Source organism: Dreissena polymorpha, chromosome 16 (genome assembly GCF_020536995.1).
Source record: "Dreissena polymorpha isolate Duluth1 chromosome 16, UMN_Dpol_1.0, whole genome shotgun sequence".
NCBI lineage: Eukaryota > Metazoa > Mollusca > Bivalvia > Myida > Dreissenidae > Dreissena > Dreissena polymorpha.
Genome location: NC_068370.1, coordinates 9,822,514 through 9,925,419, shown reverse-complemented (window position 1 = coordinate 9,925,419; position 102,906 = coordinate 9,822,514). Strand labels below are relative to the sequence as shown.

The 102,906-nt window shown below is 34.9% G+C and overlaps 1 protein-coding gene, 1 long non-coding RNA gene and 1 pseudogene across 6 annotated transcripts in view; 2 read left to right on the top strand and 1 right to left on the bottom strand.

Moving 5' to 3' along the window:
• Positions 1-8,112: 8,112 nt before the first annotated feature.
• LOC127862834 (uncharacterized) lies at positions 8,113-32,401 on the bottom strand (annotated as a pseudogene).
• Positions 32,402-48,792: 16,391 nt separating this feature from the next.
• LOC127861890 (ankyrin repeat domain-containing protein 29-like) lies at positions 48,793-70,322 on the top strand. Of its 2 annotated transcripts, none has more exons than XM_052400608.1 (9): positions 48,793-48,881; positions 54,930-55,040; positions 57,472-57,570; positions 59,816-59,914; positions 61,558-61,755; positions 63,014-63,112; positions 65,903-65,998; positions 66,764-66,862; positions 67,702-70,322. In XM_052400608.1, the coding sequence occupies exons 1-9, from the start codon at positions 48,870-48,872 to the stop codon at positions 67,810-67,812; spliced, it is 924 nt and encodes a 307-aa protein (XP_052256568.1). In that variant the 5' UTR covers positions 48,793-48,869; the 3' UTR covers positions 67,813-70,322. The 2 variants fall into 2 exon arrangements, with proteins under 2 accessions (XP_052256568.1, XP_052256569.1); XM_052400609.1 differs by having other exon boundaries at positions 48,804-48,881; positions 54,933-55,040.
• An 11,505-nt stretch (positions 70,323-81,827) lies between these two features.
• The window catches only part of LOC127861897 (uncharacterized), a 32,143-nt gene continuing 11,064 nt past the window's right edge, over positions 81,828-102,906 (top strand). Inside the window, exon 1 of one of the 4 annotated variants that reach the window (XR_008040350.1) lies at positions 81,828-81,873. This is a non-coding gene — a long non-coding RNA (uncharacterized LOC127861897). The other 3 variants (XR_008040349.1, XR_008040348.1, XR_008040351.1) reach the window with 3 other exon arrangements.

The following is a 102,906-nucleotide window of genomic DNA, read 5'->3' as shown; positions in this document are numbered from 1 at the left end:
AACATATTTCTGGTCTAAAGAAAATTCCAGGTCACCTAGTTCACGGATAGCGTCTTTATTATATAACGATTATTTTACTGGCCGCCAACTCCGGTGATTACCTGTATATAAACTCTGAATGTCCGCGAATTGACCCGATATACCTCGCGGGTTGAAATGCAATGCTTTAAAGTGAGGCCTCGCTTCCATTGCTCTTTATACTTTTACATGTTAACATGTTGACAGGAATAAGGAAGTAAGTACTAAATATGAGAACATAGCCTTTTAAGTATAAACGCTCTTGCGCTGGTAATACTCTGAAAATAAAAGGTGTACGCACAAACTGTATTGATGTCGAGAATTGAGTGTAAAACTGTTCTATCTATTAAGCCTTTTCATTCGAGATAAAATTGTTTCATACAGTAAAACAGTGTTACAAAGACGCGGATATGTTTCCAATGTTCTGGTGGTATACTCAAATCAGCCAATGGAATAAATGAAGTGTATTCATTCGTACCCAGCCGCGGGAAATTTTATTGGAATTTTATTGGACACTTACAAAGGTCAGGCTAAGGTGAAAAGCTGGCTTATGCAGCTTACGCCGAAAAAAGCTCAATCATCCCTAAATGTGACCTTTGATCTCTTATTAACGCATGCACTGCAGCTTCTCCACTTGGGGAACATAATTTTTTATGTGGTAAGCTATATTAAAAATAATTAAATATTCAATTATCGAATTACAGTTAGGACGAGCTTAGAGACACACATAAAAATGCACATACGCCAACTGCTACTGTGACATCTATATCAAGCAGGTAAGACAAGAGCTGTCAGAAGACAGCGCGCTCGACTATTCGAGTGATTGACAGTATAACGAAAGCCGTCATGGGGAAATTGTTCATGTTCAATAAGGTCAAGGTAATATAGTCATATTCTAAGTGGAAAAGGACCATAATTGAAACATATTGATCGCTTATGTTTATAAAAAGTTGTACTTGATAGACGATTCTGAGTGGAGGTATATTTTCCACAATCTATTGAACATTTGTAAAGACATAAAACAAACAAATTACATTTTATTTTAAGTTTGATTTCAATTATAGCTTGGGTTGGATGGTTGGACGGTCCTTCAAAAATAAAATAAATAAATAATTTTGTTTTTTATACCAATTTAAAAAATATATAATGTTTTTGTTGGGAGGGGGTGGTTGGGGCGGGGGTGGAGAGGGGAGTATAATGTCGGGGTGTGGACATTTATTAGATGATCTTTCAAAAATAAAAAAAAGGAAAAAAAATAATCGGGGGGGGGGGGGGGGGTCTGCGGTGGGGTGTGGGGATGGTTTGGGTGAAGTCCATTGTGGTATGTCAGGAAAGTGTTGTTTTCTCAAAGTATGAATCAAATCTGATCATAAGTAAAGAAGTAATGGCAATTTAAGCAAAATTTATTAATTTAACCTCGAGTCAAGGTCATTCAAATGTCAAGGTCAAATTAAACTTGCCAGGTACAGTACCCTAATGATAGTAAGAAAGTATTTGAAGTTTGAAAGCAATAGCCTTGATACTTTAGAAGTAAAGTGGATCTAAACACAGAATTTAACAAAATATTGAAAGTTACAAAGACAAAAAAGGGCCATAATTTTGCTAAAATGCCAACCAGAGTTATGCAACTTGCCCTGTACAGTCCCCTTCCGATAGTTAGCGAGTGTTCCAAGTCTGAAAGTAATAGCTATGATACTTTAGGAGTAAAGTGGACCAAAACAAAAAACTTAACCAAATGTTCAATTATCTATGTATAAAAGGGGCCATACTTGTCAAAATGCCAGTAAGAGTTACATAACTTTTCCTGCACAGTCCTCTTATGATAGTTATTGTGTGTTGCAAGTATGAAAGCAAAAGCTTTGCTACTTTAAAAATAAAGCGGAACTAAACACTAAACTTAATCAAGTTTGCAATTTTCTAAGTATAACAAGGGAACATAATTCTTACAATATGCTTGATACAGTTGTCTGCACTTGTTTATAGATTGGGGTCATGTTGGTAAAGAAGTATGCAAAATATGAAAGCAATATGTCAAGGGACATTGAAAATATTTGAGGTGGTACGCAAACTTTAACATAGATTTATCAATAATATGCATATTCTAAGTGATAAAAGGGCCATAATTCTTACAAAATGCTTGATACAGTTGTCTGATCTTTTTTATAGATTGGGGTCATGTTGGTAAGAAGTTTGCAAAATATGAAAGCAATATGTCAAGGGACATAGAAAATATTTCAGGTGGTACGCAAACTTTAACATAGATTTCAATAATATGCATATTCTAAGTGAAGAAGGGCAATAATTCTTACAAAATGCTCGATACAGATAAAACAAAGGGGTTGTAAAATCTAGCTGCAGTCACTTTTAAACAAAAGTAGATAAACAAAATATACATTTATGAGCTACCTAGCATATAATATCTTTAAATACATTAACGTCAATTAAAATGTAAGAAGTAAACTTTTAATAACTGTATCAGAAATAAAATTTGATAAAGTTTCAAACATGGACTATCACTTAAAGCGTATTTAGCAGCAACTTTGGCAAATGGACCCACTATATCGAGTACCTGTAATCATTTAATGTAAAAAAGTATGACGGAACCATCCTATAAGTGTTGAATATATGTGAATCTAGCCTGAAAGAATTTATTTAACTTATTTAAAGGAAACCATCAGCACATATATGACTGGAAAGTATATGTATTATTATTACTATACAATCATTTTCCAACAATTTATAATAAAGATGTTTTATATGAATAAATTATGTAATTCGTATCTAAGATCACTAAAATTTGTCTGATATCAATTCTATAAATCATGAAAGAAAATATATACATATTAAATTAAAATTTCCTCTCCTCCGACATAAAAATTTGTGCGATTAGTAATGCAGAAATTGAAACAAAAAATATTAATGATGAAAACTTACTTCAGTTTTCCGTTTGAATGACCTTTCCCTTTCACACATAATAATTTAAGCAATACTTCAGCCTATTAGATCCATTGAAATAAAGTGGGCGGGTAATTTGGACCAATAAAATGACTTTTCATAATATATTCGCAACTAAATGGGTTGCTTTGACAATATACAAGACCCTATTGAATCTGTCATCATCCAAGGAGGACCTTTTCACGTGTGAAAGTTGCAGTACACGTGAAAGTGTTGACACAAAACACAAACTCATGTTATCAAAACATTTCCTTTATGGAACCCCTTTTTGCTAAGAACATGGCACATTTCAAATGTGAAATCTTTGAACTTAACAGTAAATATTATTTAAAATCTTCAAAAGGATATAAGCATTAACATTTTATAATCCATGCATTACAGCAACACATGGAATAATCATTTTTGAACATTTGTTAACATTGCCCTTATTATATTGATAATTATTGCCTTTTAATTCTGACACTTTACCCATTATTCCATGCATATTATCACACAAAAACATGAGTTGTTCAACGGTTCCCCTTCATACCAATATATTCAAAAAAAGATTTTGCTACCTTTCTATTTTAATTTTAGCATCAAAGGTTACTGAAAACAAACAGTAATTTAGGCACAAAGATGCTTGATAAATAAAATACCCACTTTCTTACTCAATTATATATATGAATTATTAATTGATAAAATTGAGCTCATAAAATGTAATGTTTACCAGTATATATAAGCACTTCAGCAATATTTATTCATTTATTCATTCTTGAGCAGTGTGCTCCTCATATGTAATTATATTATTATTTTAGGTGAATATGGGTTTTTTAATCATTAATTATTATTATTATTATCATTATGTTTTTGAAACATTATTATATAATACTATACTTAAAGTGCAATTATGGACATTTTTTACTGAAAAAGTTAGCATATTTTTTAAGTTTTTCCTATATAAGTTCAAATGTCTGAATGAAACCAAATTTATGACATTCAGCTGTCCAATACCACCTGATACACAAGCACTTTTGTCCATAACATTTGTCACAGAACGTTAAATTGTCGGTGTCGTCCCCCTCCTCCTCAGTACCGACCTATTGTGATTGTTTGTATTTTAACAGTTTGGCAAGGGCAAAATACAGCATTACAGGGGAGTCAATAGCGTCTGCAGCTGCATCTAGAGGATTCACTTGGATTTAAAAGATTTGGACTTGTCACCAATCAGAATCACCATCAAGCGTTTGAAAAGATTTGATATGTCCCCTTGAGTCTTGTTTGGAAGGAGGAATGAACTATAATATGACTTTCGTGACATGAACAGACTTTGCTAATATTTCCGCAAGACTGACTTTCTTCCGAAGCAAAAATTCTTGACGTTGATCACAACCTGAGTAAGCATGAACAAAAAGCAATTCATTGCACACTTCGTTTGGTTAAAGTTCTTTTAAAAGGTTAATATTATACAATTTGTGTTCCTTTGACTGATTATTTATATCAGAGAGAAAGTAGATGGTCCTATTGTCCCTTTCGGAGTAATGCAGGAGCATGATGAGCAAATATTTATCCTCTCCCACCAACAGTGTTGTTTTATGAATGTTTGTTTTACAATATCAACATCTGCATACACTGGTGACAGAATAACATAGCATCCCCTTTTAGTCACAGCTGTGTTGATCAGAGCATTCATGCCGCATTGTTTTAGCCGTGTGGCAGGGATGATAGATGCAATGACACTCATACCATAAACAGTACCTATGCCGTAAATGTTGATAATGTTGTTGTCAACATTATCGGCGGCAAAGAGAACATACATCTCCAACAAATCTATATCACTACACAATCTGCTGCATTTTTCTTAAATCTCATAACTTCTGTATATTAACAACAAAATCCAATTTCGTGAAGAGTATCTACAATATACTTTTAACAATACATATGATGGATTTGTACAGCAAATACCGCGTGTAGTGGTACAATCACAGCTCATGGACGAACTGCTTGAATAATATGCGTCTTGTGTCTTTTCCACATAATAATGTCTCCAGTAGTGTCCGCAGAAACGTCGGAAGAAATTCTCACTACTTAGATACCGATTCGTCAGGGTAATAACCTCATACTTTATATCACGTTTAATTAATCTAGAAGCAGTTTAAATGATAGCGGGTGTCTTGGACTCTTCATCAAATTCCTCACACTTTTGCTTGTATTATGAACTCAATGTTTGCGATGTGTGCTGTTCCATCGTAACAATATCTTCCAAATCTTCTCCTTAGGAACAATGAACTGTGTCATTGAAGCAAGTTTTAAGATGCCTTTTCAAACTGTAATTGTCATAGGTTCTTAATCAGGATTGCAAAGGTGACCTCGCATTATTTCTCTCAAAGATGTATCAGTTATTTGCTCCTCGCTGTGTAATTCTAGGTGAGAGCACGTCTTCTAAAATGCTTCATACTTATCTACATCTTTAAGACAACCAGATATTCTGCGTTTGATATCGAGTATTTTTTCCAGTACATGAATGATGATAAATTCCGCCTGCTGCATGTGAGTCTCGTATTAAATCCGGCCCTTTACAGTAAGTTCTCACTCAAATGAACGGGATTTACAGACCTCTAAAACAGTCTCCACAAATTGGCTAGTACGTACCCAGCTAAAATGCCCTTTGTCCAATTTAACTTTACAACCACAGATTATGCAGTCTTTATGACTTTCGAAATCTCCACTTGATTACCATGTTGTTCTCTTTTGTACAGAACTACAATTTTGCTTTGCAACATTATTTTTAATGTTTTTATTATTTGTGTACTGCTGACGACATTTTTTATGTACTTTACTACCAGCCTCATTTACAAGATCGTCTTGCCGTTTCACACTTGCTTCATTTATTCCCTTCACTCTCTTCAACTAAATAGCAACCAAGTTATTCTTGGAATTCTCAATCTCCTTCATGCACATTGGACACACATCTTGCCTGTCTGTGTAAGCACTCAGTATTAAATCATTTATGAAAAAAAGAGGCAATAATTACTTGTTTACTGCTCTGATTTAAAATGCTGTAATCTACACACGATAGGCCCAATATACTGGCAATATTGACACATGCCTTAAAACATTTGTGATGCAGTGTTTAGCACACGCAGGACTGATATGTTTATAATAAAAACTTTATATTTTTGATGTTTATGACGCCCAAGCTTCAATATCGGAATGGGTACTCTTAACCCTCTAGAACCCAAGGCATGGTGTAACAACAGAAAAATTATTAAATATTGTAAAAACGGTTGTACTGAAGATAGGTATTTAAATCAAAACTTGTAAAACTGTTTATGATAAAAATACGAAAAAAGATTAACAAATTAATTTGTATGCTCTATTTTCCAAATACCCAGTCACTAAAATTTGCTTATCTTTACTGTTTATAACTTTAAATGAGGAAATAACAATAACGTTGCTGCATTAAGAAGATCATATTGCAATCCCTTGTATAAATGATTTTACACAAACAAAATCGAGCACTGCTGGGTAAACTGTCAAAAATAAGCATTCTGTTTTACAAAAGCGACTGCTTTTAAAGTTAAATATACCTTCAGACGGATTGAAGTACCTCATATTTACAATTATAACAAAGACAATTGTAGGTAGTTTACTTACTCTAATTTGATTTCACTGTGTAGTTAATGTATGTTTAAATTGCGTCTACTATTTTCAATGCAATAAACAAATGGTGTACTTATCATCAAGGGAGATAACTTTTAAAACGTTATGTATCAGGCACAGACAAATCTCAAACAAGGCACGTATGCTTAGACTCAAAAAGAGCAATGCAATAAGAATCTAACAATGCTTCCACAATATAGGCTGTCTGGGAAAGTGATTTTGTACCAGTGCAAAATTGGGAATAAAAGGGTTAATTTTAAATGCTTTCTCAATGAGGCGTATGAGTCTCTTCAGCCGAATAAAACCAGGTTATAGATCTAGACCCATGTACAGTCAAATTACACAGAAAAGTTTGTCGCATGGTAGAGCAATTTTGAATAACATATTGGACATACCTTACGATGGATCACTTTCGTGTTTAATGATCTTAATGTGTTTCCTGTCCACCAAACAATGGCGGCAGATATAACAGTCATCACGTTTGAGTCAATAGTTGTAAACCTGCGGTCCCTGTGTTAGCGGCCATCTGGACGCCATGTTGGATTTCAGTGTTGCGTACTAGACTAACATAATAAACGATTATCTTAATGTGTTCTTTGCCTCCTCATCCCAAGTATAGACACCAAAATCATCCCATTTGAGTTGATAGTCTTATAGTTTTCATAAATAATATGTTTTGGCGGCCATCTTGGACGCCATCTTCAAAAACATAACTTTCTATGGGTCCAATTTTGGTAAACTGTTCATATGTTATAAAGGACCATCTACCCTACAAGGATAAGATAAAATATTTTTGTAGCAATTTTGGGTGGTTGATATGGTATTTTATAAGTATAGAGGGTGTAAGAAAACTTTGAGTGTCAGAAAACTTTGAGTGTCAGAAAACTTTAGAGTAATTATGGTATTTATTTAAGCTCGATTGCATAGAAAGCCTAAAGCTTATTGAACCGCTATCGAGTCCGTTTCCTGTGTAGAACCGGTACTTGGTATCTTAAGGAAGATCAATAGAACGCTCCCATGGTAGGGATTTAACCCGTGACCTACCGATCCCTAGATAGACATCATACCAACTACGCCATGGCAACCTTAACTTGGCCGTTTTATTTAGCAAAAAAACATTATCAGAAACATTTATGATACCGAAATTTAATTTTTTTTAGTAAATGAGCTAACATTTTTAACATTTTTAAGGACATCACCCACTGCCTACCGCAGGTTTTACCATAATACGCCGCTTTTTAAAAAGGGCATATACAAATCTAACAATATAGTAAAGTCAATGTCAGGAAATAATCGTTTATAATTATAAAACATTTTGACAACACAGTTATTTTACTTCAGTTTATAACATTGTTTAAAGTGCCATATTTAAGTCAAACTGGTAACCTGGCATACCGGTCCATTTATTTAAAAATAATGCTACATGCATAACACGCTTGTGAAGCTGCCATAGATTTAAGCGTTAAATATTTATAAAAAAAACAACACATTCCTAGATTATACATGTAAATGTAATTCATATATTTCGGTCATAATAAGTGTAACCAGAGCTGACCATCCGGTAAATGGATGGCACCCTTTACCCACTCCAGTCTTGTCAATGTAATTCTCCAATATATAGCCAGTCTTTACTTACTGATTATACATGTTATAGATAAAGTTATTTCTCAGCTCGACGTACATTCCGTCTGCCTGGGGCGGATAAGGCTCGGGGGTGGGCTTTCTTAAATAGTCTAGTGCACCCAGCGGAAGATAGTTCATATTGATCCATATGGCATCCCTCCAATATGGCGGGTCATGTTCAGTATTGTAACGATTATACAAGGGCGTCGTCTGACCGAGAGAGCGTAAACCAAAGTCGGTTCAGACAAGTTTTTCTTTGCGTATATTTCTTAAAATCTTAATTAATTTTGGTGAGGTAGGTTCAACGATTTTCAACAACACTGGAAACAATCTCACATAACCGAAAGCGTTCACAAATCCAAGCTCTGGTTCACTGTACACATCTATTTTTTTCTCCAACTGCACTGGGGCATGATTCGGTTTAGGTTGGGGTTTCTCCAGCTTCACTCTGTCAGTGTGGAGACCGTAGTCACAGTACTGTTGTTTCTTCTCTGACAGTGCAATGCATCGAGCAAGCCGTTATCCGATACGGGAACGTTATTAATCCGAGAGGAGTGGTGTTGTACCAGTTAAATGAAGTTTTCAATCTGCTCATGATTTGCTTTAAGGCCTGTTCTTCTTTTGCACTTTGCAAAATGTACGGAACCAGTGTTTTCATCGGAATGATGAGAGTGGGTGGATTGGCGTTCTGGTATCTCTGAACTACGACTTCTGCTAGAACACGGTCCCTCGTTCCTGCTCCAATAATTTGCTCCCTCGGTATCAATCCTTCAGTGTTCATTAAGTACAGCCAGTGAGAAACGATGTCTTTCGAGATCTCGGGATCCCATTTTCTCATCAAAAGATTGTGAAATCCTTTGTCCCAAAGAAACCCTAGTGGGAAAAAGACCGTGATGGCACGCCAGTTTATATAGTGGCATTCCAGTATGGATCCGGTTCCTCGTTATAGAATGACTTAACTAAAGAACTGCAATAAAAGTAGCCAATGCTTCCAAGCAAATTACTTAAAGCTGCTTTTGCAAAGTCGATTTTACCATCATAAAGCCATAAGTTATAAGGTCAGAAATTCTGTTTTTCAATTATGACAACAACATAAATGAAGTATACTGACTTGACTCAAAAAGTTACCCATAAGACAGATGTTGGATAGCAGAATTATATTTTGCCTTACTGTATATACAACCAATATGGAATGTTGCAAATAACCTAGCACAAGTCCATATAAATAAATAAATAAATAAATAAATACTAATATCCTAGTTAGTCTACATACATTCAATCCTAAGATTATAATTAAGAAGGAGGCCAATATCATAAGGCCTCTGAACTCCGCGGTGGTCCAAAACCCCATAAATTTTCTCAGATATCTACTATGTTTGAAACACAAGAAGCACTGAAAGAATAAAGGTGGGCAACTATGGAGCAAATGTAAGTGTATAACCAATATTCACAGAAACAATTTGTTGAATTTATCAGTCAGCGCATCTAGAACGAGGAAGTTAAGACATGAGTAACATGAGTGATTGACAGTGCGCTCGAGTCAAGGTTGTGTTAGAGACATCAATGTAGACTGTCCATTACCCACCATTAGTGCCTCCAGGAATTTTCGCAAACAAGGTGGTCAGTTTCTAGTCTCCATCGTGTATTTTCTGATCTCCAAAATGTCTACATATGTGCCTATATACACAACACACGTTAAGGAACTTTGCAGAATGCTGTCGTTGGAAAGCCATGACACGCGTTTTTTCGTTTCTGTCTGCCTTTAATGACACATTGACCGTTGTTTTATAACAACTCTGTTAACAGTGGGCTGTGGGCACAATGGACTGTTTTCAACTTTGCCTTTAACATATTTATTTGATCAGTACACTCCCTGACACAAAAAAAACCCACATACGTTATTGTGCCCGAGTTAACAAGTACAAAATATGATCTGGAAGATGTTACTGATGAAGACACCCATACTCCACAATCATCCGAAAATTCACCGTGTTTCTTTTTTAATCGATTATATAGATTATTTTTTTCAATTTTAAAGTAGACATTTTCTTTAAGCCAGCGGGAATGCACTTAGCAACCGAAGTTTTTCTATCAGCAAATGGATAACAGATTCAGTGTCCATAAACGCCCCATTTAAATGTCCACTAATTGATTCATCATAAGTACATTAGTATGCTCACCATCATCATCATCACCATCATCATCAGCACCAGCATTATCCTAAGCAGCAACAGCCGCAACAGCAGAGGCATCATCACCATGATCATCATCATTATCATCCGAATTGTTATTTACAACAGATGAGTCAATCACATCATCATCGTTTTTAGTAGCAGCAGCATCATCATCACTATTTCGATCGTCATCATCATTTCCATATGTCGTCGCGCAAAGCGCAACATCCCGTTTTGCGTGTATGCCGACGTTTTCATCCTCCTCCTCCTCATCATCATCATCATAATCATCATCATCATCAACATCATCACCATCATCATCATCATTATCATCAATGTCAAGTGTTTCTTCATCGATGTTTTGAAATGTATGTATATCAGTGTCACTTTCATCATCGTAATCATAATAATAAGAATAACCATCATTATCAACAACAACATTGTTATTTACAACAGAAGAATCAACATCAGAAAACAAATGATCATCATGAGCAGCAGCAGCATCATCACCATGTTTTGTCATCATCATTTGCACATGTTGGTGCGCAAAGCGCCACAACCTGATTTGGGTGCTTGCCGACGTTTTCATCTGATTTTGCGTCATTTTGACGGCATTCGGTGTCAATTTCATCATCCTTATCAATGTCAAGCGTACTATACTTGCTTTTTGTACAGATCTGTGGTGCTACAGCCGGTGTTAAACTACGGTTATGATTGAATTCTGCCATTGACTGGACCTCCTCAGTCTTTACATTGTCTACCATCGGCACGATATGCTTGGGGTCCCATGTTGATGTTTGATGTTTGTGGCTTTGTTGGGAGCGCCATACTTGCCCATATCGATGTGATGGTACCGCTCTCTGGGTCCGCCAGTTGTGGTCTTAGGATCGTATTTGTCACCTCCCAACTGTAGTTGTTGCTACCGTTCGCCAAAGGAATCATTACTTTGATGGGAAGATTCAGCAGTCTTGAAAGTGCTTTGAACATGTGCGTGGATGTGAAGGATCCAGGCTTGGCAAAGCTGATACAGTCATTGTCGAATGAAGGGCGTATTACGGTGAGGCGCTTAAATTGTGATTGGCGCATGGTGTCAGATTTGTTCAGAACCTTTTCAATTCAGCAACGATATCTGAATTCAGTTGAGCGAGATTCATCATCGGCTAGAAGCGTCGATACTGAATTGAACAGACAATCCCCGTCTAGAGAACTGTGGAATGCTGTTTTGTCAGTACAGTGAAAATGAACAGCAAGTGTGTCGCCGACAACATCCCGCTTGTGATGTTGGATAACGTTATGAAGAGTGGTTTGGATTTTGAAATCTTTAACGTACAATCTTTCGCGATCAACATACTTTGTCAATTTTGGCCACTCTTGTTTGCGCGGCTTGACGCAGACATTCTTAACCCATCCATTAGTCGAACGTCCCATCGCCGTTAGTGCGATAACGGACACATATGTAGCAAAGCGGAAGAGAGCTCCAGTGTTTTTTAGTGGCAGAGTCAATTAGCTTACACGGAAAATATGTCAATGAGTGGCAGGTCTGAAAAGACCGAAACTGATGTAAATTTATATATTTTGATCATTATTTAATTAAGCCATTGTATTAATTTGTTTTTAGCAAATCATAATTCCTTACATACATGGTTATTTATTTATTTTAATTAAACTGTGTTACTTTGGAACATTTATAAAACAAAATAAAAATGCAGAATAAATTTAAATTGCATGTATGAATGTAAATTAACTTTTATTTTATTGACACGCAAACTGTTTATTGTAATATCTTTACTGCATATATAAATAGAACTACACTTATCAATTTTTACCATGTGATATTTCGAACTATAGAAAAATGAATATATGATACAGTCTTTGTTTCTTGTGTTTTCAGTGTCTTTAATGTTTTATAATATTTATTATCTTCCAATGACTATAGTGTGTGTACTATTAACTTGCGCAGCACCATGCATTGTTTCACCGTAACAATAGAGTTTAAGATAATTTGACACCCTGCCATAAACCTGTTATTAATAATCCCGAGTGCGCGAACGGATATCGTAATTATTTTAAGTTTTCAGACACTGGCGAATAATAAGAAATTTCGTGTCTGAACATAAAGATGTTAAAAAATACTCCCATACAGTATCCAAAAATTAAGAGACACTGACAACAAAGCTAATGCACTGGATTTTCCCATACTCCTTTGCATTACGTCATTTAGTAATAATACCTTGTAGGCAACATTGTTAAGTATTAATTACTTAAGGATATGTTCGCAATGAATTCAAAATGACATTGTTTAACCGACAGAAATTCCAAAGTTGTACTTTGAAAAGTACAATGATTATCATTTATTTAAACTGTAGTAAGAATATTTAATGTTCACCCCAACAAAATGTGGAGATTTTTATTTCATTGTCTTTAAAACATAAGAATTTAGCACATGTAAATGTGTGCCAGTTTGTCACACTTCTAAGGAGGAACATGTAGCTGTCCATCGCCCCGATTTTCCGTCTCTCGAAGTGTTTGTCTGTCTGTCTGTCGATCTGTCTTTTTGCATTTTGGTCTGTTAATCAGTATCTCTGTCTGTCTTGTCTGTCGGTTTGTCAGTTTTTCGGGTTAATCTATCTGTCTCCGGGTTTTATATCAATCGATTTTCTGTCTATAATCAGTATGTATGTCAACCGTCTCTCGGTCTTACTGTCTGTCTGTCTTGCGGATTGACTTGTCTTCTCTGGGTCTTTCTGTCTGTTTATCTATATTTACACATTCTATTATCGCCAACGTGTATTTATCGATGTAAATAAATGAAGACTGATTATCCCCACCCGCTAATGTTGAACTTGTAAAACTTCAACAAGTTTTAATGGAACAATACTTAACTACGATAGTGTTGAAAATCACATGTTAATCAAGCGAGTCTCACAACATAAAAAATGAATGGTGCAGCTTTTATGTGAAGCAAATACAATCATCTGTGTTCTAATTCCTATTGTATCCATTCAGAAAAGAGTTTCCGGTTCCGGTTTGGTCAACAGATAAAAATATAATGAAGGTATAAATCTTTTCTTATCTAATGTGCTAGTGTGAAATATGTTTTAAATTTAATATGAAATGTACACAGGAAGACTCCAGAGACACGTAGGGAAGTGTATTTTTATTCCCACTAGAAATATTACGTAATTTGCCCCACGTAAATTGTTGATCTTACCCCACCCAGTATACTTACGATTGAAGGTCATTCAGGCATGGCAAATACAAAAAAGAATTTGACTGCAAACAGTGCAAACTGTCCATGTACAGAGTGCCAAGTTGCTCTAGATGAAAAAAAGAAATCCATACAGTGTGACCTGTGTGACTCCTGGTTTTGCCAAAAGTGCACAAATGTGAAAAATGTCATTTTCGATGAGATTGGTAAGGCCTCAAGTATTCTGTGGACATGTAAACATTGTAATATAACATTACCCGGGATTAAGAAAATAATTGCAACAATGTCAACATTTCAAGACAAACTAAATAAGATTGAAGAGAAAATTGAAAAAATCAAGTCAACGGTACCCTCACAACTGGCAGGACAGAGTGGGAATATGAATGACATTCAGGAGATGGTGCACCAGGCCATGCAAGAAGAGTGTGAAATTGAAATGAGAAAGTTGAATGTTTTGGTGCAAGGGCTTCCAGAAAGCAAAAAAAAAGGTTTTGCAGAAGGAAATAAAGACGACCTTGAAAAGGTGTGTGAAATTCTGAATGTGAAACTAAATTGCAATGTCGAAGTGAAGGAATGTATAAGATTAGGGCGTACATTTGATGACAGGAAAAATTCCAGCCCAATTAGAATCTCGGTTCTGGACTTTGATAGTAAGAGAACAGTTTTTGAGTCTGCCAGGAGGCCTCGTAATGATCCACTATTCGCGCATCTATATTACACCGGACCTGACTATAAACCAAAGACAACAAGACTTTAAACTGAGGGAGGAGAAACGCACTCGTGAGTTAAATGGGGAAAGTAATCTAGTCATTAGGCGCGGTAAGGTGGTGAAACTTAACATTACAGCTGATACGTCTACTACGGGAGATCACTCATATACACCAGCGAGAGGTCGAGGACGTGGGGGCCGGGGGCCTGGAGAGGAGCTCCCAGGGGGGGGGGGCACACTCGGACATAACAGTAAGGAATGATTTTGAGGTTTAGGGCGGTTCCTTAATATGGACCGAGCCATTTCGGGGTCAGTGAAGATGAAGACTCCGATTGTACATATGTTGAAAGTTCTTTAAATAGTTCTTTTAGTTCTGAAACTTTAAACAGTTTAAACAGTTCAAATAAATCTGACAGTTTTACGACTCAAAAGTCTTTTGTAACAGGAAGGCAGACTAAATCAAAAGTAAATAAACTGTCAGTGTATTATACAAATGCTGATTGTTTACTGAACAAGGTGAATGAGCTCAATGTTGTCATTTCGATGCAAGACCCTGATATAATCGTAGTCACGGAAGTTTTCCCGAAAAATAGCAACCCTTTATATGTACATGAGAATGAATATAAGATTCAAGGATATAATAGTTTCATTGGTAATGTTGCAGACAATAGTAGAGGTGTTATACTATATGTCAAAGACTGTATACCATTAGACAAATGTTTAAACCTGAATAATCCCCCTATGAAAGAGTCATCTTGGTGTGAGATACGGCTGAATAAGAAGGAGAAACTTCTTATTGGGGGTATATATAAAAGTCCAAACAGTGACAGTGACAAAAATGAGAGATACTATCAATATTTGACATTGACTATATCAAATCACACAAAAACTTGGTACTTGTCGGAGATTTTAATTGAACGGGTATAGACTGGAGCTCGTTGACTACTTGTCATAATGAAAATCATATAAGTTCTAAATTCATTGAAACGCTACGCGACAATGTCTTTTTTCTCAACATGTGCAGGATAATACTAGGTATAGAATAGGACAAATTCCCAGTCTGTTAGACTTGATACCGACCACATCAGTCTATTGTTTGATATTATATGTGACTTTGATATTAAGACTGCAACAAAACCGAGGAAAAACTTTTACAAAGGTGACTACAATTCTTGTAGAGAGTACTTGGACAATGTTAATTGGGAGGAGATACGAAATTTGAATGTGAATGAATCGTGGAAATATATTCTTAAAAACATAAACCATATCATTGACAATTATATTCCGTGGAAGAAAGAGAGGGGTAGACCGAAGCCAAAGTGGATGGATCATTACTGTGTACGATTAGTAAAGAAGAAGTATCATGCATGGAAAAGATTTACATTTAGTCGTAGATACCGTGCTTCTGAAGAATATTGCAAGTTAAGAAATAAGGTATCAAAGGCAGTGCATTACGCCAAGAAACATGTAACAGTAAAGGCAAATGCCAAGAAAATCTGGGGCTATGTGAAAGAACAGACAAAATCTAAATCTGGAATAGGTAATTTGACTGGTGTGATTGTGGGGACCATAACTGAAGATAAGGAAGTCCTGAAGAATTTCTTTACTTCTGTGTTCACTGTTGAAGGGGACTCTAGGACACCTGATTTTAAAAACAAATTACACTCAAATGAAATTATTGAAGACGTATCAATAAGTGCATCCGTTTAAATTCCTTCACAAGTCGCATAGTAAACGCATGGAATACGCTTCCAGATGAAATTGTTACTTCGAAAAGTGTTGATGAATTCAAAAGAAAACTGGACATTCTCTGGCAATGGAAACGTTTTAATACAGAGCACATTTACTACCATTATGAATAGACGACCAAACCGGACCGGACGACCACAACGATGACAGATCGAGGGGAATGATAGTCCATCTAGGGACGTATAATTTTCCCAGTCATCACAAGGTATAATGATACCATCATGTTCATGAAAATAAATATGACATCAACATACTGTTTGTGTTTGTTATTTTCAACAAGTTTATAGTATGGGTGAGTAAAGTAGATTTTATGTTATGTAATTATTATTAAGATTGTCACTTGTGCTTATTTGTATAATTGTCTACTTTATGTGTTTTTTTTTGGTAATATATCATAGCAATTAATGTCAGTACATTCACATTTGATCATTTTAATAATTTGAAATTGAAAATGGTCAAGTTTCATTTAGGCTCATTTGGTCATTGTTGGCTCGGGTACTATTTAAATTTACCCGGGGTACTTATTAGTATACTTAAATGATCCCCGGGTACGGAAAATATACTATCATGTACCCGGCCTATTTAGACTGTACCCAAGTTTAATTCCCTCACAAAATCTGATGTTGTAAAACAGGCTACGGAATACCAAAAAAATCTGTTTGAACAAAATCTGCCTCAACATGCATTTTTGAGTAGAAGTTTTGATAACATTGAGGCCCTTCTACATAATATTGACATAAATACGAACATTATTAATTTGAAACAATTAGCCGACAACGACCAATTAAGCGTTTTAATTCCCGGGTACGTTTCAGTATATTTACCGTACTCGGGGTACATGTAAGTAGTACCCGAGCCGACAATGACCAATCGAGCCTAATTTAGATCCTTACCTAGGCTAATACCACACGATTTCAAATACACTTCCATGTTAGAGCTTTAATATTTAGAATAATCTTTTGTTGTATCAACAAAATTGTGTTAATGTCCACTACATTGTATTTATTTTATTTTCATTTGTTATACTCAGTTGAATAAAAATGTATTGATATTTTCAGATTTTCACAAGAATCAGCTTTTCTGCTTTTGAAGCAGTAATTTTACTGGAAATGTCCTGCCGAATGTAGTTGGAGCAGAGGACGGGGCCGTAATTCTAATTATATCAAAGCGCTGAAGGCACTGAAGTTGTACGCTATTGCATAATCTTAGACGCAACTCAGTTTTCAAAATTATGTTATAGCTTTTTGTATCGCAAGTTTAAAAAGGAACACAACCCATTCAAATTTATAAAGAGTGTGTCTAAAAGCACAGGTCGAGATGTGGGTGCACTGTTTATCCTCATATTTATGTTATAGAGATAACTTAGACAAAATAACAACAATATTCTCTTTTTTCGCAATTGGTTGCTGCACTGGCAACCATCTTTAGAATTTTGGTTGCCTTGCTTAAGAATAACAAGCCTAGAATGTACATGTTGTGTTATGTGTATCTAATACTTTATTTATTTTCTTTAAATTAATGAGCAACAATTTTGCCGACATTACAGACTTTTAATGCATCATGTCTTGTTGTGAGCCGGAATTGAATCATTTCCTAGGCCTAATTGATCCACAGTCGCCATTTTGTATTGTATGTTTAATTGGATTGAGTTGTTGCAAGCTTTGCAAATGCTAGTTGCCCTGGTTTTTAATTGTACACAATAGCGGACAACTAATTTTACAGTGTGCTGTACAAGCCAGTCTGCTCTTTACTACGCTAAGAACGATAACCATCGCATCCTACGCGAAGAACGATAACCGCCGCATCTGCCATCTCAGGCTATTAATAGATGCTGATAAACAAGTATAGTGCATGAGCGACACACTCGTAGTCCTGCACTAGCTGCAGTAAAATTATGCAGACGACGAATGAGTGGGAACAGTGGTGTAATGGTAGAACACTGGCTTAGAGATCGAACGGTTCCTGGTTCGAATCCCGCCCTGTCCACTGGAATTTGTCTGAGCAAGAAAATTATCCCACATATGCTCCTCTCATGGAAATTGTGCATTGCATGCAAAATACATATATTCGACTTGTAAATAATTTTAACAAATTAAAGTTTAATTCATTTCATACCACTAAAATGTTTTGTCGAATTCTCAAATTGGCAAAAATAAATTTGCAATCAGAAACACGCTTCTGAATTTTAATGTTAACGCAACATAAACAAATTCTAGCTTCAAATAAACAGTGCTTCGTGTATTTCTGCTGTTTCTTTGTCTCAGTAAAAAGCGCGCGAAAACTATGCAGACATGTACAACGTCACGTGAAAAGTGTGGGTGTATTTATTGAACAGCAAGTCAGGCGACTACCACAAATTGACACCATGAGCACTGTGTAATCAAGCTTCTGTTCTTTAATGCTTAAGCAAATGCAGCTATCAGTTATATCTTGAAAAAATTGTCTTAAGTTACATAAGAACTCTTCTTTATGGTTCATTGATGATGTGTCAAGATGGACTTGTGCGACACATTACGCTTATGTGTTTGATAGCAATGGCTTAAAGATAACTGTGTTGCTTTAATTCACAAAATAGATCAATTCACAGCAATAACTGAGCATTTTATTTGAACTCTTAAATATACATTATGCTTGTCCTCTGTTTATGAAAGTAATTGTTCCGGTGTATTTAAATGACATTGTGCATAAATGGCTAATACAGACACAAATAACGTAATTTTATAGGCTATTGACAATTTTTATAAATGAACATACAGTATAACTTTATATTGACATCAAATAAACCTCAGTGGAAACAGCACAATCAATTAAAATGTAGACAATTGTTGACGATTTTTTAAGAAGGAAGGCAATCTTTTAGACTCATTGTGCTATGTTAAAGAAAGACTTGTGATTTTTTTTTATAGATGTCTGCATCGCACTTGCAAACGACTGCCTTTCAAGCCAAATAAGTGCTATGAAACGGCAAATGTTGACATGCGCCTGCACAAACTGTGCTTGGAGTTATTCATTCCGCTGATAGAGGTAGAAGTTGGGGGCATGATCGATCCTGCGGTTACAAACAACGCACCAGTACAGGGAGCAGCAGTCAATAAGAGGCAGCAGCTGGTCGAACTGTTTAATTGAAAATGTCGTAAAGTGATAGTTATAAATATTTAAAGTGATATATTGCCGTAATATTATATACTAGTACATGTACTGCTGTATGCCAATTAAAAGATAGATTGAAATGTAAATAAAATCATACATTATGTGTAACAAGATCAGTAAAAGTAGGTAATTAGAGCATCCAACTGAAAACAAGATGTATATCATTCGTTTAAAGGGGCATATCGGCGATATTAACAGTAATTCTTGACATAATAAATGAGCACACACATTATGTGTGGCAAAATCGGTAAAATTAGGATTATACAGCAACCTTCCTCCTCTAAAAAAACAAAAAAAAACACAAGATGTATAGAATAGATGTAAAGGGGCATATCAACGTTATTAAATTGATTGTAATTCTTGGCATGACTTTATAAATGTATTGCTGTTTGCCAATGCAAATGTAGATTTTAATTTAAATGAAAACACTTATTATTAATAATGTGTATCGAGATCATTAAAGTTAGGTTAATTACGTATCCAACATAAAACAAGACGTACACAAAACACTTAAAGGGACACATCAACGAAATTCGTTTCAATTCTTGGCAAGACTTGACCATTTCACGGCATTCCATTTGTATGCATACATGTATTTATAAGTAGTAACAGATTATTGAAATTGCTATGAACATATGTATGCAAGACATTTTTATGTTCATAGTTCGTGTACGATAAATACACATCTCAACCCAAGTATTGCATTTTTATGAAAACGTTTACATACAACAAATATGATTGCATGTGAAAAGATATATTACAGATGACAATTGTGACGTACATTTTGAACACTCATTCACTGCCTACATGAACTTCGTTATCTATAATAATTTTTTGAAATTATAATAATCTATAAGTCTTTGACTGTAATGTAATAATACTTACATTTGTATTGATTTTTGACGATGCTGCATCAGCGAAGCAGCTCGTCTTAGAAGTTATCATTCCATGAAAAAATTCTTCACAATGGCGACCTATGTAAAAGACCGAGCCAGTCCGATTGAGATAGCTCGATTTTTCTAATCGGCATACCTCGCTGATATTCATTGATAACAATCTCCTAGCAGAGTTGTCGTTCGTGCCTGAACATACACCAATGACCGCGCCATTGAAAGAATGTTGACACTAGTGTCAAAACTTTCTTACATCATAAATCGGGTTGTTTGGCTATTTAGAAACTGTCATTTAGGATATATGAGTTATTTATTCACTTATCTCCGCTAATGACAACACTGGATTGAATTCGAAGGATATATTCGATGTGAATAAAGGACTTTCTGGATATTGACAGCTAGACACGGTAAAACTGGCGTACTGGTATTTTTAGTTATCAAGTTAAGTCACATTTTGCTTTATAAATTGTATTCGATCATTTTGCGACTTAATGAATGACTATGATACCCGATATCAACATATCATATGGGATTTGCAGATCATCAAGCTGTCCTGAAATTCAACATTGATTACAAAGTCTTTACTCAAATAACTGGTTTGTATTCTTTATTCTTTCTATTTTAGTACTTGATATCATTTTAAAGTTAAATGAACTGTGTCACAGAAAAAGAGACATTAAGGCGAGTGTGGCCAGTTTGGATCCAGATCAGCCTGCAGTCGCTTGAAAGCTGTTTGCTTAAAAGCGGTTTTCTGACAATAAAAAATAGTTTAATTGGATACTGATTAGACTGCCCTTTTCCTGTGACCTGGCTCAAATAATAGAATTGTCATTAATCAAATGATTTTATTTCGAACATTAATCAAGTGCTTTTTGTTCTGGTCCCTCGGGATCAATGACTCTAGCACTTTCGTGTTGAGAATTGAATACTGCTTAAGGCGATGCTAGGGGGCGTGAGAGATGTTGTATCTTCCATTATCTCGCATGAACCGACTCAATAAAACCGAGTCGGCAATATTTGACTTAATTTTTGGTTTGGTTGCTCTGGAGGGATCGAAATATATCAGAATATTCCTAAAAGCCTAGTGGTAGAGTGTCGACTTTGATTGCAGGAGTTTGCGCTGCGGGTTTGATCCCCAGAAGCGACATTGAAAACTAGCCAACTTTGTTATATAAAAGGCTGCTAAACCTGATATACTAAGATAATGTGAATTATGGTGGTCATCAGTTATATTATATACAAACTCACAGCAGTAGTAAACAATGGGACAATAGTTAATGAACGCATCTGTCATTTGTCTTTGACACTCTGAGTTTGACATGGCCTAGATTTAAATATGTGACTTGACTTTACCAGAACTCTTTTGACAGAGCTTAAGTGAAAATGTACCATTGAAGATCACCTAAATCCAGATTTGCAATTATAGAAGTGTTGACAGTTTTAAGGTTGTGACATTTAAGCAAAAATGGGTCATTACCGAGAGGCAAAAAATGATCTATGACTGTTTTAAAACAAGAAAAATCATTGCCCGATTTAGATGTCCTCACATAGTTGAATAAAAATTAATTTCAGAAGCCTGGTAACAGTTTAACGTTAATGTTACCAATGTGTCAGACCAGGGCCTTGATTTTGAAATGTAGGACATGCATGGTCAGATGATGTCATTAAAGCTTATACATTTTATCAAACACATACAAATGTAAGCATGTATCTGTAACAAATGTAGATGTTATTAATAGTAAAATGCACTAAGTCAGAAGGCATTTGACTTTTTTGTTGGTGCGTTGGCACACCAGGGGGCTCGGTTGCAATGGTTTGATGGACTGCTTGGATGTGTAGTTACATTATATACAGTATATCAAACTGTATTATTTTAAATATGTTTGCATCTAGTATACTTATATTAATAATATTTACAAAATTAATGTATATGAATGATAAACTTGACTGAAATCATTTAAATGATACTAAAATCATGACAGTAATTTATACTGATAATTATTTAATTTATATGTTGCTTAATACAATCATGTACATCTATATGAAATGAGATCATACTGTAACTTCAGTGATAAAGTTCAGTGAATTAAATTAAATCCAAAATGTAAGTCACTCCCATCTCTCTCCCGCAGCGCGCAAACCTAAAGGTCCTGCTGTGTACCTATCCAGATCCAGATCCAGATCCAGATCCAAAAATATTATACATAATTATGTATCATGTTGTTATGAGGGGATGATTGTCCCTCTGTTGTATAAATGTATTGTTTTACTTCTTTAATCAGTGTGTTTAAAGATATATAAACATAGCTCCAGAGTCAGAGCTTCAGACAATGAATATTTCACCCCCTGCTCTTGTTTTCTAATGGATATTGTAGCTAGTTCCTACATTAAATACAGCCAAATATATGTTAAGTAGTGTCTGTACACATTGGTAGATTAAATTTGTACATTAAATGTTATGTTTTAGTGTTAAAAAGATAAAGTACGAATGTTCATGCTAGATGAATTAAGAGCATTAGTCAAGCGGTATTTAAACATTTGTAAATGGTAAAAAATTCTGAAATGTATACCAATTTCTCTTGAGCACTGGCCAGATATAAAATGTATACCATTTAACCACTTTTATATGAAGCCCTGACCAGATCTCAAATGTGAATCCCTTTTCTCTGGCACCCTGGTCATCTCCTGATAATCACCTAACAAACACTTATCAAAATGGCAAATTATATGCAGAACAGCTCATTATAAGCAATGGCTGAATGAAATACTTCAGAAAAAAAATGACATCCTTTAACATGAAAATTTTACTTTCACAGTCATGGAAAAAGAGCCTGCACAACACAGATCAAAAATACTTTTTATTTGTGGATCACCTCATATCTTGATACTCTATGTGCATAAATATCTGAAGTCTTCATGAAATCAGGAAACAAAAAATGTATATTATGTCCTTAATCGACTTGGCTAGAGTTATCAGATTATTATAAGCTCAATCAGTATATTTATATCATTATTTATGCTTTGTGTATTGTAAACATATACACAATCATGCAGTTACATGATAGCAATAAATAATAACAAAGCCACCCATACTATAAAGGTCATTTGCAAAGCCTATGGTAAAAATGTGAACACATTGAGTGTAATCGCCCTCTCGTGCCAGCAAAAACAACACGTTGACAGGTTGTCATTTTTTATAGTTCTACTTTCACTTTCATTTTGTGATATCAAACTTTTAACAATTATGTGGCTGAGAAAAATATCGCCATTGCTTATTTAATATATTTTCTGTACATTTCTTCAATAAACTTACATCAATACACGATTGTCTTCGTTAATTAAAACATTCCTGACAGGCTACCACTGTGTTAACATATTTCGCTTACATTTTGACGCGCGTAGGTAGGACCGCAGTACAGCTTACGAAATGTGTATTCATACTATTGCCTTCGAGGTTCTTATCCGATGTTTGACGGAAAGGGCTGAGCATGTGCGATTGTGGGTCAAGTTCCCCACGGGTACTACTTTCCCGTACCTCCAATTTATTTTCCGTACCAAAACTTTTTTGTACCCAATTTTTTTTCGTACCCAAAGTTTTTTTCGTTCCAAATTTTTTTTTTCGTACCCAATTTTTTTTCGTACTCAAATTTTTTTTCGTACCCCAATTTTTTGGGGGAATAATTTTTTCGTACCAAAAATTTTCGTACCAAAATTTGTTTCTTACCCACATACACAATTGTGGTGATGTAGATAAACTAAGATTGATGCTTTTATATCGATCCTCTTCAAAAGCATCGTCACACCAGTACTCTCAGTTCTTTGATTTTAATCTACATTGACTCGCATTTTCTAAAGCACTGTATGCATTTAAATGACATGCGCGAAAGTTTACATTATATTTTTGACATAAAGAATATGTTTGATTGTTTTTCAGTTTGTAAGAACCATCGTTTGCTGATATAAAAAAGAAATAAAAATCGTGTCTGACTGGTGTGACTGGTGTTGTTATTTTGTATTGGGCCTTAAATAATACGAGTATTTCAACGTGCGAGTTCACCTCACAAGTATGCCTTAAAGGATTAAATTGAGCACAAAAGTGAAAAAATGGTTGCAATAACGTAATTCTCTGTGTATATCTATAACTATGATTAACATTTGATTTCAAACATCAAATCGAGATCAACAACTGATACGTTTTAAGATACAATAAAAAATAATTATTTCTCAATTTCACCTTTAAATACCTTCCCGAAAATAGATTTCATCCAAACTTGCCCAAATTCACGGGTTATCAAAAAATAAGAAAACAGAGATAAAATTTGGTCACTATAGGTTCGTTTGTTCACAATTACGATTCAAAATAACACTCGCAGACAAACAATAAATGCTAAGTTCCAACACAGCTAATCACAACTAAAAATGCACTTAATGGTGTTTCCAATTTCAGATCACGAGCCTTACCAAGTTCCCGTATGCTACATGTACACGATGTTGCATGTCGCGTCTTAAAGGGACTGTCTACCGCGATTGACGAAAAAATAAGAAAACAGAAATAAAATTTGGTCACTATAGGTTCGTTTGTTCACAATTACGATTCAAAATAACACTCACAGACAAACAATAAATGCTAAGTTCCAACACAGTTAATCACAACTAAAAATGCACTTAATGGTGTTTCCAATTCCAGATCACGAGCCTTACCAAGTTCCCGTATGCTACATGTACACGATGTTGCATGTCGCGTCTTAAAGGGACTGTCTACCGCGATTGACGAAAAAAGAGAAGTTCTAAAATACCGTATTTTTTTTACAATTATTAGTTTATATTGATTAAAATATCACGACTGGTATATAACATTACTTGAAAAAAGTTCATATTTTCAGTATAATCGGTAATTAAATTTCGCGATGTTAAATCGAAAGTGCATCGAAAAAATAGGTGACATATCGATATACAAACTATAAATAACGCTAGTAGATTGTTCATTTTATATATAAAATTTATACAATTCACTACGCATGCATAATTTGCATTCCTTGGTAAATTACCACGTGACGATTATGATCACTCTTCTTGGGTTATTTATAGTAAACTGGTAGTTTACCTGGTACCTATACCCAGTAAATTTATTACCGAATATACTGAAAATATGAAATCTTAACAACTTTTTTCAAGAAATGTAATATACCAGTCGTGATATTTTAATATAAACTAATAATTGTAAAAAAAAAATACAGTATTCTAGAACTTTTCTTTTTTCGTCAATCGCGGTTAACAGTCCCTTAAAGAAGTTCAACGTGTTACAAAAAACAGGAATAAACATTTAATGTTTCTTTTAATCAATTGCTAACCAAAAATAAACAAAATGTTTTTTCTAATCAAATTGGTCCGAGAGAAAAAAAAATATGCGAACAAAAATCAATAATATTTGTATATATATAAATATTTGCGCATGCGGCAAGATGCAACCCAACCCGCACATGATCCAGACGTCGTGGATAAATGATTTTAATTCATCAGGTATTTTATGTAGTAAATGATCTCAAACAACACTTTATGGAAGTTGATATATTAACCTGTTGTCTGCGAAATTAAAATGACAAAAGTGTTCCGATTTATTTTTTAAGCATAACATTAAATGTATATAAAGATTTTGACTATAATTTATATGCAATCAAATATATTTTGATGACATATTTCAAACATATGATGATTCAATACCAATTAATTTAATTCTAAAGAAAGCTATCTGTTTTAAACAAGTATTACTTGCGAAGATATTCAATTGTTAGGATGTATCGAATTTTTTCCGTTATTAGACTCATGCTTGCCTTTACACTTACGCGATAACAAGGTCTGTGTTGTCTTAGGGATGATGGTTGATTCGTATTGTGTAGTTTAGGGGCTTTACAATATTTATCAATTTGTATTGCCTCATCATACTTTATTTCTTGATAGTATTCCCTTATTTGACATACATACGGTTTTTAAACGACTGTCCGTAAAAGCATACACATATTGCGCAAACGGTGTTACAGTAAAAACAAATTTGCGTGAAACTAAATTGCGCGCATGTCCTTAACTGTAAACAATAGTTACTTATGAAAAGCGAAAAGCAAATGGTGAGCAATTGAATCCTTATGGCGAGTAAGTTATTAAAACAACCTTTAAAGAATTTACGCGGTAGCAATTTAATTTCAGTACATGTATATTTCGCTTTTTTATAGCCTTATGTTAATATTTGCTGATTAAAGTCCCTTAATACGCATCTAAAAATACGTGTTTTTATGAGTTCGAAATTGTTCCTGCTGTCTGTCAAGTTCCATTCATGAAAAGAGTGCGTGTTGCAACAGACCTGGAGTTATAACTAAATATAGACGTGCAATTAAGTACCTTAAGTATTTTAGGATGAACAATTTAAATCAGAATAAATGCACACGATGTGAAAGTATTGACCCATTGAAACTATAGAACAAAATACGTTACTAAATATAGACTTGCAATTCAGTACCTTAAGTATTTTAAGATGAACAATTTAAATCGGAATAAATGCACACGATGTGAAAGTATTGACCCATTGAAACTATAGAACAGAATACGTTAATTTACGAATTAAAAATTGCAGTAGATAGTGCGTTCGTAAAAATATTGGTAACGGGTGTAGTAGAGTATTTACACGTTAATTTCAGTGCATGAACATGAATAAAAATGAAATGGAAATACATTAAATGAAGCATCTAATTTCAGGCGAAAAATATTAAATATTTTTTAATGTGGTTTGATCGCGAATTTAATACAATGCTCGTTTATATCAATATATTTATTATTAGAATTCTTTTTTCATCTTTGTTATCATAAGTGGAGTTCGTGTGAATCCTGTATAAAATTATGAGAGATTGTAAATCAATGGCATTTACCTCCTTTTTTTCAAAATCTCACCACTCTAGACAATTAAAAGTAAATTACATTGGTGTTTGCATTTTTTGTTGCCGTTCGATTGGTCTACGTTCAAAAGTCGAACTTCATGGCATGTGATTGTAAGTAATATTAAATACGTTCAAAGAGCGAACAACTGCAGTGCCTTCAGCGCTTTGATGGTTTAATATATCATGAATTCGAGATTACTGACTCTTTTTTCAGACCACGATAAACTAGTAGTTACTACGCTATGATTCTATGTAAATATAGACCACACACCACTTAACAAAACACACAATTGATCGAGGTGGAATGAAAGCAATAATATAAATAAATTTATATCAACAATACACAAATATCAATACAAAAATAATGAACGCATATTAAACATGATATATCGTGTCAAAACAAGTATCATGTGCAAGTAAAAAAGTAAAAACTCTTTGTATATTTGAAGATTATTTATTTTTACATCACCATGTGATATATGCAGGAGCGTTTGCATTTTGAATTCACAAAACACTAGATTGCTCTGCGTGAAAATATTTTGGAAAATCCTAGATGAATATTTAATGAATTTTCTCAAATGAATATCATATTTTCTATGACGTAGATGTTAAATGGGTGACACATGGTTAAATATAATTGAAAGTAAAGCACTAATTAATTTACCGGCCTTCTGCAAAATAAACATTCCTTAATGTTTATTTATTTATTCTTTATTAAAGTCTCTTCCAATATAAAACAATTTTCACAATTTTCAATGTAAATTAAAAGCATAATCATAATAATTGGTCATTCAATTTAAGAATTATAAGAGACATTTTACTTTACGAAACTATCATTTTTACATTATAAAAGTTAGATTACCACCCTTAACCTTATCTTATAAATGCCATAAGATTTCAAATAAAAAAACACACACACAAAAACTGAAATTTGTATATTGTGGCACTAGCGCGTAAGATAATAAATGTCCTAAAAGAGCCTTTATCAGCCATGGTCCGACCAGTTCGGTTAATGGTGATAATCTAATATTGAGTAAAATGCTACAATAACCTTTTAAATCAAATTTCAATTTTGTACAATAAAACTATTATTTTTATTTAAAATCTCACTGTTCCATGACAATCAGATATTTCACTGATCATAGTGTCAATTAACAGTGCATATTTACATTATAGTGTGAGTATTTATCAATAGATGAGTGTATTAATCAACAGATTAACATACATGTATTTCCAACAGGGTCAGCAAGCATTATTGCACATATGGACAATTTTGATTTTATTATTGGGTTTGGTACCAATAATATAAATGTGTTATGTCTTACCTAAATATTTGACTCTAAGCAAACTTAATCTACACTCTGAAGTATGTAAGCCAATATCTTGCCCTGATAAATATACATGTAAAATATCTAGAACTCTTAAATTTTGTACATTGGTAAAAACATGTAAAACATAATGATAAAATAACTAAATATGGTACATATATTTTGCACGTTTATCTAGTATAAAGTAGCAGGATTTTGCAGCTTCTTTAACAATATTAAAATTGGAAAGAATAAAATTGAACTTGTTGCAATTACTTAAATTTTGACACCCGTTATGTATCTGAGTAGCTTTTCTTAACAAAGAATCTCTAATTTCTGTATAAAAAGGACACTTGAGGATTAAATGTATTTAATTTTTCACACCATCATTGCATATTGGACAAATTCTATCATTTTTTGCTAGTCTCTCATAACGATCGACCAGTTTCAAGTCTTATTGGTGCCACACCACAACGGAATTTAGCCATTGCTGCCCTATGTTTTACAAGCATTATCACTTTAAGATAGTCCTCTGTTTCAAAGCTAAATTTAAACTCTATGTAAATCCTTAGCTTGTTATTACCACAGCCATGTAGGCCATGCAAATTATGTAATGACTCAATCCAATTATCTAGATATTGGTTTAAAAAATTTCTTGAGGTCTCTTTATAAAAGCTGTCTTGCATGTATGAACATTATCCATATTGATAAATTCTGCACAATAATATTTGCTAAACAATTCGTGAACCAAGTAAAACCAATTTTTACATTGCCTACCACTTGCATCTTTACAATAGTTAAACACAACTTTGTTTATCCTGTTGTTATCCATTTTTGAAAATCTACAGTAAATAGTAGCAATACATTTCAATTGCCTAGAAAAAGTTGGCTCCCAGCCCATCTCACCGGCAACAGCAAGATTTGGCGTATATCGACCTGTCCCCATGTAAAAACGCATAGCACGATTTTGAATTGCATCTATGCATGTAAATTGTCTCGTTCCCCAGACAGCCGCCCCATATGAAATAACAGACCAAACTCAAGAGTCATAAAGTTTTGTATAAAAATTGAAGGGCATGCCACCTATAGATTTGAACTTTGCAATGAGTAGGCCCAAAGCTTTTCCTGCTGCCTGTTACACAAACTTTGCAGTAAAATTGTAATCTAAATATTCATTTAACATAATTCCTAGATATTTATAATTATCTGTGTATTCAAGTTTCTCATCATTACACCTAAAAGTAAATTGAGATCTCTGCATGGATCTTGTTCTAAAATGTACAACATTACTTTTTTACATATTGATATTCATTTTATTATCCCGGCACCATTCACATAGACAATTCAACATTGTTTGTAAATCAGCATACATCAAAATAAACAGATGTTTACCATTTTCAATTTCTATACCTAAACCTAGTGCATTTAATTTAACAGCAAGATCATTGATAAAGCAGTTTAAAAGTATGGGCGATAAAGTACAGCCCTGACGCAATCCTATCTCAACATTAAACCACTCAGATTTAAAACCATTTATTCTAATACAAGACTGAACATTTGAATATAGTGACCTAATAGCTTAAAACATTTTATTATTTACAACCATCTCAGCAATACGGTTCCACAAAATGGAACGGTCAATTTTATCGTACGCTTTCTGAAAGTCTATACATGCAGCAAAAGTTGGCTTTCGTTTCTTCAGCCGGGTATCTATAATGTTAAACTAACCAGATGATCACTCGTACTTCTCCCTTTTCTAAAACCGTTTTGTTCATCCTGGAGTACATTACTATTTTCTAGCCACTTTGAAATTCTGTCATTCATAATTGAACAATATAATTTATACATAGTTGGGGCCAGAGTTATCCCCCTGTATGACATAGGGTCTCTAGGATTCAACATATTTGACTTTGGTATTGGGCTAATAATTTCTTTCCCCCAATCAGTTGGAACTTTTCCAGTCTTAAAACAAACATTAAATAATTTATGTAAAAATAACACAAGTTCTATTTCTAAAAATGTCATAAGGAATATGATCTAAGCCACAGGCTTTATTTCTACCAGTTTTCAATATAGCTTGTTCTACTTCAAAAATTGATATATTATCATTAAACTCTTGTACATGTACCCCTTGAGGAGTTTCAAAACTAATATTATCGTCGCTCTGTCCTGTACTCTGATCTTGATAAAATAGACTCTCAAAGGACTGCTTCCAGTGATCAAGAACAACATGTGGCTGAAAATTAGCCATTCCATTGCTATCAACAATTTCCATTGGAATTACCTTATTTGTTTAGCTGAATGAACCCGTACTTTACCAACTGACTTACAAAATTTAGTCTGGTCATGTTCAATATTAGACAAAAGTTCTTCTTGCATTTTATACCAGTATCTTCTCTTAGCACTTTGTACAGCTTTATTAAAAGATTTTCTACAACTATTATAATGCATTTTGAGCTGCTTTTTATATGGGTGTGTACACTTTAAGCAAGCTTTTTCCGCATTACATGAAACATTCCACAAAAGAGTCATTTCATTAGACCACCATGGCTAACCAATCTTTCGCTTCCTATTTGAAATTGACCCCCTATCGGCTACCTGTTTATATGGTATATGCTGAACCATTTCGGATTTACGCCTTTTACACAATGACAAGTAACACTGAGCAATACATTCTCGAGTACGAAAACCATGTTCCAAATCATATCCTGATTGAAACAACTGATCGACAGTTTCTTCATTTTGAATAAAGTGATCAGGAATTTTATCAGTAGAAAACTTAAGTTCATCGAGTTTCTCAGGCAATGGGAATTGATCACTCTCTTTCTGTTCAAAGATATGTTGTACATTCCAAATAAGAAGCGAATGGTCAGGTATACCAACTGGATGTTGAAATTGTATTTCCTGGGCCAGTTCTGCCGGCCGTATTACTTTAAAAGTATCAAATAAATGTAAATCTGTATGACGTATAAAACAATAATCTACAACTGATGTTCCTTCGGGTCGAATACAAGTGAAGTCATTTTTAATATAATTTCGACTATTTAACATACAAAATTTTGCATTGATTAAAAATTCTATAAAAGGTTCGCTGTACTCATTACATGTAAAATCAGCATCATTACGTATTGGTACATGTACATTATCAACTCCATCAATAAAATCAACCTCTTCTCCGCAGGGAGGAGGAAAACTACAACGGGCGAGGCATGGTCAGTGGTGATAACCCCAAAAAAGGGTTAGGGTAAGGGTTAGGGTTAGGGGTCGGGTTAGGGTTAGGGTTGGGTTTAGGCTAACCCAAACCCTAACCCGACCCCTAACACTAACCCAACCCTAACCCTAATCCTCTAACCCCCCCCCCTTGCGTAATACCATACCATGCCCCGCCCGTTGTAGTTTTCCGCCTCCCCTTCTCCGCAACGACTATTAAAATCACCACAAATCATTACAGTACCTCTATTCTGATACATATAAATATTACTCAAAGAAAGCATTTGCATCAATATTTCTAGTGGAATATTTTGGTGGCAGATAACATACACATAAAAAATAAGAAGTATTACTAGATTTATCTATCATCTGTATCCACAGTACATCTCCTTTACTTTTATCGACTACTGATATATCAAAATATCACACATATCTTTGTAAATCATGAAACCTATTCGCCGGAACATGTCCGTGCATTTTTGTGTACATGTGTCCTATTGTTTCCTAACCATATATAATCATCAAAAGATAAAGTTTCTGCTAATTTCAAGTGAGTTTCTGCTATGCCGATTATATCTAAGTTAAAATATTTGACACAAGCTTCTCTAAAATTATAATTCAAAGAGTCAGAGTCAGTGCTTCAATTATTAACGTTACAAAATCCAGCTGACCACTTATAGTTATTTCTCCATCCGCCACGTTGTTGACGTTGACCACCTTGACCACGCTGACCACCTCCACGACCTTGACGACCTCTACTACGCCCTCGTGGTTGGGAACAACCACGAGGATTGTGATTTCTATCGCTATGCAACTGAGAATTTCCCGATGATTCATGATGCGAATGCGAATTTTGTGCAGTTTCATGCTGCAATTTCGCATTGAACACCCTTGAACCATTAACTCGAATATCTGTTCGTCCATTTTTTATTGCATTAACAATGGTTCTCATACTTGTTTCCAAATCTCTTTCACTTTTGGATTTATCTGCACATAGAGATCATTAGATCTAACACTATCTTTAAGCTTGATTTTTGCTCTCTATTCATTTTTGTCGCCGCACCGTGCAACGACAACACCCGGTTTCCCATCTCGCGACTCCTTCCTTTCCACTCGTGAAATATTTATGTCTTTCAATCTCAACTCGTTTTGGATGACGTCACATTTTCCGATTGAGATTCTCCCCTTCGTGATACGGTAAAGTTCGCAAAATAAAGTTTTCTGCCAAAGAGTTTCGTTCAAAGACATTGACACCACTAGACAGTTGCTCCATTTTCTCAACTATTCCGCGATATCTGTCGACAGTTCCTTTTTGACATCTCCTATTCGACTTTCCGGGTTATTTTTTATTCTTGAAGTTTCTGATGAAATGCATTTGTCAAACATTTTTGTTAATTTATCGGTTACCTTGTCAGTTATACGTTTTTAGACATTTTCCAGTCAGGCGTTCATGTCGTCATAACGTACCTCCATCTTTTCCTGGATCCCTTGAATATCCTTCGAGAGTTGTAGAAGCAGTTCACCATTGTTCAATATTTCGTCTGAATCTTGCTGATGTATAGGTGATTCATTTGACTTACATTTTTTCGCTTTATCGACACAGTCTTCCCGGTCCGTTTCTTCAGTCATTTTACGTTTTCTCTCAGGTGCCCATGTATCACTAACCTGACTAGTCACTTGGTGCTGTTTATTATTTACCATGATAATTTGCATAAATCACATTAAACGTGCGTTAATACGCTGGGATAATAATGTGCAATTGCACCAGATTAATTGTTTATACTATACCAGATGTACAGTGCCTGACCATATTAACGCATTTGTTTAAAATTGAACCGAAACGGTAATGAGTTGATTTTCTTGTCAACTGAAATGTAATTGTTTTGTGTAATGATGATGACAATGAAGTAAATAATACATATATAATTATTATATTCATGCTATTAAATTTTCTTCAATGGTTTGTTTAATTAGTAATACAAAATACACATTTATAAAGGTACAATCATTAAATTATGAATTCTGAAGTTAAGGCTGGTTTGACTTTTTCCTAATGTTCATATGGCTGGCTTAAATCTAACTGTAACTCAGAGCAATGAGGGTTAAAGCCTGCAGGACTCAACGTTTTAACAATTAAAAACATGTTCATGTTGTGTAACTTAAGGTCGTAAAATGTGTTCAATCCATCAAAGCGATGTATTAACTAAAAGACTTAATGAATGCCAAAATATGTCCCCTTTAAATGCACACGTTTAGCGCGGTTAATCTTTTTACAAATTAAGTCATTACAATATTTTATAAGCACGGGTCCAATAACCCGTGGCGAGTTCAAATAAACGATTCAAAATTTGCTAAGGATCACTTTTTATAGAATGTGTAATTTGAAGTTCACCCCTAGCTAGATTCAGCCAGCGTCACGTATCAATGATAAATCAATACATAAAAATAAAATAAAAAAACACACATTCTAATATCAAAACCGGCAAAATAACAATTTATTATGAACGTAATACAAAATTGAAAATAATGTGAAAATAAAAAGTGATTCTTACAAAAGTCACCCCCTGGCAAGTACATTATTTTGGCCAAGTTAAAGTTATTTAAAAATCATTAATCTGCTCGTCTTTGTATTTTAATGTGTGCGAGTAAATATACCATTTAAAAAAAAAAGAAAATATCAAATTCCGTTGTTGTTTTTTTACTTTTACAGCAAGCACCTGCTTGTGCTTTGTCATCTTTATGCTTTTGACAATAATCTATAACATTTGATTACCAAAGCCTTTTATGTTACACTTCAAATATTAATCCTGTGGGCCTTGCCCTTTCAGAGCAGATTTTTCAAGCTTCATTTGTAGAACCCTGTTTTTCCCCCAAGACATTATTCAACTTACTGGAACCGTTTGAAAAAAAATGCGCATAGAGAACCACCCAAGAACCTTTCCTTTTAAGATTCCTCTTATTTCGCCAAATGGTTCAGGAGGATATGTAGTTGGATGACAAAGTTCACAGACAGATGTAGTTCGATGACAAAGTTCACAGACAGATGTAGACATCTGTCTGTGAAGTTTGTCATCGAACTACATCCGTTTGTTAACTTTGTCATCGAACTACATCTGTCTGTGAACTTTGTCATCGAACTACATCTGTCTGTGAACTTTGTCATCGAACTTCATCCGTCTGTGAATTTTATCATCGAACTACATCCGTCTGTGAACTTTGTCATCGATCTACATCCGTCTGTGAACTTTGTCATCAAACTACATCTGTCTGTGAACTTTGTCATCAAACTACATCTCTCTGTGAACTTTGTCATCGAACTACATCCGTCTGTGAACTTTGTCATCGAACTACATCCGTCTGTGAACTTTGTCATCGAACTACATCCGTCTGTGAACTTTGTCATCAAACTACATCTGTCTGTGAATTTTGTCATCGAAGAAAAAACTTGAATTATCTCAAGCCCACATTCGTTCAGTCCATCGACTTAACAGTCACGATTCAACGGACGCGAAAGACCTGAAACATTTATTATTTTATAAATGTTTCTCTTGACTATGAGTGTTAGTTTGTGCTGTCTGTTCGTTAATCGTCATGCTTTGGCCAATGGTTTTAAACACAATATATCAAAACAATAGTAAAAATGACACTATCATCAAGCTCGAAAACAATATTATTGACCTTTCAACTTTACCACACAGCTTATTTCATAATGCGGTGTGGTGGTTTGAGTGTCATTATGACCTACAGAGCTATGTCAGCGGGATTGTTTACTCCTGACAGAGCTTCCTAAGCAATCTCCAAGCAGAGTTGTCGTTTCTTGCTCTCACATACAACTCTGCGAAATGCTCAGCTTGCCATTTTGCCTATAAAGTAGGTAAAACCGAACAAACGCATTCAATGTATATTTGATTGGATATTTAAGATCGCATGCATTAAATTAAGAAATATGACTTTTAAATGTACGATAAATCGTGCAAAAACTTGCGAGTTTTAATGCAACTCTTTGGAACTATTTTATTGCCCATTTACGCAGATGGAATCATTCCACGCACTTCACAAATGTAAGCAATTGAACATAATTTTTATTGAGTGACGTTATGAATTGCTTCGACGTATGTATGTATGTTGGTTTCTTAACATCAAAAAACATATCAATTTTATAATAATGAATTAAGACTGATATAAGATATCATGGTATGAGATGGTTTTCTTTAATGCAGTGAATGCAATGTAGCCGTCGTGCAAGAGATTGTTTAGTATACTGTTACCTCAACGATGAACGCATGGAATGATCATGACATGAATGAGACGCTTTCATAACAATAGTCCGTTCTGAGCCCAACACAGAGGTGAATGTAATGTAACAGTCGTGCAAGAGATTGCTTCCTAAGCTGGACAGGTTGAAGGGTGGAAAAGAACTAAACGTTGGCCACCTTTCCCAGCCACCTTTCCTCAATGTGGAGAGTTATGGATCACTGAGACAAAAAAAGCGGAGATGCTCTAAAGCCTTGACCGGCAAGTCATGACAATGAAGACGGATGCTCTGGGCCTGAGAAGGCATAACAAAACATGAAAGGCTTTCTTCTCCAAGGATGACCAACAATGGATTTCTGCTCTGCTCCCCTTTGGCTGGTAAATTGTCGGACCCCATTCCTCAATGGTGCCAAACCAAAGATACCGTAGGTCGCCCTGTCCAACTGTGAAAAGACAGGCTATAAAGGCAGAGGGTAAATGCAACTGGACAAGAAAGAACATAAACACCCAAGAGACCCCTCAACTGTTTAACATATGCAATGGAATGCAGAGAAAATTGTGACTAAGTTCAGGTTTGGCTAGTCAGACCAGTGCCCCTGTTAGACTGGCAGCATGAAAACAGAACACTCGCTACGGTCCTGCCCACTACATGAAATATTAAGGCGCAATATCTTTGCGGAGGAGACCTTAATGCCAAGGAAGCAGTCTGGAGGATGTGCAGCACATGGTTACCTTTAACCCATGTATGCCTAGTGGACTCTCCCATCCTTCTAAGTTGGATCAATTTATTATAAAAATTAGGGATGTCTAGTATGTTTATTTCTATATTTAGAATATTTCTTACAGAAATTCCTTCAAGCAAACAGCGCAGACGCTGCATCATGCGGCGTCTCATCTGGGTCCACGCTGTTTGCCAAGGCCTTTTTTCTAGACGCTAGGCCTGGGTTAAGCAGAGCCGGTTTTTCCATCTGAATGATCAACATGAATAATGGGAAGTTATAACTATATTGTATGATGTTAAAATTATTGTATTTGATATATGCACGTTATGTGAGGATCTGGAGGAAATCTTTCCTTTGATCTGATTATTCACATGTGACCTATTGATTTTGCTTGTCTTACTCGGGGAGACAAACTCACCTTCTAACCACTAATGGTATTCAGAAGAGAAGTCAAATTTCAAAGTAAGTCATAAATATGTGACTAGGAAGAATATTTTCTTTTAGAAAGTTATTAGCTCGGCGTTTTTGGAGAAAACCCGAGGTATTGTCATAGCCAGCTCGTCGTCTGACGTCCGCCGTCCGCGTCGTGCTAAACCCTTTACATTGTCTCTAAAATCAAAGTAATTCCACCTACTACTGTGAAACTTCATATGTCTATGCACCATGATGATTTCTAGACGCACACCCATTTTGGGGTCACAAGGTCAAAGGTCAAGGTCACTGTGACCACTAAATTTTTTTGACAAGCTTTCATTTATTCAAAACTGCACCCGTAGCCGAGCATGGCACCCGTTATGCGGTGCTCTTGTTTTAATATAATTATACAACGTGTCATTGCCACAATTGTTCACATATTAGACAATAAAAAATAAGTCTGCATATATATATATATATATATATATATATATATATATATATATATATATATATATATATATATATATATATATATATATATATATATATATATATATATATATATATATATATATATATCATCTGCGATATATCTAAACCTTGCTACAACTTGATGATTGAAAAAAGACACTTTAAGGTCAGCGCTTTATATGGCCAGTCCATCGTCAAAAGTTGTGATGTGAACCTTCTAGAAGCCACATTATAGACCAATTTTCTTCAATGGTCAGAACATTTAATTCTGTCTAAATGGAATCTTGAGTTGTAAACTTGGTAACGAAGTATCAAAGACTATGTCCGTACGTTAACTCGAATAACTTTGGAAGTACTTTTTTCCCAATTATCATGGATAGAACTTCCTAAGATTATTTTGTCCTATTGCTTTCTATGTCGAGTTTGAAAATTGTTCCTGTCCGTTTAAAACAGCTTCGGCTAAAGTATTCTTGTCTAGTGTTGCCTCACTAACACGGCTTCTATTGCATTGAGCAAACCAAAATTAATATATCTACTAAAACCATCAAACAACCATTGTGACTGGATTATGCGCGGACGACCCATTGTTCTCTACATAAAGAGCAAAAGTAGGCACCAATACGTAACAACGTTTTTTAAGGAATTATAATTGTTATTGTCTTATTTACAGCCTAGTGACGTTATTTATTAGACATGTTCACAGATTCGCAAAATGACGATAATAAAAAATGTCATTATTACACTAAAAAAACTAATAAATATAGTTATGATGTAGTTTATTCACATAATCAAAATAACATATTTTAGCGAAACGTGCTACGGCCTTCGACATCATTTGCATTGTGAATACTTGAGGCACCGTTTATTTCCCGATCTTTATGGAACTTTCTCTGAAAAATTGCCGTATTAATATTTCGGCCCATTTTGGAAACAGGGTTTCTGTAACATAGAAGACAAAACGTGTAAACACTAAAGGCCACACCTTTATTGTCAAATATTCATGAAACTTTGCGAGAACGTTTGTCCCCATGATATTTCGAATTAGTTTTATACGTGGTCACGTAGAGTTCAAATTGTCCCCCCCCCCCCCCCAAGTATAGATTGACCGAGTCCGTACAAGAGTTCGTTTTGTTCAAAATTCGGTCACTAGCTCGACTTTAGGAAAAAGTTGTGAATACTCGTCAGGCCCATTCTATACATAGATGGTGACGTCACTACGTTATTATCACCTCTATACTTAGACGCATCACGCACCTCCATTTGGAGGCATTTATGACTACGACACAAAGAAGTCCGCGGATGAATTAAGAATTTGCTTTATAAGTAAACTTTCATGTTATGATTTAAACTTTAAGTATAATTTTGTTCAGTCTTACGGTCTTATGTAAGTATTAATTAAAATTTTCGTAAGTTTTCAACAATTTCGCTCTTTATTCATTTTTTTTAAACTGTACTTTCACTTTCGGTTGTATAACAACATGTATCCTTTATTGACGAAAGTTTGCAATGAAATAGCGTTTTCAAAACCGCTTAAAAAGTTTCAGAAGGTGTATCTGATGCATGTTATGAATAGACACAATGTCATAGCTATATTGCCGACTAGTATGGGAACAATTTGGTATTTCAAGTGGCTCCATTTGAATTGCAAGAGAAGTTCAAATTGACTTGTTCAGTTTGTTAAATTTTGACACCCTAATTATATATTTTTTTATAAGTGCCTGATAGATTTTTTTCTTTAAATAATTGAGATCAATGAAAATTTTAGTAAACGCACAGCATTGATGTTCTATGATGGTCATTTTTTAGTGGAATAGTATGTTACAATAAAACAATTATAACTATTGTATAAATGAATTTAGATTAGGTGTCATCTTTAAATGGGGTAGTAATTCATTATATGAGATTAGCACATTACATAGTTGAAAAATAAATAACACTTTAATGACTTACCATAGTAAAATAAAGTAGCATAGAATATGTTGCAGGTCATAAAATGTAAAACTGAAATTGAAGAAGCTTTACAAATATTTTACACTGACAACACTGCTGGTTTTCCAAAAAAAAAAATCCTTCCTATCTACCTGCCCTAGTTTTTTGGGGCAAATTTAAATATTATTAATATAATTTAGTTAAATTATTAAAATATCAATATGTTTTGATTACATTAGCTTATTATATTATTAATAATAAATACTTTGCAAGGAAAGTCCAATTCTGTTTTAATTAGTCTTAATTAGGTACTAGTAAAATTGAAAATATCAGTGACATCCAAAACTTGGCTTAAATGCGTATGAATGCATATTTTCTTTGACAGTTACATAGTACCCTATTTAATTGGATTAAAAACAACAAAAAACTATAGTTTTACAACCCAGCCCAAGTTGACTCAAACTGAATTAATTCATCAATTGATCCTATTTAATTATATCAAAAACAACATGTGTAAGATTTTGAGAATATCCCATGTGTTCCTCTAGTATTCCTCTAGTACACCAACATGCACGTCTTTCTAATGATTTACATGCACTCCTTAAACAGTTTAACAAAAATAATGAATGATTAATCCAAAGAAAACAACAAACAAGCTGCTTCATATAAAAAGTTTATTACATAAGATTACATAAGCAAAATAATCATTTTGATAATAAATCAAGATTATACTTCAACCAAACCATTATAAATTTATTGTGGGGTGGGGGGGGGGGTAATGTAAGCACTAAAACTAAAATGGGGGAAATGTCTGGGGAGGGAACATCTTAGGGCGGGCGTCCGGAATTCCTGCTAAGGGCGACAGTGTTGTTAATGTGTCTTTAGAAGAAATAACTGAAGGAAAGTACTTATTGGTGTATGCCCATCCAGAAGCATTTCTCAGCATATCAATTGGAACAGCAATATTGAATGCATTTGAAAGAGATATAACTGTTTCATGAATTGCTTTTGTTGAAGCCCACAAGTCATGGTCCTTTAATGGTAGCTTTCCTATTAGTGAATTTTATACTTATTTTTTACTCTACAATCTAGCTCTTTTGTCATAAAATGAGAAGTTTTATTATCCAACAGGTTTTGTGTTTGAACCTCACAAATTTTATAATACCAAAGTCCCATCATATAATCATCATCACAATCAGCAGCAGCATTATCATATTCATCATCATCATCGTTAGCAGCAGCATCAGTGTGTTGTATTATCAGAATTCAATACAAATACAAACACAACCATTACAACTCTTACTACTACTACTACTACTAATTAATTAATAATCTACTACTACAACAAGAACAACAACTACGACTACTACTACTGATCTTACTTCTACTACTACTAGTCTACTACTACTACTACTACTACTACTACTACTACTACTACTTCTACTACTACTACCACCACCACCACCACCACAACCACCACCACCACTACTACTACTACTACTACTACTACTTCTACTACTACTACTACTACTACTTGGTACACCAGAACTTGTTGTCCATGGAGACGATAATGAGAACTCCCAGAGTATTGATCGAACCCTCGCCCAGCGGACATCATTCTCTACACCATAGCGACCATGAATTAATATTTGATGCCATGTACAACATAATTCACCTTATTACACAAAACATGGAATACACAAAATGAATGAAAATGCTTTAAAATAAATGCAAATTTGAAGTTTGAAACAAAACAACCTAAGCAATACATAATAAGAAACACTACATTATTGAATCACTGATGCCATGAACATTTTAGGGTGTAACACCTTATGTACATGTACCAGACATTTTATGTACTACCGGCACTTTGAAACTTTACGTACCACCTACATAAAATATAGGTGTTATTTCCATTCATTCATAGCAGTCCTAATGAATTAAGGTCATTCTCTAAACATGCTTAAAGTCTGAAGAAGGAAATAATTTGATTTTTTTTACAGTTTGAACATTAAGATCATTCTCTCTTCTCTTCAAAGTATCACATTTCAATTATACAATATAATACAAACATTTTAGACTTTATAATCCTTAGTCAGGATAAGATAAGAGACAAATGAATTTTTATAATTTACTTCAATTTCAGGTAAGACTAATAAATCATTTATTAAGTACTTCATGTACTTGGGCTAATAAATTAAACTAAGACACTCAGTGACACTTAGACAATCTGACAAAATATAAAATCTATGGCCAATATAGATCTATAAGTCTAAATTCATAAATACTATCACACAAAATACATTTCATCAATAACACACATTCATATTAAATTAGTTATCTCTTTATATTATAACTATGGTACATAAAGTGTCAGATAGTGGTACATAAAGTGTCGGTACATAAACGGACTGGTACGTAATGTGTGACATTCAACATTTTAAAAATCAGTTAACAATATATGGACTTCATTGTTTTGCATATACGCATTCAAAGCATATTTATTAAAAATTAAAACACACTGTTCATGGCTGTATCTTTTTATTTATACATGCATCAACTATTCTGGTTATTAATACATTTTTAAAATTATATATAAACAAGAGCAGCACATTATGGGTGCCAAGCTAGGCTGCGGTGCAGTTTTGAATAAATGAAATTTATTAAAAGAATTTTTAGAGGTTAGTGACCTTGACCTTTGACCGAGTGACCCCAAAATTGGTGTGGTGTGTAGAAATCATCAAGGTGCATATACATGTGAGGTTTCAATGTTTTAGGTGGAAGCACTTTGATTTTTGAGCCTATGTAAAGGTTTTAGCACGACGCGGACGTCTGACGACGAGCTGTCTATGACAATACCTAGGGTTTTCCCCGAAAACAGCCGAGCTAAAATTGAGCGCCATTAGTCCAATTTTTTGACGCTCTTAAATATTAAGCTACTTTTTATATGGGTAATATTTGTAGCAAAGAATTTAGCCCATATAAAAAGTATCTCTAAATTCTTTGCGCTTATTATAAATAAGACTAGAGCGCCATATAAATTAAATGGAAAACATACATTATGTCATTGTCAAGAAAAATAAAGCTGTAAAAATCTCACCTGCTCGTCTTTGATGTTGCAATTAGCACATTCAGCATTTTCAGTATCTACTAAATAAATATATGAAAGTGCCAAATGTCCAAGATACCATGACGTCCTCCTCAAAATGTTAGATCCTTTGAACTCCATTTATTTTATCCCTGATTAATCCTCTCACACATGAGGCCTACATGTAAGATTCCTTGTAATGTTCACAGCGTTTATTTTAAATTGTTCACGTTCTCAAATTTTAGCAGGTATTTAATTATAAATATTTATTTATGATTTTGATTTATTTACTATTTCGAAGATACAGTCTTGCAACGTGTTTAGTTAGTCTAAGTTACGTGTTTAGTGATTCTTACAAACAATAGACTGACATAAAAAGTGGCTCCTTTTGAAGCACAAACTGCATCCATGTATATATTACAGCTGGCCCGGTTTGATGGGGCATGTTTTTGATAATAATTAATTACCATTTTTCACTTCCGTGTTTATTATGTTTACCAACGCCATGATGGAAAAAAGTCCGTTTCCCACAATCCTTAGCGCGCATTCACACAGGTCAGTAAGACCGGTGTGACACAATGCGTCAGGCCACATTTATTACCCAATGTTGAAACGTGGTCTGCACATTCTAATGGTTTCGCCACAGAGTGAAATATGATTCCTGTCCACATACATGCATCAATGAGGCGGGTCAGTTTACCTTATCTGATTGAATGAAAAACATTTGAGCACTCGAGAAATAATATATGTAACCCACTCACGTGAAACTTGCTTACAATCTTTTAAAACTGTTGTGTGATGCAGTAACTGGAATGGGTTGAAATGATGGTTCCAAGTGAGTGGGCAGATTTATTGAGAAACGTAGTGAACAACTACACGGCGAGTCCGTTTAATTGAACAAGGACGTGTTGCATTGATATCCGATTATCCCCCGCTAAATTTGTTAATTGATATGTGTTATTTCCAAGCTTGCAAACGTGGTATAAGCTTTCGGCCCTAAACCAAATCGGACTCGGATGAGTACACCTTAGACAAATCGGCCTCGAGTCTTTTCGGCCCCATATCTAAGACGTTTCGGCCCCAAAAGCATAGTCATTTCGCCCCCAATTTATTCAATCTACTTTTCTGGTGTGATCTTTTTGAAAACCTGGGGAAAATGGTTTTTTTAATAAATTTAATGATTTTTTTCCATGTTATAGAATAAAATTCTGTTTTGGTTTTAAATTGAAATTCATTTATGAAGTATTAATAATAATATTATTTAATATTATTATTATATAACCGATAAATAGGCGTCTTATACTAGAAATTATTATTTTAAATTTCATTGAACTCCATCAATAAATGATTTAACTCATTTAAATGATTTAAGACTGCAATGACATTTGAATACATCGTAAACAATGTTTTATATAAATGATACTTTTACCCGTGTATCTATATGTACCTTTTAAAATGTTTTAATGATATTTATATCACGATAAATCGGTCCATAGTCTCTTTTAACTCAAATTGAGTGGATTTGTACATTTTATTGTATGTATTTTAATTAAACTACCTTTTATTATATTTTATTAAATGAAACATGTTTAAATTAATCATATTTACAATTGTTTGTGCACTACGATACCTTTAAAAAAGTTATTAAAAGTATTTGAGATCGCAATACATGTAAGCATCCGTACTGAATTAATACGATAATACATCATTGTATTTTTTTTTCGCAAACATATTTTTTTTATTTGGATGCCTATGTGTTTTATGTGAAAAGAAAATTGCCTTCTGTCACATATGCTCTACAACCACCCGACTTTACAGCGTTACATCGAATAGCTAGCTGTGTTGGAGTTTTGCTGTTAATCGATCGATTTTTTTCCTTGTCATTATTTTTGTCACAATAATACTAAGTCAACCATTCATAATAAATAATAATCAACACCTACAAAAACCTAGCCCGATCACACAGTTTCTCATGTACATGTAAAATTGACACATACAGTTTGTAACGCGCTTAATATCTTCTATCTTCCACGATAAATTAGCACTGTCTTTAATAATGGGGGGCTCTATTTCAAAACGGATTACTGAGAACTTAAAGAGTGAAAGCCGAAGAACTTGAAGCATGCGATTATATCACCTGTAAATCTTGATTTATCAACCTCATTACTAGTTTACAAAGAACTCAAACCTTCGGTCCTTCTAAACACTGCAAAGGACAAGCAAAGACACACAAAAACAGACAAAGACATTCAAAAACAGACAAAGACATGCAAAGACATGCAAAGATCTCTATTTTATATTCCTTAGCAATATGATCAAAATTATCCGCTTTTTATCGACATCAGACACAGTCAGACGGAAAATACTTGATATTGCAACATAAATATACATAAACACGTTCATTCATTATTTCATCAAGATGTTTGGTGGCGATACTTATTATGTATTATACATTTGAAATGTGCGTCGATACGGGTGAGAAATCTGCAAAGCTGGTCAATTATTCGTGTCATAAGCGCTCAGTCTAAGTGATTTATGGTAAAACTTCTTGTATTGACAATACTCTAACATTGATATAGTATGATCCTAATATGTACCGGTTTACTAGCCCATTGTGTTGCAATAAACGAGACGACGCTCAGAAAAATATATATACTTAATTCGTGTCGAGCCTCATACATTAAAAACGATGTACGGTTATCCGTTCTCTATTTATCTTAAAGTTGAACAAATAATAATATATTTTTTTTAACCTGACTCATTTTCATAAACAATGATGACTTTAGAGATGATTCCCGTACTATGGCTCCATTGGTCATTGTCGACTCGGGTACTACTTACATGTAGCCCGGGTACTCTTTAGTATACTTACATGTACCCCGGCTACGGTAAATATATTAAAACGTAACCGGAAAATTTAACGCTACATCGGTCGTTGTCGGCTATTTTTTTTAATTTACTATATTCGCATTTAGGTCAATTTTCTGTAAAATGGTCTCTACCCCTATATTATCGAAACTCATACTCAAAAAGCATGTTGATGCATTTTTAAAAGAGAAGTTTGTTTAAGATAATCGGTAGCGCGTTTTACGACATCGGATTTAGGGCGGGAATATAACTCGGGTACAGTCTTAAATCGACCGGGTACGATAAAGTATATTTACCGTACATGGGTACAATAATCACTTTTGGATGCTGTATTGTAAAGAATATATATTTTTTGTTTAAAAAGAGGAACGTATTAGGGAAAGGTTACTTATGACTAGTTGTGTAGTGGTACACTCCCAAAATAGATGTTCTATAGTCTCCTCATTATTTGAACAAGAAGAGCATATGGGTAATTCCAACATTTCCTAAATGTGCTCTAAAAAGTAAATAGTTTGTAATACCAATGCGTGTAATTCTGTAAATAATTCTACGCTGGAGTGGAACCATTGGAAATGTGACTCGGTATAAATTATAAAGGGCAAAAGGAAAAACATTTCCATTCGGCATCACTGATTGGTGTATTTAGATTAAAACTCCATTTCTTTGATTGCTATTTTATTTTCAGTTTTTTAACACATCATGCATTCGTTTCGACCTCGGTTCTGGACTTAAGATTATCTTTAAACCTGGAGGAATAAAGGGCCATTCTTATTTTCAATTTGTATTATGGTCCAATTGTATATTGTGCATTTTGAAATTATTAATTACAGACTTTTAACACATTGATACCTGAGAAAATACATTTCAAGTTCGTATGTATGAAATTCATCTTCTGATAAAAAGTTCCCATCATTATCAACGAGGGCCCCAATGTAATTGTATGGCATTGTACCAAGAATTGAATAGTATATGCTTTTATTTCCATTAAGTTTCTGATAATTTTAGAAATAGTGGATAATAAAATATATAGGCTAATCACAGGCTAATCTGGGACGACACATTACGCATATGCATTAAGCCCGGTTTTCTCAGAACGCGACTATATATATATGTATATATTAATATAGCTCGTTGGGTCATTGTCGACCTGAAATGGCCCACAAGTCACCCTATGGTGACTTCAAGCTGATTCATGTCACCTTGGGGTGACTTCAAGCCGACTCTATGGTGACAAAAATCGGCCTATAGTCACCCCCGGGTCACTTGTGGGCCATTTCAGGCCAACAATGACCCAATTACCATTAATATACCCATCCTTTTTCACTTATTCTGATTATCATGTTTGTTTGTTATTCAGTGACCGTAATAAAACTCTACCTTCAGGTTATCTCAACAGCTAAGAAACAGATATTTAGATCGGCCAATGATATAATCAGCGAGCAGCTACAGTGTATAGCAGAGCAGTGTATAAACTCGCCATTTTTTTTTTAAATTTAATTAATATAATAATCTATCAAAACAACTTATTAAATATGTTTGTTTCAGTGAAGAAGTGGTGAAAAGGCGATGCGTAACGAAATTTGCGTGACTTTGACCTTGGCTAAGGGGCTTTGGTCCACGCAGGCTAATCGGGCACGACACTTTTCGCTCTGATATTTTCAGCTTTGACACTTCCCGCTTTGATATTTTTCGTTTCAAGAATGTCTCGTCTTAGCAAAAATCAAGTTAAGACGGTAAGTGTCGTCCAAGATTCGCACAAGCTAATCTTGGACAACACTTCACGCACATACATTAAACCCATTTTTCATCGAGCACGGCACAAATGGTTTGCGTCGCAATTTGACATGCATCATCCTCTTGTGCATATACCTTGGTAAACATTAATATCAAGTGTCCATAAAATCGGACAAAGTAGTTCCGATATATTGTTCCGAAGGTTGATGAGCATGCGTTACGGAAACGCCAAAGCCATCTCTACAAGCTGACAGATGTTGGTCTGGTCCTACGTACATCTGCAGGTACTTTGCCAGGCTGTCAAGAACACAATAGCGAACGAAAGTTGTTTTTCCCCGGGGGGTAACTTCCTATATAGGGGTGTGCCAAAATATGGGGTGTGTTTTTCGTCTAAAATTATAGATATGGGTATGTTTTTGAACATCTAAGTAAAGATATGGGTATTGAAATCAGAAATTTGCTTGTATATAAATGCATATAGATTTGAAAGTATCAGTATCAAAATAGGTATGATAAATTTCATTCTTGTATATAAATGGGAATCAAAAAGTAAATTTCAGTAGCGAAAAAGATGCAGAAACTTGACTGTTTTTATCTGTTTGCACAATTTTGACGGACGGGATTGTGTGCATATTTTCATTTCCTGTCGAAGAATGCAGTTTGCTGGTTGACTGTAAGACGGCTTCACTATATTAGGCTGTACAGATCGCTCAGGTGGGTCGATAAGCTTCGTAGTGCAGGACATTGCCATGCCGTCGGTATCGCTGCCGTTGGTTTTCTCTGCCGTAACGAGTGGGGGTATAGCTGCGTTTGAGTCGCAATCGCCGCGTTTGGTGATCCATGATTAACTAGTGGCAACGGTGTCGCTAATAGAAGGGGCAGTGGCGGAAGCATTTACCTCGGATGGATGCAGTTTTGACTGGTCAACATTTTCGGGACTTAATGGGAACAGTCCACAACGTACAAACTCATGGATCGCGTTCTCAATCTTTGTGACATCTTCCCAATATTTTCGGAAAACACCTGGAAATTGCCGTTTAGTGAAACTTTGGCCTAGATATTCTGTTAGCCAGTACTTCACTTGCCGTTTCCATGATGATTTCAGTGGCCCAAAGAAACCAACATCACACGATTGCAGCAAGTGTGTGGCGTGTTCAAGGAGACAGTAGAGAGTTATCTGGTTCTCGTTGCAAAACTGCGCCTCAGCGAGGCTCAAATGCGTAAAGTGTCTATATATTGAAATGGGTCCACTTTTTCAACAATGGTATCGTATACAAATGGGTCTGCTTTTTCAAAAATCTTGTTTCAATATGGGTCTACTTTATCAGAGTTCCGGTATAAAAATGGGTCACATTTCGGGAGTCTCAGTGGGACACCCCTACCCTAAAATTTGGGAAGTTACCACTCCCACCCCCTCCCTTTTTACTCCAAGTAGCAGTGGTTTGAGCCCGAGGGTTGAATCAGTTTTTCTTTTTTTAACTCTAATCTCTTTTATACTGGAGCTATTAAGTTGCGATGCGTACATTAATCAATTAAAAAAAACATTAAACGACAAACTTCATAACACGCCATCATCTTTTGAAACGATCCTTTTAATTGTGTCGGACGATTTGACCGAAAGTTAGCAAAATCAGTTCATTGTAACCTGCCACTCGGTGATATTTTCTTGGGTGTAATTCTTGATAGACAGGAGCCGTAACTCTACTGACAGTTCACGATTTTCCTAATTTGGCAGCACCGTTTGGCAGCAAACAATAATTTGTAATACGTTTGCTTTACTGGAAAATTTAACGAGCACGTGCTGTACCCTTTAGTTTTACAAATGTCTTTAAAGGTAGGTATGTATGACTGCATTTCATCAGTAATACAAACACATGTCCCATAAGAGTTCTGTCAATAATAGCTCCAAGTCCAACCACTGAACCAGGCTAGGCAAACCAACTGTGAATGTTCCTTTGACATCTGGCATATTCGCATTACCACGCTTTCTCGTTGATAGTAATTGCAATACATAGTTTTGAGGAAATTTAATTCTTATACAATTCCAAATTCATTATAGTAAAGATGTGATTTTGGAGCAGAGACTGAATGTTTTTCTTCTGAAATCTCCATGGGTCAGTGTAACAAAAGCATAGATATGCCAGGAAAGGGCTTGGCCTGAAGTTTACATTTTTATAAATTGCATTAATTTTAAGGCATAAAGAAACCTGGTTGTTGATGGTGCATATATTTGGCAGTTTCACATCATATCATGAAAAATATATCCTCCAATTACCTTGAGTCCAGCGGTTAAGGACACAACTAAAATAATTTCTGAATTAATTCAAACAGAGCCGCAATAAGTGATGTACCTTTAAAGATTTATTTCATTCCCATTAAATCCATGTTAAAATTGTTTAATTACAGTGTGTTAAACCACTCGAAGCCGATGGTTCCATACACTCCCGCAAATACCATACACATACGCACGTTGTTTACCTTGAGTCGAGAGGTCACATCCAAAAAGCGATAGTACTCGATTGCAATAGGCATGAGGTCAACAAAACTTCGAAAATTCGATTCACTGAACAAATTTAGAGAAACTGAAAGTTTATTTAAACTTTTTTTATAACTTCTATTTACCATTTAAAAAGTTTCTGTTTTATTGGTCGAACTTCTTTTGAGCAACATTGACAGGAAAAAGTTCTTAAGAATTGAAAAAAAAAAACGTTCGCATTTTGTTAAAATAAAATTTCTGCATACATGTTACTATTAAAAGATTTGAGAAAGTTATCATCCAATTGGGACAGGATATACCCACTGAACATGTGGATAACAGGCATGTCACCTATTTTCGCGATGCGCGCGCACAGATTGTTCCATGCAAAATTTTCTGGGAATCGTGAAAAAGTAAAAGAATTTTCGTTTCAAAAAATCAAATCCATGAAAGTATGTGTTTTCACTAGCGCAGTGGTATGCAGTTTATGTGCAATTTAAATGAAGAGTACGGAAACAAATGCATGGAATAGGCATAAATTTGTATTATCAGTTGAAGTAAGATTTTTAAATGCAATTAAACTGTTTTTTCCTTATTTTATTCGTGTTTGAAATTAATTTCAAGCGTAGTAATGTTAGTAAAACAAAATACTCGGAGCGCATGCGTGTTACGTAATCAAGAGAGCCACGTTCTTAATGTCAACAAGGTGATCGAAATTGGGTTATGCTCGAAATAAGGGAATCGTACGATAGGGGAAAATGAACATAATCTTCTCAGTTTTCTTTAGTGCTCAGACAGTCGTATAAACTTGTCCAATAGAAACACAGATGCTTTGTGTCACAACACATAAAAATGTCATGATCATGATCAAGGACTTCTAGAAAAAGACGACCAAAAACCTAAGAAACAATATAATTTATAACAAATTGTTCTATCTTGCCAAAAGAGAAAACAATTTACCGTAATAACTCTATATTTTCGGACACTTAAAAATAATTATTTTTTTCGTGTCCGAAAACTTAGATACAAAAAATATTCACAAAATACAGATGTCCGAAAACTTAGAGTCGAATATTGAAGTGTCCGAAAATAGCGTAAATTGATTCAACGACTACCGGTAATAGCACACGCTTGTAAAATACCATGCCGTATAGTATAAATAACAGTTATAAAAGTTTGCACTGCATTTAAAGTAATTTTAAATGCTTAATTTATTTGACAGAAAGTTACTACAAGGCTGTACTTTGACCAACAAGTTCAAAGATGAGCATGTGATGTACCGATACTCGTAGTATGAACCTGTAATTAACGCAATAAAAACAAGCAAACTAAGAATTCTTTGTTTGTTAATTTCCGATAGTTGTTGTCTAACACCTTCCATTGTTCGTAAAACATGCAATAGGGTACATCAAACTTTGAAGCGTTTAGTATTTGTCACAGTTATTTAACTGAGAATGTGTAGAACAACTGCGGTAGATAATTGAATTGTTAATTGGCACTACCCCTGGTAATTGTCATAACGCTTATTATATCGGGTGAAACCATTGTTTAATACCGGTTTACAAGGTTATTTACCCCATAACGCAAATGTAATGGTCCGTTGCCCTCAGGCATGCACCTTCCATGTTTTATGATTTTAATCTGGTTGTAAAACCCCATGATCGAAGTGTCATTAGATATCGAAAACAGAACTGAAATTTGGTAACATAGCGCTGTAAAATATATTGTCCGAAAACTTAGAGACATTAATTATGGACGAAAACTCGTGTGTCCGAAAATTAAGTCACGAAAAATAATAATTTTTGCTAAAAAATGAGGTGTCCGAACAGGTTTTTTTTTGGCCCGATTTTATAGCCGAAATTCGGCTATGTTCCCAATCCCAAAAAGTATACTTTTTTCCCAAAATGTGGCAAAAAATTCCCAATTTCCCCCCCCCCCCCCCCCCCCCAAAAAAAAAATTTTTTTTTTTTTTTTTTGAAAGAAGTCTAATGCGTATTTTATCTTAATTTCAATTCAATTACTACTAACAACGTATTATATGATTTTGTTCTTTTAATTTGAATGATTATAAAGAGTTATATCAAATTTAGTATTTCCCTAATCAGTGGACTTTTCATGTGGAAAAAAAGGCTAATGAATTTATTTTCCCAATTTCATGAAAATGCCGATAAAATTCCCAATTCCAAAGCCATGGGCTATCTTCCCAAAAAGTGGGAAAAAAAACCTGCCGAAAACTTAGAGTGTCCGAAAACATAGAGTAATTACGGTTATGCAGAAACACATTCCCATGAGTTTTGTAAATTTCCTTTTTCTAATAAATGTTGTAAAATATACATTGTTTAATCGATTTTCTGAACATGTGAACCTGTGATAATTATTCATTGAAATTCTATTCAAAATCTTTGCGTTTTTGTTTACTTAAAAAATATGTTTTTGTTTATTTAAATAATAATTCATTACTAATTTAGTAATGTTTTTTGTACACAATACACAAATAATTAATTTATTTGCAATTCAGTACATCTGAAATATTTGTGAGGATGAAGCCCATGAATGCATCTTTTATCATGACAACTTCAAAAGATATTCTTTTTTTCAGTTATTGATCCTCCATTAGGTTTGAACTCATTTATTTTAGCTTGATTGCATTGAAAGCCTAAGGCTTATACAAAAGCTCTCGACTCTGTTTCCTGGGCCTAGAAACAGTACTTGGTGTTTTGGGGGGAGATCAAAAGAAAGCTTCCACGATGGGGATCGTACGCTAGGCGGACACCATATCCATTACACCACAGCGTGACGGGACAACTATGGCTTGATTTGGTGTCCCATGTCTGGCCACATTAATTATTCGACTCTTCGACATAACATCAAACAGATGACATAATGATACACTGACAGAAATCATGGAATTTCGTGCCAGACATTACAATAGTGTGTAGTTATAAAAGACAGTAAGCTAATATATTACAGATCATTTTTGTCACTACAATGTGGGTGTTTAGACCATTTTAAAAAATTGCTTTGTTTCAGTTTCAAAGAATCTTATTAAATGCATTGTCAATAATATTCCATATATATTTTTCCTGAAACATTTTGCCTTTCTTCAAAGCTATTCAGTGGATTATTAGATTCGTTGATAAGTGAGGTATAGTATCATAGTATAATTGTATTTAAAATGGACAGTATATCCCAGTGTGTTTGGTGTATTACTTTTTAAAGTTAAACATTGGGTTTGGTGTTAATTTTATATAGGGGGGTTTTGGTATATGTAACCAGATTCATCTTTTTACAAAACCTCAAAGATCAATTGAACCATGTTATGTGAAACCTTAGTCAGTTACCTTCCCATAATACCCACTAAACAGATAGATCCTTATAGTAAGTTGGTGTCAGTTTTTAAATAGCTTTTTGGTATAAAAAAATCTTCAAGAACTTTTAAGATGATAAAACACAAAAAGGAATTGTATCCATTTGTGTTTCTTGGCTTGTTCAATCCCATTTTTAATGTGGTATTGGGTGAATTTTGTTTCCTACATTTAGGGTGGACATTATGTGTTATTTGATTTAAATACATTGCATGCCATGTTGTATACTGCAGACATTTTTAACCAGGTTTTCCAAAGGAAAAAACTTGTTATTAGATTGGTGAATGTCGGCAGTCTGGCGGGCGGAACAAGCTTGTCCGAGCCATAACTTTGTTGTTCATTGTGAGATTTTAAAATCATTTGGCACATTTGTTCACCATCATCAGACGGTGTGTCGCGCGAAAGAGTTACGTCGATATCTCCAAGGTCAAGGTCACACTTTGAGTTCAAAGGTCAAAAATGGCCATAAATGAGCTTGACCGGGCCATAACTATGCCATTCATTGTGAGATTTTAAAATCATTTGGCACATTTGTTCACCATCATGGGACAGTGTGTGGCATGAAAGAACTACGTCAATATCTCCAAAGTCAAGGTCGCCACAACTAAAAATATTTATTTTGATTCAAAGGGGGCTAATTATAAATAATCAGTTCAGTTTGAGTTGTCTCCCTTTATCATATTTTTTTTCACATTGAAAACTTGGTTTTGTGACATTTTTTGTCCCATGTTGAAAATGTTTTTAGTAGCCTTACACCATTATATATATGGGCCGTGCTCTGTGAAAAGGGGGTTTACATGTAATGCATGTACGTAAAGTGTTGTCCCTGATTTGCCTTTGCAAGTTGCACAGGCTTTTCAGAAATGACACTTTCCGCTGTTATGATATGTGTTGTTTCAAGAAAGTTTCTTCTTGGCAAAAATCCAGGTAAGGCGGAAAGTGTGGTCAACACTTTATGCACATTCATTAAACCCCTTTTCATAGAGCATGGCTGATATATATGAACTGAAAGCTATACATTGATTAACTATGTTATGGATTATGGTATTTGTTAATATCTCTGTACTTTTTATGCCCCCCTTCAAAGAAGAGGGGGTATATTGTTTTGCACATGGCGGTCGGTCCGTCCACCAGATGGTTTCCGCATGATAACTCAAGAACGCTTAGGCCTAAGATCATGAAACTTTATAGGTACATTGATCATGACTGGCAGATGACCCCTATTGATTTTCAGGGCAAAGGTCAAGGTCACAGTGACTCGAAATAGTAAAATGGTTTCCGGATGATAACTCAAGAATGCTTACTCCTAGAATCATGAAACGTCATAGGTACATTGATCACGACTGGCAGATGACCCCTATTGATTTTCAGGTCACTAGGTCAAAGGTCAAGGTCAAAGTGACTCAAAATAGTAAAATGGTTTCCGGATGATAACTCAAGAATGCTTACGCCTAGGGTCATGAAACTTCATAGGTACATTGATCATGACTGGCAGATGACCCCTAATGATTTTCAGGTCACTAGGTCAAAGGTAAAGGTCACAGTGACTCATAACAGTAAAATGGTTTCCTGATGATAACTCAAGAATAATTAGGCCTAGGATCATGAAACTTCATAGGTACATTGATCATGACTGGCAGATGACCCCTTTTGATTTTCAGGTCACTAGGTCAAAGGTCAAGGTTACAGCGACAAAAAACGTATTCACACAATGGCTGCCACTACAACTGACAGCCCATATGGGGGGCATGCATGTTTTACAAACAGCCCTTGTTTTATCATAGGCATTTTTTAAGTTAGATAAAAACAATATAAAATGTATATATCTAAGTAGGTAACATAAGACAAAGACTTCAAAGCTCTTCTTTTAAAAAGCCCTTATTTTCTTACTTCTGTTAGCTTTTCATGCTAAAGCGAAATTATATTTGCATAGACAAAAACTTATTAGTTCCTTAGAAAACTGATAATTCCGAGGTAAAATGGTTATGTTTTAAAAATAACAAAGCATATTCACCTTACTATTTTTCCTGTTTTGTCCCAGAAGGAGACCCCATCTGATCAGCAGCTTCACCTGGCAGCTCTGCAGGGCAACCTTGATCAGTTGAAGAAAGTCCTGGACTCTGGCAAGGTCCATGTGGACTGCAAAGACAAGGTATGACTCTAAGGTCCATGTGGTATGCAAAGACAAGGTTTACTATAAGATCCATGTGGACTGCAAAGACAAGGTATGACTATATGGTCCATGTGGACTGCAAAAACAGTGTATAACTATAAGGTCCATGTGGTATGCAAAGACAAGGTATGACTGTAAGGTCTGTGTGGACTGCAAATACAGTGTTTGACTATAAGATCCATATGGTACATGTATGCAAAGACAAGTTATGACTGTAAGGTCTATGTGGATTGCAAATACAAGGTATGACTGTAATGTCCTTGTTGACTCCAAATACAAGGTACATGTATGTCTGTATGTATTGACTATTAAGTCGAGCTATGGGTGTAAGGTCAATGTGACTGCAAAAACAAGGTATGACTGTAAGGTCAATGTGACTGCAAAGACAAGGTATCATGAGGTATGACAGGTTGACTGATCCAGATTGTCTTAAAGTGACTGTATAAATGTAATGCTAAGTAATTATGATGTTAATTTTTATGCCCCCCTTCAAGGAAGAGGGGGGTATATTGTTTTGCACATGTCGGTCCCTCTGTCTATCCACCAGATGGTTTCCGGATGATAACTCAAGAACGCTTAGGCCTAGGATCATGAAACTTCATAGGTACATTGATCATGACTGGCAGATGACCCCTATTGATTTTCAGGTCAAAAGTCAAGGTCACAGTGACTCGAAACAGTTAAATGGTTTCCGGATGATTACTCAAGAATGCTTACTCCTAGGATCATGAAACTTCATAGGAACATTGATCATGACTGGCAGATGACCCCTATTGATTTTCAGATCACTAGGTCAAAGGTCAACGTCACAGTGACTCGAAACAGTAAAATGGTTTCCGGATGATAACTCAAGAATGCTTACGCCTAGGATCATGAAACTTCATAGGAACATTGATCATGACTGGCAGATGACCCCTATTGATTTACAGGTCACTAGGTCAAAGGTCAAGGTCAAAGTGACTCGAAACAGTAAAATGGTTTTTGGATGATAACTGAAGAATGATTTGGCCTAGGATCATGAAACTTCATAGGTACATTGATAATCATTAATGACTGGCAGATGACCCCTATTGATTTTCAGGTCAAAGGTCAAGGTCACAGTGACTCAAAATAGTTAAATGGTTTCCGGATGATAACTCAAGAATGCTTACGCCTAGGATCATGAAACTTCATAGGTACATTGATCATTACTGGCATATGACCCCTAATAATTTTCAGATCACTTGGTCAAAGGTCAAGGTCACAGTGACTCAAAACAGTAAAATGGTTTCCTGATGATAACTCAAGAAAAATATGCCTATGGTCATGAAACTTCATAGGTACATTGATCATGACTGGCAGATGACCCCTATTGATTTTCAGGTCACTAGGTCAAAGGTCAAGATCACAGTGACAAAAACGTATTCACACAATGGCTGCCACTACAACTGACAGCCCATACTGGGGGCATGCATGTTTTACAAACAGCCCTTGTTTTTTTCAGGTACACAAACTAATGCTAAATGCAGGTATTATCCAAAAATACAATATATCTTTGATAAAGTGAGTCAGGCATTTATTTTCTTCTATTTGGTCAGGAGACCGATTGATGAATTTAAGATCCTGACAAATAATTATGTCTTATGATTCAACAAAATTAAGACCAAATTACCGTTGATATGAGACATTAAAATTTAACGTACATTTGTAATCTATGCAAACATACTTCGCCTGTTTCCTTATCAAGATAAATCCGGTTTTGACACAAAGGGATGTACATTATTAAGTGTACTTAACTGACACATTACATTGCTGTAAAACGCAAATGCAGTAAAGCTATATGGAATGCATTGACTTCGTTTAGGTAGAATAGTAATGATTTTTGCTAATTGATAACAACTTTATTCTATTGAGTGTATTGTGTTTCTCAAGGGTGTTGCAGATTATACAGCCATCACCTGGATCTGTATCAAAGACAATAAACGCAATTAAACGATGACTGAAATTGATTCTGCTCATTTATTACAAATTATTTTAGAACATATTAATTTGTGTTTGGTTGTCGGCGTTTAACTATGATAGTTATTTAATAGGACTAATTTGTCTTTAACGGGTATTCCGTCCCAATAACCTTCTAATCATAACATGAACTTGTTAAAGGCATACAATAATAAGGGCTGAAGACAAGTTAATTAGAATTTGACAAACAGGCCCCACCTCCTGAAAGTGACTCCCAAGTGTCCTCCCCCACCACGATATTTCACAACCGCGATTAATTATACATCAGATATTGACTGACGCATTATTTTTCTATATCAGAAATTGGGGAATTTAAGTGCTGACAAAAAAGTCATGTTTTGTAAATTGACAAACTTTGTGCTGAAGAAAACAAATGGTTTGACAGTATATGAAATTTAATGATTGGTTCCAGGAAGGGACAACGCCTCTCATTCTGGCTGCAGCCAACAACCACATTGAGTGTGTCAAGGAACTGCTGAAGAATGGAGCTGACGGTGGTGCAAGAAGGCTGGTAGGTCACTGCAGGGATGGTTTTGGATGCCATCCATAGCAGTACTCATGTCCCAGTAAAACTGGTGCCTGTATTTCATTAAGGTTTTGTCAATGGAGGTGAATCAGACATAATTTAACAATTACCGTAATTACATTTTAGTTTTTGGACACTTAAAAATAATTAAAAAAAATTGTCTCCAAAAATTTAGATACGAAAAGTATTATAAAATCCGAAAATTTAGAGACAAAAATTAAGCAATAAATCAATGTACATTAATTTTCTTAATATTAACTCTTATTTTTCTGCTATTAAAAATAAATACAACTTCATAGCCTTAGTAACTCTTGCCTGAAATGATATAGAACAAAAAAGGAAACATTCTTCTTCCTTAATAGGACAACACTGTTTCAAATGCTGTTGGGTGAATCCATGATTTTCTACCGGTATACATGGTTATTTACTCAACTACGCGAATGTAATGGTCCATTGCGTTCAGGCATGCACCTGCCAGGTTTTATGACCTTAATCAGGTCGTAAACATCTATGATCCATGATCCAAGTGACACGAGATAAGCGAAAAGAGGGCCGAAGCACAGTAAAATATACTGTCAGAAAATCAAGAGACATTAATTATGGACAAAAACCTGTATGCCCAAAAAGTCACAAAAGATTATTCCATATATTTTTGCTAAAAAGAGGGTGTCCGAAAACTTAGAGTGTCCGAAAACTTAGAGTAATTATGGTATTGACATTTTTTAAACATCATTAGAAAAATATAACAGCTGATTGTGACTTGTTTTGCAGAAGATACTAATTTTAGAGCAAAGTTATTATTAAAGGGAGTCATCCTAGAGGGTGACATGGGTGATATCTTTGTCCAATAGGACATAATGATACCCTCTGATTATATCAAACGCAAATCAAAATCATTTAATATCCAGCAATCCATGCCCATTTCACCTACCGTAATATTCACTACTGACATGTAATGATAACACTATCCATTATCAATCAAGACAACAGCCTGCATGAGAAAATTAAGACATCAATGATTTAGCAATATTTTTACAGATTTTCTGAGGTTATTTTTCCACAGTCCCTGATATGGCTTACTGTATTTATTCATTGTGAATGTATGGTGGTGAATTTTTATAATTAATCTTGTTTTCAACAACAAAGGCTAGACCATGTTTCAAACCTAGATGGCATGTATTTTATTATGTTGCATTAAACATTTCATGTAAGATATATTTTTAGCTCACCAGAAGTCACATTTTTAGCCCAATGTTCCTGAACCTGTGTCATGCGATTTGTTCTAATGATATCTGGGCCACGTGCAAAAACTGTTCCAAACCTTTGAAAACTTGTCCACCAGGGACGGGGCAGTTTTTCTTATAAAGCTATAGTTAAAGCTTGTTAACACTTTAGAAGTCACCTTTTAGTCCAATTTTCATGAAACTTAGAAATAACTTTTTTATTTATGATATCTTGGCCAGGATTAAAACTGAGTCATGTGAAGTAAAAAAAACTAGGTCAATAGGTAAATTTAAAGTAAAAGCTTGTTAATGCTCTGCAAGTCACATTTTAAATTAAATCTTCATGAAACTTGATCTGAACATATGGCCTAATAATTTAGCAGCTGAAGTTAAAAAAGGTTCCAGTCCCTTCAACAACATGGCCATCATGTATGGGGGCAGTGTTCCTTATATTTCTATAATGATATTTTGTAAACAATCTAAAAGTCGCATTTTAGTTAAATCATTAGGAAACTATTTTAAAGATTGCCAAGAATGTTTGTTCCTATGATATCTCATTGGAGTTCAAATATGGTGTTGGTCTGTATAAAAATACAGCTGTGTATTAATTTAGCCTGTTTGTCATAAAGGGCAATCTTTTCACATGGGTTGGAGTTGCTTATTTCTGAAGATGATTATAAGACATTCTTTGAAAGTGTGATGTTGATTATACTGGTGATTCTGAAACATGACCAGCAACCCACATTTTAAATGGTATTAAATTGCTCAAATTAAATGTTTGCATTACTTCTGATTACTATATTTATTTTTTCAGAACATCAATCAGGGATAAATGCATAGCATTCTTATTTGCAGTCCTATTTCAGACGGTTACACGTGGTATATTCTTTGCTGAGTTATTTCAGGCTGTGGGTTAGGACAGATTTCTCTATTTCAGACGGGTACACGTGGTATATTCTTTGCTGAGTTATTTACGGCTGTGGTTAGGACATCTTGTTCTATTTCAGACGGGTACATGTGCGTTATTCTTCGCAGCTCAAGGGGGCTTCCTGGACATTGTGCGACTGTTGATTGACCATTCTGTGCCTGTTGACATACCTAGCTATGTGAGTGGTCTTGTGGTCATATGACCATTCTGTGCCTGTTGACATACCCAGCTATGTGAGTGGTCTTGTGGTCATAGACTTTCATGTTGAATTTTAATTTATTCACAATATTATTTGGTTTATATGATTTTTATGCCCCCGAAGTAGGGCATATAGTGATAGCACTGTCCGTCTGTCCGTCACACTTTGCGTTTAGGTTTCAAAAAATGCTCATAACTTCTATGTCGCTTCAGATGTAACCTTCATATTTGGTATGCATGTGTATATGGACAACGCCTTTCCATACGCACACAAGTTTTGACCACTTTGACCTTGACCTTGAACTTAGGGTCCATGTTTAGGTTTCAAAATTTGTGTTTAGGTTTCGAAAAATGCTCATAACTTCTATCAAAGCGTTTATCAGGGGGCATAAGTCATCCTATGGAGACGGCTCTTGTTAAGCATGGTTTCATTTGCCTTTTACATTTATGATGACAATTATGGATGGGAAGAGTTAAATTAAAAGATAAGAAACAGTCGAATGTTCAATCGTTTAAATGATTGTTGCATTTTATGATGACAATTTCATTCCTATGGCTAGGCTGATACTGATACATGTAATTGTGATGGAGAAACACAAATGTGTCCATGTGTCATACATGTATATGCACAAATGTTTGGTGACTTCCCAATAACATGAATGGCAAATGTTCAAGAATAAGTATTTTACTGGAATACTAATTGTATTTTTATGTCGTAAATCTTTTATGTTAGGGCATTTATATTTATGCCCCCAGTAGGATGGCATTCAGAAGTCGGATTGTCCTTACATCTGTCTTTCCATCTGCCCGGCTAACAGTTTTCCAGAGGTTTTTTGCGGAACACTTTTAGTTATTCAGCTGATTTTTTATGTGTGAATCTATATACATGACTTAGAGATGAAGTGTATACTGTCTATTGACTTTGGCGATGCTATGGGCCTTGGACTTTACAAAAAAATTATCTACATTAAGAGTTTTTTTAGGAGGATTTTTACTCCATTCTTTCAGATAATCAGCTGATACCGATAAAGTGTAAGTTTCTTTCAGGTCCATTGATTTTTTGGGAAGTTATAAGCTAAGACTTGGACTTAGAATATTTCTCTAAACTAGCTGCTGTGTGGCTTCAAAGCCCAGATTTTTGCATTGTGTTTAACAGTCACAGGTCTTGTAATTTTTATTAGCTCGGCTGTTTTCGGAGAAAACTCGAGTTATTGTCATAGCCAGCTCGTTGTATGCCGTCTGCCGGCGTCGTGCTTAAACCCTGACATTTATCTCTAAAATCAAAGTGCTTCCACATTCAACTTTGAAACTTCATATGTAGATGCACCTTGATGAGTTCTACACGCCACACCCATTTGTTGGTCACTTGGTCAAAAGGCAAGGTCACTGTGACCTCTAAATAAATTAAAAATAAATAAATTCTGACAATCTTTCATTGATTTAAAACTGCACCCTCAGCCGAGCATTGGCACCGGTTATGCGGTGCTCTTGTTTTCTATTGAAACAACTTGTATTAGGTTTTTTTACATTTACAATTTTCACTGAAATTATTGATTAAACTTAATGTTTATATATTTCTCATATTTCACAATTTGACATAAACAATCCCCATGTACGTGTCAGGATGGAGGTACACCCGTGTTCGTGGCCTGTCAGTGCAATCACCTTGATGTGGTGAAGGAGCTCTTAGACAGGGGTGCAGACATCAACACACAGATGGTGGACGGGGCTACACCCCTGTTCATCACCGCACAGAACGGCCACTACCAGCTGCTGTCCTACCTCGTGAAACAGGGAGCAGAGATCGATGCCAAGCGCAAGGTAGGAGAAATTTTGGTATGGTATTTTAAATACAAGTTATGCAAGAAAGGGGCCTGGTATTTATAATGTTAGGTTTAAAAATTTGAGGCCCAGTATTGAGGGGTTTGCCTAAATTTTAATTTGTGTCATTTGAAAGTTATATTCTTATCATGATATGTGTTCAATATACAAAAATGATGACTATATATTGGATTTTTTCAACATCAATAACTGACATTGTTAATGAATAGACAAGCCGCTATTATCACCAAGCACTCGCCAGAACGTTGTAATATATTGTGACATATCGGGGTGTGGAAGCCCCATCTGTTGTTAATTTGTTAATGCCATATCAATTGATCATATTTATTACACATGTGTGTATGAGTGGATACTGCCTGCAGAGGCCTTTAGCGTGTGTAGATTTTATTTACCATTATATTAAAAATTAGTTGTTCAGGGTTCACTCTGGGGTTTAAAAAGTTGTTCCTACTTACTTTTGCCAAATTGAAAAAGATGTTGACAAACTGTAGCCACATTTGGGCAAAGAATATCATGTAATAATAATACAAACAAAACCATCTTTCTGCAAAATGTAAAATTAGTTTATTTGATAACAGCACATTTAAAAAGTTCATTTAATAACAGCAGATTGAACAAGTCTATTTAATAACAGGACATTTAATAAGCAGCCTGCATATGTCGCTGCAGTTTGGATGCTTCAGCAGCTTTCTGGTGCTCTGACAAAATTAAGGAAAGGAAGCATAATATTAAGATTACAGTAATAAATGTGTGTGTAGCATATAAATTATATAAATGCGTTCTAGCCCTTTTTACTTGTTGTTGAACTTAAACTTTTTGACCTCCCCTAAAGTAAGCTTAACGGGACACACTGACTTAAAATAGAAAATTATGATTTTAAGAAATGTGCTTGATTTTATGGACATCTAAAATGTGACTAAAATGTGACTAAATGGGATGTGACCTCCTTTGTCTTTTTAGTCATTTTGATATACTGAGAAATGTGTAAATTATTATGATGTCCCCCATTGCTTTTATTTCTAAACAACAGACTGTCAACATTGTAATTTATGTGCTTGTTACTTTAACCATAAGCAATCCATGCAGAAGTAAATACTTAGAGTTTCATTTAATCCTTATTTAAGTTTCAAGACAGCATAAATATTTTATTTTTTTTCCCAAGTATCTCATAACTGGACCTGTAAAATGTTACATTGTTAATAATATATACCAAGTGACCCTGGTGGTGTAATTCAAGGACAATGCCACTCCACTATGGATAGCCGCCCAGATGGGTCATCTGAATATAGTCAGAGAGCTGCTGGCCAGTGGGGCTAATGTGGACATCGTCAGAGAAGTGAGTACTGGATCTTTCTATTGCAGCTCTATGCCTGGGAAAACTGAGCTTAATGCATGTGCATAAACTTTCCGCCTACACTGGATTTTTGTTTAACTCTTTTCTACTCAGAAGCAAAGTGAAAATAGCTATGTGCCAACAGCATAAAACCAGAACAGCCTAACTCGCAGTCTGTTCAGGTTGTATGCTGTTTGCTGCTCATCAGTTTCTTAGGGTTGGAACTGAAGCCATTAAAACTTGAATCTATTAAGAAAGGTCTTTTATTAAATTTAACTTTCTAAGAGAGAACAAACGCATAAAATATGCATCTAAGTGGTAACAGGTTAAACGAAAAATTTTCATAAAAACAGAAATTGTTAACCCTGATTAGCATGTGAGGACTGAATTTTTCGTAGAACACAGCACTGTTGTAGCTCTGGTCCTGTAGAACGCAGCACTGTTGTAGCTCTGGTCCTGTAGAACGCAGCACTATTGTAGCTCTGGTCCTGGATTAAAAGAACGCAGCACTGTTGTAGCTCTGGTCCTGGATTAAAAAAGCGCAGCACTGTTGTAGCTCTGGTCCTGTAGAACGCAGCACTGTTGTAGCTCTGGTCCTGTGGAATGCAGCACTGTAGTAGCTCTGGTCCTGGATTAAAAGAGCGCAGCACTGTTGTAGCTCTGGTCCTGGATTAAAAGAACGCAGCACTGTTGTAGCTCTGGTCCTGGATTAAAAGAACGCAGCACTGTTGTAGCTCTGGTCCTGTAGAACGCAGCACTGTTGTAGCTCTGGTCCTGTAGAACGCAGCACTGTTGTAGCTCTGGTCCTGGATTAAAAGAACACAGCACTATTGTAGCTCTGGTCCTGGATTAAAAGAACGCAGCACTGTTGTAGCTCTGGTCCTGGATTAAAAGAACGCAGCACTATTGTAGCTCTGGTCCTGGATTAAAAGAACGCAGCACTGTTGTAGCTCTTGTCCTGGATTAAAAGAACGCAGCACTGTTGTAGCTCTGGTCCTGGATTAAAAGAACGCAGCACTATTGTAGCTCTGGTCCTGGATTAAAAGAACGCAGCACTGTTGTAGCTCTTGTCCTGGATTAAAAGAACGCAGCACTATTGTAGCTCTGGTCCTGGATTAAAAGAACGCAGCACTGTTGTAGCTCTGGTCCTGGATTAAAAGAACGCAGCACCATTGTAGCTCTGGTCCTGGATTAAAAGAACGCAGCACCATTGTAGCTCTGGTCCTGGATTAAAAGAACGCAGCACTGTTGTAGCTCTGGTCCTGGATTAAAAGAACGCAGCACTGTTGTAGCTCTGGTCCTGGATTAAAAGAACGCAGCACTATTGTAGCTCTGGTCCTGGATTAAAAGAACGCAGCACTGTTGTAGCTCTTGTCCTGGATTAAAAGAACGCAGCACTGTTGTAGCTCTGGTCCTGGATTAAAAGAACGCAGCACTGTTGTAGCCCTTGTCCTGGATTAAAAGAACGCAGCACTGTTGTAGCTCTGGTCCTGGATTAAAAGAACGCAGCACTATTGTAGCTCTGGTCCTGGATTAAAAGAACGCAGCACTGTTGTAGCTCTTGTCCTGGATTAAAAGAACGCAGCACTGTTGTAGCTCTGGTCCTGGATTAAAAGAACGCAGCACTGTTGTAGCCCTTGTCCTGGATTAAAAGAACGCAGCACTGTTGTAGCTCTGGTCCTGGATTAAAAGAACGCAGCACTGTTGTAGCTCTGGTCCTGGATTAAAAGAAAACAGCACTACTGTAGCTCTGGTCCTGGATTAAAAGAACGCAGCACTATTGTAGCTCTGGTCCTGGATTAAAAGCTGGAAAGGAGAAACTTCAGGAATTTGTTTAGTGTCTTAATTGTTTGATATCCTAGCTAGTACCGCTATTCACAGAAATGTGCAAACAAATTAAATTCATTGTTGAGCTCAATTCATTAAAATATTCCAGTTTACAATGTTTTAAACTTAATTCAATATATAACAAAATACTGTGTGTCAATATTTTTATGCTCCCCTAAAATGTATTTTGGGGGGAGCATATAGTTGCCGCTTCGTCTGTCCGTGCGTCTGTCTGTCCGTCCGTCTGTCCGTCCGTGCACAATTTTTGTCGGGGCTATTTCTCAGCAACTAATGACCGGAATTCAATGAAACTTTATGGAAAGCTTCACTACCTAGAGGAGATGTTCATATTATCAGCGGGTTCTGGTCGGATGATTTTTCACAGAGTTATGGCCCTTTGAATTTTTCCAGTAACTGTACATATAGTGCAATTCTTGTCCGGGCTATTTCTCAGCAACTAATTACAGGAATTCAATGAAACTTTATGGGAAGCTCTAAGACCAAGAGGAGATGTGCATATTATCAGTGGGTTCTGGTCGGATGATTTTTCACAGAGTTATGGCCCTTTGAAATTTTCCATTAACTGTACATATAGTGCAATTCTTGTCCGGGCTATTTCTCAGCCACTAATGACCGGAATTCAATGAAACTTTATGGGAAGCTTCACGACCAAGAGGAGATTCGCATATTATCAGCGGGTTCTGGTTGAATGATTTTTCACAGAGTAATGGCCCTTTTAAATTTGAAATTTTCTATAAAAAAAATTATTGTCCCCCCAACTACTGTGCCCTCAAGACGTTTCCTTTTATCTGAATATATAGTGCAATATTGTGACCAAAAAAACCTTTGGGGAGCATCACCCATCTCAGACGGTTTCTTGTTATTTATTTATTTTTATGATTATATATTAAACGTGTGAAATTTAGATAATTTTTGGTATATATTGTATATTCATCTGTTTACTAGGACGGCGCAACCCCACTGTTTAAAGCATGTCACAAGGGGCATCTAGAAGTGGCGGAGGAATTGCTGAAAAAGGGTGCTACTTTGGGACTTTTGAAGGTGGATTTTACAATATGCTTTGATGGAAATTGACTGTCTTGTTCTTTGGTAGTTATTTAGTTGTTTGTTTTCTTATTTTAGAGAAACCTAATCAGAATATGCGTTGGTAGCTAATATTAAGGTTGTATACACCACAATTGTTAAGACATTATCAGGATTATCCTTTGATAGGTCAAATAAATTCTGATTTGCATATAAGCCGTGCTCTTTGAAAAAGGGGGTTTAATGCATGTGTGTAAAGTGTCGTCCCAGATTAGCCTGTGCAGTATGCACAGGCTTATCAGGGACGACACTTTCTACTTTAATGGTACTTTTCGTTTACAGAAAGTCTCTTCTCAGCAAAAATCCAGTTTAGGCGGAAAGTGTCGTCCCTAATTAACCTGTGCAGACTGCACTAATTAGCCTGTGCGGACTGCACTAATTAGCCTGTGCGGACTGCACTAATTAGCCTGTGCAGACTGCACATGCTAATATGGGACAACACTTTATGCACAGAGCACGGCCCATATTTAAAATATTGAAACACATAAATTAATGACAATGTCATCCAAATTATTAATATTCCAAATTGAATCTCAATTTTGTATCAACAATTAATCTTCTTCAATTTAAAAGTAGTAAAAGAGTTTTAAAAAGTAACTGTTAAAAGTAGCCATTTTTAAATGTTAGTAAGAGTCCTGCCACATGTACAAGTATTCTTAGGCCACTTAATTTAATGTCAAGACTTTGTCCCAACTTCATACTATTGTTATGTGGTTCTGTCAGAACGGTGAAACAGCATTGCATGCAGCAGCGCTGTTTGGTCACATGAAGTTGACACGCCTACTCATGTCCTATGGTGCAGACAAGACAATCAAAAACAAGGTAAGCTTGCATGTAGTGGGTGTTATACTCCATAGGATGTGAGCTGTGCTCTGTGAAAATGGGGTTAAATGAATGTTTGTAAAGTGTAGTCTAGGATTAGCTCGTGTCTGCACAGGCTAATCGGGGACGACACTTTTCGCCTAAACTGGATTTTTGCTAAGAATGGACTTTCTTGAAACTAAAATATCATAAAAGCAGAAACTATGCGGACTGCACAGGCTATTCTGGGCCGACACTTTAGGAACATGCATTAAACCCCGTTTTCACAGAGCATAGTCCATATAATAATAAATAGTGATTGTGTCACTGCTTTTGGGAGTTTGTCTGTACCTATCATTGTGGAATGGAATCTTGCAATTAGAGGACATTTGAGAAAAACATGTAAATTATTGAAACAAATGTTACAATTTTACACTCGGTGTTTAAAAAGTTTTATGTACTTCCATAATGACAATTCCATGTTATTATGTTTATCATACATGCACAATATTAAATGTATTATGCATTTTGTCTATTTTCATTTGCAAATTGTTTCACTTAAAATGCGCAAAATACCATTGTTGGGCATGGGAAATTGATCCTGTAACTATATTACATTATCATAAAGGGAAAAAAATCACTTAACACATAAAGTGAAAATAACTATAAGCAATCACCATAAAACCAGCACAGCCTGTGAGTAACTTGCAGACCGGTCAGGTTGCTCATCGGTACCTTTTGGTTAAGAATGAAGTCTTGATAACTGAAATCTAGTAAGAAAACTGTTAAATTTCGTTTGATTTTTTCTTAGTGACTACAAATGTGTCAAAGTACGTATCTTTGTGGCGTTCAAATTGTAGGAGGGTCAGACACCATCAGAGCTGGCGAGAGATGCTGGGTATGACTACATTGCAAAGTACATCGAGAGTTACACACCCCAGATGAATGGCAAGGCGGAGGGACACTCATGATGGCAATGTCCGTCTGCATAATGTGATACTTTTATCTTCCCATCATCTGTGTTCACAGATATATACGATACATGTTGCTTTCATGTTATGGTGTCCAGAGTTTTCTTTTGCGTCCATGCTTTTGTTTACAAATCAAAAAATCTTGCTAGGATGTTACATTGACCCAAAGGTTGTTTTTTTAATTTAAATTGTGAATTGTTTAACTTTGTATTAGTTAAAGCAACAATCTGAAGCTTTATTTTTTTTTCATTTTTGAAACAAAATATATTAGTAATATTTTATAATTCTTTCTTACACATGTTTTTTCCTGGTAAAAGCATGTGAGTTCATATATTTATTTGATGAGATTAAGTGGGAAGAACATTAATTCATTTACTTCTCAAATAATATATGTAATGCATATTGTTTTCTAGAAAACAATGTTTTGCTTACATTGGTATTACTGTAAATTAAAAAAAAATGTAAGGAAAAGGATGTATAATTCAAGAAACCTAGGTTTTCCTCTTTTTATTTTATATGACTTGTTCATGTGCATTATTTGGGTATATTTTTTCATTATTGCTATTTAATATAAGTATTTTGTTTCACAAGGAAAATTCTAGATTTGAACCGAAATAAATCATCTTCATAATATTAATCATAATGCTTTAACTATTATGGGCTTAAAATTATAGCAGTCAGATTTAATAATTACTGTCTGAGATGAGACTTTTCACTTGCACTTCATGAATTATATTTACGTGATTTTCTTCATGCCTTTGTCTATTTAAGTTTAGGATGATAATATTGAGAACCTGACTTGTATGAAAAATGCCAAAGTCATGAAAAGTCATGAAAATGGTACAGATGCATTTTTTGCCAAATGATATCATTTCTTGCTTGTGCATAATTTTCTATTTTTGTTGTTGTCATATGTTAAAGGGTGCCATGAATAAGAAAAATAATTTGTTATATTTTTTTTAACAACTTTAATTAGTTTTACAGCACATTTATGCAAGTATTTGTACATGTTAACGGAAAAATCAACAATGCAGTATGATTTTGTCTTGCTGGTTGCTTGGTTGAAAGGAACTTTTATGTTTGATGCCAGTTACATGCAGAACTGTTTGGATTTATTCTTTTAGTTGATGATTTTTCTACGCAAATATGTGTTTGATTCAAATAAGTTGTAATAGTACAGAACATGTTTATGTCAATATGAGTATGTATTTTTTTAGAAGTGAACGTTTGTGTTTAAAGAGCGAATGTTATGTTGTTATATGTCCTATGTAACTTATTACAGAGAAAAAACAAGTTAGAATTGTTATCATTATTGAGCAATGGTTAATTGTATTTTTAGTGATTTGCTGTCATTTGTTTGCGTGTTTCAAATACCATTAGATGAAAATAAATCTTTTGTAGCATTATTGTATGGGGAATAGACATTAGAACTTTTTACACAGTTATTTGCATGAAGTTTTGGAATTGTTTGCATCACTTGCCACACGTGGTCATGTGCAATACAATGGGGATTCACAGAGAAACCTGCATAACTCAGGTGTAGATACTTACCTTGGTAGGTTTGTATGAAAGTATAGTACGGTGTGCCATTTTTGCATGGCAAAATATGATCATGTTTTTTAGGGTCAGAAGATTTATAAAACATAGCCTATATCATGAATTTTAAAATGTTAATAAGTCTTTTGCATTCACAGAATTAAAGGCATGTGGAGAATGCAGTTTTAATTTTGTCTATGTTGAAGAGGTACATATATTCAAAATCTTAATGCATTTGCAGTTATAAAGCAATACTTTACAAAGATTGTTGTAAGTTGTAAGGGTTATTTTGCTTGAATACAAATATTGTATACTTTGTGGGAGAGGGGGTGTTAAAGCCAGTTCGCCTTTTTAAGGAAGTGGTCCCATATGTTACCTATAGTTGTGCAGGGTTTAACTAAGGGGTTAATAGTCTTGTTTTTTAAGTTATTTAAACCCCAAAGTTGCATTTAATTATATTTAATAGCAGCTGAATAACTTGTTGTAATTAATCTGTTTTTAAGTTGAAATATTCATGGACTTATATATCCATGTTTGCATGTTAGGTGTTGCTACTCCGTTTTATATGTGATTTAGGATTTTGTTTTCGTCCTAAATCATGTTGTTACTTTAGAGAGTTGTATTGACCTTCAGTTACTTAGCTGTTTTCGTCGTATTGTTGTATAATTAAAGTGTTTTAAATTTCATTTAAGGCATGCATTTAATAGTGTTAATGGGGGTTGTTTTGTTTGCATTTTTGTTGTCCCATACATAATGGGATGCATTAAACATTGCACTTGTCTATACGTATGTATGTGGAGGTACATCAGTCGTGTTCTGAGAAAACTGGGCATAATGCATGTGCGTAAAGTGTCATCCCAGATTAGCCTGTGCAGACCGCACAGGCTAATCAGGGACGACACTTTCCGCCTAAACTTGATTTTCGATAAGAAGGGGCTTCCTTAAAACTAAAAATACCATTAAAGCAGAAAGTGTCGTCCCTGATTAGCCTGTGCAGACTGCACAGGCTAATCTGAGACAACACTTGACACACACGCACTTTTCTCAGAACATGACTCATATGTACTTAAGCTTGTGTTTCCAACTCTTCGTTAAGTTCTGGCTGGATCTCGCTAAAACTTTTACAGTTGAAACATCCTTATGTGTAGATGATCTAAAAAGGAATTTTGACAGCAATAAGTGTTGGAAGAATTACAGCCCTTTATCTGTTTTTCCCACTTTTGAAAATATAACACACAATTTTGTGATTTCAACTTCTCTTTAACTACTTGGTTGATCCTGCTGAAACTTTCAGTGTTGAATGACCTTTATGTCCAGATGATCTGTACAAAAAAATTGGTGAGACAAGTTTGAGCCAAATCATTTTCACACTATAAAAAATAAAGTCCCAAAAGTGTGTATTATTAAATCCTAATTGAATACTGGTGGAATTTCTCTCAATTTTTCACTGTTAAAGCCACACACCTTATTTGGCGTAGTAAATTTAAGTTTAAATAAGAAACATATTTTATCTATGCCAATTAGAATATATCTGGTGGTTACAAGGTAGAAATCGGTCTATTTTGCGTTTTAAAACTTAAAAATAATCGCGTTTGTCGAAATGGACATATACGTCTAAAAATCCTACTTTCTGTTTAAAAGCGATACCGTTTGAAAAGTAATAAATTACTTGCTAACAAGGCTATAGATTTAATTTCATCTATGCCAATTAGAATATATCTTGTGCTAACAAGGTAGAAATCCGTCTTTTTTGCACTTTAGAACTTAAAAATAATCGCGTTTGTCGAAATGAATGGACGTATACATCTAGAAATCCTACTTTCGGGTTTAAAAATGGTACCGTTTGAAAAATAATAACTCACTTGATAACTAGGCTATAGATTTAATGACAATTTTGCAAGCTTTCAAATTGCATCTATATGAATTGATGAACATGTATTTCATTTCGTGGTTAGAGGCAAGGTGTATGGCTTTAAGTGACTTCAAGGTTGCCTAAAAAAAAGTTTGACTGTGACAAGTTTTGGCTGAATTATGACCCTTTTTTTTTTCGTCCACTGCAGAATATATGAGTTGCATTCTGAGAAAATTGGGCATAATGCATGTGCGTAAAGTGTCGTCCCAGATTAGCCTGTGCAATCAGGGACAACACTCTCCACTTGTATGGTATTTTTGGTATAAAGAATGTCTCTTTTTACCCAAAATCCAGTTCTTAGCAAAAATCCAAACTGCACAGGCTAATCTGGGTACACACATGTATTTTGCCCAGTTTTCTCAGAACGCGACTCATATATTGGATTTGTCAGTGTCCAAACATGCATTGTAGGGGCATTATTTTTTAGCGTTAAAGAATTTGTTGCGAGTTGAACATAATATTACAGCAACATGGTTTTGTTGTGTTTTGCTAGCTTATTTTTCAGAGAGTATTTATATTATGTAAATAGACTGTGTTAAAAGCTGTCTTCCTAGTTTGTACTCAAATTTCATTTGGTTCTAAAAGAAAAAGGTTTAAGTATTTGATTTTGAAGTTTAGAATACATACCTTCAATTAAGTGGTAACGGGTATTTTATTTATTGCAGTAATGTTGATGACTGATGGGTGTGATTGGATGTAAATTCTTCTTTTATGAAAGTATGACTTGTCCTATGTGGATAAGTTTTTATTTTAACCCATTGGAATTAACAGGCTAAGATGTTTGATTAACTAGTCATATTTTAAGTACCAGCTTTTGGTCCCATGGTGTTTAATATGACAATATGATTGTGGTAATCAGTTATCATGCGATATCATTGTGTCATTCATTATTGATGTTTTGATTGTGAAACATTTGTGTTTCATAATACTAATGTCAAACATTTACACTCTAATGTAAATCAGCTGTGTTCAATTTTACAGAGGATTACAATGGGTACATGTACAGTTATTTTATGATTTTAGGATTTTGAGGTTGCAACTTTTAACGTTTAACATATATGTGTACGTGCACTGACTTTGATACTCCACAAGCGTGATATAAGGCTGACTTTTTTGGACAGTTAATTTTGCAATGTTCAGTATTTGTTATAATTATTTTCTTCATCACTAACTGAAGTTTTCAGCATTTTTGTACAGAGTGCTGTCCATAAAGGATTGTTTTTAGCCACGTGATTTGATATTACTATCTTTGCATTTTGTTACTGTTATGGCTATATAATTTATGTATTTAATAGTAGTATCATAGGTAGAATACTATTTATCCATAGCTTTATGTATAGTTATATTATTTTATAATCATTTGAGAGTTTTGCTTGTTGTGTAATTTGTAGTTATCTTTTTAACCAGATAGGAGAAGTAGAATGTTGTATTCAGAAAATCCACTTTATAATCTGCCCATTCATTGAGTTTTAATTTTCAATGTTCTTTGTGCATGGTTAAGTGTAAATCATGTTCAACTGACAACACTGTATGATTTAGAATGCTTATTGCTCATTTTATTGTTTTTCAAGCATATAATATAATTTTTCATAACAAAAGATCAATAGATTTATTACAGAATAATGATGATGAGCTGCATTATACAACAAGGGTTTGAAAGACTAGAAAAAACGGAGTAGATTTTGTCTTACGCATTGAATTGATTAGAAGAGTTCTCATGTTCTTGCCCAAGAAGAAGCTAAGGTCGGAAGAAGTATCTCTACTTCAGTGTAGTCTTGTTATAACAACATGTAATTATAAACTCTGTGGGTGCTTGAAAAATTAATAAACTCTTGATAATCAACATGATATTTCAATTACTTCTGGTTTCGTTTAATGAGATTTTTATGACAAAAATTGTATCGACTTTTCATTGTTTAATAATTGACTGATAGAAACGTGTTATTATACAAATGTGTGCACTAATAAATTCATTCTCAGTTGTTTCAGATAATAACCGGTTTAAGAATCAATTTAGTTATGGGACCAGTGCCTCGATATATTTTATAACCAAAAAAAATGAAAATAAAAGTTTAACCCATTCATGCCTAGCGTCTAGAAAAAAAATGATGCGGCGTCTCATCAGGGTCTGCGCTGTTTGCTTAAAGGTATTTCTGTAAGAAATATTCTAAATATAGAAATAAATATACTTGTCATCCATAATTTTGGAAATAAATTGATCCAATTTAGAAGGATGGGAGAGTCCACTAGGCATAAATGGGTTAAACAGTACATGATTCTAATCCGGGTTTTTAGCTCACCTGATTGCTCATGTGAGCTTTTGGGATCGGTCTTTGTCCGTCATACGTCCGTCCTTCGTTCGTCCGTCCACATTTGGTTGTAAACACTATAGAGGCCACATTTCTTGTGCGATCTTCATGAAACTTGGTCAGAAGATTTGTCCCAATGATATCTCAATCAAGTTCGAAACTGGGTCATTCGTGGTCAAAAACTAGGTCACTAGGTCAAAAAAAAGAAAAACCTTGTAAGCAATGTAGAAGTCACATTTCATGCCCAATCTTCATGTTACTTGTCAAAATGTTTGTCTTCATGATATGTTGGTTGAGTTTAAAAGTGGTTCCGGTCCGTTGAAAAACATGGCCGCCAGTGGGCGGGGCAGTTTTCCTTATTTGGCTAAAGAGAAACCTGATAAATGCTCTGGAAGTCACAATTTTTGCCCAATCATCATAAAGCTTGGTCAAAACATTGGTTTTATTGATATCACAGACAAGTTCGAAAATGGTCCAGATTGGTGAAAATACATGGCCTCCAAGAGGCGGAGCAGCTTTCGCTATATGTATATAGTGAAAACATGTCAACAAACTATATGTCACATTTTTGGTCCAATCTTCAAGAAATTTGGTCAGAACATTTCTTTCCTAGATACGGGAGTTAAGTTCGAAAATGGTTCTGGTCCGTTGAAAAACATGACTGCGAAGGGAAGGGGGCAGATTTCCTTATATTTATATAGTAAAAAAGGCTTGCGAACAGTCAAGAAGTCACATTTTTTACCCAATCATCATGAAACTTGGTCAAAACATTTGTTTTATTAATATCTCGGACAAGTTTGAAAATGGTCCAGATCGGTGAAAAAACATGGCCACCAGTGGGTTGGGCAGTTTTCTCTATTTGTATTTCAGTATATGGAGATTCAGTGATTTTTTTTTGCTAAAAATTACCGCCGATTTTCGGCTGCTTCCCAATTATAAAATTCAACGTTTTTTTCCCAAAAAGCTGACCAAATCTTCCCCAAAAGCCCAATTTCCCAAAAAAAAAAAAAAAAAAAAATTTTTTTTTTTTAAGAAAGAAGTCTCATATGGCTTTTGATTTCTTAATTCTAGATCCCAATTTTTTATTTAAACATCCTACAAAATATATAACTTTAATTTAGTCCTGTTTGTCGATAAATAATTCCCAACTTGCCGCTTTTATCAATTAAAACAATCCCAATTTGACCAGACTCCTTTTCTCAAAATGGCTAGAAAAAACCCTGAACATGCACTTAATAACAATTTTAATTCTGTTACTTATAATCATATTTATATTTCTTAATTTTTCCCATTTGTATGGTTAATCGCACTATTTTTCCCAATATCATGGTTTATCGCGCTAATTTTCCCAATTCAAATGGTACAGGCTGTAACATTGAATTTAGTCAGAACATTTTTCCTTATATGACTATAGAGAAACCTTGTGAACACTCTAGAGGTCATATTTTTTGCTTAATCATCATGAAACTAAGTCAATACATTGGTTTTATTGATATCTGGGAAAAGTTGGGAAATGGCTCAGATGGGTGAGAAAAAAAACTTTTTAGCTCACCTGATTGCTCAGGTGAGGTGTTAGGGTTGGTCTTTGTCCCCTGTCCGTCAGTCTGTCCACTGGTTTGTAAACACTCTAGCATTCACATTTCTCAAGCATTCTTAATCAAAGTTGCTGAGAAGCTATATGGCCACAAGATCTCAGTCAAGTTTGATAATGAGCAAAATCGCATAATAAATGACAAAATTATTGCCCTTAGATTGTCAAAATTTTCATTATATTATACAAAATCCCTGAAAACACACTAGAGGTCACAATTGTGTTTCAGATTCTATGAATCTTGGTCAGAATATTAATTTTTGCAAAGGTTGATGTTTGGTCATGAGGGGTCAAAATATAGGTCACCAGGTCAATCTTACAAAAACCTTGTAAACACTCCATACGCCAGAGTTTTGGCTCATTAATGATGAAACTTGACCAGGATGTTTGTCTGGACAATATCTAGGTCAGGTTTGACATTTGGTAAAAATTGAATGTACAGACTCCTCTTAGGTGAGCGAACTAGGGCCATCTTGGCCCTCTTGTTTAAGTTGATACACTAGGTTTTAAATTTGGCATTTTACAAATCCTGGGACAAGTTGCTGTTTCTGTTGTTGCCAGCTTATTTGCATCACTGAATAAGTCCTTTGCATGCTCGGAAATTTGTCGTCTGCTGAATTTCTAAAATTAGCATTTTCTTCGATTTTTTTCAAAGAATACTATCAAAATAGCAAACAGTTTGAATCCTGATGAGATTCTAAGTTCTGTGGCGTCTCATCTGGATCCAAACTGTTTGTTTGCAAAGGCCTTCAAAATTCGGTTCCAGCACTGAAAGAGTTGGACAATATGCAATGTGTGTGATGTATTGTGTGATCCAGTGGCCTAAATGTGTGTTCATTAGCTGCTTAATCATAATCATGGACAGTGTCAAATACTTGTGATATGCCTAATGTACTAACGATTTGAAGAAATAAATCGAAATAAACAATGAAATAATGTTTATTTTTGTTGTTAGTTTGTTAATTTCATTATACACTTTCATTTTTAACCAGGTTTTCGAAAGGAAAAAACTGGTTACTAAATATTAGATTGGCGAATGTCGGCTGGCGTGGTGGGGGGGGGGGGGGGGGGGGGGCTGAACAAGCTTGTCCGGTCCATAACTTTGCCCTTCATTGTGAGATTTTGAAATCATTTGGCACATTTGTTCACCATCATTAGGTGTGTGGCGCGAAAGAATTACATCGAAATCTCCAAGGCCAAGGTCACAATTTGAGATTAAAGGTAAAAAATGGCCATAAATGAGCTTGTCCGGGCCATAACTATGTCATTCATTGTGAGATTTTAAAATCATTTGGCACATTTGTTCACCGTCATTGGACGGTGTGTCGCGCGAAAGAATTACGTCAATATCTCCAAGGTCAAGGTCGCCACAACTAAAGATAGATTGATTTTGAAACAAGGGGGGTAATTATGAACAATCAGTAACAATGCACATTTTGATTTTGAGTTGTCCCTCTTTATAAGACTTTTTTTCAAATTGAAACCAAGGTCGCCACGAGTAAACAAAGATTGAATTTTACGCAAGGGGGGTTACAATGCACATTTTAAATTGTCTTCCTTGATCAGACTTTTTTCAAATTGAAAACCTGGTTTTGTGACATTTTTGTCCCTTGTTTAATAATTTGAATAACTAACAATTCTGTTGCACAGCGAGAACGGCAAATGATTAATAAGCAATGATAAGCAAAAAATGAACATTAATGTGCGCATTTTCACCCTGAGGCTAGTTACAAATGGGCCGTGTTATGTGAAAAAGAGGTTTAATGCATGTGCGTAAAGTGGCGTCCCAGATTAGCCTGCGCAGTCCGCAGGGACGATACTTTACGCTTTTATGATATTTTCCGTTTCAAGAAAGTCTCTTCTTAGCAAAAATTTAGTTGAGGCGGAGAGTGTCATCCCAGATTAGCCTATGCGGAACCCCTTTTTTACAGAGCACTGTCCAATTTTATTTCAAGCATCACATATATTTATCACCATTAACATGACTCAAGTCTATTGAAGAGTATTTGCCAGATTCTCTAACTAGTCTGAACGCGAATTCTTTTCGCAAATATAGCTCCATTTGGGTTTGGGTAGACGGAAAAATCAATCCCTGACTAAACGTCCTTAAAGAACGAGTATTCCATTAATAATCACAGTGGAAATCGTAACAAAATACAAAAACGACACCAATATTTAATCAAAATATTTATTTACCGGTATAAGACAATTATAAACTAGGAGATACAAAGGTGAGATCCAAAACGCCAAGATAATCTTGTAATAGAAACTACATTTCATAGTCATGACTGTAACACTGGCATACTATGGCGATTTTGATTATTATGATGATGATTGATTAATTGATTGATGAGGATGATGATGGCGGTGATGATCTTCATTATCATCATAATCATGATCATTATTATGATCATGAAAGGAAACATAAATGTTAAATATTTGCATAGGTAGTCGTACAGTTTTCTTCCGTGTACCATAATCAACTTAAATTGAATTAATATGCATTATTGTATAAAGGAAAATGTCTAAAGACGTGAAATTTTTCTTCTTGCTTTTCAAACTCAACATCGCATGGATATATGTTTATGTTTTTCTCCTGTATTAACGTTTGATAACAAATACCAGACGTTAATAAAAAAAATCCTACAAGTTTAATAAGTTAATTAAACTCAAATGCTGTCCAAGGAAACAAATGTACAACAAATGTACAACTCTTTAAAACAACAATCGTGACGATACAGGATACTTCATTAATATTAGTGTAATTAAGTACGAAGTGAATTAATATCTAGAATTGTCACATAATATTGAAATCAGTTATTCTAACAAATTTCTAGCAAAAGAAACAAAATGAATGTATAATAGGAAAAAGTATTGACTACTGTAATTATCTACAAGAACAACGTGAAATATATATATATATATATATTAATGTCACCCTGTGTGCCTTTACACTTCAAGCTTTGCTCTTTTCACACATTTCATACAAGGCCCGCCCTATATTTGCTGCCAGAGTCTAGTCAAATCTTTTAAAGAAAATTATTATCTCAAATGTGATCAACACTATTTAAAAATTGAATAAGTATATTCTAGCATACTTAGCCTGCATTGCAGTCAACTCAGAATTTCTAATATTCTGTAATATTACCAAATACCTATACGGTACATCATATATTTTAAACCGAATAATTCAATTCTTTCTATGTGCCTTAAGAACTTTCTTCATAACGACCGCACTGTCTGAACTGACACGTGGACGGTTGAACGACGTTGCATCCTCCGATTTAACGTACGTCGGTTTTCCCCAGCTAACACGACGTGCCTTTTGCGCTGTGTCCGTGTTGACGGTCGATGTTCGCCGATTCATCGTGCCCTCTGATATACGTCGAACTTTCACGTGGATGGGAGCTTGCTTTTCTGGAATCTCGATTTTGTTGACATCGTTGGTTATCTCGTCCACAACTTGTCGAAAAGTCTCCGAGCCGGACGGAAGCTTTTCGCGGTTGATAAATTGTTCCCGGAAGTACGGGAAGTGGTATCCATTGAGTTCTTCGTTGTAGCGCACACGCGGAGAAATACACTCAGTCTGGACGCCCGCATTTTCTTCCCTCAAAACAGGGTGAGCGCCCAGTCCGTCGTTTGCTGCTAACACTTCCATATTCTCTCCCTCACGACACCGTTAAAACACAATTTTAATTATACGTTTTGTTATGTGTTTTTTTCTGTTTTTTTTTTGTTGTTGTTGTTGAAACATCCAAATTTGTTTTAAGGTACGCTCGATATAATATTAAAGAAACGTTTAAAGCTTTAAATGAACAATTGGAAAACAAATGCAGCCCCGACGTTTAAGAGGCGCACGGTCACAGAAGTTTTAGTCTCTCTGATCTGTACCAACTTATTATTAAATAATTAATGCTCCTTTCTCATGTTTATGTTAACATTTTCTTGTCGCGGCATTTCCATCATTAAGGCTGAAGAGCGAATATAAGACATTCCGGCTCAAGACTTTTAACGATGGTATATCTCCGGAGATCTAGCGGGCTTATATAGCAGAACCCTTCAGCACGCGATAGTGAAGTCACAACTCGCGTATATATGCGCCGTCCGTAAAGGAGACTGATTAAACTTTCATTCGAAAACTACAACAAACACGCGAAGAATAAACAATTACGACGCAAGTTCAAAGCGAGTTCAGAAATTCAAGTCCTTCAAAAAAGCCGCATGTAATGTTCAATTTTAAACGACAGTTTGCACAACTCAATTAGTTAACACTGATTTAGTCATCCTCTTCCGCTGTTCCTCTTAGCTCCTCGATTGCTGGTTACATCGGGGATTAAGTGATCAGGTTCAGACAGGATCAGCCTATTTATTGACTGCATGGTCAGGCGAGCGTGGAATACACCTAGGATATGCTGTAATAGGAGAGTGATTGCTCCGCGGAGCGGGTTGAAAATCCTCTCAGCGATATATCAATTTAAGTCCGGCGTACGATAGGTTGAAAGGTCAGAAAACTCCGTCTAGAACGAAAAGCATCTAGTACAGCAATGTGACAAAATAACCCGAAAGATGGTCCGATCATCATCCATGCCTGTACATATGTAGTGCTATGCGGTGTTTTTGAGTGTTTAATTTAAATTGGTCTGTTTATCTAAAATAAAACCACATAACATTGATCCTTTTAACGGTGGCCCTACTGTAAGACTGTAGATGTATCGTTATATGCATTTATCATGCGCAGATATCCGTCTGATGAAATGGTGCCTTATATGTAGAGATTACCAGGTTATTGCCCTCACGTTTTGTAATAGATCTACATCTTAAATAAAACAACGGCGAGGCACGCAGAGCCTATATAATTTGCGCCGAAACTTATATACAACAAAACGATAATAGGGCAGTGACCCGTTTTTCTGTTTTTCTAAACCTTAATGTCCACATTTTTAAAGAGATAAAGGGAACTCGCTGCATCGTTGCGTTTTTAGCGGGGATGAATATATGTTGTATGACGTTTGGCGCGTTAATCATGACGTCACGAGAACTTGCACTTAACATTTGTAATTTACGTTTTTGCTGTTTTTTGTTAAAATACTGAATGCACGTTAATTTATTAAGAAACAATTATATGTTCGTTTTGTTTCGATTTGATAACAAAACACAACTAACGCATAAAGGAAAGAACCAACGCCCTTATAATTATTGTTTACTCCAAATCAGACTGAACTACAATTAAAGACGAACCCGACCATGAACTCTGGAGTATTTGTTCCATAATGTTCAACGGAATCAATAAATAATCGCTACCTAATTGTGTCTAATTAAGTCCAATGGTTAACCCCAGGTTAACCCGAAAACAACAAAAGGAGTCGTAGAACATGTGACAGTGGATAATATCGACACTAGGGTATCGTATTGCCATCGATGGCACTGTTTGACGCATTAAATAATTATACGGCCTACAAAGTTCCGTCTCCCGTTGTCATACTATTAGAAGGAGAGGTCGTTAAACGCGTATCTTTGTTGTCAACACCCAGATCACGTAGGTTATTCGGTACTAATTTAATATAATTTTGAAACGTGATTAAAAAATCACGTGCAATTTTGATTTAACAAAATCGGTATAATAATATTCGTTGTTTTATTATTTTTCATGAGCGCAATAGTTTTCAGTTTATAATGGAAGCACTGGTGTTTGTTGACCACGAACCCGACTGCAAAATGAACACCAGTGAGTAGAAGTAAAAAGATACACGTGACAGCGCATTGACTACTCGATAATACATCGATATGTGATATAGTTACAAATGTATTAATATGTAAATACAATTACATGCATGTATAGTGTTGTTGTGAAACATACAGATTTAGTGTTGCTTTTGTGAAACTCTTATAAAGTATTACTGCATGATGTGATGGACAAGCAGTTAACGCGAGAAAACGCACGTAAAAATAATGCTCAAATGAACCTCGTTTGGAGAAAATTGAATTGTATGCATACGCGTAAAGTTTGTTCACAGATCAGCCCCTAGCGGTCTTCACAGGTTAATCAAGGACGACATATTCCGCGTTAACCCTTACAGCGCTGGAACCGAATTTTAAAGGCCTATGCAAACAGTTTGGATCCAGATGAGACGCCACAAAACGTGGCGTCTCATCAGGATCCAAACTGTTTGCTATTCTGATAGTATTCTTTGAAAAGAAAAACACGAAGAAAATGCTAATTTTAGAAATTCAGCAGACGACATTTTATTTTAATAGATGACAAATTTCCCAGCATGCAAAGGGTTAATGAAATTTTTTGTTTAAAGGTGGTCGCATATAAACGAAATTCCAGTTTAGGCGGAAAGTAACGTTCGTGATTAGCCTGTGCGGACCGCTAGGGTCTTAAACGAGTTTTCCCACGGCGAGGTTAAAATTATGATCATAAGCCACCAATTATGACACCGACCCTTATCAAGAACCAAAGTTGGCGGATAGATTTTAACCAATAAAATAGACTGAATGTTAAATTTTAAACAAACGCTGTCGAAGTCAGTTTTAGCTGTAGGTGGATGGTCCACGGCCGTCCACAAGCTCAAATGACCATATATGGAGAAAAAGGCGGGACCAAACCAAATAGGCTTGCAATGCGCATGCCCAATCAAAACCGATTGAATTGTTAGCGTGAAAAGAATATACTACATTTATTGGATATTTTAATATGATGAATATTCTAGGTAGAGAATATGGATAGTATTACCATTATTAGTATTACGTCAACATTAACTCAACAATTGTATTGTTGACATGAAGAAAAAGCTATTTCGAGGTTGTTTTGACCGGCGAGGTATAAAACCCGGAACTATCCGGAAATCTTTATGGTAAAACCCGGATCCGATATAAATGGTTATAACTTCATTATTATTCGTCCGATATTAATTATAATGGTACCGTTGTAAAGAAGATCCTCTACAGATTCTAACCATATCAAAATATTTTATGGCAGGGTCGTAGTCGGCCTGTAAATCGCGGACAAAGTCGGCCTGTTTTAACGTTTTTTTTTACACACGCAAATGCCGAAAAGAAAACCCGGATCCGATATAAATGGTTATAACTTCATTATTATTCGTCCGATATTAATTATAATGGTACCGTTGTAAAGAAGATCCTCTACAGATTCTAACCATATCAAAATATTTTATGGCAGGGTCGTAGTCGGCCTGTAAATCGCGGACAAAGTCGGCCTGTTTTAACGTTTTTTTTTACACACGCAAATGCCGAAAAGAAAAACCCGGATCCGATATAAATGGTTATAACTTCATTATTATTCGTCCGATATTAATTATAATGGTACCGTTGTAAAGAAGATCCTCTACAGATTCTAACCATATCAAAATATTTTATGGCAGGGTCGTAGTCGGCCTGTAAATCGCGGACAAAGTCGGCCTGTTTTAACGTTTTTTTTTACACACGCAAATGCCGAAAAGAAAACCCGGAACCGATATAAATGGTTATAACTTCATTATTATTCGTCCGATATTAATTATAATGGTACCGTTGTAAAGAAGATCCTCTACAAATTCTAACCATATCAAAATATTTTATGGCAGGGTCGTAGTCGGCCTGTAAATCGCGGACAAAGTCGGCCTGTTTTAACGTTTTTTTTTACACACGCAAATGCCGAGAAGAAAACCCGGAACCGATATAAATGGTTATGACTTCATTATTATTCGTCCGATATTAATTATAATGGTACCGTTGTAAAGAAGATCCTCTACAGATTCTAACCATATCAAAATATTGTATGGCAGGGTCGTAGTCGGCCTGTAAATCGCGGACAAAGTCGGCCTGTTTTAACGGTTTTTTTTACACACGCAAATGCCGAGAAGAAAACCCGGAACCGATATAAATGGTTATAAATGCATTATTATTCGTCCGATATTAATTATAATGGTACCGTTGTAAAGAAGATCCTCTACAGATTCTAACCATATCAAAATATTGTATGGCAGGGTCGTAGTCGGCCTGTAAATCGCGGACAAAGTCGGCCTGTTTTAACGTTTTTTTTTACACACGCAAATGCCGAGAAGAAAACCCGGAACCGATATAAATGGTTATAACTTCATTATTATTCGTCCGATATTAATTATAATGGTACCGTTGTAAAGAAGATCCTCTACAGATTCTAACCATATCAAAATATTTTATGGCAGGGTCGTAGTCGGCCTGTAAATCGCGGACAAAGTCGGCCTGTTTTAACGTTTTTTTTTACACACGCAAATGCCGAAAAGAAAACCCGGATCCGATATAAATGGTTATAACTTCATTATTATTCGTCCGATATTAATTATAATGGTACCGTTGTAAAGAAGATCCTCTACAGATTCTAACCATATCAAAATATTGTATGGCAGGGTCGTAGTCGGCCTGTAAATCGCGGACAAAGTCGGCCTGTTTTAACGTTTTTTTTTACACACGCAAATGCCGAAAAGAAAACCCGGAACCGATATAAATGGTTATAACTTCATTATTATTCGTCCGATATTAATTATAATGGTACCGTTGTAAAGAAGATCCTCTACAGATTCTAACCATATCAAAATATTGTATGGCAGGGTCGTAGTCGGCCTGTAAATCGCGGACAAAGTCGGCCTGTTTTAACGTTTTTTTTTACACACGCAAATGCCGAGAAGAAAACCCGGAACCGATATAAATGGTTATAACTTCATTATTATTCGTCCGATATTAATTATAATGGTACCGTTGTAAAGAAGATCCTCTACAGATTCTAACCATATCAAAATATTTTATGGCAGGGTCGTAGTCGGCCTGTAAATCGCGGACAAAGTCGGCCTGTTTTAACGTTTTTTTTTACACACGCAAATGCCGAAAAGAAAACCCGGATCCGATATAAATGGTTATAACTTCATTATTATTCGTCCGATATTAATTATAATGGTACCGTTGTAAAGAAGATCCTCTACAGATTCTAACCATATCAAAATATTTTATGGCAGGGTCGTAGTCGGCCTGTAAATCGCGGACAAAGTCGGCCTGTTTTAACGTTTTTTTTTACACACGCAAATGCCGAAAAGAAAACCCGGAACCGATATAAATGGTTATAACTTCATTATTATTCGTCCGATATTAATTATAATGGTACCGTTGTAAAGAAGATCCTCTACAAATTCTAACCATATCAAAATATTTTATGGCAGGGTCGTAGTCGGCCTGTAAATCGCGGACAAAGTCGGCCTGTTTTAACGTTTTTTTTTACACACGCAAATGCCGAGAAGAAAACCCGGAACCGATATAAATGGTTATGACTTCATTATTATTCGTCCGATATTAATTATAATGGTACCGTTGTAAAGAAGATCCTCTACAGATTCTAACCATATCAAAATATTGTATGGCAGGGTCGTAGTCGGCCTGTAAATCGCGGACAAAGTCGGCCTGTTTTAACGGTTTTTTTTACACACGCAAATGCCGAGAAGAAAACCCGGAACCGATATAAATGGTTATAAATGCATTATTATTCGTCCGATATTAATTATAATGGTACCGTTGTAAAGAAGATCCTCTACAGATTCTAACCATATCAAAATATTTTATGGCAGGGTCGTAGTCGGCCTGTAAATCGCGGACAAAGTCGGCCTGTTTTAACGTTTTTTTTTACACACGCAAATGCCGAAAAGAAAACCCGGATCCGATATAAATGGTTATAACTTCATTATTATTCGTCCGATATTAATTATAATGGTACCGTTGTAAAGAAGATCCTCTACAGATTCTAACCATATCAAAATATTTTATGGCAGGGTCGTAGTCGGCCTGTAAATCGCGGACAAAGTCGGCCTGTTTTAACGTTTTTTTTTACACACGCAAATGCCGAGAAGAAAACCCGGAACCGATATAAATGGTTATGACTTCATTATTATTCGTCCGATATTAATTATAATGGTACCGTTGTAAAGAAGATCCTCTACAGATTCTAACCATATCAAAATATTGTATGGCAGGGTCGTAGTCGGCCTGTAAATCGCGGACAAAGTCGGCCTGTTTTAACGGTTTTTTTTACACACGCAAATGCCGAGAAGAAAACCCGGAACCGATATAAATGGTTATAAATGCATTATTATTCGTCCGATATTAATTATAATGGTACCGTTGTAAAGAAGATCCTCTACAGATTCTAACCATATCAAAATATTGTATGGCAGGGTCGTAGTCGGCCTGTAAATCGCGGACAAAGTCGGCCTGTTTTAACGGTTTTTTTTACACACGCAAATCTAGATGACAATATACAATATACGCACCGTGAAGAAACTAACTCACAACTTATATACAGAAAATATTTGAATTAAATCATTAAAGGCACTTCTAGCAGAAGAACCTGGAGTTCGTAAAGACTTTTATTAAAAAGTAAGGAAATGAACTTTCAATTATTACTTTAATCAGCAATTCAACAACAAACGGGCCATATTAAAGGGTTTCATGTGACCTAATGAACTGAACTGTTAGCCCAAAAACCCCGCCCAAAACAGATTGTCATCCTATTCGTTGCCATCCTTGCAACCACAATTTACCTACGAAGGTCAGATCGGGATTCGAACCCGAAACCACCCATTAGCCATCTAAATAAGATATGATTCCGGCCTGGGTTGCTCTACCAATTAAGCTATTCTGACCTTTTGAAAAATATATGGGTAAACTGCAATGCTGTTGAATAGCATGATTAACTTGCTTAGAAAAACGTTTCCAAAGAATTACATGTACATTTCATTGAAATTGTTTTATGATTTAGAACGATATATTTGCAGTTTAAAAGGTCACACGAGGCAATGTTTGAAAAGCCCACAAAAGCTTCCGTTTGTAAAATGGTGATAATTTGCCGACCGTGTAGTTCATATAAACCCTTATTTTGCACAAATCGGGAAGAAACATTTATGGATCGAAAACCAACTGCAGATAAGAGCAACATAACAGTCCTTGTAACTAAGTAACTTTTTTGTTTTAAAATCGCACAAAAGCTGCTGTTTGTAAAATAGATAAAATCACCTTATGTCTGCACTCATCTGAAGTATATATGGTTCGAATACCATCTGCGGATAAGAGCAACTAAACAGTCCGGGGCAATTGCACTTTACCGGTACGCACTATAACCCAAGCCCTTATAATTAGTGTTAAGTTGCGCAAATTTCGGAATCCATGATGGCAGCGTACCGGTAAAGTGCAATATAGCCAACATAAATAAGGAGTTAAAGCGGGACTGCACGATTTGTGTCAAATATGTTAATCAGCAATTAAACAACAAACAGGCCATATTAAACGGTTTCATGTGACTAGACGAACTGATGAACTGAACGGTTAGCCCAAAACCCCGCCGAAAACAAATTGTCACACTATCCGTTTCCAGCCTTGCAACCACAAGTTTACCTACGAAGTTCAGATCGGGATTCGAACCCGAACCCACCCATGAGCCATCTAATGATACCGGCCTGGGTTGCTCTACCAATTAAGCTATCTGACCTTTTGAAAAATATGTAGGTAAACTGCAATTCTGTATTATAGCATGAATGACTTGCTCAGCAAAAGTTTACAGTTATTCGCACATCCCTGCTCATAGCAAAACACAATTGACTAACATAAAATCTTTTTCCGTAAATTTATAAATCTTTAATCGAAACATCTTCATTCATTTTCATAAGATAATGTTTTATTAATTTTGCATTGCCTTGTAGCTTTACATTTAAATTAGGAGATTTGTGACGTATATCGTGTGTGGTCATTTCAGTGACGAAAAAAACTAGTTTAACCTCAAAATATTTAACATACAGTCCACACAGGCTAAACAGGGTCGACACTCTTCGCTGTTATGACATTTTTCGTTTAAATGAAGTCTCTTCTTAGCAAAGATACCATTAAGGCGGAAAGTGTCGTCCCTCATAAGCCTGTGCGAACTGCACAGGCTAATCTGGGACGACACTGTACGCACATGCATTATGCCCAGTTTTCTCAGAATACGACACATAGTTTAAACGCATTTTCGATAGAATTAGCGACGACATATGAACGTGGTTTGTTTTTAACAGTTAATTATTTATTCAAAGCATCATCAAATGCAAAACGTATTTAGGATTGTTTGTTTGTCATGCATTATTGTAAACTTCGATAAGATTAAAAAAAGAGCAGACATGTGTATGTGGTTAAAAAAATGTAAGATAAATTGAAAGAGAGCATAATGTGGATGTGCATTTCGTTTGACTCTCTGGATTTTAATGACAAGTCGGACGTGGCATTTTAGTTAACAGTAAAATATTTGTTAAAAATTCGAACGAGCCCAAAACGCATTTTGGATCTTGTGTTTGTCATGCATACTAGAAAACTTCCATAGGCATAAAATAACTCGCTTCTACGTGATCGCGGGTTTGTAAAAAAATGGTCAGAATGGTTAGCGTTCGAAACAAACGTTATCAATAATGGTGTGGTTTAAATTAAATTGCGAAAAAGTGACTGAAGTACAAAAATGGTTGTGCATATCATTGTAAATATACCTTTAGACTTTTTTTCGTTGTATATTCGGAGTCCAATGCAATCAATGACGATTTGTCCAGTATACTTATTGAATTATCTGTCTATTTGTAAATCCAGTATGAAATTTATCAAACCCATTTTGATACTTAAAATACTTTCAAATATATATGCATTTAAATACAAGCAAAGTTCGGATTTCAATACACATATCTATACTTAGATTCTCAAAACCATACCCATATCAGTAATTTTAGTCGAAAAACTCACCCCGTATTTTCGGCACATCCCTATATACCCGTATATAGGAAGTTATCCCCCCCCCTTTTTCCGGGGCTGGATGTCGAAGGCATAAATTGCATTTTATTGGACGAGATAGATTAATTTGTTATAATGGAAATGACACCATAAAAGTAACTGTACTGGAGGATATCATTACATTATATCTAAATAGATATCATATTTATAAACATTAAGATATAATTGTTGTACCATAATCACATACCTTTATCTCAGTGCTTGTTCATCTCAAATTACCATGTGCAGTATGGACACAACCATTTTTCATCTTGGTTTGTCATTGTGTAACCAACACATCTTTTGTGAAACCATCTATTCATTTTGCATCTTTTATTGTCACATTCCACCATATCGCCAACTATATCAGGCAACTTACAAGCGCAAAAAATCTTAATAGAACAACTTTTTGCTACTTTACACGGCATTTTTGGCATTTTTTCTATTTTTGGAAATGTTGTAAACTGTTGTTTAGTAATACATTCTAATAAATGTGCTCTCATTCTTGGTATATCATATCTGATAATTGAAAAATCTACATCATAATTGTTGTGTAACACCTCAGTAAGATTGGCAATAGCAAAAACACCACAATCTGTGTAATTAGGTTGACGTTGTACGTCGGGTATTTGTACTTGTACACTGCGCTCTCCATTTTCATAGATTTGAGCGATTTGAATTGAAATACTACTGTTTAGAGTTCTTGGAGATTTTAAACTGTCCACCACAATAACATGTCGATCTTTCTGTGATTGGTATGATAATACCCAGTGATTACTGGCGTTGTAATGTATTTGGGCGGACGGGGGATTTTGTTTCGTTAAACGTTTATTTATATCCCAGGTACCTAAATCATGATTAAAGTACGGAGCAAGAAGTGTGTTCTGCATCCCACTGTCAAGCGCGAATTGTTCTTTTAGCATTTGCTGACATTTGTTTATTATTGGGTCGTTCAGCCACCCGGATGGATTTTTAACTAGCTCTAAATCTATTGTAGATATATTTGCAATTTCTACATTATCGTCTTCCGCGTCATCAATGATCATTTGATTAAAACACGTCTGTTCACTGGTAAATGAATCATCGCTGCTTATATTTAAATGGTTTTCTTCTTCGAGAACGTCTTCTGCAATTGAACTTAAATTGTTGTCAAACTTTATTTGTTTACAAGAAGTGAATGAATTGTTGGTGTTCCGGCTTCTTTTTTTAGACGTTGGTGTTTTTGGGGTTGATGCTATTAAATTGGCGAGCTTTTGTTTCAGCGATGTGTCGCATGATTTTCCAGTTGGTGTCATGAGTATTGAATCGGGTGCTGGGTTAATTTCGAAGTCGGCTTTTTTCGGTTTCTTTTGTCCCGTTTTTTTGGCAACACGCGGTTTGCTATTTTTTCGAAGAAGCGTGAGATTTTTAACCGTGCGTTTATCACAGATTCCATCAATATTCAGAGTCATTTTAACCGCTAGTAGGTGATAACAAAGTCCAGTTGACGGACAACTACATGTTTCTTTTGGCATGATTGTCACCAAACGTTTGGAGCCATGTATTCCCTCAACAATAAAGGTTTTCATGGATGGGATTAATTTTATTTTATCATTATTTATAATAAATTCCGCCAAAGCTTTTTGGGACATATTCTTTTCAATACCCTTCCTTTCCCCTAATTCCTTATCGTCAATACAAGTAATGTTTTTATCTTTAAATATTTCCAAATTATTTTTTTCTCCGTCGATGACATTTTCTCTTGTTATTAAATTGGTTTCAATCGGTTTATCAGTAATTTCACCTGATTTTTGGAAATGCTCTAGTGCTTCTTTCGCTTGTCTTAAAATATCATCCGGTGTACCGGATATGTGGGGTACATTAATTTCACTTCTGTCTAATCTGGCGTATTCACAGTCTTTTCTTAATTTAAAATTACCAAATCCTGCTCGACCACATTGTATGTCTGCATAAACTGATTTTTGACACATTAGTAAGTTTAAACATATTAAATCTACCGGTAGCTCTTTCCTGTGTTGTATTGCTTTTATCATATTATTAATTGATTCGGCGGGGTTACTGGTTATTCCTGAGTAGGGATTGTATATGCCTAATTTTTCTAACACCCAACGACCAGAATTATTCAAAATGGTTTGATGCAAATGTCTGTCAAAATAGTTCTTAAATTCCTGGCTCCACTCTTGTTCTATTTTAGATTTATGGTCAGTGTAATCGTCTTCAGTTGCACATTTCATTAAGTCTTGCACATGTTTAGTGTACACGGAGAAATCATCACTTTGTGCCGATGTCATTTGCACCGACGACGAAAACAACAACCTGTAAATATGGTTTAATGTACAATGAACGGGATTTGATGTGAAGAAAAAACAATATATTCATGTTCCGTTCATACAAGAGAAATTGAGAAAAATAAGATTCAGGTGAGATGGGGACAAAGAAGGATGAAAATTCTTATCGCGCATGCATACGACCAGTTTCTTAGGTTTTACCTTAAATTGGTGGGGTCATCACAGGGGAGGGGCTCAGGCGGGTACAAATATTGACCAAGCGTGACCAAATGACCGTTACGAAGGGCATTCATAACGTTGCATATAAGTGACACGAGTGTGGTCCTTTATGAAAATTTAGGTTTAGGGGACTCAGAAAATTTAGTTGAAAATCCTAACAAGTATTATTAAAGTACGGAATCCGGATAGTGCTATTAATAATCTCGCCCTACTTTATATACGATTGTGATAAAACAAGTAATATCAAGAAACATGATAATTATAATGACGATTCTATAGTGTGCGGTCATTTATTTTTCAATTACAAATGTTTCACTATGAGTTGTGTATTAGGCAGCAGCGAATTTACTGTGTATCTCATTTCTGGAGAAAATCATATAATGAATTCACTGATAAGGATCTTGTGTATTCATTTAGGATACAATGTATTCATGGCTCAATTCTCACTATTACAGGTTTGGCACACCGTACTGTGTACGAATAAACAATGCATATTAAAAACTTCAAAAACAGAAACACAGTTGAAAGCGAGTTGATACGGATTTATTTGTATTATTCAGTATAATACTTACAAATATACACAATCAATTTTTGCAAAAGATGTTATTGAAATTCCGTAGTATGGTTCTGATATTCTAGATGTGGTCAGAAGATATGACCAAACATTTACAAGGGTGTTTTAATGATATAATAGAATAACACTAACACATACAAGCGTGTTTGTATTTACATTGCCTCGATCAAAATGCTCAACCTTATTCAACATATGAATATTTTTTTTTCTTAACCAAGGAAACATACATGCTTTATGAAATGAACACTTTTTCAGATACGGAATACTATATAAATACTGTGTTTGACGGTAATAGCCGTTTTACTGAGACAGTGAATTGTTATCATGAATAACAATTTACACATAAATATTAACCTTTGTATGGGGGAATTAGGTATTCAGATTCAGGAACAATTGGGGTTAATAGAATCAGATATTCCAATGGCCATAACTTTCTACATAATAGACAGTACATAACTTTCCGCAATTACGCACAACTGCATGTCGCCCTGAATAATGTCCATGAGTTGAAAGAAAATCAATTGAAATTGCAAGGAGATGCGTTCACACAAAAATTATTCTTATACTAAGTATATTGAAGATATAATCATAGGGTCATTATTTCAGTTTAATGGCATGCGATGTTTAAATTTCCGAATAAATGAAGTGTAAAAAAAATGAAATTATTGAATACTAACTATTTACTACATTTAATCTTTAAAAAATCACAATTTGGAAAACTCACGTGTTTTCGCAAATATTGCAAGTTCGCGACTCATTTTCACAATTCTGAAGAATTCGCGACTTCAGAAATTTCACAAATTAGGCATGTTTCTTCAATGGCCATTATATACTTTCTTTAGCGCGTTACATGACTTAACGAGTGTTGGTTTCTATTCAAATCTGCTAAATACTGCGCTCTTAATTAGAATCGCATAAACGGTTTTGGTGGCATTGTTGATGACGTAAATTACTTAGATTATAAGACTTATACTACTAAATGCTGATTGAGCAAATACGACGTAAACAGATCATAATTTCAACAAAGTCATAATCTTGATGCAATTTATGTTTTTATGAACGTGTTTACACGAGCATTAATTTGTACCCGCGCTTTCGGTAAATCTAGTAACCGTTGATAGATATATAAATATATTTACGTAAAACAATGACACTGCGATAAGATGCACTAACGCGCATAATATAAAATGGTTTAAGAAATCAAGTATATTATGACCAGGTCGGAAATTAACTCATTAGCAATGGTTACCCACGCTTGATTTATAACTAACAGACCCTAAAAACAACGACAATATTTACATAGCTTACAATTAAAGACTATATCAGTTATAAATTATGTCAACCCTCCTGAACATCAACATACAACGGACAGTGAACGAGTACATGTATTTCATCCTCGATCTTATCTGTACAATGAAAACAAGTTCTGTTACATAGCTCATTATTTTCATTCCGGTCGGTCTCTAGCCTGACTACTGAACATACTAATATTCGCGAATAAACCTGAGTTCACAGAAATGAATGCTATTTACATTATTATTTCATGTTTCAAAATTAGTGTGCACTTAATCAACTAGATCTAATAATTAGCACTTACTCATTCGTACAATAACAAAAAATCTGTATAAATTAAGACTCGTTTCATGAAGACTGAAATCAAAATCATGATGAGAGCTCGAATATACGAATTTGAGTTTGTTAGTGAATTTTACTTTAAACGAGAACATTGCACTATGAATGCATACTAATTCGTTGATTTTGGACCAATTCGTACAAGTTTTTACCCGCAGCCTTGGAGCGTTCAAGTCTCTCTCTCTCTCTCTCTGGTGTTAAATGCAATATACGTTTACAATCTCATATTTTTGTGCAGTTATTTCAGCTTGTGGTCTTGTTTACATAAGACGTTTAAAACGATTTTACTACTAGCGAAAGGCAAGTCAGTCTTTCGTTGATTTTTTTGTTCTAAAAAGTGCTTTCTGCAATGCGTGCTTATACTTTTGTAAGATACGCTAAAGAGAAGTACAATTCCTATTACCAAAATATGAATCATTTTCTGCACACGTGAAATGCAAATTATTTCATTGCGAATGAGATGCTAATAGACTGATGTAATGACAGCGATGAATTTAAAGAATCTGTTTGTCTTACATGTACACTATACATGAAAGGAAGGTATCATTACTCTCGTTTATTTTATATATATTATTATGAAAAATTATTTCGTTAAAGGCATAGTCAAACGGAAATACTTTTCATGGTTATTATAATATATCATTCCTTCACTAAAATGAATGATATATCTTTGGATAATTGTCAATTTTGTGGTTTAAATTTGAAATGTCATAATATGTAACGTCTCTTACAGAGTATATTATATATACGATTTTGTAGTGACTGTCATGTTTTATACATAGCACACACAATGCACCCATATCCGATTTTTCGTCATTTAAAGTCAAAAGTTTCAATTGGTTGCATCAAAATATCACTCACTACAAGTTGGTTTTTAACTACTTCAAAAAATGAAAATGCCCCTTTAATTGACTATAGAGGATTTGACACCATTGAGTTAATGCTGTTAGTACAGATGACATAATAGTTTCAGATTTTAATTCGCACCGTTCGCTTAACTCAACGTTCAATGGCACGCGAACTTATTATTGTAACTAATGCAAGCTAAAAATAATATGTGAATATTTTCTAAAAAAACCACTATCCTGCGAAAATGGATCTTATTTAATTGTGGTTCCCTCTTATGTTGTCCGTCGACTTTAAGAATAATGTGTCAGTAATAAAAGTATTGTACATATTCACATGCTTTGTAATAAATGAAAGATGCAAATGTGTCCAATTCATCTTTTTCAGTGCGCTTAATGTAGCTTCTTTAATATCCAACTTAATTAGCGCCGTCTTTATTAAGGCTATGTCTATTTTAAGAACAGATTACGGGGCGCCTAGATTACAGTGAAGTTTATACTAATGTGCAACAATGATGTGGGTCCACTCTCGTTGTTTATTTTATATGTACATAACAATTTGGCAATAAATGACATCAGTTATTTTCAGTAAATCCAATTTGTTCATAACAGTAGCCAGGTGCCTGAGATAGAGCTGATAAATAGGGATAACCACAGCAGGTGGCTAATACACAGTGTAGACTTCCCCTGTTGTATTATTGGAATTGTTTTTTATCTGATTGGCATTTATGAAGTGTATTAATTCGGGTCTGTTGGCGATCATTTTATGTGCAAAACTGTGTTTCTTACTGACTTTCAATCGTTATGCTTTTAAACACAATTTCATGAAACCATTTAATTAAATACATTGGCGCGTTGGAACATGAATTGTAAATCAAGCTGAGTGGTATCAGTTTTTAAATCGCATAACTCGCTTAAATCTACGTTCAATATCACGCACGCTTAACAAAATTATAAAAACATCACGTGATTCATTATATTGGTTTAAAAAAGTATGTACACATATGATATGTATTGTTATATTTTGTTTTTGTTTTTAATCAACAAGAAAAAATAAAACATTGTCATATATATAGCGCTTTACCTTTGCAAAATTCTACATTACATAAAGAAGTATCGTATTTGTTAAAGTGAACATGCTTGACATATTTATAATGCATTATTACAAGTAATATAGTGCACACGGAATGTGACCTTTAACTTTATGCAATCCACATTTTTAAGCGTCGTATTGTAACAGTAGCAGACAACAGGCATCAGGTTAATAAGAATAACTGATGTATTTATAGAACGTGAATAAAATCACCAAGTAACATGTTTTGAAATTACAAATAATAGTATAACATTATTCATCTATCAATAGTCATTAAAAGCTATGTTTAAAAGCAAATAATATCAAAATGTTTGCCGAAATAAACAATTGTGCTGTGTTTGTGTCACGCTCTATTGGTATTTAAGTCGGTCCATACAATCACCGAAAAGCACCGAAAGGCACTCAATTTCTCTCTCTATATATGCAATATATCGTTTCTAGCGTGTGTTAACGGGTTTAATTAGTTATTAATGGTTATATGAATGTATGTCTATACTACATTTTGCCCAAAATTGGATTAATATCGGCAATATACCGACCGAATAGCAATTCATGTCAAGACCGAAAAGCAATCAATTTCTTGTATATAAATGAAAAATTGCGTTTCTATTGTGTGAGTAACGGATTAAATGAGTTATAAATGGTTATATTTTATGCATACTTATACTACCTTTTGTTTATTATGATGTATTAATGCCCAAAATTGGATAAATATCGGCAATATACCGCCCGAAAAGCACTTCATGTGACGACCGAAAAGCACTCAATTTCTCGCTATATATATGAAAACTTGCGTTTCTATTGTGTGTAAACGGACTAAATTAGTTATAAATGGTTATATTTCATGCATATTTATACTACCTTGTGTTTATTATGATGTATTAATGCCCAAAATTGGATAAATATCGGCAATATACCGACCGAAAAGCACTTCATGTGAAGACCGAAAAGCACTCGATTTCTCGCAATATATATGCAAAAATGCGTTTCTATTGTGTGTTAATGGACTAAATTAGATAAAAATGGTTATATTTCATGCATATTTATACTACCTTGTGTTTATTATGATGTATTAATGCCCCATATTGGATAAATATCGGCAATATACCGACCGAAAAGCACTTCATGTGACGACCGAAAAGCACTCCCGCGACAGCACAGAATCACCGAAAAGCACTCAATTTCTTCATATTTTCATGAAAGTAAGCCATAAGTGCCGTTTATAATGGATTGAAAACATGTACGTATTAATTAAGTAATTAATCACTTCGTTAAATATTGATTTAAGTGTAAAGATCACGCACAAAAGTATTTTTATTTGCAACCGAAAAGCACTATCGCGCCAGCATAGAATCACCGAAAAGCACTCAATTATTCTATATATACATGAAAGTAAACTATAAGGGCCGATTTTAATGGAGTGAAAAAATGTACATATTTATTTAGTCAATAATGACTTCGTTAAATGTTGATTTAAGTATAAAAATAAAAAAGGCAGTTCTTCTTTTCATTTGCATCAAATTAAAGGTTAAAGACCGAATGTTTAAAAAAAAACTGCTATTTTATGAATATATATCAAGCACGTACACTTAACCAAAAAATACGATATTTCTTTATTTAATGTAGAATTTTGAAAAAGTAAAGCGCTTTATACATAACAATGCTTCTTTCTGGTACTTCTTGAGTAAATAAACAACAATGTACAGCATATTATATTTGTACATAATTTATAAAAAGAACTATGCGCGTCCCATTGAACGTTGAGTTAAGCGAGAGTTGAGAATTAAATTACACATTCATTGTTTCATTATTTCTTTTTACATTGAAATGATTAAAAAATTAAGTCAGAAAACCAGCTTTGCTGCATTAAATGACCTTTAACAAAACGCCATCAGACCCGAATGAATACACGTCATTTATTCCAAGCAGGTAAATAACAAATACTATAATAAAACAGGGGAAGTCTACACTGTGTATAAGCAACCTGCTGTGGGTATCGTATCAGCTCAATACACAGGAACATGGTCATAATGGCTACTGTACTGGAAAAATTGGATTTACAGTCAAAATAACCAATTTCGTTTAAGTCTACACTGTGTATTAGCAACTTGCTGTGGTGATCTTATCAGCTCAATACACAGGAACATGGCTACTGTACGGAAAAAAATGGATTTACAGCCAAAATAACTGATTTCATTTATTGCTGAAGTGGTGTGTATTTAAATTAACAACGAGCATTGATCCACCTCACCGTTGCACATTATATTAAATTAATTAATTTAATGAACTAATTAAAGGCGGCGCTAATAAAGTGTGAAGGTGGAAATTAAGAAATAAGATATATTTTCGCATGACACTGAATACACACGATACATGGATAAAATATAAATAAGACACATTTGAATCTTTCATTTCTCCAACAAAATAGCACGTAGTCACATATATCAGATAGCTTAAAGACCAGAAAACAATATAAGTTAGACACATTTGCATCTTACATATCTTAAAAAAAACAAACATGTGAATCTAAAGCAATACATTTATTACTGACACTACCTTTTCTATATGTTGGCGGACAGCATAAGTTCAAAGAAGGAACCACAATTAAATAAGATCCATTTTCGAATGATAATGATTGTATAGCAAGAAGTCATATATTAATTCTAGCTAAACTTGCATTAGTTAAAATAATTGTGTTCATTAAGTTCACATCAATCTGTTCTGTAAAAAGAGATAGAACAGATTAAAGACGGCGCTAATAAAGTGTGAAAGTGCGCGTGCCTTTGAACGTTGAGTTAAGCGAGAGGTGCGAATGAAATTACACATAATTAAAAACTGATAATATTGTGTCACCTTGCATTGTGCTAACATCAATAACTCAAAAGTGTCTCGATGCTCGCGCAATAAATGGTTTTAATGGAACCATTAAAATCGCTATTATTAATACAAAGCACATGAACTAAAATTCATGCTGCAATTTCTATTTAAGAGTTTCACGTCAATTAGAAAAACTTAAAACATTTACATCAATTTACGTATAAGATGATAAACAGCATGAAGTGCTTTTCGGTTGGTACATTGCCGATATATTTATAACTTGCTACCAGTTGATTATAACTATATATTTTATTTGATATTTTACATGACTGTCTTAGTCCTCTAAGCCGAAATGATCCGTAAACTAAAAAAGTTTCTTTGTGTCGTATTACTTAAACTAAATTTTGATTCACATCGTGCATCGAATCATTTCTGTCGGTCATGTCGGTTGATATTCATTATTTTTCTGGGATTGTTTTAGTATGATGCTGCTGCCTTTGCAAATATAACAGAATAGTTTATTTTTGACTTAAGCATGTGAAGCTCATCGTTATTAACATACATATAAATAACAGCATGCGTTGAAGTACACCCAAAAACACACATAATTTTAAAGAATAAATAATCTAAATAAACACGAAATATATTTCGTGAACATATTTCGTGAGAATGGTACATGGATGGGTTTAATACACAGTGGTCACACAATGTTATGCATATAGGTTTACAAAAATATAGATACAGTTACATATTTCTGACCTTATTTTTTTTTGTGAAAAATGTACTTCTATTTAACACTACATATATATGACATTTTCTCTTATTTTAAAGCATGTTAAACAATACATGGCTAGCTTTCTTAATACAGTTTTGTTTGTGCTATTAAGTAGTTTAATAAACATGAACATATTCGGTCGGATTCTATAATATTTCGGAATTAATGCATTCCTAACATCATTATAATAAGGACATTTAAGAACAAAGTGAAATTCATCCTCGATGTCATTTAGGTTACATAATATACATTTGCGTTGATCTCTGTCAATAAGTGTATATTCAGTTAATATCCTTTATAAAAGTGCGGCTCGTGTGAATTTGTGAATAGCAGAAGCATTTGTCTGCTTAATTAAGATCCGTGTTAGTGTTCGTGTGTCGTATGAATAGATATCGTTGCAGGAAATTACAATGATCCGTAAATTTAAGATCTGTACAGTATTGACGAAATCAGAATGAAGTATCTGGCTTATTTGGTATTTTTCCACACATGTTTTTCTTAACTTTTATTTAATTTAAATCCGTTTATAGGAACTCTATATATATATATATATAGCGAGAAATTGAGTGCTTTTCGGTCTTCACAGGAAAAGCATTTCGGTCGGTATATTGCCGATATTTATCCAATTTTGTAGTATAGACATACAATCATATAACCATTAATTAACTAATTAAACCCGTTAACACACACTAGAAACGATATATTGCATATATATAGCGAGAAATTGAGTGTATTTTCGGTGCTTTTCGGTGCTATTCGATGCTTTTCTGTACTTTGCGGTGATTGTATGCACCCGTAAATAACTATGTATAGACATCGTGAACAATACATAGTGAGCAATCTACCCATATATACAATATATAATCATATCATAATATATATATATATATATATATGTACTGTGCACGGTACTTACCGAAAAGAAAGGCGCAACTTCAAAAACGTCCCTCTCGTACATAAACTGGAGCGTTTTATATCCAGAATACGAGAACACTGTGTACGATCCCTTACACAAATAATCAGACAAGTACTTTGTCTGGCTATGTCCCACTACTAAAGGCATTGTAAGTAAATAAAATCAAACACAACAATTCGAGCACAAGGTCAATTAACACACTTTATATCAACACCGATTCATAAAATGTTTATATGATTTATATCGTGATCAAAGCTAGACTTGTATTGCAGTTATGATTTTTTTCTTAACAAAAAACTTCTTATTTAAGTATTCGGATCGGAACGGTTTGACAACAAGCTGTATATCTACCCAAGACCCAAATCTTCGATTGACAGTAAGTAAGAACAACATGCCAAGAGCAGATATACAAGGGTGGCACTAACCTGTGATCGCGACCATTGTATCCTTAATTGGCAGTTGTTGTTACTGTGTCCCCGGAAAATTTCAGGGTATTGCATGAACCATGTCACGAAATTGACATTTAACTGGTAATATCAATGTCAAAAGTAGCAGTAACAGACATAGTTACCGTGACTTAGTGGTCTAAGGTGCCCATCTACCTACCCAGGGGTTGTGGATTGATATGGCATCTTTTCATATTGGTATTAACACGGCCGTAGGAATAGGTCCATTGTTTACATTACAATGGTATCAAATAATGTATGGTCGGTTGGGAAAGTGATGATTTTATCACCTTTTCCGGGTAGTCCTATAGGCATTTGCGCGTGTACAAAACGTTAAAATAGGCCGACTTTGACCGCGATTTACAGGCTGAATCTGAACCTGCCTTAAAATATTTTTAGATGGTTAGAAACTGTGGAGGTTCTCCTGTACTACAATACCATTATAATTAATATCGAGTCAATAATACTGTTTTATAACCCCGTTTACCTTCTCCGGGTTTTCCTTAAGGCATTTCCGTGTGTAAAAAAAACCGTTAAAACAGGCTGACTTTGACCGGGATTTACAGGCGGACTCTGACCCTGCCATAAATTATTTTGACATGGTTAATAACTGTGGAGTATCTTCTTTACAACGGTACCATTATAATTAATATCGGACGAATAATAATGCATTTATAACCATTTTCGCTTTGATGCTTCGCCTTATTTCATATTATGCTTTCTCACAATATTTTTTACATATTTAGAAACAGTGGAACAATACCGTAACAACGGTACCAAAAATGTATGGTCGGTTGGGAAAAGGATGCTTTTATAACCCCTTTTAGCTTTTCCGTGTTTTCCTCAAGACATTGTTCTGTGTTAAAAAAAACACGGTATTTTTCGGTCAACTTTTACCGCACAGCGATTTACAGGTTAACACTGTCCCTGCCATAAAATATTTTAACATTATTAGAAACTGTAGAGGATCTTCTTTACAACGGTACCATTACAATTAATATCGGACGAATAATAATGCATTTATAACCATTTATATCGGTTCCTGGTTTTCTTTACGGCATTAGCGTGTGTAAAAAAAAACCGTTAAAACAGGCCGACTTTGTCCGCGATTTACAGGCCGACTACGATCCTGCCATAAAATATTTTCATATGGTTAGAAAATGTAGAGGATCTTCTTTACAACGGTACCATTATAATTAATATCGGACGAATAATAATGCATTTATAACCATTTATATCGGTTCCGGGTTTTCTTTACGGCATTTGCGTGTGTAAAAAAACCGTTAAAACAGGCCGACTTTGTCCGCGATTTACAGGCCGACTACGACCCTGCCATACAATATTTTGATATGGTTAGAATCTGTAGAGGATCTTCTTTACAACGGTACCATTATAATTAATATCGGACGAATAATAATGCATTTATAACCATTTATATCGGTTCCGGGTTTTCTTCTCGGCATTTGCGTGTGTAAAAAAAACCGTTAAAACAGGCCGACTTTGTCCGCGATTTACAGGCCGACTACGACCCTGCCATACAATATTTTGATATGGTTAGAATCTGTAGAGGATCTTCTTTACAACGGTACCATTATAATTAATATCGGACGAATAATAATGAAGTCATAACCATTTATATCGGTTCCGGGTTTTCTTCTCGGCATTTGCGTGTGTAAAAAAAAACGTTAAAACAGGCCGACTTTGTCCGCGATTTACAGGCCGACTACGACCCTGCCATAAAATATTTTGATATGGTTAGAATTTGTAGAGGATCTTCTTTACAACGGTACCATTATAATTAATATCGGACGAATAATAATGAAGTTATAACCATTTATATCGGTTCCGGGTTTTCTTTTCGGCATTTGCGTGTGTAAAAAAAAACGTTAAAACAGGCCGACTTTGTCCGCGATTTACAGGCCGACTACGACCCTGCCATAAAATATTTTGATATGGTTAGAATCTGTAGAGGATCTTCTTTACAACGGTACCATTATAATTAATATCGGACGAATAATAATGAAGTTATAACCATTTATATCGGATCCGGGTTTTCTTTTCGGCATTTGCGTGTGTAAAAAAAAACGTTAAAACAGGCCGACTTTGTCCGCGATTTACAGGCCGACTACGACCCTGCCATAAAATATTTTGATATGGTTAGAATCTGTAGAGGATCTTCTTTACAACGGTACCATTATAATTAATATCGGACGAATAATAATGAAGTTATAACCATTTATATCGGATCCGGGTTTTCTTTTCGGCATTTGCGTGTGTAAAAAAAAACGTTAAAACAGGCCGACTTTGTCCGCGATTTACAGGCCGACTACGACCCTGCCATAAAATATTTTGATATGGTTAGAATCTGTAGAGGATCTTCTTTACAACGGTACCATTATAATTAATATCGGACGAATAATAATGAAGTTATAACCATTTATATCGGATCCGGGTTTTACCATAAAGATTTCCGGATAGTTCCGGGTTTTATACCTCGCCGTTTTGACCATTGATTGCTAAGTAGGTCAAACTCAAAGTTTTAACTTTTATTGATATTTTATTTAGTTAAGGAATCTTCGAGTAATAGTTAAAAAAAATCTTTCGCATTCTAATTCTATAGCTAAATCATGTGTTGTTGCTATATTATAAACTTTCGTGCATGAGCCATTTAAATCCGTTTGCATTTCTTTTTTAGTTGTTTCCCCTGGAAAATTCTCTTCTTCAAGTTCTTGCTAGCCTTCGCTGAGTTATTCAACAACATCGCTATATTGCTGATTTTTGCTGTTGTTTTTTGGTTAAAGCTGCATGCTTTTGTTGGATAATGTTTAATTTATCATTCAAGTTTTACATATGATTCTGTTTAAACCATATTTAATCGATGTTTTGGTGAATTTCGCGCATGCTTAACTTGTCCGATTTCGGACGTAATTTACTTTCGGATACATGCTCCTCTTGTGTTTTTTTTCGATGTTTTCTTATGTATGCAGATTTAAAAAAACAGCTCATGCTTAAATGCGTTATTGAGCAAGTGACTTCTTTATACTATGGCAGGAATAAAACACTGTTATAAAATTATAAAGGAAGTTTAATTACATGTATAAACTCACAGTCACAAGTGTGTAAGTATTACTGTTACATTTATTTATATTTACTAAAAGTAAATATATGCTCACATATCAGTAAGTATTGTACAGCCCTAAATTATATTTAATACACCCATCTAGGCAGTTAATTCATATATGTGCTGGCTTTAATTTACATTCATGTTATTATCACCCTGCAATAGGCGGAGGGATATTGTTTTGGCCTTGTCCGCCCGTCTTTCCGTCCATCC

Bases quoted from the DNA above. Each gene is read 5' to 3' on its own strand.
- LOC127861890 (XM_052400608.1), top strand. The intron at 57,571-59,815 runs GTAGGTCACTGC...GTTCTATTTCAG, and splicing joins ACGGTGGTGCAAGAAGGCTG to ACGGGTACATGTGCGTTATT. The intron at 59,915-61,557 runs GTGAGTGGTCTT...TGTACGTGTCAG, and splicing joins CTGTTGACATACCTAGCTAT to GATGGAGGTACACCCGTGTT.